Source organism: Pelophylax lessonae (assembly GCF_965119305.1).
Source record: "Pelophylax lessonae genome assembly, chromosome: 2".
NCBI lineage: Eukaryota > Metazoa > Chordata > Amphibia > Anura > Ranidae > Pelophylax > Pelophylax lessonae.
Window position 1 is genome coordinate 719,080,308 of NC_138769.1, and position 144,179 is coordinate 719,224,486.

General features: G+C 45.2%; 1 protein-coding gene across 1 annotated transcript; it reads right to left on the bottom strand.

Annotated features, from left to right (window-relative positions):
• Nucleotides 1-13,327: 13,327 nt before the first annotated feature.
• On the bottom strand, nt 13,328-87,832 carry LOC309546761 (asparaginyl-tRNA synthetase-like; the record flags this gene model as incomplete). The annotated part of the gene is made up of 6 exons (XM_082246452.1): nt 87,652-87,832; nt 79,617-79,726; nt 76,662-76,782; nt 72,438-72,578; nt 51,863-52,106; nt 13,328-13,395 (listed from the first exon to the last, which is right to left on the bottom strand). The coding sequence occupies exons 1-6, from the start codon at nt 87,787-87,789 to the stop codon at nt 13,328-13,330; spliced, it is 822 nt and encodes a 273-aa protein (XP_082102578.1). The 5' UTR covers nt 87,790-87,832.
• Nucleotides 87,833-144,179: the final 56,347 nt, after the last annotated feature.

Here is a 144,179-nt window from a genome sequence, read left to right on the forward strand (position 1 = left end):
GTGGCAGAGCCACAGTCCGGGTAGAATTGCTTTGTGGTCCGCTTTCGGCCCACGGTCCGCTATTTAGTGATGCCTGGACTAGAGGAAGAACAAAGCCCTCTGGGTTGCTGGAGATCATTCTTCCTCATGGGGGGATCACAATTACAATTCATAAGAAATTGCCCAGTGTTAATTTATAAATCTTTACCCACATCACGCCGACAGCACACATATATGCAGCTCTGTGTAAACCACTTACCGTGCTGGGAGCGAACCGGCGGGTACCGAAATCTCCCAATGCATACTAGTGATTGGGAGCTTTCCAATCATGTGACCCAAATGTCCGCTTTCTGGCTTTTAGAAACCTTAAAGTGTCGGGAGGTGGTCGGCAGGAAGAGGATAATGAATGTTCCTTTCCTAGTGAATTTCTCAATAGTGGTCATTCAGTCTGGTCAGGGCGTCCCTTTAAGGGCCCCTCCAAGTTCCCTCAGGGCACCTAGTAATGTCCTCCCCTCTGGCATTTTATACTCCTAAAACTACCAAACTCATGACATTGGCAGAACATATAGAAAGGCTTCCCATACTGTACACAGAATTCCCAGCCACCAATCAGGCCGACCTCCTCTATGGAATAAACTACCCGATAAAAATGAGCATTTTTGGGGAAACCCATAAATCATAAATGAGATAAAAGTCCTAAACTGATAAGTATTGCAGAAGTGACCGGCTGTCTGATGTAGCTGAAAGATGATACTGCTGTGTTCTATCTACTAATCATTTCCTTTTCTTTTCCACAGTACCTTATCAAATTCATGATCTTCTGCGCCTGCAAAGATAAGCAAAAATATCCAGACCAGAGTGAGGAGGATGAAGAACAGTCCTCTGAGCAAATGGAGGACCTGTCCCTTGAGCAAATGGAGGACCTGTCCCTTGAGCAAATGTTGGCCCTGCCCGATGAGGTAATAGAGTACCGGTCAGATGAGGTAATAGAGTACCGGTCAGATGAGGTAATAGAGTACCGGTCAGATGAGGTAATAGAGTACCGGTCAGATGAGGTAATAGAGTACCGGTCAGATGAGGACAAGGAAGAAAGGGTAGGTAAAGAGATGGACCTCAACCCGTGTGACCTGGGCAATATAAAGGGTAATTTGCAGCATCAGAGAGAGAGAAATAAAGAGGAGGACTGGAAAGTGAGTGGAGGAGAAGAGAATGGAGAAGACTTTACATGGAAAGCAAGATTCTTCTATTTCCCTCCAAACGTAAAGAAGAGCGTAGATGAGGAGCAGACAGAAGAAGAGAAGAGTGAGGAGGACGAGCAGGCAGAAGAACAGGAGAAGAACGAGGAGGCTGAGAAGACAGAAGAACAGGAGAAGAGCGAGGAGGCTGAGAAGACAGAAGGCTCATGTCAATGTTCTTATTATATACACCCACTTCGAATTGCAGGTTGGGCCCTCGGACTTGTGTGGAAGTTGGTGAAAAAAGTAAGTACCCTATAAAATAATACTTAGTCCCATAGATAACTAGTAGTCTCTCACAAACAAGCAGTTTAGGACTAGAGGAAGAACAAAGCCCTCTGGGTAGCTAGAGACCATTCTTCATCATGGGGGGGGGGGGTCACAATTATAATTAGAAATTTCCCAGTGTTAAATTACAGATCTTTAACCAGTTCTGGACCCGAAGGATTTGCCCCCTTAATGACCAGGCCATTTTTTGCGATTCTGCAATGCGTTACTTTAACTGACAACTGCGTGGTCGTGCGACGCTGTACCCAAATAAAATTGACGCCCTTTTTTTTTTCCCCCCCACAAACAGGACTTTCTTTTGTGGTATTTGATCACCTCTGCGGTTTTTTAATTATGCGCTATAAACAATTTTGAAAGAAAAAGCAGTATTTTTCACTTTCTGCTATATAACATTCCCAATAAAAAAAAAAAAAAAAATTTTATTGTTGGCCAATTTGTATTATGCCACATATTTTTGGTAAAAATAATCCCAATAAGTGTATTTTTGATTGGTTTGCGCAAAAGTTATCGCGTCTACAAACTAGGGGAAAGATTTATGTTATCTTTATTTATTTTTTTACTAGTATTGGCGGCGATCTGCGATTTTTAGGACTGCGACATTGCGGCGGACAGATTGGGCCCCTAACTGACATTTTTGACACTTTTGGGGGGACCACTGACATTACTACAGCAATCAGTGCTAAAAATATGCACTGTTACTGTACTAATGACATTGGCAGGGAAGGGGTTAACACCAGGGGTGATCAAAGAGTTAAATGTGTACCTAGGGGGTGATTCTAACTGTGTGGGGGCCAGACTTGGTGGATGGAAACAGGGCTCCTGTGTTCCGAGATAACAGGAACACAGGAGCGCTGTTTCAATCAGTGACAGATGAGCGGTGTGCCGTGTTTACAGCGTGTTTACCGCCTTCTGTCAGTCCCTGCAGCGATCGCCAGGTTCCCGTTGCTTAGCTGCAGGGCTAGAGAGCGTGCACGCGCCTGGGACCCGCTCCCGCAAGACGCCGTACAGGTACAGTGGTTTGCGCAGGAGGGCCAGCATGCTGCAGTATATCTGCGGTGGCTGCTCTTTAAGTGGTTAATGAATGTTCCTTTCCTAGTGAATTGGTGATGGCGGGGGTGATTGCCAATGGCAGAATCTGCTACTATCGCTTATTCCAGGGGGGTGAATAGTAATTAGGAAATGTTTTCTAGCTTTCCCAACAGTGGTCATTCAGCCTGGTCAGGGCGTCCCATTGAGTGCCAGTTCACACTTGGGCAATGCCAAGCATCGCATGTGATTTGCACCTCATTGCTTTGCAGATCACATGCGATGTCTGTGCAATGCAAATTCAGCCATACTGACATTGCAGCCAGACATTGCACTGAAATCGCATCGCATTTGCACCAAAATGGTGCAGGACCCTTTTTTCGGTCTGCACTGGAATTGGATCGCATGGGTGCTCACACCTTTACGATTCGATTCCTGCACCATTTGACAGTTCGCACTGCAATCTGGGGATGTCATTGCCTTTACATTGACACCACCAGCGGTTTGCAGAGAGCAGTGTGAACCAGTGTGCGATTCAGGTGCGATGCGGGAGCCGACACCAAAATGCAGGGTTTCCCTTATCGCACCAGGGTGAACCGTCACTAAGGGCCCCGCTAAGTTCCCTCAGGGCTCCTAGTAATGCCCCCCCCCCTCTGGCATTTATACTCTAAAAGTACTAAACTCACCACACTGGCTGAACATATAGAAAGGGTCCCAATACCGTACACCGAATTCTCAGCCACCAATCATGTCCACCTCCTCTATGGAATAAACTACCTGATAAAAATTGGCATTTTTGGGGAAACACATAAATCATAAATGACATAATAAGTATTGCAGAAGTGACCGGCTGTCTGATGTAGCTGAAAGGTGATACTCCTGTGTTCTATCTACTAATCAATCCTTTCCTTTTCCACAGTACTCTTGGGATTGCACCTGCAGCGGAAACTTTGTGGATAAAGAAGAGACAGAGCAGAAAGAAGAAAAGCTGAGTGAGGAAATGAAGAAGACGGCAAGAGGAGATGGGGAGAGAGAAAAGATGACCAGGGAAGAGAAGAAGAGACCAAAGAGGGCGAAAATAAAGAAATTAACAGAAGACGAGTGGAGAGAAAAAATTGAAAGGGCATGGAAAGCAGAGGAGAAGGCAAAGGAATACCAGGAAAGAAAGCTCTTAGCAAAGGAAATAAGGAGAGCAAGAAAGGAGAAAGAACTGAATGAGAGAGAGCAGCGGATGAGAGAGAGGGCAAGAGAGGAGATCAAGAAAGTTAAAAGGGGATGGGAAGAGGAGAAGGTCAGGATGGAGAGGGTGAGAGCAATGCGGATGAGAAAAGAGAGGGAGTTGAGGGAAAGGGAAAGAAGAGCAAGAGAAGAGGAGAAGGCCAGGGAAGAGAGAGTGAGAGCACAGAGAGCAAAGAGGGAGATTCCTGATAAAATAAGGGAGCTTAAAATGCAATATCAAACTGAAGAATATAAATTTTGGAATCGCGTCAATTTAAGGGGGGTTGTGCCCAAAGAGGGAATTTGGAAAAGTTTGTAGAAGGGGGTACTTTTGAGGGTTGAGCTAACAGGAGATTTGGGAGTGGGAAAGGGGTGTGCAGGGTTTGGGGATTAAGGGGATTGTGCCAGGAGGAGGAATTTGGGGGGGGGGGGGGGGTATTTGGGAGGGTTGACCGAGGAGGGGAGATTTGGGAGGGTTGTGCCAGAAGAGGGAATTTGGGAGAGTTTGTGCTAGAAGGGGGGATTTAGGGGATTGTGCCAGGAGGGGAGATTTGGGAATGAGAAGGGGGTGTACAGGGAGTGGGGATGTGCTAGGAGTGGGAATTTGGGGGGTTTGTGCTAGGAGAGGGGATTTTGGGGGGGGGGGGGGTTGTGCTAGGAGGGGGGATTTGGGAGTGGAGAAGGGGTGTGCAGGGAGTGGGGATTTAGGGGGTTGTCCTAGGCAGGGGAATGGGGGGGGGGGGGGTATTTGGGAGAGATGTGGGGGGGATATGCTAGAAGGGGGGTTTAGGGGGACTGAGCTAGGGAAGGATATTTGGGAGCAGGAAAGGGGTGTGCAGGGAGTGGGGATTTAGGGGGTTGTGCTAGAAGGGGAGATTTGGGAGCGAGAAGGGGTGTGCAGGGAGTGGGAATTTGGGGGGTTTGTGCTGGGAGAGGTGATTGGGGGGGCGGGGGTGTTGTGCTAGGAGAGGGGATTCGGGGAGGGTGTTGTGCTAGGAGGGAGGATTTGGGAGTAGGGGATTTGTGCTAAGAGGGAGGATTTGGGAGTGGGGGGGTTTGTGTTAGGAGGGGGATTTGGGGGGGGGGGTTGTGCTAGGAGGGGGGATTTGGGAGGAGGGGTTTGTGCTAGGAGGGGGGGATGAGGGGGGTTTTGTGCTAGGAGGGTTGATTTGGGAGTGGTGGTTTGTGTTAGGAGGGGGGGATTTGGGGAGTTGTGCTAGGTGAAGGAATTTGGGGGGGGGTTGTGCTAGGAGGGGGGATTTGGGAGGAGGGGTTTGTGCTAGGAGGGGGGATTTGGGGGGGTTGTGCTAGGAGGGGGAACTTGGGAGTGGGGGGTTTGTGTTAGGAGGGGGGGATTGTGTTAGGAGGGGGGATATGGTAGGGGGTTGTGCTAGGAGGGATTTGGGGGGGGGGGGTTGTGCTAGGAGGAGGGATTTGGGAGGGGGGGGGTTTGTGCTAGGAGGGGGGATTTGGGAGGGGGGGTTTGTGCTAGGAGGGTTGATTTGGGAGTGGGGGGTTTGTGCTAGGAGAGGGGATTTGTGCTAGAGGGGGGATTTAGGGGATAAGATTTTCCAACCTACAGATCACTGAACTCTCCCTCACAGGTTACATTTTAGGTCTTGTTAAGACAAGGTGCAGTGCGGTAAAACATGGAAAAACACACATTTTCCATACTGCACAAAAATGTATAATAAGTGTAACTGTGGGGGGGGCGTTAAAGGTAAGCTCTTCTGGTAAAGAGACTGATGTGACTGGCTCAGTGTTCTCTGTACAGCACTGCGGTATATGTCAGCTATATAAATGTATAAAAACTACTTCTGGACTTGCCCCCTTAATCACCAGGCCATTTTTTTTACTAGTAATGACAGCGATCTGCTGTTTTTAGCGGGACTGCCACATTGTGGCGGACAGATTGGACCCCTAACTGACATTTTTGACACTTTTGGGGGGATCAGTGACATTACTACAGTAATCAGTGCTAAAAATATGCACTGTTACTGTAATAATGACAATAGCAGGGAAGGGGTTAACACAGTGGGTGATCAAAGGGTTAAATGTAAGCCTAGGGGTTGTTTACTAAATGTATGGGGGATGGGCTTTTGAAATGACCATAGAGACCTGTGATCCTATATAGAAGGATCACAGGCGCTCTATGATCATTTCAGAGAGAAGAACGTTCAGCTGTGTTTACAACAGCTGACCGTTCTTCTCTCTCAGCGGGGAGCGATCGCGGGTGGCCAGCGGCAATTGGAGCTGCCTGCCCCGTGCACCGGAGTCCCCGCTGCCGAGTGGAGGTGGGAGCGCGGTGTTGTTGTAGAGCTACGTCGGTTCGCGCAGGAGGGGCTGCCTGCCGCAGTAAAACTCTCTGCGAGAAATTGTGTATCTGTACGTGCTTCACGCTCACAGGCAGGGGGTGCCAGTTTGCCCGCTGGCCCAGCAAAGTTCTTCAATTCAGGGACCAATCAATCTACAGGTCCAGGCCAATGATTTATGACCGGGACCTGCTGATTGGTTCATACAAATCACAGTACGTCCTGTGCCTTTGTAATGATAACCTAGGCACAGGAAATTATGTAATCTTCTCTCCTGGAGTCCTTCTCGGTTCCAGCGTGAGAGAAGAGAACATCTACTGTGAGTACAGAATCACTACACTGACACCAGATCACATAGTTAGGCACATTTAACCCCTTGATCAACCCCAGTTAACCCTTTCACTCCCTGTCAGTGTCATTAGGTACAGTGTACAGATATTTTACGGATCGCTGTATTAGTGTCACTGGTGACACTAGATAGCATTAGCGTCAGTCCCAGATAGGGTCAGGGTACCTGCCATATTTTCCCTAATAAAGTTTTAACATCCTGATCGCCCCCCAGTTAACCCTTTCACTGACCTGTCACAGTATCATTAGTACAGTGTACAGATCTTTTTTCTCATCACTGTTTTAGTGTCACGGGTGACGCCAGATAGCATTGGCGTCAGTCAATGCCAGACAGCATCAGATTGCCTATTACATATTCACTAATAATTTTTTTTAACCCTTTGCCAATAACACTAACCTACACACACACATCTAAATTACTAGTATAGTCTGAACAGATCAATATCTTTGATCAGATCAGAACTATACTAGGGTCCCCAATAGTACAGTTATCCCAAAAAAGCAGGATCAGCCCCAACACCTGCCAGCACCTGCGTTTAGCCCCTCTGCCCCCCCCCCCCCCCCAACATGTGCAGTGTCAGTAGATCACTGTCAGGGCAGCTGTCAAGGTCTTACCTTGACTTCTTGGGCGTCGCTCAGTGATGATGTTGCACACCTGACTATATATATCACCTGAGGGCTGGCAGGCCTTGCCCTTGTGTTTGTGCTCCAAGGCGCATCACTGCTAGCAGTCTTCTGTTCTGCGTGTTCCTCCGTACATAACCTGGTTTGGCTGACGACTTTCCTGGCTCTGGATTCTGCATCAGCAGACGATCTGGCATCGGCAGACTACCCGATACTGTACTCGATCCCGGCTTGGATTACTACCAGCTTCGAGACTCTGTCCTGGCTTGCATAACTACCCGCTTCTGGACTTGACCCCCCGACTGTTCCTGATTTTGCTCCTCAGTCCTGCTGTGCATTTGCCTCTAAGAGGCATGGAGGAGCTCAGCTATGAGAAAAGATTAGAGGAACTGAATTTATTCCCTCTTGAGAAGAGAAGGTTAAGGGGGATATGATCAACATGTATAAATACATAAGGGGTCCATATAGTGAACTTGGTGTTGATTTATTCACTTTAAGGTCATCACAGAGGACAAGGGGGCACTCTTTATGTCTAGAGGAAAACAGATTTTAATCTCCAAATACAGAAAGGTTTCTTCACCATAAGAGCTGTGAAAATGTGGAATAGACTCCCTTCAATCTAGGTCACTAGATTGCTTTAAAAGAATCCTGGATTATTTCCTGGGTGTACATAATATAAATGGGTACTAATATTTATAGGTAAAGTTGATCCAGGGAATATCCGATTGCCTCTCGGGGGGTCAGGAAGGAATTTTTTTCCCCTGCTGTAGCAAATTGGATCATGCTTTGCAGGGGTTTTTCGCCTTCCTCTGGATCAACTGCGGGTATAGGATTGTGTATATGGGATTGTATGGTTGGGGTTTTTTTTTTGTCTTTTATTGGTTGAGCCAGATGGATTTGTCTTTTTTCAACCTGATAACTATGTAACTATGTTTATTGTTTCTGTAATAAACTGCTTTATTTTACTTACATCTTCGTGTGGTCTGGTTTCCTGGCATGCTGATGGCAGCAGGCTATACATGGAGTTTCCTGGTTTACAAGGGAAAAGGTAGTCACATGGAGCCCCCGCAACTGCCCAGTCTACATAGGAAGTAGTGGCAAGATTGTTTGGGACTTGGTGTCACCCTCTTTGGGAAAGGGGTACCACTTGTATGTGGACAATTATTGCCTTTTTTTAGACACCTTTTTGAATTTGGAATTGGCTCATGTGGCACCGTGCAACCTAGTCGGAGCTTCCCCCAACGGCTTGTAAAATTCCTGACTTAGATGGAGGGAGAGAGCCTGCTTGAGAAGTAAACTGCTTGCAGTGAGGTGGAAGGACAAATGGAACGTTTACAGTTTACGGAACTGTCTTTCATTCACGCAGATATGACAGTCCAAACTGCAACGGCGACTGGTGTTGTTGAGAAGCTGAATGAGGCATTTCCCAAATGTCCTCTCTGGTACCCTTACCTAAACAGCACCCCAAAAAAGATCATGTGTCTGTAGTAGACACGGATATAGGCGTGACACTCGTTATTTTTTTTGTCCCTCCTGTCCTAGCCAACCTGGTCTCTGCATCCAACCAAAAATAGTTGTCGTTTTATTGAGTTAATGTTCTGTTACTGTGTTTTATTGTGGACCATTGTTTGCTTTGCAGGAATGACGTTCAGAAAGGATATGTTTATTCTGACAGCAGCAGGGTGTGCTTTCAGAATATATAGAATGGGAAGGGGAATGTGGGACTTTAAATGAAGCCATGATCAAAATATCATGCGCTTCCATCCCTGTTCAGTAATTAAAAGGAAAAGGTTGGGACTCTAAATGAGAGGCATTAACCAGCTGGTACAATTAAATAGTAATATATTTATTGTTGCATATGAGTACATAGAGTAAAACATAACATGTTACAAATGTCAAGGGGGGGGGGGGGAAGGAGGGAGGGTAATAATGGTTAGTATCAGGTAAAAAGGCAATCGGCATATTTGGATAAAACAAAGTAATGGATAATGTATATAGACATAATATCCGTAGACTATATTAAAATATAAAGCCGATTCGCCTGTAGTTACTAACAAATAACGGTTGGCGGGTAAACGATACAATCACAGGTATAAAACATATGAAAATATTTAATAAACAGATCTCATCACGATACATAGCATATTGATAAATGCATGATACAAATATGTGATAATTAATATTGAAGAAAAAAAACAATGTTGGGCACTACATGCAAAGCTAGTGGGATGCACATTGGAAGGGGATGAACAATGATGGTAATTGCCATATATGGAATCCAAATATTGGAAAATAAAAAGGATGCACATTAAAAAGCTTGACGCGTTTCGTGGATTATTCCAACTCATCAGGCGCAAGTGCACCCCCAGACCCACTTAACAGTGGAACCATGTAGATAAGGTAAAAGTATTTGGAAAAATAATTTGGTAAACATATTTTGGTAAAAATATTGTGGACGGTTGTCCAGATGGGCAAGGGGTCTTTTCCGGGAGCTGTGGTGGCCTCATCTGCAGCCAGAGGGCACCCCAAATGAACATCCATGAAAGAGGGAAGCAGCCATAGCCCAGATTGATACGTGATGATGTCACATAAAATCCCCATGGATTACTGTGTAAATAAAGTAAGGAGTAAATGGTTACTAAAAATTTGGGATATTTTGGTGACATGTAAAGTGGGGATAACGCCCAAGATCAGGAAAGAGTTAGGCCCATGATTGCCTCAAAAGAAGGGGTGCCAGAAAAAAGTGGTGCTAAAGCATAGTGAGTGAAAAAAGATGAGAAAAGGAAGGAAAGCAAGAAATTTGATAAAGAATGTGTAGTGAGTTAAAATCCAGTGAAACATAGCAATGAGTAGCCATGGGAATGTGTGCTAAGTGCCTCAGGAAGGGATAGACAGGGTGAGACAAGAACTCAAAAAGGGGAAGAGTGTCCAAGAAGGGGTGTCCCGGAGGCTGGTCACAGCGGGGTCCCCAACGTCACGTCCATGCTCAGTAGAGGGAGAGGGTTGCTGCATCGCGGACAAGCAAGGTTCATCCAGGATGGCAGCACCGCACAGTCTCCCTCGTATTTGAGCGTGAGATGGATATCACGTGCCATTAGCCTGATGGCGCCAAATAATGACGTCACACGAACGGCGCAGAAGACGTGACGCCGATGCACAGCAGAGTGCTGCCCCCACACCCCGCATCCACATGGGAGCGATAGGGGAGGAGGGAGGCCTCCTGGAGTGCCTCGCAGCTCCCGAGCTAGACAACGGCCCAAGTGGAGAATCTCCCAACAATGAAATAAAAGACTATACTTCCAACCAATGATTACCCTGTGCATGATGGATGGCAACAATATATACATAAATCCACCAGTAAAATGTAGTAAGCATGATCAATAACAACAATGGATGCATAAATACACTAGTAAAATGTAGGCTGGAAAAACCTGCATTAACCACTTAAGCCCCGGAGGATTTGGCTGCTAAAAGACCAGGGTTTTTTTTGCGACTTTTTTTTTTTTTTTTTTTACTGCTTGACTAACGGACAATTACTCGGTCGTGCGACGCTGTACCTAAACAAATTTGACGTCCTTTTTTTCCCACAAACAGAGCTTTCTTTTGGTGGTATTTGATCGCCTGTGCGATTTTTGTTTTTTTGATCATGCGCTATAAACAAAAAAGTGTCAATTTTGCAAAAATAACAATATTTTTCACATTTTTTAATATGAAATTCCCCAAAAAAATTTAAAAATCGAAGTTTTTTAACATTTTCGGCCAATTTGTTTTATGCTACATATGTTTGGATAAAAAAAATTGCAAAAAGCGTATTTTGATTGGTTTGCGCAAAAGTTATCGCGTTTACTGACAAAGGGAAAGATTTTTGTCATTTTTGTTTTTTTTTTTTAACGCGTAATGGCGGCGATCTGCGATTTTTTTTTTTTTTTTGCGGTACTGCGACATTGCGGCGGACAGATCGGACCCTTGACTGACATTTTTGACACTTTTGGGGTTACCAGTGACATTACTGCAGTAATCAGTGCTATATATATATGCACTGTTACTGTAAAAATTACACTGGCAGGGAAGGGGTTAAGTGTGCCCTAGGGGGCGTGTTTCTAACTGTAAAGGGACATGACTATTGGTGTAAAAACAAAGATCAACGGTCCTACATAGTAGAACCGTCTGATCTTCATTTTTACACAGGGAAGAATGACAGACGGCTTGTTTTACATAAGCCGTCCGCCTTTCTCCCTTCACCGGAGCGATCGTGAGGTCACACGCACTGACTTGTCAGTGAACGGGGCGGGCGCACGCCCGCCCGCAATTGGCTCGCAAGTCAGTGACAGGCGAGTGACGTACCCCTACGTCACTCTGCCTGGCCGGGGCTGACCGCCGCAGTATATAGTCGTGCGGCGGTCGGCAACCGGTTAATGGCCAATCTCAGAGCCATACACCTCCATCCCTATGAATATCAAAAGACTAAAAAAACAAAAAACAAAACAAAAATTAAAAAGTTGGGACTTTATATGAGGCATTATCCCGATCGTATAAGCCTCCATCCCTAATTGTATAAATGTCAGGGGGGGGGGGGAAGGAGGGAGGGTAATAATGGTTAGTATCAGGTAAAAAGGCAATCGGCATATTTGGATAAAACAAAGTAATGGATAATGTATATAGACATAATATCCGTAGACTATATTAAAATATAAAGCCGATTCGCCTGTAGTTACTAACAAATAAAATAGGTAGGAGGGGACTTTATATGAGGTGTACGAGAACGGTTGGCGGGTAAACAATACAATCACAGGTATAAAACATATGAAAAGATTTAATAAACAGATCTCATCACGATACATAGCATATTGATAAATGCATGATACAAATATGTGATAATTAATATTGAAGAAAAAAACAATGTTGGGCACTACATGCAAAGCTAGTGGGATGCACTTTGGAAGGGGATGAACAATGATGGTAATTGCCATATATGGAATCCAAATATTGGAAAATAAAAAGGATGCACATTAAAAAGCTTGATGCGTTTCGTGGATTATTCCAACTCATCAGGAGCAAGTTCATCCCCAGACCCACTTAACAGTGGAACCATGTAGAGAAGGTAAAAGTATTTTGGTAAAATAATTTGGTATAGATATTTTGGTAAAAATATTGTGGACGGTTGTCCAGATGGGCAAGGGGTCTTTTCCGGGAGCTTTTGAGGCGATCATGGGCCTAACTCTTTCCTGATCTTGGGTGTTATCCCCACTTTACATGTCACCAAAATATCCCAACTTTAGTAACCATTTACTCCTTACTTTATTTACACAGTTATCCATGGGGATTTTATGTGACATCATCATCACGTATCAATCTGGGCTATGGTTGCTTCCCTCTTTCATGCATGTCCATTTGGGGTGCCCTCTGGCCTCAGACGAGGCCACCACAGCTCCCGGAAAAGGCCCCTTACCCATCTGGACAACCGTCCACAATATTTTTACCAAATTATTTTACCAAATACTTTTACCTTATCTACATGGTTCCACTGTTAAGTGGGTCTGGGGATGCACTTGCTCCTGAGTTGGAATAATCCACGAAACGCGTCAAGCTTTTTAATGTGCATCCTTTTTATTTTCCAATATTTGGATTCCATATATGGCAATTACCATCATTGTTCATCCCCTTCCAATGTGAATCCCACTAGCTTTGCATGTAGTGTCCAACATTGTTTTTTTCTTCAATATTAATTATCACATATTTGTATCATGCATTTATCAATATGCTATGTATCGTGATGAGATCTGTTTATTAAATATTTTCATATATTTTATACCTGTGATTGTATTGTTTACCCGCCAACCGTTCTCATACACCTCATATAAAGTCCCCCTTTTTTCCCCTCCTACCTATTTTATTTGTAAGTAACTACAGGCGAATCGGCTTTATATTTTAATATAGTCTACGGATATTATGTCTATATACATTATCCATTACTTTGTTTTATCCAAATATGCCGATTGCCTTTTTACCTGATACTAACCATTATTATCCTCTCTCCTTCCCCCCCCCTTGACATTTATACAATTAGGGATGGAGGCTTATACCATCGGGATAATGCCTCATATAAAGTCCCAACTTTTTAATTTTTGTTTTTTTGTTTTTTTAGTCTTTTGATAACATGTTACAAAATGTAAAATGCGAAAGAAAAGCAAATATGAGCTGATAAGTGATCCCCAAGTACAGGTTGTATAGAAACCAACATCGCACAATTGCATAGATACATTAGATTTGTGATCACAAAATAGTATAATATTTGCATCAACCAGGCTCAACGCGTATCGTGGACCACATTTCCACTTCTTCAGGAGCAGGCGTATGATGCGTATCTGTAAAAATACATGAGTGTATAGAAAAAATGCCAATATAATCTGATGGATAGAATGGGGAGGGGGAGGGAAAGAAAGTCACGTCTCCAATCAACTTACTATGCAGCTCAACTTAAAAAGGTATGACGTTGAACGTTGGATATGGCCATGGATGTCCAACAAGGGAGCTGAGGGAGCGCAAAGCAGGGGACCCAGGCAGGCACACCACACACCCAGAGGCAAATGGGCTTGAAATTAGTATTTGTGGAAATGTAAATAACAGCGTGTGAGATACCTGCCAAAAATAAATAAATGTGTATACTCAATGGAGTGCAGGGTGCTATTATCATAATAGCAGTATCTAAGAATAAAGGTTCATACGCTGAGTGGAAGGGAACAGTGAATAAGGATGAACAAGTGCCCCGAACCAAAACAAAACAGGGATTGGGTAGGGACCAATGGATAAGTGTAACCAGCAATAGGGAACGACACAGTGATGTGCCAAAGGAGAAGAAGAGAGGGAAAACAGAAAAACTGATGAAAAAAAAGGAGGAAAGAAAGATGCCAAAGACACACACCATAAAGGCCCTAGGTGGTGACGGATGAGTGAGAAATATACTCAAATGAAAGATGAAAAAAACCAAGCCCAAAGACTCTGTACATGTGTGCTGCATACATACCAAGCCGCCCATCAAACGCCCCCAGCGTCACGCTAGTGTGCTAAAGAGAAGGCATCGCTCGTTGGACGGCGGACACCAGATGGTGTATACCGCCAAAGGGGATGCCTATAGCACGCTGTGGATGGAAGACAAAGCCGGCAGGTTACGCCCTGATATATCATCACACAATCGGCACGAGGCATGACGCCGATGCATAGGGGACATCCACCCAAACTCCCATGCCATGTGTTTTATTGGTAACCATTATTTGCCTTGCAGGAACGCCATTCAGCTGCAGCACTGATCTGTTTATTCTGACAGAAACATACATGGTTTGCTTTCAGAATACATAGATCAATGATTGCAGCGCTATAGGAGGTGATTTCTTCAGCGTATTTAAAAAAAAAAAAGCGTACTGTATATGCCGAAGCATGGGGGCTCCGGAGGACAGTGGACCCCTATGCTTCAGGATATATTTCTTTTCACTTTTCTTGGCAGAGATTTCTTCATCCACATTGATAAATGTGAATGGAGGAATCTGTTAGATTCTTTTTTTTTTGCTGAACGGAAAAAGAAAATTAACATTGCATTTACTGTATGCTCATTAGAAGTGGGTGGATGCAGGGAGGTATCTTCTAATAGTGGGCATACCACACACTTTTCTGGCAGAGATTTCTTCATATCGATCCATGTGAATAGAGGAATCTGTTAGGTTCTCTTTTTTTTTGTTCAGCCCACAGGCTGCATGAAAAAAAAACATTACAATATATGCCCAACAAGGACGTCGCTGCTGGTACATCGCTGGACCTTGAGTGGTTACCTGCAAACAAAGTTCACATTGTCACCGCATCCATCTTCACCCGTCTTCCTTCTGGTTCCGCGGACTTCGGATGTGTGACTGGCCGGAGCCATGTGTTGTCGCTCCCGCGTATGCATGCAGGAGCCGCTGGTCATGGCACAGGGCTCTGAAGAAATGGCATGGGTGGCCATTCCTCCACAACGCATGCATAAACAGTAAAAATCTCCTAAACCAGGGATCCTCAAACTACGGCCCCCTAGCTGTTGCAGAACTACACATCCCATGAGACATTGTAAAACTCTGATATTCACAGCCATGACTAGGCATGATGGGAATTGTAGTTCCTGAACAACTGAAGGGGGAATAGTTTGAAGACCCCTGTCCTAAACATTTACGCATTTACAATGCCTTGCCAAAGTATTCGGCCCCCTTGAACTTTGCAACCTTTTGCCACATTTTAGGCTTCAAACATAAAGATATAAAACTGTAATTTTTTGTGAAGAATCAATAAGTGGGAAACAATCATGAAGTGGAACAAAATTTATTGGATATTTCAAACTTTTTTACCAAATAAAAAACTGAAAAATTGGGCGTGCAAAATTATTCAGCCCCCTTAAGTTAATACTTTGTAGCGCCGCCTTTTGCTGTGATTACAGCTGTAAGTCGCTTGGGGTATGTCTCTATCAGTTTTGCACATCGAGAGACTAAAATTTTTGCCCATTCCTCCTTGCAAAACAGCTCGAGCTCAGTGAGGTTGGATGGAGAGCGTTTGTGAACAGCAGTTTTCAGTTCTTTCCACAGATTCTCGATTGGATTCAGGTGTGGACTTTGAATTGGCCATTCTAACACCTGGATAGGTTTATTTGTGAACCATTCCATTGTAGATTTTGCTTTATGTTTTGGATCATTGTCTTGTTGGAAGACAAATCTCCGTCCCAGTCTCAGGTCTTTTGCAGACTCCATCAGGTTTTCTTCCAGAATGGTCCTGTATTTGGCTCCATCCATCTTCCCATCAATTTTAACCATCTTCCCTGTCCCTGCTGAAGAAAAGCAGGCCCAAACCATGATTCTGCCACCACCATGTTTGACAGTGGGGATGGTGTGTTCAGGGGGATGAGCTGTGTTGCTTTTACTTCAAAAATAACGTTTTGCATTGTTGACAAAAAGTTTGATTTTGGTTTCATCTGACCAGAGCACCTTCTTCCACATGTTTGGTGTGTCTCCCAGGTGGCTTGTGGCAAACTTTAAACGACACTTTTTATGGATATCTTTAAGAAATGGCTTTCTTTTTGCCACTCTTCCACAAAGGCCAGATTTGTGCAGTATACGACTGATTGTTGTCCTATGGACAGAGTCTCCCACCTCAGCTGTAGATCTCTGCAGTTCATCCAGAGTGACCATGGGCCTCTTGGCTGCATCTCTGATCAGTCTTCTCCTTGTAGGAGCTGAAACTTTAGCGGGACGGACAGGTCTTCATAGATTTGCAGTGGTCTGATACTCCTTCCATTTCAATATTATCGCTTGCACAGTGCTCCTTGGGATGTTTAAAGCTTGGGAAATCTTTTTGTATCCAAATCCAGCTTTAAACTTCTCCACAACAGTATCTCGGACCTGCCTGGTGTGTTCCTTGTTCTTCATGATGCTCTCTGCGCTTTAAACGGACCTCTGAGACTATCACAGTGCAGGTGCATTTATACAGAGACTTGATTACACACAGGTGGATTCTATTTATCATCATTAGTCATTTAGGTCAACATTGGATCATTCAGAGATCCTCACTGAACTTCTGGAGAGAGTTTGCTGCACCGAAAGTAAAGAGGCTGAATAATTTTGCACGCCCAATTTTTCAGTTTTTTATTTGTTAAAAAAGTTTGAAATATCCAATAAATTTCGTTCCACTTCATGATTGTGTCCCACTTGTTATTATATGGGCAAAAAAAGGAGTGTGGGACTTTAATTGAGGTAAAATTGGACATGGAATATTTTATTGAATGAATAAATATGATAAAAAATCACTGTTACATAAATATGAAAAAAGAAAGAACAGAATGTGGGACTTTAAATTAGGTCAGTTAGACATAAATTTATTAAAATTGGCATACGCCAACAACAAAGACACCCACAGAGAAGTAACATGTAATCTATGTTACCACAGTAAAACACATAACATTTCATGATAAGTAAAAACAGGTACAACAATCATAAATCAATAGTAATACATATATTCCATATGCTACATATATTACTGTCTTCTCTGTAGGTTCGTAGTCTTAAACATGTAAACAGGTAAGTATCTGAGTAAGTGTAGGCTCGACGCGTTTCATGGACCTCCGTCCATTCATCAGGAGCTTTTGAAAGATATATATGTATCTAAAAATATAAAATTATGAGATTATAATGGAAAAATGAGAAAAATAATCCATATGTCCTAAAATAGACACTACCTTAAGTAGTGTCGTATGTCCAAGCAGCAGTCCAATCTTAGGAGGCAAAGGCAGGGTCGACTCTGGGAGCGCCTAACCTGGGGCTGAAGCACGGATACACCTCAGCACAGAGGGGGAAGGAAGGGAAAGCACCACATGGATAGATGACCACAGTAAGATACAGGTCCTTAGATATGGGGCAACCTTCCAAGGGATGATGATTTAGGGCAACCTTCCAAGGGATGATGAAACAAGTATAATAAGGTGGAGCAAGTACTGCAATTAAAAAATATGTATATATTCATTATATCTGTATTTTTATATACTTGGGAGGTAATTTAAATGAGACTATCATCAATCTAGAATTTCGTATAGATGAGAAGGTATACTGGATACATATAGATTAGCCCAAGGAAGATACTAATAGTGAACAGCCAATGAATAAACAAGTGAAAAAAGTGCGAATTGGTGACATTGAGAAAGGAGTACGTGCAGATTGGGAAGGATGAATGAGGGTAAAAAGGATTGGAGCGATTAAAAGCCAAACAAAAAGAGAGAGAAAAAAAGGGCTATAGTGCCTATAAAAAGTACATAGTCTGATTGAATTAGAAAAAATATAAGGGGAAGGGGGGGGAGGGGAATTTTAAGGAGTTGATAGAAAAAAATCCCATAATGAGTGATCACAAACATCACATAGCAAGGACATGTGCAAACCCGTGCTCAAGGGAAGGTGCATCAATGAATGAAATAGCGGGACTACAGAACAAATTGTGAATATATTTACCCGGTTTTTGGAGTAAAAGGAATAGAAGCTTGTGAAGGTAAATGATGGTAGCTCTCCATATTACAGCCCCAATGTGCGATGGCGTGTCCACGCTAACGCCATGCAGCGTCGGTTATAAGTAGTCGGAAACCATGCCTCCCACATCCGGTCAAAAAACCGAATGTGGGTGGGAACGGACCGCCACCCACACAGATAGAATGACAGCATCCCGGATAGTGTTGCGCAAAGAAGCGCCGCACTGGGATACAAAGTATGGCGCCGATGAGAGACAAGACGCTCCGCCCCCCGTCCAGATGCTAGGCAGAGATAGGCAGGGGGAAGGTCGGCTGATCAATCATCGCAGCCCCGGGACAGGAGACCAGGGTCGGCCACCACCGCTGCACTCCCCATTGGACTGTGATAATAAGAATATCTGGGCTGATAATTAAATCTAGTTGGTAGAAATATAATAAATAATTAAATAAGGAGTTGTAAGTTTTGAAGAATGTATGAATATGTAATTAACTGGGAATAATCAAAAATAAAATAAATAATTAATAAATAATAAGAAAAATAATGAAATGAGAAATATGGTAATGAGTGGTGTGGCAGATCAAGAAGAGTCCAATGGGGAGTGCAGCGGTGGTGGCCGACCCTGGTCTCCTGTCCCGGGGCTGCGATGATTGATCAGCCGACCTTCCCCCTGCCTATCTCTGCCTAGCATCTTGACGGGGGGCGGAGCGTCTTGTCTCTCATCGGCACCATGCTTTGTATCCCAGTGCGGCGCTTCTTTGCGCAACTATCCGGGATGCTGTCATTCTAGCTGCGTGGGTGGCGGTCCGTTCCCACCCACATCCGTTTTTTTGACCGGATGTGGGAGGCATGGTTTCCGTCTACTTATAACCGACGCTGCATGGCGTTAGCGTGGACACGCCATCGCACATTGGGGCAGTAATATGGAGAGCTACCATCATTTACCTTCACAAGCTTCTATTCCTTTTACTCCAAAAACCGGGTAAATATATTCACAATTTGTTCTGTAGTCCCGCTATTTCATTCATTGATGCACCTTCTCTTGAGCACGGGTTTGCACATGTCCTTGCTATGTGATGTTTGTGATCACTCATTATGGGATTTTTTTCTATCAACTCCTTTCTATCCTGGATGCTGTCATTCTATCTGCGTGGGTGGCGGTCCTTTCCCACCCACATCCGGCTTTTTGACCAGATGTGGGAGGCATGGTTTCCGTCTACTTATAACCGATGCTGCATGGCGTTAGCGTGGACACGCCATCGCACATTGGGGCAGTAATATGGAGAGCTACCATCATTTACCTTCACAAGCTTCTATTCCTTTTACTCCAAAAACCGGGTAAATATATTCACAATTTGTTCTGTAGTCCCGCTATTTCATTCATTGATGCACCTTCCCTTGAGCACGGGTTTGCACAAGTCCTTGCTATGTGATGTTTGTGATCACTCATTATGGGATTTTTTTTCTATCAACTCCTTAAAATTCCCCTCCCCCCCCCCCCTCCCCTTATATTTTTTCTAATGCAAACAGACTATGTCATTTTTGTAGGCACTATAGCCCTTTTTTTCTCTCTCTTTTTGTTTGGCTTTTAATCGCTCCAATCCTTTTTACCCTCATTCATCCTTCCCAATCTGCACGTACTCCTTTCTCAATGTCACCAATTCGCACTTTTTTCACTTGTTTATTCATTGGCTGTTCACTATTAGTATCTTCCTTGGGCTAATCTATATGTATCCAGTATACCTTCTCATCTATACGAAATTCTAGATTGATGATAGTCTCATTTAAATTACCTCCCAAGTATATAAAAATACAGATATAATGAATATATACATATTATTTAACCACTTGCCGACTGCGCACAGTATATTTACTGCGGCAGTCAGCCCCGGCCAGGCAGAGCGACGTAGGTCTACGTCGCTACTTCCCGCTGGTCCTGTGCGCACTCCCGCCCATCCCCGCCAACACCGATGGCTCGATTGGGTTCAGAACCGATCAGTCATCAGGTCCAGGCCAATGATTTTTGGCCTGGACCTGTAGATCGGTCCTGCCCAATCAGATCCTGTTCTGAGTCTGTGAAATGTAAACACAGACTCAGAAAAGACGTGCCCTCTTCTCCCATGATCCTTTTTGGATTCATCTGGAGAAGAGAGCACATCTAACTGTAAGTACTGCACCAAACACAGTCACACACAGCTAGATAGGCACATTTACCCCCCGATTGCCCCCCCCCCCCGATTAACCCCTACAGCCCCTGACACAACACACACTATATACAGCATATAGCATTTTCCTATATACCTGTATAAGTGTGATTTGTGGTCAGGTGTAGCGCTTGCGACCCCCCCTTTTCCACTTGAATTACCCGCCACCCCCCCCCCTAATAAAGATTTAACCCCCTGATCCCCCCCTGATCACCGCCAGTTAACCCCTACCCCGTTGTCACATCAGCACTAATACAAACGTAATATACAGTGTTTTTGTATTTTTGTATTAGTGTGATTGTCATCAGAATTAGCGGAGGTGACTAAGTTTCTGTCCCAAGAAGGTTTAGGGTCCCCGCCACCCACCCAATAAAGATTCAACCCCCTGACCCCCCCCCTGATCACCCCTACACCCCCTGCCACAACACACACTGTACACAGTATATAGCATTTTCTATATACCCGTATAAGTGTGACTTGTGACCAGGTTTAGCGCTTGCCACCGTTCCTTTTATCCTTAGGATACCCGCCAGCCCCTTCCAATAAAGATTTAACCCCCTGATCCCTCCCTGATCACATCCAGTTGACCCCTTCCCCCCTGTCACATTGCACACTAATACACACATAATATACTGTTTTTACTGTATTTTGTATTAGTGTGATTGTGACTTGAGGTTGCGCTAGCGAGTTAGTTTCTTTCCCAAAGGAGGTTTAGGGTCCACGCCACCCCCCCCCCCCCAGATCCTCGGCGCATAGTTAGAAATAACCCCTTGATTACCATACACACACACGCACGCACGCACATACACTTCCATTACTAGTATAGTGTTTGAACAGATCAATATCTGATCTGATTAGAACTATACTAGCGCCCCCATAGTTTAGGGTTCCCAAAACGCGGTGTTTGCACGATCAGCACTGATTCCGGCCAGCACCTGCGTTTAACCCTTTCACCCACGTAAGTGTAGTAATCAATAGATTACTGTCACTTACAAAAAAACACAACACACAAAACCGCTGTGTTAGCAGAGTCAGGCCTGATCCCTGCTAGCATTAGCAGTTTTTTTGGTAGCGCTCGATATATTCCTTGACAACCAGGTGCTTTTATTACCTGTGAGTCGCACCACTGTACCGGTAAATTTAGTTACCAAAATGACCAAACGTTGGTACAGTGGTGAAGAGGTATATAATATACTGGCCGTGTCATCGGATAGCGATGGGGAAGCTACAATGACCGAATTAGTGTCAGCATATGAACCTGATGACAGCAGCGGCTCCCTGACAGATAGCTCCGACGACAGATGGGTCCCTGTTAGACCCAGGCATACCCGACCCCATTCTGGAGTTGTTGAGATGCAGGAATCGCAGGGTGCTCGTATGGAGCAGAGTGTGGTTACTAGTGCCGCTCATTTTTCTGGCGACCTGGCAAGCGCCAGCGGCCTAGTACACCCTGGACCTAGTACAACCAGCACTGCAGTATCACCTGGTGACGTGGCGAGTCCCCTAAGTGCAGTTGAAGCTGGTGCGGTGGCTAGCACAAGTAGTGGCCCGCAGCCACCGCATATTCGTAGACAGGCCCGTAGAGCCCATAGTGCCCTCCCTGATGCGCTGGCATATCCCAATTGGCAACCCACTGATTCTACAGCGCCAGTACTTCCCCCATTCACCGCCCAACCTGGAATCCACGTGGAGACAGCTGGTTTTACGCCCCTGAACTTTTATGAGCTGTTCTTCACGGAAGATCTTTACAGATCTATTGTGGATCAATCAAATTTATATGCACAACAGTTCATCGCCGCCAACCCAAATTCGCCCCTTGCCAGACAATTCGGCTGGAAACCTATAACGGTTTCCAAATTTAAAATCTTTCTGGGCCTTTCCCTCCACATGGGCATAACTAAACAGAGTGAATTGCGGCTATATTGGTCCACTAGCCCAGTTCACCATATACGCATGTACTCTGCCTCCATGTCCAGGGGGAGATAGGAGCAAATTCTGCGATTTATGCATTTCAGCGACAATGAACTCTGTTGTCCTCGGGGAAACCCTGAATACGATCGGCTCCACAAAATTCGGCCCCTCATAGACCACTTCAATCAGCGGTTTGCAGCCTTGTTTACCCCCGAACAAGTTGTCTGCGTTGACGAGTCCCTGATTAAATTTACTGGCCGCCTTGCTATGAAACAGTACCTCCCCAGCAAGCGTGCTAAGTACGGGGTCAAACTGTATAAATTGTGTGACAGGGCCACAGGCTATACAGTTAGTTTCTGGGTCTATGAGGGAAAAGATAGCACTGTGGAGCCCCCGAACTGCCCAGACTACATAGGGAGCAGCGGTAAGATTGTTTGGGACTTGGTGTCACCCTTATCCGGAAAGGGGTACGTGGACAACTTTTACACAAGCGTGCCACTATTTAGTCACCTTCTCGATTTACAAATTGGCGCATGTGGCACTGTGCGACCTAATCGCCGGGGCTTCCCCCAATGGCTTGTAGATTCCCGTCTTAGTTGGGGGGCGAGAGCCTGCTTGAAAACGGACAAATTGCTTGCGGTGAAGTGGAAGGATACACGGGATGTTTATGTTCTGTCCTCCCTTCACGCAGACACGACGATCCAAATCACTACTGCAACTGGCGTTGTGGAGAAACGCCTCTGTGTCCACGAGTATAACCTTAACATGGGAGGGGTGGACCTTAACGACCAGCTTTTGGCGCCGTATTTAGTTGCCCGTAAAGCCAGACGCTGGTACAAAAAAGTGTCTGTTTACCTTTACCAATTGGCTATGCTGAACGCCTTTGTCCTATACAGGGCGTCAGGACGAAATGGATCTTTCCGGGAATTCCAGGAAGAGATCCTTGCCTACCTGTACCCAAGAGGCATGCCTGCCCAACTTCCCCTTCCAGATGCAGTGAGCCGGCTGCATGAGAGGCATTTTTCTTATGTCCTCCCGAGTACCCCAACCCAAAGATACCCCCAAAAAAGATGTTGTGTCTGTAGCAGGCGCGGATTTAGGCGTGACACCCATTATTATTGTCCCAAATGTCCTGATCAACCTGGTCTCTGCATCAGGGAATGTTTTGAGCGCTACCATACACTAGTGGAGTATTAGTGTAGGGCACACAAACATAGGGTCTCGAAGGATGTTGGATGTCCATCGACATTTTGAGAGACCCAAGCTGGAAGATCGCAGTCCCAAATCAAGACATCAAGAAACAGTTAGAAAGAAAAACAAAAGGATCCAAAAACTGTTGTTGTGTCAGTCATTTTATATGTTCTTCTACTCTTCCTACAGTACTTATTTTAATGTACTTTGTTTGTTTTTTCATTCTTTTGTGACCTGTTTCTCTTGCAGGTACTCGTTGGCTACCATGACATTGATTTTATATATTCTGACACAAACAGCGTTTGCGCTCAGCATATATGGATACCTTTGCTGATAGCAGCTGTGGTGATTTTCTGATTTCAGCACTGCAGTTAAAATCCTATTTTGGTATACGTGGATAGTGTCGTGTATACCCATCATTAAATTCAGTGGGTGGTTGTTTGGGCGGTTAATGATGAGTAATACTATGCATTATTCCTGTGCTGATTTCTGATAGGTTCTCTTTTTTTCCGTTCAGCCCACAGGCTGCATGAAAAAAAAAAACCTATATGCCAAACAAGGACCAGCAATGTACTGGTACGTTGCTGGACTTTGAGTGGTTATACCAGGATGATGCCTGCAGATTTAGGCATCATCTTGGTATAGTTTTTTACAGCCAGCGGTCGGCTTACATGTAAAAGCAATCCTAGCCGGTAATTGGCTGCTAGACTGCTTTTACATGCAGTGGGAGGGGCCTCCCCCCCCCCGCCGCCTTCCGTGGTTTTTCTCGGGCTCTCCTGTCCCACCGGTTAACCCGAGAGTGCAGCCGGTGGTTCAATTATCTAACCATAGAGCTAATTGGAGATTAGAATGGCTCCAATCATCTCTATGGCCTAAGATACCGGAAGCTATGAGCATTTCATGACTTCTTTTTCGCCAGAAATAAACAGGGCCATTGGGAAAGTATTTTATCACACCAATTTTGGTGTGGTCAGATGCGTTAAGGTCAGAGGAGAGATCTAGAGTCTAAAAGACCCCAATTTTTTAAAAAAAGAGTACCTGTCACTACAGATTGCTATCATAGGGGATATTTAATTTCACTGTGATAACAATAAAAATTATTTAAAAAAAAAAAATTAAAGGAAAGGTGTCAAAATAATATAAAAAAGCAAAAAAAAAAAAAAAAAATTCGAGCTCCCCCCTTTCCCCCCGTGCTTGCGCGCAATGGCACACGCAAGCGTTGGTCTACTGTCATATGTAAACCGCAATTGCAGCATGCATGTGAGGTATCGCCGCTATTGCCAGATCGAGTGCAGAAATTCTTGCAGTAGACCTCCTCTGTAAGTCTAAAAGTGGTAACCTGTAGAGACTTTTAAAGGTTTTTAAAAATGTACGTACTTTGTTTCCGCTGCGCAGGCGTGTGCAATTTTTAAAGCATGTCATGTTTGGTATCTATGTACTTGGCATAAGATCATCTTTTAAATTTTACCAAAAAAATTGGAATTATATAGTGTATTTGTGCAATAAATTTAAAAAAAATTTATTTTTTTCGCAAAAATTGCGTTTGGAAAATCTGTGCGCAAATACCGTGTGACAAAAAAATTTGCAACATCCACCGTTTTATTCTATAGGGCCTCTGCTTTAAAGAAATATATAATGTTTGGGGGTTCAAAGTAATTTTCTAGTAAAAAAAAAAATATTTTTTCATGTAAACAAAAAGGCACAGAAAAGGATTGGTTTTCAAGTGGTTAGAAGAGTGGGTGATGTGTGGATAAGATTGAGCATAAAATGCCGGGACAGTTCAAACACCCCCCAAATGACCCCTTTTTTGAAAAGTAGACACCCAAAGCTATTTTCTGAGAGGCATGGTGAGTCCATGGAGTATTTTATATTTTGCCACAAGTTTCGGGAAAAGTTTTTTTTTTTTTGTTTTTTTTACAGAAAGTTGTCACTAAATGATATATTGCTCATGCATGCCATGGGAATATGTGAAATGACACCCAAAAATACATTCTTTTGCTTCTCCTGAGAACAGGGATACCACATGTGTGAGACTTTTTGGGAGTCTAGCTGTGTACGCGACCCCGAAAACCAGTCCACATCTTCAGGATTTCTAATGGCGTAAATTGTCACAGTTTCAGAGGCCCTGAAATTTCAAGATAGCACAAACCCCCCCCAAATGACCCCATTTTGCAAAGTAGACACTCCAAGCTATTGGCTGAGAAGCATGGTTTATATTTATATTTTGCCACAAGTTTCGGGAAAATTATTATTTTTTATTTTTTTATTTATTTTTTTACACAAAGTTGTCAATAAATGATATAATGCTCACGCATGCCATGGGTATATGTGAAATGACACCCCAAAATACATTCTGCTGCTTCTCCTGAGTACAGGGATACCCCATGTGTGAGACTTTTTGCCAGCCTAGCCGCGTACAGGACCCGGAAAACCAATCTGCACCTTCTGGCTTTCTAAGGACGTAAATTGTTGATCTCACTCCTTACTACCTATCACACTTTTGAAGTCCCTAAAAAGCCAAGATGGCACAAAACCCCCCCCCCAAATGACCCCATTTTGCCAAGTAAACACTCCAATCTATTTGCTGAGAGGCATGGTGAGTATTTTGCAGCTCTCGTTTTTTTTGGAAAATTAAGAAAAAACAGGAAAATGCATTTTTTTTCCTCTTTTTTTCAATTTCCAAAACTTTGTGACAAAAAGTGAGATCTGCAAAACACTCAACATGCCTCTCTGACTCCACTGGGGTTCTTGGTCACCCTGTGCCCCTAATAGACACATGGTGACTTACGCATAAGATGGGCCGGGGAAGCTGAACAAGGAGTTTCCTGACCTCTCTGAAGTAATCTGGGTTCCACAAGCCCCCCAGCCAAAGTGGCTCCTGTCCCAGGAGAGAAGGAAAGTCACGTCCCCCAATCAACTTACAATGCAGATCAACTTAAAAAGGTATGAAGTTGAACGTTAGATAAGGACATGGATGTCCAACACGGGAGCTGAGGGAGTGCAAAGCGGGTGACCCGAGCAGGCACACCACACACCCAGAGGCAAATGGGCTTGAAATGAGTATTTGTGGAAATGTAAATAACAGCGTGTGAGATACCTGTCAAAAATAAATAAATGTGTATACTCAATGGAGTGCAGGGTGCTATTATCATAATCATATATCATATTATCATAATAGCAGTATCCAAGAATAAAGGTTCATATGCTGAGTGGAAGGGAACAGTGAATAAAGGTGAACAAGTGCCCAGAACCAGAAGAAAACGGGGAGTGGGTAGGGATCAATGGATCAGTGTAACCAGCAATAGTGAATGACGCAGTGATGTGCCAAAAGAGAAGAAGAGAGGGAAAACAGAAAAACTAATGAAAAAAAAAGAAGGAAAGAAAGATGCCAAAGACACACACCATAAGGTGGTGACGGATGAGTGGGAAATTTACTGAAATGAAAGATGAAAATACCAAGCCCAAAGACTCTGTACATGTGTACTACATACATACCAAGCCGCCCATCAAACGCCCCCAGCGTCACGCTAGTGTGCTAAAGAGAAGGCATCTCTCATCGGACGGCGGACACCAGATGGTGTATACCGCCAAAGAGGACGCCTATAGCACGCTGTGGATGGAAGACACAGCCGGCAGGTGAGGCCCTGATATAGCGTCACACAATCGGCGCGAGGCTTGGCGCCAATGCGTAGGGGACATCCACCCGAACTCCCATGCAAAAAAGGCAGGGGGAGAAGGGGTAGAGTACCAGTACGCATCGCAGCTCCCAGAGAAGGACAGCAGACAGCCCAAACAACGACACAAGCCCATGAGAATGTGAATAAAAAACAGGAAAACAAAAAAAAACAATGACATGCTGAAAAACAAAATTACAATACATAAGGATATAAACTGATGCATGATGAGTAAACATAGACCACCCTGAAGGGGGCGGTTCGCGCATTGGTGATAGCTGGGGAAGTTGTGCCATCAAATGCAGTCAAAGAATATGCAAGAAAATACATGCCAGCTGTAGTCATGCCTCTCCATCCCTAATTGTAATGAATGGGAAGGGGAATGTGGGACTTTAAAATGAAGCCATGATCAAAATATCATGCGCCTCCATCCCTGTTCAGTAATTAAATGGAAGAGGTTGGGACAGCCATGGCCATATCCAACGTTCAACGTCATATGCAGTGCCGCTGATAAGGCAGTACAGCCAGCCCTGTTGTACCGGGCCCGGAGCTCATAAACTCCACAGGGGGGCCCGGGTAGCTTTACAGTTAATTTCTAGCTATAATAAATTAGGACTTTTTAAGCCACAGCCACACACCCACCTGATAAACAGGAAATATAGTAATTTCCTGGCCCCTCAGGTCTAAAGAGGGGCCCAGGATGTGAAAGTAGAGGAGGGACTTTTTCTCCATTTTCCGCATGCTGCTCTTCACCCATGCACCTACACAGAATATAGCTGTGCTACTTCACACATTTGTTTGGGGGGCAGTAAAAACACTCAGCTGAGCTGCATTTTTGTAAAAACTGGGTGTGACCAGCGCTATGGAGGACCTGGGTAAAATAGTCAGGTGTAAGCTGCAACCAACCTACCCCTAAAGGTTTAGGGTACAAAGATAAATGCAATGAGGTGTTGGTATGTGGCGCTACCTGCACAAGGGGAATAGGAGTAAAGTGACTTGGTGCACAGATTGTGTGTATGTATAAGCTAAGATTGTTTAAAAACATAATTGTCCACAAAAAAACAATCACCATATTGTAGTAAACATTAGCATTAATACAAAATTATATAAAATTGTATAAAAGAGCACCGTGCTAAGTGAAGAGTAAGTGTTAGCTCGCTGGGTGTCTGTGTACACTCCTATGAAAGTGTTACGTGCTTTGTGCAAGTGCTGCTGCTCAACGTATAACAAAATTGATATTGGTGCTCATTCATATACTGTGCTGCTCAGAAAAAAACAGCTTTATTAGAAAATGATATTGCATGTGCTAACTGTGCTAAATAAAATAAATTAAATGCTCTGTTGCTTAAACTAGTAAACACCAATGCTGGGTGATACCCTACTTCCCGGGGGGTATTGTGATAAATTATAATGAGTGCCAATAGTGCAGACCAAGTATTAGCATAGAGAAATGATGGCAAAATCTCTAGTTCTTAGTGCTAGACAGTGGGGTGTCCAGTTACTCCTGGTGATAAAACAACCGGTCCCGTGCAGGTGTTCCAGTACGTTTACCCGTAGCCCCCCACTAGGTATTGCACTAACCACACGGAACTCCCCTTTCAACAGGAGTGCAGGCTATGTATACTCAGTTTCTGGTCTCGTTTGCAACAGGTCCCTTATTGGATGTCCGGGGGGGGGGTTGTTGCCTCAGTAGCTATAAGTCCCCCTCCTGGGCATCCGCTGGGTCTTGCAGGCTCTAAATCATCAGCATTGCTCAGTCCTTCCTCCAGTATATGTTATTGAGGATTTGAGGACACAAATCCTCAACAACATATACTGGAGGAAGGACTTTACTGGGCAGTCTGAGCAATGCTGATGATTTAGAGCCTGCCAGACCCAGCTGCACTTTTATACAATTTTATGTAATTTTGTATTACCGTAATGCTTATGTTTACTACAATATGGTGATTGTTTTTTTTTGTGGACAATTACGTTTTTAACCACTTTACGACCGGCCCACGAGGATTTACTGCGGCACTCTGCTGCTTACAGGCAAAGCGACATAGACCATACGTCTATTAAAAAAGAATAGCGCACACATGCAAAAGAAAAGGCTTTCAAATATGGAGACAATCCATAAATAAAAATGGGGATTTGGTCCCACCATATGGCCATTAGAGATGTCCCGAACTGTTCGCCGGCGAACAGTTCCCGGCGAACTTCGCATGTTCGCGTTCGCCTCCGTGGGCGAACATATGCGATGTTCGGTCCGCCTCCTATACATCATCATTGAGGCAAACTTTGACCCTGAACCTCACAGTCAGCAGACACATTCCAGGCCAATCAGCATACCTCCCTCCCACACCTTCCCACCTCCTACAAATAAGCAAGGGCAGCATCCATCTTAGATCATTTCTGAAGCAGTGTGTTAGTGAGAGCAGGGAAAGTGCTGCTGCTGTTAATAGCTAGGGACAGTTGTTAGTCAGTGTTCCCGGTCTTGTTAGTCAGTGTTCTTGGTACACTCCTGCTGTAAGGACAGCACCCCAAAAAGCCCTTCTTAGGGCTGGTATTTGAGGTTTTTTTTTGGATATATATATATATATATATATATCTCTATCTATTGTCTCCAAAAGCCCTTTTTAGGGCTGGTATTTGAGTATTTTTTTTCTATATATTTATCAGGCATTTTTGGAGGCAGGCATGACTTTTTTGGGATTAGTGTTGGGGGGGGGGGGGGGGTCTAAAAAGTGTACCTGTGAAGTTTCAGCTCTGTAGCATGCCCAGAACCAGAAAAAAAAAAGATCATATAGGTGTAAAAGGAGGGTTCCCACCATCCCTGCTCTACTGAAAAATTATCTTTTTTTCTGGTTCTGGACATGCTACAGAGCTGAAACTTCACGGGTACACTTTTTAGACCCCCAGACACTAAATCACACAAAAAAAAGTTCTTAAAAATTGTCATTTTTGATAAAGAGCCAATTATTGGAAAAAAAAAATAAAAAAACATTTCTTTGGATTTATTGTCTGGGGGTCAAAAAAGTGTACCTGTGAAGTTTCAGCTCTGTAGCATGCCCAGAACCAGAAAAAAGATCATATAGGTGTAAAAGGAGGGTTCCCACCATCCCTGCTCTACTGAAAAATTATCTTTTTTTGAAGTTTCAGCTCTGTAGCATGTCCAGAACCAGAAAAAAAATATAATTAGGGTTAGGGCTAGGGTTAGGGTCAGGGCTAAGGTTAGGGTTATTTTTAGTGCTTAGGGTTAGAGGGTTAGAGTTAGAGGGGTAGAGGTAGGGTTACTAACTCTAACCCTAAGTATCTCACCGTAACCCTAACCCTATCCCTATCCCCTAACATTAAACCTAACCCTAACCCTCTAACCATAACCCTAACCCTCTAACCTTAACCCTAACCCTCTAAGCCTAGCCATAAAAATAACCCTAAACCTAACCCTAACCCTCTAACCTTAAAAACTTAACCCCCTAACCCTAGCCCTAATTCATATTTTTTTTTCTGGTTCTGGGCATGCTACAGAGCTGAAACTTCACAGGTACACTTTTTAGACCCCCCAGACACTAAATACAAAGAATTTTTTTTTTTTTTTTTTTAATTTTTCCAATAATTGGCTCTCTATCAAAAATGACAAGTGGTGGGCTTGAGCACGATATGGCCATATGGTGGGACCAAATCCCCATTTTTATTTATGGATTGTCTCCATATTTGAAAGCCTTTTCTTTTGCATGTGTGCGCTATTCTTTTTTAATATACATGTCGCTTGGTTCATAGCTGCACCGGCTTTAGGTATACATGTTCAGGGTTTGCTCCCCCAATTTTTTGCTTGTTTATTATGTATTCGGTCTGACCAGACTTCTGTGGTTGAGCACCCCACCCCCCACACACACCTGTACTCTATCAAGTGTCCACTATCAAGTAGATATAGGAGGAGTCGCTTGTAGTGCAGTCGCACATCTCTCCCAGCAAGGAGTGTTATCTCCAAGGGTTAGAGAGGCTGGATTCATCCTTTTTTATGGATAGTGTAGGACCCACTGATAATAGGGTACTTTGACGTAGTGGTGGGCTTGAGCACGATATGGCCATATGGTGGGACCAAATCCCCATTTTTATTTATGGATTGTCTCCATATTTGAAAGCCTTTTCTTTTGCATGTGTCCGCTATTCTTTTTTAATATACATGTCGCTTGGTTCATAGCTGCACCGGCTTTAGATATACATGTTCAGGGTTTGCTCCCCCTTTTTTTTGCTTGTTTATAGACCCACGAACCTGTAGGGGGCTAGCACACGCCGCCAGCGGCGCGTTCCCGCCCCCGCTCGTTCCTTGGGGAGCCAACGCGTGTGACCGGCGGCTCCGATGTCCGCCAGCCACTCGCGGTCTCCCGCAGGTGAGGGAGAAAGACAGACGGCTGATGTAAACACAGCCGTCTGTTATTCTCCCTGAAGTAGGCACAGAGGCTATGTGATCCTGCTATATTGGATCGCATGTCTCTGTGGTTACTTCACTAGCCACGCCCCCTGACAGTTAGAATCACGCCCCTAGGGACACACTTAACCCCATGATCAACAATAAAGTTAACCCCTTCCCTGCCGTTGTAATTTTTACAGTAACAGTGCATATTTATAGCACTGATTACTTTAGTAATGTCACTAGTACCCCCAAAAGTGTAAAAAATATCAGTCAGGGGTCCGATCTGTCCGCCGCAATGTCGCAGTCCCGCAAATAAAATTATTGGGATTTTTACCAAAAATATGTAGCAGAAAACAAACTGGCCTAAAATGTTAAAAAATTTAGATTTTTACTTTTTTTTGGAGAATTTCATATAAAAACATTTGAAAAATATTGTTATTTTTTTTAAATTGTCTCTTGTTTTGTTTATAGCGCAAAAAATAAAAATCGCACAGATGATCAAATACCGCCAAACGAAAGCTCTGTTTGTGGGGAAAAAAGGGCGTGAATTTCATTTAGGTACAGCATCGAATGACCGCGCAATTTTCCGTTAAAGTCATGCAGTGCTGAATTGCAAAATAGGGCCTGGTCTTTGAGCAGCCAAATCCTCCAGGGCTAAAGTGGTTAAACAATCTTAGCTTATACATACACACAATCTGTGCACCAAGGCACTTTCCTCCTATTCCCCTTGAGCAGGTAGCGCCACATACCAACACCTCATTGCATTGAGCTGCATTTTTGGCACCCCCAAACCACTCCCTTTTAAGAACCTTTTACCCCAGAGTTCCAATTAAGTCCGTCTGTTTTTCCTGCGGCCTTGATGGAAAGCTCCGTGTAGGTTTGGGGAGTCCAGATTTAAATGGGCTTGAGTCCGTTTATACCCACCTACCTCTGTGTCCATTCAGGTCCAAAAAAATGTTTAAAAGGTCTGTGTCCTAAATGTGACAGATCAGAGTTAGCCTGATACAAATGGACACAAGTCCATTAACATCTTGCCACCCATAAAGCCACCACAAGTCCATACTGTATGCGGACACACACTGAACAGGCATGGATATCAAAACACTGAGATCTGTCCCATTCAGCTCCAATTATTATTGGTGGGGCGCTGTGACAGCTTCCTGGCAGGACAGCTAAGGTGGATTCAGACTAAGGTCCGAACACACCTGAGCGCATCCCATCTTATTTGTTGTAAAAAAGTTCTAAAATAAGACATCTCTGCTGCTTTATATTATGTGTAATACGTTTAGCATAAAAATGATTATCAAAGGATATGTTCACCATTTGGAACATGTTACATTGTTTTGAATATGTACAGTAACATGCCCCTGCCATCAGTTTCCTGGATTTACCCCCCCCCTGACAGCATGGGGTCAGGGGTGGGGTCGAGTGCGGGATCAAGGGGGGACCCTGTCAGGTAGGCTGTACGGGGCCCCATGATTTCTAATAGCAGCCCTGGCCATACCTTTTTAAGTTGAGCTGCATTGTAAGTTGATTGGGGATGTGACTTTTCTTGCGTCCCCCTCCCCATTCTATCCATCAGATTATATTGCCATTTTTTCTATACACTCATGTATTTTTACAGATACGCATCATACGCCTGCTCCTGAAGAAGTGGAAATGTGGTCGACGATTAGGGACGGACTGACAACTCATGGGGCCCCCCGGGCAATAGGAGATCATGGGGCCCTCAGGTTTAAAGATGGCTGCCACTATGATGCAACATTAATGCATTAGGCCTACGTGGAAGGGCATGAAGCTCATGAACGTGCAGACAGGCAGAAGACTTAAAGCTGGTGACCCAATAAAGAAATGAGGAGCCTCTCATTGTCAGTGCCACATTACCAGCATCATGGGCCCCTGGGGGTATGAAAGTGGGTAGTATGTACAGGAGAGGAGTATGGAGGGTATGAGAGTGGGCAGTATGTACAGGAGAGGAGTGTGGAGGGTATGAGAGTGGGCAGTATGTACAGGAGAGGAGTGTGGAGGATATGACAGTAGACGGTATGTACAGAAGAGGAGTATGGAGGGTATGACAGTGGGTAGTATGTACAGGAGAGGACTGTGGAGGGTATGAGAGTGGGTAGTATGTACAGGAGAGGATTGTGGAGGGTATGATAGTGGGCGTTATGTACAGGAGAGGAGTGTGGAGGGTATGACAAAGGACAGTATGTACAGGAGAGGATTGTGGAGGGTATAACAGTGGACAGTAAGTACAGGAGAGGAGTGTGGAGGGTATGACAGTGGGCAGTATGTAAAGGAGAGAAGTGTGGAGGGTATGACAGTGGGTAGTATGTACAGGAGAGAAGTGTTGAGAGTATGACAGTGGGTAGTATGTACAGGAGAGAAGTGTGGAGAGTATGACAGTGGGTAGTATGTACAGGAGAGAAGTGTGGAGAGTATGACAGTGGGTAGTATGTACAGGAGAGAATTGAGGAGGGTATGACAGTGACCAGTATGTGCAGGAGAGGAGTGTGAAGAGTATGATAGTGGGTAGTATGTACAGGAGTGGATACCACCCCACGCCCCTGCTGCCTTCTGCGTTTTTCTCTGGCTCTCCTGTCCCACCGGAGAACCCGAAAAGCCATCCGGTGGTTCCACCAGCTCACCATAGAGCTGATCAGAGACCAGAATGGCTCCAATCATCTCTATGGCCTAAGAAACTAGGAGCTACAAGCATTTTATAACTTCAGTTTCGCCGGTCATTTTTAAATTGGGAAAGCATCTTGTCACACCGATCTTGGTGTGGTCAGATGTTTTAATGGCAGAGAGAGGAGAGATCTAGAGTCTAATAGACCCCAGATTTTTCAAAAAAAGAGTACTTGTTACTACCTATTGCTATTACAGGGGGATATTTACATCCCCTGTGAAAACAATAAAAGTAATTAAATAAAAAATGAAAGGGACAGTGTAAAAATAAGATAAAAAAAGCAAAATTAATAATGTAATAATATAATAATCCCCAAATCATCACTGACTGTGGAAACTTCACACTGGACCCTAATTTCCAAAAGAAAAGCAAAACTTTCCACAGTCAGTGATGATTTGGGGAGCCATGTCATCTGCTGGTGTTGGTCCAATGTGTTTTATCAAGTCCAAAGTCAATGCAAACCTCTACCAGGAAATTCTAGAGTACTTCATGCTTCCCTCTGCTGACCAGCTTTATGGAGACGCTGATTTCATTTTCCAGCAGGACTTGGCACCGCCCACACTGCCAAAACTACCAGTACCTGGTCACATGATCATGGGATCACTGTGCTTGATTGGCCAGCAAACTCGCCTGACCCAAACCCTATAGAGAATCTGTGGGATATTGTCAAGAGGAAGATGAGAGACACCAGACCCAACAATGCAGATGAGCTGAAGGCCGCTATCAAAGCAAAATGGGCTTCCATAACACCTCAGCAGTGCCACAAGCTGATCGCCTCCATGCCACACTGCATTGATGCAGTATTTCAAACAAAAGGAGCCCCGACCAAGTACTGAGTGCATACTATACTGTACATGGACAGACTTTTTAGTAAGCCAACATTTCTGTATTAAAATCTTTTTTTTATTATTGGTCTTATGTTATATTCAAATTTTCTGAAATACTGAATTTTGAGTTGTCACTAGCTGTAAATAGAAATGCTTGAAATATATCACTCTGTGTGTAACGCATCTATATAAAATATATGAGTTTCCCATTTTGAATGTAATTACTAAAATACATTAACTTTTTGGTGATATTCTAATTTTATGAGATGCACCTGTATATACCCTGACTCTGCTCATGCTTTAAAGTGGATGTACACCCTCGCATATACCCAGTGAAGTAAACGGCCTCAGATGATACACAGAGATTAAACAAATCTCCCTACATTTGTTTTATTTGTATGTCTGCTGTCTCCAGCATTATATACTGTTTAGAAAGTGCACATCGTGTTCAATTTTTTTTTCTTCCTGTTTCAGCAGTGGGAGAGGAGTCCTGGCATACACTGTGTCACAGCTGATTGGAGGAAAGGCAAATACGCTCCCCCCCACCACCACCACCACCACATAGGCAGATGATCGAAGATATTTGCAGAGCTGTGCTGTGAATAAACCAGCTCTCTGCTAATCTATTTATAGCACCCATCCCGACACACATTTTCAGCTGCTTTTATCTCCCATCTCTGAGAACTTGTCAGAAGTTATTATGCTGATAACAGAAGAACGGAGTAGCAGAAAGACACGGGACTTAGGGCTTTGTAGAGAGATAGGTAAACACTACAGATAGATGTGCCCAGGTCAAATTTCATGAATCAGGTTTACATTCACTTTAAGTTCCTGCACCTTGCTGCCGGCTGTTGATGATCCTTTGTCTTGTGTCCTGGCTTCACTCCTGTCTGCTGATCACGTGTCACTGTGTTCCGGTCTCTGGCTCCTGTCTGGTGATCCATGGTCATCTGCATCCTGTAATCAACAGCTGGCGCTGCCCGCTTCATCGGCCCCTTGTGCCACTCTGTGTCCTCCCACTTCCTGTCACCACCACCAGTGGCGTTGGGCAGGAGGTGCAAGAGAAGACCCTCCCCAGCTTGATCTCCACCAGGTACATGACAAGGGCTCTGTGAGTAAAAACTGTGTAGCATTTGATGACAAAGTATAAAAACATTCACATATGAGTATCAGAAAACAGGCACATCAGAGGTGTATCTCTGTTCACGATGGTAAGTTGCTCAATGTGGGGTGCAATGTTCCACTGTGGCTCCTGTGGGTCTTGTATGGGTACTGAACGCCGACTTGGCATGTATCCTGGACCGAGATGAAGGGCTGGAATGCACGTGGAACGCAGCGCCGTGCATGTGACATCACCGTAAATTACCGAAACGCGTTTCCGAGTGTGCGCTCTGCCGATGTGACTGACAGGCGTGCTCCTTTCTCAAGCTAGATATGCTTGGGTATAAGTGCCTTATATTTATTTATTTTTTTGACCTCTAAAGTAAAGGCATAATATGCTAGTATGCATCGCATACTAGCACATTATGTGAAACTTACCTGCAAACAAAGCTCACATTGTCACTGCATCCATCTTCACCCGTCTTCCTTTTGGTTCCGCGGACTTTGGATGTGTGACTGGCCGGAGCCATGTGACGTCACTCCCGCGCATGCATTGCAGTTGCCGCTGGTCATGGCACAGGGCTCTGAAGAAACGGCATGGGTGGCCATTCCTTCACAGCGCATGCATAAACTCCTAAACCAGGGATCCTCAAACTACGGTCCTCCAGCTGTTGCAAAACTACACATCCCATGACACATTGTAAAACTCTGACATTCACAGCCATGACTAGGCATGATGGGAATTGTAGTTCCTGAACAACTGGAGGGCAATAGTTTGAAGACCCCTGTCCTAATCATAGGCTTACCTATGGGTACAAATAACCTATGGAAGTGTACTTCCTCTAAGTTAGCCTTTTTCAACCAGGGTGCCATGGCACCCTGGTGTGCCTCCTGGGTTCTTCAGGGGTACCTTGGCAAAATGGTTAAAAATGGCAACAAATTGCCACAGGTTTTTACTTTGTAGAATTACAACTCTGGACACTGTGCTGGTCAAGCCACTGTCACCCTGACAACCCTGGGCACTGTGCAGGTCAAGCAACTGAGAGGCAGCGGGAGATTAGGGAAGTTAACAAGTGGCTGAGGAGCTGGTGTAGTAAGGAGGGTTTTGGGTTCCTGGAGAACTGGGCCGACTTCCGAGTTGGCCACCAGCTCTTTGGTAGGGACGGATTGCACCTAAATGGGGAGGGTGCAATTGTACTGGGTGAGAGGATGGCCAAAAAGTTAGAGGGGCTTTTAAACTAGGTGATGGGGGGGGGGGGGGGGTACAGATGTAGAATTAGCCAGCGGGGAGCAAGATTCAGAGGGCACAAATGGGGACATTAGTGTTAGGGTGTTTAGAGTACCTAAATCCAAGGTGGGTATGGGGAAAAATCACAAGAGCAGCCTAAAAACAACATCAAACGAGGATATAGTATGCAACCGGTCAAAATTACGAGGTTTGTATACCAATGCCAGAAGCCTGGCAAACAAGATGGGAGAGCTGGAGCTGCTGATGTATGACGAAGATTTAGATTTTGTGGGGATAACGGATGACTTGGTTCGACAGCTCTCATGATTGGATGGCGACCATTCAGGGGTATTCCCTTTATCGCAGGGATAGAGAAGGTAAAAAAGGGGAGGGGTATGTCTGTATATTAAGAACAGTGTACAGGTAAATATGAGGCATGATATTAATAATGGAGCTATGGATGAAGCAGAATCCCTATGGGTAGAACTTAAAAGGGAAAGCACTATAGGGAATGTAATATTGGGCTTATGCTATAGCCCCCCCAACCAGAGGGAGGAGGGGGAGGCTGACCTTTTACAGATAGGATTGGCAGCAAGGATGGGAAATGTCATTATAATGGGGGACTTTAATTATCCAGATATAGACTGGGCAGAAGGAACCGCAAACTCAGCCAAGGCTCGGCAGTTCCTAAATGTTTTGCAGGACGATTTCATGGGTCAGATGGTGAATGCACCGACAAGAAACAATGCGGTACTAGACCTACTGATTACCAACAATACAGACCTGCTCACGGATATAGAAAAACATAGGAAACAGTGACCATGGGTCAATAAGTTTCAGTATTAATTACAGTAATAGGAAATACAAGGGTTATATAAGGACACTGAATTTCAAAAGAGCCAATTTCCCACAACTGCGCTCTCTGCTAGAAAAAATCAAATGGGATAGAACCCTGGGAACAAAGAACACGGAGGAAAAATGGGAGTGCTTCAAGAGCATACTTAACAAAGGGATTGGCCAGTGCATTCCAAAGGGAAATAAATTTAAAAGAGCAAAACTAAACCCTGGGTGGCTAAACTCCACCATAAAAATGCATATTAATACTAAAGAAAAGGCCTTCAAAAAATACAAGGCTGAGGGGTCATTGGCAGCATTTAAGCATTACAAAGAGTGTAATAAGAAATGTAAAGATGAAATCAAGGCGGCTAAAATAGAACACGAGAGACAATATTCTTGATCTTTAAGGATAGTCTACAGACGGGTATGGTGCCAGCTGAGTTTAAAAAAGCCAACGTGGTACCAATATTTAATAAAGGACCGAGATATATCCCAGGTAACTATAGGCCGGTCAGCCTAACATCAGTAGTCTGCAAGATTTTGGAGGGGATGTTAAGGGACCACATGCAAGACTTTAGTAATGAAAACGGTATTATTAGTAGTAATCAGCATGGATTCATGCAAAATCGTTCTTGCCAAACCAATCTATTAACCCTCTACGATGAAGTGAGCTGCCACCTAGATAAAGGTAAGCCTATGGATGTGGTATATCTGGACTTTGCAAAGGCCTTTGACACCATTCTCCACAAACGCTTACTGTACAAACTAAGGAAGGTAGGTATGGGCCATAGGGTGAGTACCTGGATAGAGAACTGGCTCCAGGGGAGAGTCCAGAGGGTGGTTATAAATGGGGAGTACTCGGATTGGGGCGGGTGTGGAAAGTGGGGTCCCCCAAGGTTCTGTCCTGCGATCAATCCTGTTTAATTTATTCATAAATGATCTAGAGGAGGGGATATCTAGTACAATCTCAGTATTTGCGGATGATACTAAACTATGCATGCCAATATCTTCTATGCAGGATGTGTAAACCTTACAAGCGGACCTGAACAAAATAATGGGGTGGGCAACTACATGGCAGATGAGGTTTAATGTTGAAAAATGTAAAGTAATGCACTTGGGCATCAGAAACACGAAAGCAAGCTACTCCCTGGGGGGCGGGGGGGGGGACCCATGGGTGAATCTAAGATGGAAAAGGACCTGGGGGTACTGGTGAACAACAGGCTTGGCAGTGGCATGCAATGCCAAGCCGCTGCAAGCAAAGCCAACAGAATACTGGGATGTATAAAAAAGGGGATTCACTCCAGAAATAACTCTGGTCCGGCCACATCTGGAGTATGCTGTCCAGTTCTGGGCACCGGTCCTCAGGAAGGATGTGCTGGAACTGGAAAGAGTCCAGAGAAGGGCAACAAAAATAATTAGGGGAATGGAGGGCATCGGCTATGAGGAAAGACTACAAGCACTGAACTTATTCTCTCTGGAGAAGAGACGATTGAGGGGGGATATGATATCAATGTACAAATACTGTACTGGCGACCCTAGCATAAGGAACAAACTTTTTATAGAAAGGGAATACAATAAGACACGTGGCCACTCACTAAAACTAGAGGAGAAACGGTTTAACCTTAACATACGTAAGGGCTTCTTCCCTGTCAGAGCAGTAAGGATGTGGGAATCTCTTCCACAAGCAGTCGTATCAGCAGGGAGCATTGATAGTTTAAAAAAACTATTAGATGGGCACCTTAAAGACCACAACATACAGGGGTATACAATGTACGGTTAACAGCAAACACACACACATCATAGGTTGAACTGGATGGACTGGTGTCTTTTTTCAACCTCACAAACTATGTAACTATGTAACTTGCACCCTGACAACCCTGGGTACTGTGCAGGTCAAGCCACTGGCACCCTGACAACCCTGGGTACTGTCTGGTTCAAGCCACTGGCACCCTGAAAACACTGGGTACTGTGCAGGTCAAGCCACTGGCACCCTGACAGCCCTGGGCACGGTGTGGATCAAGCCACTGGCACCCTGACAACCCTGGACACTGTGCAGGTCAAGCCACTGGCACCCTGACAGCCTTGGGCACTGTGCAGGTCAAGCCACTTGCACCCTGACAGCCCTGGGCACTGTGCAGGTCAAGCCACTGGCACCCTGACAGCCCTGGGCACTGTCTGGTTCAAGCTACTGGCACCCTGACAACACTGGGCACTGTGCGGGTCAAGACACTCGCACCCTGAAAACCCTGGGCACTGTGCAGGTCAAGCCACTGGCACCCTGACAACCCTGGGCACTGTCTGGTTCAAGCCACTGGCACCTTGACAACCCTGGGCATTGTGTGGATCAAGCCACTGGCACCCTCACAGCCCTGGGCACTGTGCGGGTCAAGTCACTTGCACCCTGACAACCATGGGCACTGTGCAGGTCAAGCCACTGGCACCCTGACAGCCAGTGAAATCACTGGTTGATAATGAGAAGGATGAGTGCTTGTACAGTATTCTTGTTTACTCCTCCTCATCCCCTCTCCATCAGCAGCATCAGAGGTCTCATTAGCAAGTAGAAGAGAAGCTGAGGGAGGAGAGAAACGCTAGAATACTAATCCATACCAGTTTGCAATAGTGGAGGAATAAATCACTTTTAATGTTGGATGGCCCATGTGTATGGATGTTGCTATGTTATGTAAAACTACTAGCTTAGAGTTTTTTTTACATTTTATAATGGGGTGCCTCGAGATTGTGCAGAATTTTATAGGGTGCCGCAATTGAAAACAGGTTGAGAAACACTACATAATAGGACTCTACTTTTGGATGGAATAATGGGAACGCCATCTAGTGGTCAATAGGCAAATTGCTGGAACTCAATGCCTAAAGTGACAATAATTGTAATGAGCAATACAAACTAAATTTAACCACTTTACCACCGGAGGATTTTGCTGTCTTATATCCAGGCCACTTTTTGCGATTCGGCACTGTGTGACTTTAACTGACAATTGCGCGGTCATGCAACGCCGTACCCAAATGAAATTTACGTCCATTTTTCCCCACAAACAGAGCTTTCTTTTGGTGGTATTTGATCACCTGTGCGATTTTTACTTTTGGTGCTATAAACAAAAAAAGAGCGACAATTTTGAAAAAATAACAATATTTTTCACATTTTTTTATATGAAATTCCCCCCCCCCCCCCAAAAAAAAAAAAAAATCGAAATAAGCGTATTTTGATTGGTTTGCGCAAAAGTTATTGCGTTTACCAACTAAGGGAAAGATTTCTGTCATTTTTGGTATTTTTTTTTTTTTAACGAGTAATGGCGGCGATCTGCAATTTTTTTTGCGGGACTGCGACATTGCGGCGGACAGATCGGACCCTTGTCTGACATTTTTGACACTTTTGGGGGGACCAGTGACATTACTACAGTAATCAGTGCTATACATATGCACCGTTACTGTAAAAATGACACTGGCAGGGAAGGGGTTAATTTTTATTGGTGATCAAGGGGTTAATGTATGCCTGGTGCTTACTGACGTGTGTGGGGGGAGGTGACTGAGTGACACAGGGACAGATCGCATGTTCAGCTATGCTGAACCCTGCAATCTGACCCTGCCTGTCACTTAGGAGATCCGCCCGCTTTGTTTACTCAAGCAGGCGGATCTCCACACTCAATTCCCCGACGATCGGGGAAGAGCGGCGGTGATCACCGCCGCTCCTACCCTGGCCCGACTCCCGCTGTAACTGAATACAGCAGGAGCGAGCCTCCGGCGGCGTGTGCACGCCGCCGAGAGAGGGGAATGTCTGGTAAACGTGACTGGTCGGCAAGTGGTTAAAAAGGAAGGAATACATGGATAATATACCAGATACTAAGAACACATAAATTGGGTGGTAAAAGGATTCAGCTAATAGTATACAGTATAATAATATAATAGTATACAGTATAATAGTGACAGTGATTGGTGATGTGGATAAATATTTTTCTTAGTTAAAAACAAATATCATGCACTGATTATGGGAAACAAGTAGCATAAAAAATGAACACTTATTACAAAGATTAATAGCATTAATAACATAAAATGGGTAATAAAGGCATAGTATACGTGAACACATGTAGATGAGGAACATGTATAAAGGCATGTATTAAAAACACACATATGAAAAAATATATAATGTATATCTATATAATACATATATGTAGGCCACGATGGCAATCTGAATAGTCTGGAATTATGAATACATAGTCTACATTAAAAGCACTTCCATGACAGATCTCCATCCATGTATGTCAATTAATTGAAATAATTCCGATGTTCTATCTGTTTGGGACATATGGAGAAATATGTGTTCCATGTGCCATAAGGCTAATACACAGCCTCAGGAACAATCGTGTGCATCAGCCTTATGGCACATGGAACACAAGGTTCTCCTGATGTCCCAAACAGATAGAACATCGGAATTAACAGAGGCGCCTCTGTTTTGTCTTTTTCTACATATCCTTGGAGTGTGCTTCTACCTCCCACAAGAGGCTTGCCCTAAGCATGGAACTGTTCTCCCCTACAGCAGGATCCACTCTAATTCATCCCCTACAGCAAGATCAACTCTGATTAATCCCAAAGGTGTTCTATTGGGTTGAGGTCAGGACTCTGTGCAGGCCAGTCAAGTTCTCCCACCCCTAACTCGCTCATCCATGTCTTTATGGACCTTGCTTTGTGCACTGGTCTGCAGTCATGTTGGAACAGGAAGGGGCCATGCCCAAACTGTTTCCACAAAGTTCATACCTCCCAACATTTGAACTTTAGAATGAGGAACACTGGAGAAGGGATAAGGCCTGTGGGCGTGGCCATCTGCTTAGCAGTGGGAGGGGCTTAAGGGATGTGGTTAAAAAAAGCCCAGGCTTCCTTGTACCCATAAAATATGCTTTGATTGCTTTGAGCCTACCTTTAAGAAGAACTTCATTAAAATAGCCAGGGATTTGCATAGCAGCCAGCAACTATTGAGACAATGAAGACTTTAGTGAGAAGTATATCATGTACAGTACTGTGCATTTAGCGCAGGAGTAATAGGAGTATATAATCCAAAAAATGCTGGGGACAGGAGTATGTAATGCACAGAATGCAGAGGACAGGAGTATGTAATGTACAGAATACAAGGGTCAGGAGTATTTAATGCACAGAATGCAGGTAACAGGAGCATGTAATGTACAGAAGGGGGGGGGGTCAGGAGTATTTAATGCAAAGAATGCAGGGGACAGGAGTATGTAATGTACAGAATGCAGGGGACAAGAGTGTGTAATGTACAGAATGCAGATGACAGGAGTGTGTAATGTACAGAATGCAGGGGCCGGCTCCATCCATTCCCCCTGGTAGAAAAGAAAGCAAGCGCTCTGCGGTAGCTCTGCTGGGGGGTCTGATATGATCAATATCAACATATAATTGGATAATGAGATAATAAATTAGAGGCTAATGCAAATTACAAAGGTGGAGCATAAATAACATTCATATACATGAAAAACTGTGAGAGGTGTTCAAGTCCATAGTGATAAGCATAAGTCCCAAAAAGTTATCAGTGTGCTAGTAGAGCTGATATCTATGACTGCAGTAAGGGCTAGCTCTGCAATACAGGGAAGTCAGTTCTGTGGGAGAGAGCAGATAAAAGAACACAAGGAGCGCCTCTAAGTGCAGTATTGATTTATTAAAAGGAAAGCACACAATATTAGGCAACTCACATTGAGTAGATAATCACAGGCTTAAAATCACTCCGGTGGTTCGCGGAAGTAGGCTGTGAGGTCCAGTGTCCCGAGGAGAAGGATGGTAGTGGCCGAAGACATGGAACCGGGAGACAAGAAGGCCGACCGGGCCGATGACTGGGAACCAAGCTGGAACGCAGCGCGCGCTGCGTGACGTCACCGGAGCTGGGAGATGACACGACGCGTTTCAGAGCATGCGCCAAGCTCACAATGGGCATGTGCGTTCTTTTTTCAACTGTAGGATCAGGTAAACAAGGAAAAAGCCTGGTTTATATAGACTGAGGTAAAAAAAGGGGCATGGCCGATCAATACTATAACTAATCTGAATGGCAAGCAGGCAAGGGTGCTAAGAAGTAGTCATAATGGGCTCAAATAGATTAGTACTCTCACTTCTCAAATAGAACATTAGTGCATCTAAAAAATATATATATACAATATTGGCAAATAAATGACTCATGACATAATAATATATTAATAATAAGAAAATAAAAATGATAATAGCAATGGATTAAATGAAATTAAAATGAAAGTAAATGTGAAAATAGAACAAACAATACATAAAATAATAATGAATGATAATGCAAAAGATAACGTGATTATTATTAATATATATGCACACATATACACGCATACATATATATGCATATATACATGAGCACAAGGACATGGATGGATAAATTATACATGATATAATGTAACAAAAATCAAATGTCGAAAGGATGTAAGACAACGCCTAAAGTATGGTGCTTATCTCTAACTCCTCATTAAGGCCATATGGCTTAAGCGTGTCGAGGGTAAAAATCCAGAAGGTCTCGTGCTGGCATAATCTAGAGAAGCGTTGGGCTTCAGAAAAATTACTAGGTATAGCTTCTATGATCCAGACACCAGTGCCATCTTAAGAGCCTTATAGACCCCGGGCAATGCAGTGCACTGGGGCCCCGCCTACACAATCACCCACGAGAATAAAAATGCAAATTATCGATAAGGCGATTTTGTAAAATCTTACCGTAAAATTCATTTTCTCTGAGTCCTCTGACAGTCGCCGCCCACTCATTCACCAATGGATATTGACCTTTTATCCATAGGAGCAAGCTAGGCATAAGACTTGTTAAAAACAAAGTAATTTACATAGACACACCTATGGGGGCTGTCCTACTGGTCCAATACCCCCCTGCTCTCAGCCATCCCAACTCAGTTTGGTAGCAAGCAGTTAAAGTCCAAAGAACCCCAAATAGAGGGGCGGGGGAGGCGACTGTCAGAGGACTCAGAGAAAGGAATTTTACGGTAAGATTTTACAAAAATTCAGTTTTCTCTTATGTCCTCTGACAGTCGCCGCCCACTCATTCAGTCTTCACCAATGGGATGTCCCAAAGCAGTGTAGACATGAGGGGTGGGAAACGTAACCGGTCAGAAAGGCAATGCAGTACCCACGTCAGAGAAAGGAACCTTACGTAAACAGAAAGGTATCCTCTGGGTAACATAAAAAGCTCAACTGGAGCAACAACCCAGGAAATCAAATAAACAAGGGGGAAAACAACCCCAACAGCCAGGGCCCTGCAAAAAACAGGGTCCCCTTAAGGTACTGCCGCACACAGAACTTTGCGGCCAAAGGAGGCATCTGCTGATGCCAGAACATCAAGTTTGTAAAATTTCGAAAAGGTGTGCACAGACGACCAAGTCGCAGCCTTGCACACCTGGGCCTCCGAAGCTTGATGCCGGAAGGCCCAGGACGCACTCACCACTCTGGTAGAGTGCGCCTTGACAGGCAAGGGCGGTACCCGTTCAAATAGGCCTGTACAATCGCCTGTCTGATCCATTTTGAAATGGTCGCCGCAGACGCAGCCATACCCTTCCGAGGTCCCTCAGGAAGGACAAAAAGAGAATCCGTCTTCCTAAAGGATTCAGTGGACGACAGGTAAACCCTGATCGCCCTGACAACATCCAAGGAATGTAAGACAAACTCCTTAGGATGTTGTTTAGGATTCACACAAAGCGAAGGCAAAACAATGTCCTCATTAAGGTGAAAATCAGAAACCACCTTTGGAAGGAAGGACTGGTTGGGTCGCAAGACCACTTTGAAGGAGGGGCCCTGCTTACCGCGGAAGAACTTACCCCTGGGATTCTGAGTGCTCTTGCCCCCAGTGACACCCTTAACCAATTCATCCAGGGACTCTCCAAAAAGACGAGACCCCGCATAGGGGATGTCAGACACTGTCTTCCTGGAAGTCTGGTCAGCCGACCAGCTTTTTAACCAAATCAAGCGGTGGTTAAGTACCGTGACACTAGAAAGGCACGCAGCTAATGGGGCCTCATCCAAGGCCGCATCGCACAAATACATGACCCCTTGATAAATCTGGTCCACCATCTCCAGGCTAGTAGGGGGGGCAGAATCGGCCACAAGGGTGCATCTGAGCACCTTGGCCCAATCCGCCACGGCTTGAACCACCATGACAGAGGCGAAAATAGGTTTCAGCATGGAACCCGCCACCATGTAGGAATGTCGGGCAAGATGTTCCATCCTATCCATAGGGTCCCTAAACACCGGAGAATCTTCGGTGGGTACCAGAGTGGCCTTGTTCAATCTGGCCACAGTGTGATCCACTGTCGGAGCCACACACCAACGCAAATCCGTAGGAGACGCAACTGAGTAACGGAGTGGAAAACTTCTTTGGCACCACAAAGGTGCGCTTCAGGTTGTGCCATTGTTTATTCACAGTTTTGTGAAACTCAGCGGGGCAAGGAAATACCTGCGCCGCCTTACGGGATCTGTGGGTACCAAAAGATGACTGTTTTCCCGGAGGATTGGGCTCATCCTCTAAACGTAGTGTTTCCTTAATGGCAATGATCAACGCATCCATAGCTGCGCGATCTTCGGCCGTCCCAGGGGGGAATCATCCACCCCCGCCTCCTCCACCTCCCCTTCAGACTGGGAAGAGTGAGACCCTTAAAGATTCAGAATCAGAAGAAAGAGAGAGCCTAGGCCTTTTTCTAGTATCCCGTTCAGTCATCAAAAGATCCACTTTGGACGCTAAAGTTGCAAGTGCGGCAGTCAGAGCAGGCAGAGCAGAAGATTCAGAGGAACCTGAATCATCCACCAAAGCTGGGGGAAATTTGCTGTCTGGGACTCCATAAGAAAAAACTTTTTTTTTTTTCAAGGTACTGGCCCTTTAAGCACACCGCGATCCCCCGCAGTACACCGCTATGAAGGACTATGCAAACAGATCCCCAAGCAGGAATAAGCTGACAACCAGAGGTATTCCCAAAAAAAAACAGCAAAGACAGACCCCACAAGTGTTACCACACGCCTGCCGATCTCCTCTGTACAGTGATGTCACCGCAGGAGACTGAACTAGGACTTCAGACTAAGGAAAAATGGTTGCCCATAGAAAGTAATGGGAGGCTCCGGGAAAATGGCCTGCCGACATGTGCTCAGAAGAACACATTGCCACACACAAGATGGTGCCGTAAGGCGCCAAAACACACTACATACATTGCTGCAGAAGCGCCCACAGTGAAGCCAGCACATAAAATGCCCACACATAAAATGGCGGACCGGCGGTTTTTAACCCCGCAGCGGCCGCCGCACGTGTCTGCACCTCCAAACACGCCAGAAGTGTCACATAGGAGATGGACCCCCACAAACAACCCCACATAGCGTACTAGCTGTGACAGAGCCCCCGCAGGGACCGGGATAAAGGGAGCCCCAGAAACGCACAGACATCAGGGGATACCACAGACACACAGGACTGCCAGCCCCAGACAGAAGCCCCACACAGAATGTACTTACCGTACCTGATGGCGTGGGAGCCTCACATTGATGGGAAACCTCCCACCCCAGATGGCGGGGGTGCCGTCAGCCAAAAACACAGGACGCTAGCAACGCACGGAACCATGGGTGAGACGTCCAGGCGAGGTGGCCACCTCGCAGGCTTGCATCCCTGAGGACAGGGATGGGTCGTTTGCGAGGCCAGGGTGAACGCATAGCCTGCTAAACGCTCAATGGCGGGCTGGGATTCCATAAGGCCCTCTGTCCTGGGATACCAGGACGACCAGTGCGACTGAAGAAGTGACTAACTTAAAGCTGACAAATAAACAGCTAGTAGTGCAAAGAAAAAGGAAAAAGGATGGCACAGACAGTCGATGGAGAGAGAAAAAAAAAAGTCAAGTAAGCCTGCAGCAGTGTGTTACCTTTGCTTCCACAGAGGCCGCACAGCACATGAAGGGAGGAGGTGGGTGGAGCCATTCTTCTTCCAGGCACGGAGGAGACGAGGAGGAGCCAAGAGGAGGATCCTCCTCTGCATGCTGGGTCCTCCTCAGAATGTCACTGGTTTCTAGATGCCAGTCGGATGGCCTTCCTAGCAACCAGTGTACAGCGCAGACTCAGCCACACCAAAGCAGCCGGCGCTCCCAGTGGACAAATGGTGGGGGCCCTAGACCACCAGGTAAACGAATCTGGCCTGGGGGGGTGACAGATGGGAATGTAATTGTCTGTGTGTGGTGGGGCCAGGCCCCTTGGCAAGTGGGGCCCCCGGGCAACTGCCGGGCATGCCCATTGGAAAAGATGGCCCTGCCAGACGCGCAGACCCTCGGTGGATCTATGGTGGGCTTCTAAAAAATGCCTGGGAACACTATGTTTGTCAGAGCCCTCCTCTATGAAACGGCGATGTTTGCCAAAACGTTGCCTGAGGGGACAAATGGTACGACCTACATATAATAACTTACAGGGAAAGGTAAGACAGTACACCACGTGGTCAGATGAACAATTATAAAAATTGTCCAATGGATAGGTTTTACCGTTGTGGGACCATAATTGATGAAATCACAAGTCTTGCAAATTTTTTTCTGACATGGATACATTCCCTTAAGGGGAATGAGGTTCAAAGGAAGGACAGTCTTTTGTTCGGAAAATTTACTGGGGGCAATTTTGTTCTTAAGTGTAGAGGCTCTCGGGTGTTTCGGGCAAATATCTGTTTATTTTCATGACCTAATTCAAGGTCTAGAAAGGGAAGAGTGTCTGGGTTGGACTCAAAGGTAAAAGAGAGGCCTAACTGGTTATTATTGCAATATATAACATTTGTTATTATGTTACACACACACACATATATACATACATACATACATACATACATACATATATATATACACACACACATATATATATACATATATATATACACACACACATACATACATACATATTATATATAAATATATATATAAATAAAACAGACCCTTCAATTGAGATCTATACAAAGCTTTCATAAAATTAGATAAATGTTCCATCTAAATAAAATACCATTGTCCCAAACTCATATATAAACATAAGAAAATATTACTATTTGTTAATGGTGAAATGTCAAACCCATTCCCAGCACTGAAACGTATAAATTGACGAATGGCTGACTATGATAGGGAGAGCCATGGATTCAGCTGATATTGCCAATAGGAATCCATCTCACAAGTGGTCTTGAGGAAGCTACGCTTGTTAGCGAAACGCATCAACCTGTGACCAGTGGAGGTGACTTGGTACAATACATGCAGCCATTATATTTGGGGAATATTCCATCCTGGATGGGATTTAGGGATATGTTGTACTAGGACCTTATCCTATGTCCCACTGTTTTTACAGTTTTTTTTAATATATATATATATATATATATATGTGTTACTGTACTGTATTGATGTGATATCAATTATGTGTTTTTCATTATATGTATGAATTTCATTTTGATATTGTCTATTAACAATGGGTCTGGTCTCATGCTTATGCCAGTAAAGTCCACTTTTGGCAGAACAGGGGTTCTGTATATTTTGTTTATCTGCACTATGGGATGTGGCATAGATAGAAGTCTTTCTTTTTAGTGATGTTTATATTGTGTTGTCATCTTTTGTTTATAACTTGAATTGTATCCCCTCCATCTCTTGAAGAAGCAGTTTGCATCACAAAACATGTAAAGGAAAACCATATCTGGAGTCTGTTGTTCCTGTTCTACTATTGTACTCTTTTATCCATTGCTTTGAGGTAGTATATATGTTTGGATCATAGAACAACAACCAGTATGTTTTATAATATACAGTATCTCACAAAAGTGAGTACACCCCTCACATTTTTGTAAGTATTTTATTTTATCTTTTCATGTGACAACACTGAAGAAATGACACTTTGCTACAATGTAAAGTAGTGAGTGTACAGCTTGTATAACAGTGTAAATTTGCTGCCCCCTCAAAATAACTCAACACACAGCCATTAATGTCTAAACCACTGGCAACAAAAGTGAGTACATCCCTAAGTAAAAAAGTCAAAATTGGGCCTAAAGTGTTAATATTTTGTGTGGCCACCATTATTTTTCAGCACTGCCTTAACCCTCTTGGGCATGGAGTTCACCAGAGCTTTACAGGTTCCTCTTCCACTCCTCCATGGGAACATCACAGAGCTGGTGGATGTTAGAGACCTTGCACTCCTCCATCTTACATTTGAGGATGCCCCACAGATGCTTAATAGGGTTTAGGTCTGGAGACATGCTTGGCCAGTCCATCCCTTTACCCTCAACTTCTTTAGCAAGGCAATGGTCATCTTGGAGGTGTGTTTGGGGTCTTTATCATGTTGGAATACTGCCCTGCGGCCCAGTCTATGAAGGGAGGGGGATCATGCTCTGCTTCAGTATGTCACAGTACATGTTGGCATTCGTGGTTCCCTTAATAAACTGTAGCTCCCCAGTGCCGGCAGCACTCATGCAGCCCCAGACATGACACTCCCACCACCATGTTTGACTGTAGACAAGACACACTTGTCTTTGTACTCCTCAGCTGATTGCCGCCACACACGATTGACACCATCTGACCCAAATAAGTTTATCTTGGTCTCATCAGACCACAGGACATGGTTCCAGTAATCCATGTCCTTAGTCTGCTTGTCTTCAGCAAACGGTTTGCAGGTTTTTTTTTGCATCATCTTTAGAAGAGGCTTCCTTCTGGGACAACAGCATGCAGACCAATTTGATGCAGTGTGCGGTGTATGGTCTGAGCACTGACAGGCTGACCCCCCCACCCCTTCAACCTCCGCAGCAATGCTGGCAGCACTTATACATCGATTTCCCAAAGACAACCAATGGGTATGATGCTGAGCACGTTCACTTAACTTCTTTGGTCGACCCCGGCGAGGCCTGTTCTGAGTGGAACCTGTATGGTCTTGGCCACCGTGCTGCAGCTCAGTTTCAGGGTCTTGGCAATCATCTTATAGCCTAGGCCATCTTCATGTAGAGCAACAATTCTTTTTTTTAGATCCTCAGTTTAGATCCAGAGTTCTTTGCCATAAGGTGCCATGTTGAACCAGTGACCAGTATGAGAGAGTGAGAGCGATAACACCAAATTTAACACACCTGCTTCCAATGCACACCTGAGACCTTGTAACACTAATGAGCCAAATGACCCTGGGGAGGGGAAAATGGCAAATTGGGCCCAATTTAAACATTTCCACTTAGTAGTGTACTCCCTTTTGTTGCCAGCGGTTTAGACATTAATGGCTGTGTGTTGAGTTATTTTGAGAGGACAGTGTGCTCATTTTTGTGAGATGCTGTATGTTTTAGTCTACTTGGATATGCTTGCAATGTTGTAATTCAATTGTATTTTTATACTATATGTGTGTGGTCTTGTTCATGGGGTGTCAAGAAAGTCCATCTGAATTTATTTTTTGTTTCTGGATAAGTCTATATTTGGGACGAGGTACCCCCCCATTTCTCCTTTAATGATTTTTTGGTTTATTTTTCATGGCACTGACTAGGGGAATATACTATTAGTCTACATATTGGAAAATACAGTGACTGTATCCTCTTGTCCTACACTGACAGGACTTTCAGTTTTAAGGGCTCTGGAATGAAGCTAGGCATATGTCAGAGTATTTGGTGTCTCAAATAAAGCGACCATCTTCCCAAGAACTCTCATGCAGAAGCGTATCTTGGGTTGTGGTAAAACACAAAGTAACTTCATCTGAGTTTGCAATGACAGCCATTTTTCAATACTTTTGACTGATTTGTTTCCAAGATCGGGCCCAGATATTCCAGCCACGGAGTTTGAACCAAGACTGATTTTTGGAAAATTTAGGATCAACCCAAATCTTTCCAAGGTGAGCACCATCTGATGAATATTGGACTTCAGATGTGAAGCAGATTGCTCCCGGAGCAGGAGGTCATCCAGGTTACCCACAGTGGAAACACCTTGAGAACGCAGGAGTCCAAAGACTGGAGCCAACACTTTAGTGACTACCTTGAAGGACGTGAAGAGGCAGGTGGCAGAGCAACAAACAGAAATCTCTGTTCTGCACTGTAAACCGCAAGAACTATTGGTGCAGGAAATAAATTGCAATGTGTATATACAGTACGTATCCTTTATATTTACAGACGCAAGACAATTATGTCCTTTGATTGTACTTAAAGGCAGAGACATCTCCACACTAGATTGGAGAAAAGCCAAGATGAGCCCCACAGCATACTATTGGAGAAAAAATACAAAAAATGGTGCAGCGCTAAAATGTTAAAACCAATAAACAAGAGCAATGTCCATATTATTCAATATATCTGGGAAAGTCCATAATATCCAAAGCCAAGAGTGAGGTAAAGGTGACCCGTGTTGAAAAGTTGAACAAATCACCAAACATAAGTGATTCCACCACCACAGTTAATGCCAGCCTCTCACCTCCATACACTGACCACAAAGGCCGTTGCGCTTTATCATAGACTCTGGTGAACTCCTCCTGTCCCAGTCTTACAATCATGGATACCTTAGCACCTCAGCAGATCGGTATTGGTAATCCACATGAAAGGATAACAAGGACATCTAGTGCTCTCCGTTTTAAAATGGTACATTTATTAAGAATAAAAGCATACTACTCACAAGGATAGCACTATTCCTAGTACCTCGGGAACAGCATAAAATACATCAGAACAGTGTGCTCGAGCGTGTGGGATTGTATTCAGAATGAAATCCCACAAGGACTTCTTAAAGAACCATATGCAACTAAAATGACATCAATTGGTTTTGTAATACAGTAGTAAATGTTTCTTTTGTGAATTCTTCATTGACACAATTATTCAACCCCTTAAAGACTACCACTCTGAAGAACAGAGGTTCATTGAAGTGTTTTCAATCAGGTATTGAAAACACCTGTGGATGTCAGGGAGCAGCAATAAAGCCTAATAAGCACCAATTAGGCAGCTTTAAAATGACTGTGATACTCAGCTCCTTCTAGATGTTTACTGGCGTGGTTACAAACATGGTGAAGTCAAGAGAATGGTCCAGGAAGACAAGAGAAGAGGTGATTACTCTTCACAGGAAGGGCAATGGCTATAAGAAGATTGCAAAGATGTTAAACATACCAAGAGACACCATAGGAAGCATCATTCGCAAATTCAAGGCAAAGGGCACTGTTGAAACGCTACCTGGTCGTGGCCGAAAGAAGATGCTGACTTCGACTGCTGTGCGCTACTTGAAGCATAGAGTGGAGAAAAGTCCCCGTGTGACTGCTGAGGAACTGAGAAAAGATTTGTCAGATGTGGGTACTGAAGTTTCTGCTCAGACAATACGGCGCACACTGCGTAATGAAGGCCTCCATGCCAGAACTCCCAGGCGCACCCCCTTGCTGTCTCCAAAGAATAAGAAGAGTCGACTGCAGTGTGCCAAAAGTCATGTGGACAAACCACAGAAGTTTGGGGATAGTGTTCTGTGGACTGATGAAACAAAATTAGAACTGTTTGGGCCCATGGATCAACGCTATGTTTGGAGGAGGAAGAACAAGGCCTATGAAGAAAAGAACACCTTGCCTACTGTGAAGCATGGCGGGGGTCAATCATGCTTTGGGGCTGTTTTGCTTCTGCAGGTACAGGGAAGCTTCAGCATGTGCAAGGTACCATGAATTCTCTTCAGTACCAGGAGATATTGGATGACAATGTGATGCAGTCCGTCACAAACCTGAGGCTTGGGAGACGTTGGACCTTTCAACAGGACAATGATCCCAAGCATACCTCCAAGTCCACTAGAGCATGGTTGCAGATTAAAGGCTGGAACATTTTGGAGTGGCCATCACAGTCACCAGACTTAAATCCGATTGAAAACCTCTGGTGGGACTTAAAGAAAGCAGTTGCAGTGCACAAGCCTAAGAATGTGACTGAACTGGAGGCTTTTGCCCATGACGAATGGGCGAAGATACCCGTAGATCGCTGCAAGACACTTGTGTCAAGCTATGCTTCACGTTTAAAAGCTGTTATAACTGTAAAAGGATGTTGTACTAAGTACTAAGATTGAATGTCACTTGGAGGTTGAATAAAACTGATAATGATGTGAGCACAGAAAAGACATTTGTGGTTATTTCATTATAAATGTTACGTTATATTTGTCTGACCTACACGTGCCTCTTTGATTTAATTGTAAGCAGGATGACTGAATGATCAAAATCAATGTCAAACTGGCCAAAACAATCAATTTCAGTGGGGGTTGAATCACTGGTGGGCAATAATGGGCACTGGTGGGCAGCACTGATAGATGGCAATGATGGGCACTGATAGGCGGCACTGGTGGGCAATAATGGACATTGGTGGGCAGCACTGATAGATGGCAATGATGGGCACTGGTGGGCAGCACTGATAGATGGCAATGATGGGCAATGGTGGGCAGCACTGATAGGGAGGGCACTGGCAGGCTCCCTGAGCCCTGATTGCCATCCCTGGTGGCCATGGGTGGGCAATCACTGGCGGAAACAACAAGCAAACATAGGGGCGCACCAGCTAAGCCTCTTCCTCAGAGCCTCAGGGCCATGGGTGGGCATCCCTGGTGGCTCTAGTGGCACCCCCCCCCCCAAGGGTCTGCACTGGTAATCAATGCTCTGATTACCAGCACAGAACCCCCCCCCCGTCAGGAGAGCCAAAGATCGGCTCTCCTCTACTCATGCCTATAAGGCACGAACTGAGGAAAGCCGATCAACGGCACTTCCTATTTACTATGTGACCAGCTGTGATTGGACACAGCTGGTCACATGGTAAAGAGCCTAAGTCAGTGATAATGGAGATGCGGTGTGTTAGAGTCAGGGCGCGCACAGAGCGCATTATCCTGCTGGACATCATATGACGGCCAGTCAGGATAATACAACCACTTTGCAGCCGTCAATCCGCTATAGGGCGGGCGGCAAGTGGTTAAAGGGCCAATGTGGGAGGGATGGTCACAAATAGAGCAATACGTATTTTCATATTAAAAACATTTATTATGCCATATGCGATAAGCAGGGGATGTCAATTAAAAGATGAGATCGCATATCGCAGTGCGATCTGCAAGTTCGCACAGAATCGGATCGCACTAGTGTGAACCACCATGCGATCCAATTCTGCTGCGGAAAAAAAAAAAGGGTCATGTGCGTGTTTAGTGGGATTGCGGTACGAATTCAGCCACAAAGTGTATGGCTGAAATTTGCACCGCACAGACATCGCATGTAATTTAGGAGCAGTGCGCTCCGAATCACATGTGATCTCTGTGATCGCACTAATGGGAACCGGCCCTAAATTGCACCACTGATGAAAACATGAATGCAGTTGTTTTGGACATACAGTTCAGTTGTCGGTCCGGGGCACGCACCATGCATGCTTTTTATGAACAAAATGCGCCATCTTGTGGTGACATTTAGGAAAAGCATTTAAAGAACTACATTTAGGAGGTCTGAATGTTGTTTAAAAGCATTTTCACACGTGGGATGACACTGGCAGGCCGAGGACCATCTGGAATGGCTTTTTGTCAGAGTTTCTTCCAAGCATTATTATCTTGTTTGGATAAGTTGTGCCAGATAGGGCCTTGGATAGCCAATGTGCTCACCCCCAGTTGTGCCACTGACACTCAGGGCCGGACTGGCCTAGCGGGATACCGGGAAGTTTCCCGGGGGGCCGCCGGCCCTGGGGCCGCTTTAAGATGCGGCCGCTTTAAAGATGCGGCCGCTTTAAGCATCTACCGCGCCGCGGCCGCTTTAAGCATCTGACCGCGCCGCGGCTGCGCTGTGATGGCCGCTGCAGCCCAGGCCCGGCCCCCGCTGCGCTCCAGTGACGGTGACGGATGTTTCCTACGTCAGCCGCTATGAGCGCCATGACGTCACATCCGGCGGGAGCGGCTGTGCGAGTGTGCGGCTGTGGTCGTTCATCTGATTGACTGAAAGTAACTCTGCAAGATGGATGGTCACGGCGCCGATCCCTCCCAGAGCACACAGACACCAGCAGCAGCAGCATGATCGCAGGAGACTGAGAGTGACTGGAGGAGCGGAGGCGGAGCAGAGCCTGAGACAGCCAGCTGAGCCAGGTCAGAGTAAATGGGCTGGGGCCTGGGGGACCTGGACCTCTTGCATTTGGGGGGTGTCAGCATATTTTAGGGCCCCTACTAGTACTACAATGCTACCCCCTCCCCCTAATACAATGCTGACCTGCCATGCCATCCCCCCCTGGGCCCCCCTCCCCCCTAATACAATGCTGATCCCCCCTCCCCCTAATACAATGCTGTTCCCCCTCCTCCTAATACAATTCTAACCCCCCTCCCCCTAATAAAATGATGACCTCCCCCTAATACAATGCTGATCCCCCCCCCCCAAATTTAGGGGGAGGGAGGGGAAACAGCATTGTATTAGGGGGAGGTCATCATTTTATTAGGGGGAGGGGGGTTAGCATTGTATTAGGAGGAGGGGAACAGAATTGTATTAGGGGGAGGGGGGATCAGCATTGTATTAGGGCCCCTAATAATTCTGACATCTCCTGTACCATGTCCGCACAGCCACTGACATCTCCTGTACCATGTCCGCACAGCCTCTGACATCTCCTATACAATGTCCGCACAGCCTCTGACATCTCCTATACAATGTCCGCACAGCCTCTGACATCTCCTGTACCATGTCTGCACAGCCCCTGACATCTCCTGTACAATGTCCGCACAGCCTCTGACATCTCCTGTACCATGTCCGCACAGCCTCTGACATCTCCTGTACCATGTCCGCACAGCCTCTGACATCTCCTGTACAATGTCCGCACAGCCCCTGACATCTCCTGTACAATGTCTGCACAGCCCCTGACATCTCCTGTACAATGTCTGCACAGCCCCTGACATCTCCTGTACAATGTCTGCACAGCCCCTGACATCTCCTGTACAATGTCTGCACAGCCCCTGACATCTCCTGTACAATGTCTGCACAGCCCCTGACATCTCCTGTACAATGTCCGCACAGCCCCTGACATCTCCTGTACAATGTCCGCACAGCCCCTGACATCTCCTGTACAATGTCCGCACAGCCTCTGACATCTCCTGTACCATGTCCGCACAGCCTCTGACATCTCCTGTACCATGTCCGCACAGCCCCTGACATCTCCTGTACAATGTCCGCACAGCCTCTGACATCTTCTGTACCATGTCCGCACAGTGCCTGACATCTCCTGTACAATGTCCGCACAGCCCCTGACATCTCCTGTACCATGTCCGCACAGCCCCTGACATCTCCTGTACCATGTCCGCACAGCGCCTGACATCTCCTGTACCATGTCCGCACAGCCTATGACATCTCCTGTACAATGTCCGCACAGCCCCTGACATCTCCTGTACCATGTCCGCACAGCCTCTGACATCTCCTCTACCATGTCCACACAGCCTCTGACATCTCCTGTACCATGTCCGCACAGCCCCTGACATGTCCTGTACCATGTCCGCACAGCGCCTGACATCTCCTGTACCATGTCCGCACAGCCCCTGACATCTCCTGTACCATGTCCGCACAGCCCCTGACATCTCCTTTACCATGTCCGCACAGCGCCTGACATCTCCTGTACCATGTCCGCACAGCGCCTGACATCTCCTGTACCATGTCCGCACAGCGCCTGACATCTCCTGTACCATGTCCGCACAGCGCCTGACATCTACTGTACCATGTCCGCACAGCCTCTGACATCTCCTGTACCATGTCCGCACAGCCTCTGACATCTCCTGTACCATGTCCGCACAGCCTCTGACATCTCCTCTACCATGTCCACACAGCCTCTGACATCTCCTCTACCATGTCCGCACAGCCCCTGACATGTCCTGTACCATGTCCGCACAGCGCCTGACATGTCCTGTACCATGTCCGCACAGCCCCTGACATGTCCTGTACCATGTCCGCACAGCGCCTGACATGTCCTGTACCATGTCCGCACAGCGCCTGACATCTCCTGTACCATGTCCGCACAGCCCCTGACATCTCCTGTACCATGTCCGCACAGCGCCTGACATCTCCTGTACCATGTCCGCACAGCGCCTGACATCTCCTGTACCATGTCCGCACAGCCCCTGACATCTCCTGTACCATGTCCGCACAGCCCCTGACATCTCCTGTACCATGTCCGCACAGCCCCTGACATCTCCTGTACCATGTCCGCACAGCCCCTGACATCTCCTGTACCATGTCCGCACAGCCCCTGACATCTCCTGTACCATGTCCGCACAGCCCCTGACATCTCCTGTACCATGTCCGCACAGCCCCTGACATCTCCTGTACCATGTCCGCACAGCCCCTGACATCTCCTGTACCATGTCCGCACAGCCCCTGATGTCCTGTATCATATCCTCACAGCCCCTGATGTCCTCACAGCCGCTGACATTTCCTTTACCATGTCTGCACTTTTACCACTTTTAACTAGAATTTGCTCTTTTTATATATAAAGCCCTATATGCTTTCATATCTATCTTATCTGTGTATAAATTTGCTTTAAAATGCATGGTTTTCCTTTATGAACAAGAAAATAATGGCGTTATTCTGTTGGGCCGGTATAATAATGCTATGGGGCTGGTATGAAATTTTTTCCAGGGCTGAATTTAATTCCCAGTCCGGCCCTGCTGACACTCTACTATACCAGGCCTGCTATACTTTACTCGTATGGAAGTCCTTAACCACATCTGGTCCGGAAGGTTTTACCCCCCTAATGACCAGGCCATTTGTTGCGATTCGGCACTGCGTTATTTTAACGAACAATTGCGCAGTCGTTTAACGCTGTAGCCAAATAAATTTGACGTCCTTTTTTTTCACACAAACAGAGCTTTCTTTTGGTGGTATTTGATCACCTCTGCGATTTATTTATTTATTTATGTGGTGTTTTATTCTTTTTCTCTGTAAAGGGGATTTTTTTTGTGCTAGTAGCAACTTCTTTGGAGTTGTAGCCTAATGTTAAAGGCCAATATATTATGATCATTACTTTGATTGGTATGGGGGGGGGGGATATTGCCCCGAGACCTAGAAATTGGTGCCATATATCTTTTGTACAGCTATGAATCTGTACTGGTTCACTTGTACACAGATATCATCCTATATACCCTGGTTCACTTGTGCACAGATATCGGCCTATATATACACTGGTTCACTTGTGCACAGATATCGTCCTATATACACTGGTTCACTTGTGCACAGATATCGTCCTATATATACACTGGTTCACTTGTGCACAGATATCGGCCTATATATACACTGGTTCACTTGTGCACAGATATCGGCCTATATATACACTGGTTCACAGATATCAGCCTATATATACACTGGTTCACTTGTGCACAGATATCAGCCTATATATATACTGGTTCACTTGTGCACAGATATCGGCCTATATATATACTGGTTCACTTGTGCACAGATATCGGCCTATATATACACTGGTTCACAGATATCAGCCTATATATACACTGGTTCACTTGTGCACAGATATCAGCCTATATATATATACTGGTTCACTTGTGCACAGATATCGGCCTATATACACTGGTTCACAGATATCGGCCTATATACATTGGTTCACTTATGCACAGATATCGGCCTATATACACTGGTTCACAGATATCGGACTATATACACTGGTTCACAGATATCGGACTATATACACTGGTTCACTTGTGCACAGATATCGGCCTATATACACTGGTTCACTTGTGCACAGATATCGGCCTATATACACTGGTTCACTTGTACACAGATATCGTCCTATATACCCTGGTTCACTTGTGCACAGATATCGGCCTATATATACACTGGTTCACTTGTGCACAGATATCGTCCTATATATACACTGGTTCACTTGTGCACAGATATCGGCCTATATATACACTGGTTCACTTGTGCACAGATATTGGCCTATATATACACTGGTTCACTTGTGCACAGATATCGTCCTATATATACACTGGTTCACTTGTGCACAGATATCGTCCTATATATACACTGGTTCACTTGTGCACAGATATCGGCCTATATATACACTGGTTCACAGATATCAGCCTATATATACACTGGTTCACTTGTGCACAGATATCAGCCTATATTTATACTGGTTCACTTGTGCACAGATATCGGCCTATATACACTGGTTCACAGATATCGGCCTATATACATTGGTTCACTTATGCACAGATATCGGCCTATATACACTGGTTCACAGATATCGGACTATATACACTGGTTCACAGATATCGGACTATATACACTGGTTCACTTGTGCACAGATATCGGCCTATATACACTGGTTCACTTGTGCACAGATATCGGCCTATATACACTGGTTCACAGACATTGGCCTATATATACTGGTTCACTTGTGCACAGATATCGGCCTATATATATATACTGGTTCACTTGTGCACAGATATCGGCCTATATACACTGGTTCACTTGTGCACAGATATCGGCCTATATACACTGGTTCACTTGTGCACAGATATCGGCCTATATACACTGGTTCACTGATATCGGCCTATATACACTGGTTCACTTGTGCACATATCAGCCTATATATATACTGGTTCACTTGTGCACAGATATCGGCCTATACACTGGTTCACTGATATCAGCCTATATATACACTGGTTCACTTGTGCACAGATATCGGCCTATATACACTGGTTCACTTGTGCACAGATATCGGCCTATATACACTGGTTCACTGATATTGGCCTATATACACTGGTTCACTTGTGCACAGATATCGGCCTATATACACTGGTTCACAGATATCGGCCTATATACACTGGTTCACTTGTGCACAGATATCGGCCTATATACACTGGTTTACTTGTGCACAGATATCGGCCTATATACACTGGTTCACTTGTGCACAGATATCGGCCTATATACACTGGTTCACAGATATCAGCCTATATATACACTGGTTCACTTGTGCACTGATATCGGCCTATATACACTGGTTCACTTGTGCACAGATATCGGCCTATATACACTGGTTCACAGATATCGGCCTATATACACTGGTTCACTTGTGCACAGATATCGGCCTATATACACTTGTGCACAGATATCGGCCTATATATACTGGTTCACTTGTGCACAGATATCGGCCTATATACACTGGTTCACTTGTGCACAGATATCGGCCTATATACACTGGTTCACTTGTGCACAGATATCGGCCTATATACACTGGTTCACAGATATCGGCCTATATACACTGGTTCACTTGTGCACAGATATCGGCCTATATACACTGGTTCACTTGTGCACAGATATCGGCCTATATACACTGGTTCACAGATATCGGCCTATATACACTGGTTCACTTGTGCACAGATATCGGCCTATATACACTGGTTCACTTGTGCACAGAGATCGGCCTATATACACTGGTTCACTTGTGCACAGATATCGGCCTATATACACTGGTTCACTTGTGCACAGATATCGGCCAATATACACTGGTTCACAGAGATCGGCCTATATACACTGGTTCACTTGTGCACAGATATCGGCCTATATATACTGGTTCACTTGTGCACAGAGATCGGCCTATATACACTGGTTCACTTGTGCACAGATATCGGCCTATATATACACTGGTTCACTTGTGCACAGATATCGGCCAATATACACTGGTTCACAGAGATCGGCCTATATACACTGGTTCACTTGTGCACAGATATCGTCCTATATATACACTGGTTCACTTGTGCACAGATATTCGGCCTATATACACTGGTTCACAGATATCGGCCTATATACACTGGTTCACTTGTGCACAGATATCGGCCAATATACACTGGTTCACAGATATCGGCCTATATACACTGGTTCACTTGTGCACAGATATCGTCCTATATATACACTGGTTCACTTGTGTACAGATATCGTCCTATATATACACTGGTTCACTTGTGCACAGATATCGGCCTATATACACTGGTTCACTTGTGCACAGATATCGATCTATATACACTGGTTCACTTGTGCACAGATATCGATCTATATATACACTGGTTCACTTGTGCACAGATATCGGCCTATATACACTGGTTCACTTGTGCACAGATATCGGCCAATATACACTGGTTCACAGATATTGGCCTATATACACTGGTTCACTTGTGCACAGATATCGGCCTATATATACACTGGTTCACTTGTGCACAGATATTCGGCCTATATACACTGGTTCACAGATATCGGCCTATATACACTGGTTCACTTGTGCACAGATATCGTCCTATATATACACTGGTTCACTTGTGCACAGATATCGGCCTATATACACTGGTTCACAGATATCGGCCTATATACACTGGTTCACTTGTGCACAGATATCGTCCTATATATACACTGGTTCACTTGTGCACAGATATCGTCCTATATATACACTGGTTCACTTGTGCACAGATATCGGCCTATATATACACTGGTTCACTTGTGCACAGATATCAGCCTATATACACTGGTTCACTTGTGCACAGATATCGTCCTATATATACACTGGTTCACTTGTGCACAGATATCGGCCTATATACACTGGTTCACTTGTGCACAGATATCGGCCTATATACACTGGTTCACTTGTGCACAGATATCGGCCTATATACACTGGTTCACTTGTGCACAGATATCGGCCTATATACACTGGTTCACAGATATCAGCCTGTATATACACTGGTTCACTTGTGCACAGATATCGGCCTATATATACACTGTTTCACTTGTGTACAGATATCGGCCTATATACACTGGTTCACTGATATCGGCCTATATACACTGGTTCACTTGTGCACAGATATCGGCCTATATACACTGGTTCACTGATATTGGCCTATATATACTGGTTCACTTGTGCATGGATATTCGGCCTATATACTGGTTCACTTGTGCACAGATATCATCCTATATATACACTGGTTCACTTGTGCACAGATATCAGCCTATATATACTGGTTCACTTGTGCACAGATATCGGCCTACATACACTGGTTCACTTGTGCACAGATATCGGCCTATATACACTGGTTCACTGATATCGGCCTATATACACTGGTTCACTTGTGCACAGATTTTGGCCTATATATACACTGGTTCACTTGTGCACAGATATCGTCCTATATATACACTGGTTCACTTGTGCACAGATATCGTCCTATATATACACTGGTTCACTTGTGCACAGATATCGGCCTATATACACTGGTTCACTTGTGCACAGATATCGTCCTATATATACACTGGTTCACTTGTGCACAGATATCGGCCTATATACACTGGTTCACTTGTGCACAGATATCGGCCTATATACACTGGTTCACTTGTGCACAGATATCGGCCTATATATACACTGGTTCACTTGTGTACAGATATCGGCCTATATATACACTGGTTCACAGATATCGGCCTATATACACTGGTTCACTTGTGCACAGATATCGGCCTATATACACTGGTTCACTTGTGCACAGATATCGGCCTATATACACTGGTTCACTTGTGCACAGATATCGGCATATATACACTGGTTCACTGATATCAGCCTATATATACACTGGTTCACTTGTGCACAGATATCGTCCTATATACACTGGTTCACTTGTGCACAGATATCGGCCTATATATACACTGGTTCACTTGTGCACAGATATCGTCCTATATACACTGGTTCACAGATATCAGCCTATATATACACTGGTTCACTTGTGCACAGATATCAGCCTATATATACTGGTTCACTTGTGCATGGATATTCGGCCTATATACACTGGTTCACTTGTGCACAGATATCGTCCTATATATACACTGGTTCACTTGTGCAAAGATATCGTCCTATATATACACTGGTTCACTTGTGCACAGATATCGTCCTATATATACACTGGTTCACTTGTGCACAGATATCGGCCTATATATACACTGGTTCACTTGTGCACAGATATCGGCCTATATATACACTGGTTCACTTGTGCACAGATATCGGCCTATATACACTGGTTCACAGATATCGGCCTATATACACTGGTTCACTTATGCACAGATATCGGCCTATATACACTGGTTCACTTGTGTACAGATATCGGCCTATATACACTGGTTCACAGATATCAGCCTATATATACACTGGTTCACTTGTGCACAGATATCGGCCTATATATATACTGGTTCACTTGTGCACAGATATCGGCCTATATACACTGGTTCACTTGTGTACAGATATCGGCCTATATATACACTGGTTCACAGATATCGGCCTATATACACTGGTTCACTTGTGCACAAATATCAGCCTATATACACTGGTTCACTTGTGCACAGATATCGGCCTATATACACTGGTTCACTTGTGCACAGATATCGGCATATATACACTGGTTCACTGATATCAGCCTATATATACACTGGTTCACTTGTGCACAGATATCGTCCTATATACACTGGTTCACTTGTGCACAGATATCGGCCTATATATACACTGGTTCACTTGTGCACAGATATCGTCCTATATACACTGGTTCACAGATATCAGCCTATATATACACTGGTTCACTTGTGCACAGATATCAGCCTATATATACTGGTTCACTTGTGCATGGATATTCGGCCTATATACACTGGTTCACTTGTGCACAGATATCGTCCTATATATACACTGGTTCACTTGTGCAAAGATATCGTCCTATATATACACTGGTTCACTTGTGCACAGATATCGTCCTATATATACACTGGTTCACTTGTGCACAGATATCGGCCTATATATACACTGGTTCACTTGTGCACAGATATCGGCCTATATATACACTGGTTCACTTGTGCACAGATATCGGCCTATATACACTGGTTCACAGATATCGGCCTATATACACTGGTTCACTTATGCACAGATATCGGCCTATATACACTGGTTCACTTGTGTACAGATATCGGCCTATATACACTGGTTCACAGATATCAGCCTATATATACACTGGTTCACTTGTGCACAGATATCGGCCTATATATATACTGGTTCACTTGTGCACAGATATCGGCCTATATACACTGGTTCACTTGTGCACAGATATCGGCCTATATACACTGGTTCACAGATATCAGCCTGTATATACACTGGTTCACTTGTGCACAGATATCGGCCTATATATACACTGTTTCACTTGTGTACAGATATCGGCCTATATACACTGGTTCACTGATATCGGCCTATATACACTGGTTCACTTGTGCACAGATATCGGCCTATATACACTGGTTCACTGATATTGGCCTATATATACTGGTTCACTTGTGCATGGATATTCGGCCTATATACTGGTTCACTTGTGCACAGATATCATCCTATATATACACTGGTTCACTTGTGCACAGATATCAGCCTATATATACTGGTTCACTTGTGCACAGATATCGTCCTATATACACTGGTTCACTTGTGCACAGATATCGGCCTATATATACACTGGTTCACTTGTGCACAGATATCGGCCTATATACACTGGTTCACTTGTGCACAGATATCGTCCTATATATACACTGGTTCACTTGTGCACAGATATCGGCCTATATACACTGGTTCACTTGTGCACAGATATCGGCCTATATACACTGGTTCACAGATATTGGCCTATATACACTGGTTCACTTGTGCACAGATATCGTCCTATATATACACTGGTTCACTTGTGCACAGATATCGTCCTATATATACACTGGTTCACTTGTGCACAGATATCGTCCTATATATACACTGGTTCACTTGTGTACAGATATCGGCCTATATATACACTGGTTCACTTGTGCACAAATATCAGCCTATATACACTGGTTCACTTGTGCACAGATATCGGCCTATATACACTGGTTCACTTGTGCACAGATATCGGCCTATATATACACTGGTTCACTTGTGCACAAATATCAGCCTATATACACTGGTTCACTTGTGCACAGAAATCGGCCTATATACACTGGTTCACTTGTGCACAGATATCGGCATATATACACTGGTTCACTGATATCAGCCTATATATACACTGGTTCACTTGTGCACAGATATCGTCCTATATACACTGGTTCACTGATATTGGCCTATATATACACACTGGTTAACAGATATCGGCCTATATACACTGGTTCACTTGTGCACAGATATCGTACTATATACACTGGTTCACAGATATCAGCCTATATATACACTGGTTCACTTGTGCACAGATATCGGCCTATATATACTGGTTCACTTGTGCATGGATATTCGGCCTATATACACTGGTTCACTTGTGCACAGATATCGTCCTATATATACACTGGTTCACTTGTGCACAGATATCGGCCTATATATACAATGGTTCACTTGTGCACAGATATCGGCCTATATACACTGGTTCACAGATATCGGCCTATATACACTGGTTCACTTATGCACAGATATCGTCCTATATATACACTGGTTCACTTGTGCACAGATATCGTCCTATATATACACTGGTTCACTTGTGCACAGATATCGGCCTATATATACAATGGTTCACTTGTGCACAGATATCGGCCTATATACACTGGTTCACAGATATCGGCCTATATACACTGGTTCACTTGTGTACAGATATCGGCCTATATACACTGGTTCACAGATATCAGCCTATATATACACTGGTTCACTTGTGCACAGATATCGGCCTATATACACTGGTTCACAGATATCGGCCTATATACACTGGTTCACTTGTGCACAGATATCGGCCTATATACACTGGTTCACTTGTGCACAGATATCGGCCTATATACACTGGTTCACTTGTGCACAGATATCGGCCTATATACACTGGTTCACTTCTTGTGCACAGATATCGGCCTATATACACTGGTTCACTTGTGCACAGATATCGGCCTATATACACTGGTTCACAGATATCGGCCTATATACACTGGTTCACTTGTGCACAGATATCGGCCTATATACACTGGTTCACAGATATCAGCCTATATATACACTGGTTCACTTGTGCACAGATATCGGCCTATATACACTGGTTCACAGATATCAGCCTATATATACACTGGTTCACTTGTGCACAGATATCGTCCTATATATACACTGGTTCACTTATGCACAGATATCGGCCTATATACACTGGTTCACTTGTGCACAGATATCGGCCTATATATACTGGTTCACTTGTGCACAGATATCGGCCTATATACACTGGTTCACTTGTGCACAGATATCGGCCTATATACACTGGTTCACTTGTGCACAGATATCGTCCTATATATACACTGGTTCACTTGTGCACAGATATCGGCCTATATACACTGGTTCACTTGTGCACAGATATCGGCCTATATACATTGGTTCACTTGTGCACAGATATCGGCCTATATATACACTGGTTCACTTGTGCACAGATATCGGCCAATATACACTGGTTCACTTGTGCACAGATATCGGCCTATATACACTGGTTCACTTGTGCACAGATATCGGCCTATATACATTGGTTCACTTGTGCACAGATATTGGCCTATATACACTGGTTCACTTGTGCACAGATATCGGCCTATATACATTGGTTCACTTGTGCACAGATGTCGTCCTATATATACACTGGTTCACTTGTGCACAGATATCCGCCTATATATACACTGGTTCACTTGTGCACAGATATCGGCCTATATACACTGGTTCACAGATATCGGCCTATATACACTGGTTCACTTGTGCACAGATATCGGCCTATATATACTGGTTCACTTGTGCATGGATATTCGGCCTATATACACTGGTTCACTTGTGCACAGATATCATCCTATATATACACTGGTTCACTTGTGCACAGATATCGGCCTATATATACACTGGTTCACTTGTGCACAGATATCGTCCTATATATACACTGGTTCACTTGTGCACAGATATCGTCCTATATATACACTGGTTCACTTGTGCACAGATATCGGCCTATATATACAATGGTTCACTTGTGCACAGATATCGGCCTATATACACTGGTTCACAGATATCGGCCTATATACACTGGTTCACTTATGCACAGATATCGGCCTATATATACACTGGTTCACTTGTGTACAGATATCGGCCTATATACACTGGTTCACAGATATCAGCCTATATATACACTGGTTCACTTGTGCACAGATATCGGCCTATATATACACTGGTTCACTTGTGCACAGATATCGGCCTATATATACAGGTTCACTTGTGCATGGATATTCGGCCTATATACACTGGTTCACTTGTGCACAGATATCGGCCTATATATACTGGTTCACTTGTGCATGGATATTCGGCCTATATACACTGGTTCACTTGTGCACAGATATCATCCTATATATACACTGGTTCACTTGTGCACAGATATCGGCCTATATATACACTGGTTCACTTGTGCACAGATATCGTCCTATATATACACTGGTTCACTTGTGCACAGATATCGTCCTATATATACACTGGTTCACTTGTGCACAGATATCGTCCTATATACACTGGTTCACTTGTGCACAGATATCGGCCTATATACACTGGTTCACAGATATCGGCCTATATACACTGGTTCACTTGTGCACAGATATCGGCCTATATACACTGGTTCACTGATATCGGCCTATATACACTGGTTCACTTGTGCACAGATATCGGCCTATATACACTGGTTCACTTGTGCACAGATATCGGCCTATATACACTGGTTCACTTCTTGTGCACAGATATCGGCCTATATACACTGGTTCACTTGTGCACAGATATCGGCCTATATACACTGGTTCACAGATATCAGCCTATATATACACTGGTTCACTTGTGCACAGATATCGGCCTATATACACTGGTTCACTTGTGCACAGATATCGTCCTATATATACACTGGTTCACTTATGCACAGATATCGGCCTATATACACTGGTTCACTTGTGCACAGATATCGGCCTATATATACTGGTTCACTTGTGCACAGATATCGGCCTATATACACTGGTTCACTTGTGCACAGATATCGGCCTATATACACTGGTTCACTTGTGCACAGATATCGTCCTATATATACACTGGTTCACTTGTGCACAGATATCGGCCTATATACATTGGTTCACTTGTGCACAGATATCGGCCTATATATACTGGTTCACTTGTGCACAGATATCGGCCTATATACACTGGTTCACTTGTGCACAGATATCGGCCTATATACACTGGTTCACTTGTGCACAGATATCGTCCTATATATACACTGGTTCACTTGTGCACAGATATCGGCCTATATACATTGGTTCACTTGTGCACAGATATCGGCCTATATATACACTGGTTCACTTGTGCACAGATATCGGCCTATATACACTGGTTCACTTGTGCACAGATATCGGCCTATATACACTGGTTCACTTGTGCACAGATATCGGCCTATATACATTGGTTCACTTGTGCACAGATATCGGCCTATATACACTGGTTCACTTGTGCACAGATATCGGCCTATATACATTGGTTCACTTGTGCACAGATATCGGCCTATATACACTGGTTCACTTGTGCACAGATATCGGCCTATATACACTGGTTCACTTGTGCACAGATATCGTCCTATATATACACTGGTTCACTTGTGCACAGATATCGGCCTATATACATTGGTTCACTTGTGCACAGATATCGGCCTATATATACACTGGTTCACTTGTGCACAGATATCGGCCTATATACACTGGTTCACTTGTGCACAGATATCGGCCTATATACACTGGTTCACTTGTGCACAGATATCGGCCTATATACATTGGTTCACTTGTGCACAGATATCGGCCTATATACACTGGTTCACTTGTGCACAGATATCGGCCTATATACATTGGTTCACTTGTGCACAGATATCGGCCTATATACACTGGTTCACTTGTGCACAGATGTCGTCCTATATATACACTGGTTCACTTGTGCACAGATGTCAGCCTATATACACTGGTTCACTTGTGCACAGATATCGTCCTATATACACTGGTTCACTTGTGTACAGATATCGTCCTATATACACTGGTTCACTTGTGCACAGATATCGGCATATATACACTGGTTCACTGATATCGGCCTATATACACTGGTTCACTTGTGCACAGATATTGTCCTATATACACTGGTTCACTGATATTGGCCTATATATACACACTGGTTAACAGATAGCCTATATATACACTGGTTCACTTGTGCACAGATATCGTCCTATATATACACTGGTTCACTTGTGCACAGATATCGGCCTATATACACTGGTTCACTTGTGCACAGATATCGGCCTATATACACTGGTTCACAGATATCGGCCTATATATACTGGTTCACTTGTGCACAGATATCGGCCTATATACACTGGTTCACAGATATCAGCCTATATATACACTGGTTCACTTGTGCACAGATATCGTCCTATATATACACTGGTTCACTTGTGTACAGATATCGGCCTATTTATACTGGTTCACTTGTGCACAGATATCGGCCTATATACACTGGTTCACAGATATCGGCCTATATACATTGGTTCACTTGTGCACAGATATCGGCCTATATACACTGGTTCACTTGTGCACAGATATCGGCCTATATACACTGGTTCACAGATATCAGCCTATATATACACTGGTTCACTTGTGCACACATATATCGTCCTATATATACACTGGTTCACTTATGCACAGATATCGGCCTATATACACTGGTTCACTTGTGCACAGATATCGGCCTATATACACTGGTTCACTTGTGCACAGATATCGGCCTATATACACTGGTTCACTTGTGCACAGATATCGGCCTATATACACTGGTTCACTTGTGCACAGATATCGGCCTATATACACTGGTTCACTTGTGCACAGATATCGTCCTATATATACACTGGTTCACTTGTGCACAGATATCGGTCTATATATACTGGTTCACTTGTGCACAGATATCGGCCTATATACACTGGTTCACTGATATCGGCTTATATATACACTGGTTCACAGATATCGGCCTATATACACATGTGTTATGTTCTCCATGGGGTGTTTACATATTGTATATTATATATTGTATCCTCAGGTGCTGTGGATCTGTGGACCAATCACAGTTTAATTCTTTTACATCCATGTTTGTTATGTTGGTGTTGGTATGAAAGTACCATTTGTGTAGGATTATTCTGTATGCAAAATATTTTTCAATAAATTTAGATTGAACAAATTGTGATGGTGAGGAAGGCTCCACAATAGCACTGCGGGAGGCATTCCCCCCCCCCCCCCCCATCAACACTGACAACTCCCGGTTGAAGGACAGAAAATTGTAGCTGATGGCGTGCCTTACACTCTCCATGCTCTGGCTTCCTCCTCAGTCCAGCGCTGGCGGCCCTCCCCAGGCAGAACACAGCACTTTGTCATGTTGCCCATCTCTTGTGAGCCCAGGCAGCTGCTTACACTACCTCTAGGGGGCGCACCTTCACACAGGCTGGGCTCATAGTACTACAGGAGGGAGTTGCCTTTACACATCATTACAGGAGTGCCACTCAGTCCTGAAAGAATGCCCGCCGCCACTGGAAGAAGAAACTGCAGCACATGCTGGAATATTTATTTTAATGGGAGGCCATAGTTCTACTTTATTCCTGCATTAAGGATTGTGGTTTGAAGTTGCGTTTCTTCCAATGCAACAAGTATTATTGGGATCTATGTGCATTGATGGGAAAAGGGGGGTCAGCCTTTGGTGTTTGAACACATGCCTATGAGTAGCGCTGCGTTCAAATGCAAACAGCAAGATTTGACAAAGCCTTTACACACAATGCACAAAAACATATGTAAAAAAAAAAAAAAAAAAAAAAAAAAAAAAAGGCACACACATACTAATATATATATATATATATATAAAAAAAACACACACACACACACATATAAAAACACACAATACACACACACATAAAACACACACACTACACATATATAACACACATATAGAACACACACACAATACACACATACACATATAACAGACAAACATAACACACACACATATATATAGAACACACAGTACACACACACACACACACACACACACACACATATATATATATACACAGACATAACACACACACACACACATAACACACATAAAGAACACACACAATACACACACACACATAACACACATACACACACATATATATATACACAGACATAACACACACAATACACACACACATACACACACATAGAATACACACAACTAACACACATATATAATACACACAATACATACACACATAACACTCTACCTTGAAATACTCCTGGATGGCTGCTGTGGCTTCGCTGCGGATTCTCAGTAGGGATCCAAACGCGTTGGTCCTGCAGCGCAGGTGAGGAAATTGACGCACATATTCTGGGGGGTGGCGCTGTTTAATTTTAAATGGAAAATCCTGCAAAACACAAGGACACCTTCAAATAGTCAATGCACCAAAAGCATTCCGTTCCCTTAGGGCACATTCACACCATGCACTGGGAAAGCATACGTCTGATTGTTGAAACACATAAAGCACTTTTAAAGAGGTACTGAAGCCTTGACATTTTTTCCAAAAACAGAAGTATAGAAAAATGTTGCACAGGACAATAATTACTTCCAAATAGGTCCAAAAATGCACTACCATCCTTTTAAAGATGCAGCCTCTGGTTTCCTTTGCACCACTTCCCTGAACTTCCAGTTGAGGAGCGCAGCCTCATAGCATCATCACAACTCACCTGATCCCTCTCCTTAGGACTACATGTGCCATCATTCCTAATGCCAACACTCATGCATGCCCCATCACTGACCAAATCTGGAGCCAGTTTCTATCTCAGGCTGCCTGGTCATGACAGCGCTGCCATCATCCTATAGTGCTCTCCAGACAGCTCACATGAAAGCCTGGCTACAATGGCTCTCCATAGGACCCTGCAAGGCAATGTGACCACCTTTAAAGGGGTAGTAAACCACACAAAAATAAAAAAAATGTGGCCTCTGCAGGATTATGCCAGACTTACCTTAAAACGAAGCCCTCTAGTGATACATTGTCACCACTGACAGGGCTTCCATCTATACAAGGTCTTTCAGATTTGCGGGCTTTGGCTGTTTGGCTTGCTGGTTTGTTAAACTTCCACAAGTGCCGGTGAGTGTGTGTGTGTTATTTTTACTCCCAAATCCCACACTCTGTCCGTTGCATTATCTTGATCCCTGCCCTCTATAGGTTACATTGTCCTGACCCCCACCCTCTGTACGTTACACATTCCTGACCCCTGCATGTGTCGCCACTGAATCATCCAAGACACTGCCACTCCATCGGTGCATTCAACTCTTCCCTACGCGTTTCATCCAATCGGACATCATCAGGGGCTGGATACACTAACAAACTCACTCTATTATAAAGCAATTACCAGGCACACTCCTCCCAGACTCCTGAATGTTTCATCGTCCTGACCCCTGTCCTCTGCACATTATCCTGACTCCAACACTGTGTCCATTACACTTTCCTGACCCTTGCACACAGTACTTTCCATTTCCCCGACCTCACGTTACATTTCCCTGACCTCAGCCCTCTGCACGTTACATTTCCCTGACCTCTGCACACAGTACTTTCCATTTCCCTAACCTCTGCATGTTACACTTTCCTGACCCTTACACACAGTGCTTTCTATTTCCCAAACCTCTGTACCTTACACTTTCCCGACCTCTGCACGTTACATTTCCCTGACCTCAGCCCTCTGTACATTACAGTTCCCTGACCTCAGCCCTCTGCACGTTACATTTCCCTGACCTCTGCACACAGTACTTTCCATTTCCCTGACCTCTGCACGTTACATTTCCCTGACCTCTGCACACAGTACTTTCCATTTCCCTGACCTCTGCACGTTACATTTCCCTGACCTCTGCACGTTACATTTCCCTGACCTCTGCACGTTACATTTCCCTGACCTCTGCACGTTACATTTCCCTGACCTCTGCACGTTACATTTCCCTGACCTCTGCACGTTACATTTCCCTGACCTCTGCACGTTACATTTCCCTGACCTCTGCACACAGTACTTTCCATTTCCCTGACCTCTGCACGTTACATTTCCCTGACCTCTGCACGTTACATTTCCCTGACCTCTGCACGTTACATTTCCCTGACCTCTGCACGTTACATTTCCCTGACCTCTGCACACAGTACTTTCCATTTCCCTGACCTCTGCACGTTACATTTCCCTGACCTCTGCACGTTACATTTCCCTGACCTCTGCACGTTACATTTCCCTGACCTCTGCACGTTACATTTCCCTGACCTCTGCACGTTACATTTCCCTGACCTCTGCACGTTACATTTCCCTGACCTCTGCATGTTACATTTCCCTGACCTCTGCACGTTACATTTCCCTGACCTCTGCCCTCTGTACGTTACATTTCCCTGACCTCAGCCCTCTGTACGTTACATTTTCCTGACCTCAGCCCTCTGTACGTTACATTTCCCTGACCTCAGCCCTCTGTACGTTACATTTCCCTGACCTCAGCCCTCTGTACGTTACATTTCCCTGACCTCAGCCCTCTGTACGTTACATTTCCCTGACCTCAGCCCTCTGTACGTTACATTTCCCTGACCTCTGCACGTTACATTTCCCTGACCTCTGCACGTTACATTTCCCTGACCTCTGCATGTTACATTTCCCTGACCTCTGCACGTTACATTTCCCTGACCTCTGCACGTTACATTTCCCTAAACTCTGCCCTCTGTACGGTACATTTCCCTAAACTCTGCCCTCTGTACGGTACATTTCCCTGAACTCTGCCCTCTGTACGGTACAGTTCCCTGAACTCTGCACGTTACAGTTCCTTGAACTCTGCACGTTACAGTTCCCTGAAACTCTGCACGTTACAGTTCCCTGAAACTCTGCACGTTACAGTTCCCTGAAACTCTGCACGTTACAGTTCCCTGAAACTCTGCACGTTACAGTTCCCTGAAACTCTGCACGTTACAGTTCCCTGAACTCTGCCCTCTGTACGTTACAGTTCCCTGAACTCTGCCCTCTGTACGTTACAGTTCCCTGAACTCTGCCCTCTGTACGTTACAGTTCCCTGAACTCTGCCCTCTGTACGTTACAGTTCCCTGAACTCTGCACGTTACAGTTCCCTGAACCCTGCACTTTACAGTTCCCTGAACTCTGCACGTTACAGTTCCCTGAACTCTGCACACAGTACTTTCCATTTCCCTAACCTCTGCACACTACACTTTCCTGACCCTTACACACAGTGCTTTCCATTTCCCCAACCTCTGTACGTTACACTTTCCCTGACCTCTGCATGTTATGTTACATTTCCCTGACCTCAGCCCTCTGTACGTTACATTTCCCTGACCTCAGCCTTCTGTACGTTACATTTCCCTGACCTCAGCCATCTGTACGTTACATTTCCCTGACTTCTGCCCTCTGCATGTTACATTTCCCTGACCTCTGCACACAGTACTTTCCATTTCCCTAACCTCTCTGCACATTACACTTTCCTGACCTCAGCACTTGGTACAATCAGGACTGGTTTTCTAATCTAGCGGGACTGCCTTAAAATGTTGCCGTGACTGAAAAAAAAAAAAGGATTGAAAAACGCTCTTTAAAAAGGACACTTAGGCTGACCAAACACTAGCAGAATTTTGTTAAAACATTTTTGTTTTAAGAGCATCCGCTCTATTTTCTACTCATTAGTGGAATCAAACAATATGCCAACTTTAACCTTTAACACCGGTAATTTTGCAGAAAAATTTAAGTGGCAATTCGAGCAAGAGCAACTGAAAGAACCATTAAATTTAATCACCCATCAAACTTTAATTTTAAACGGGATAAAAAAAAAAAAAAAATTTAAAGTATAACTAAAGACAAAACGTTTTATTTTGTTTTGGAAAGAGTGGAGAGGGAATAGATTACCTGTCGTTTTTTTATATCGCGGTGTGTGTGTACCCGTTAAGGAGGAGATTCACCCTCTCCATTTCTCCTGTTTACTTTTATCACTGAAAGTGAAAGTAAAAGTAAAAGAAAATTCCACATTTTGGAAAGTATTAGAGGGGAAAATCTTCCAATAAACCTGAAGGGTCCCCAAAGAAATCCCTTAATTTGTAGTGATTTCCTCTCACTTCCTGTTTGGCTATGGAACAGAAAGTGACGGGAAATCTCCTTAATGGGACACAGATGACGGAAAAAAAATTTGACAGGGCTCATCACGCTCCCTTACTCTATCCAAAATGAAAAAAAAAATAAAATAAATGATATTATATATTTATATATATATATGATAAAAGCCATACTGGATTCTTCAATTGGACTGCCCCGTGCTTGACTGAAAATAGCAGATCGTTGCTTCGACTGTTTATTGATGGACAAATGAACTGAAATGCAAATTAAAGAATCGGAATTGCTGAGTGTATGGTCAGTATAGAAATGAACAGAAGATTGCCATTCCATCTAGAAATCGCACTTCTGAGACTCTGGAATCATAGAGGACATCTTACTTTGGTGTCACATTCTCCAATCACTCGAATATCTTCTGCCTTGACCTCCACACTCTGCTTGGTGCCCACGCTACTCACCAGAGCCCCCGACACTTCCACCGCACTGCCAAAACTGATGGCACTAAAGGGAAACAATGAAGCCAAATCAGAGAGACAATGTACAGCTTTACAATCTTTATATAATAATCCTATAAAGCTTTTACCCTTTCGCTGCCAGAGCCCTTTCTGCATCTTTTTTTTTTTTTTCCCCGAAGAAAATTGGATTTTTGTCTTACCCTTAAATCCTTTTTTTCGGAGGTTCACTGACAGACACAGCTTCAAGTCTTCAGACCATTGGATATTACACGGTCACGCTTCAGGAGTAGGTGGAAACCTTTTTGGTTACGCCCCCTGGGGCAGTCCCAGAGGGAATACCATCTCTTCCTGCTGTAGACTTTCAGTTTGTATCAAGCAGTGTCAGAAGAACATAACTCAACCCCAACAGAGGGGCGGGAGCTGTGTCCGTCAGTGAACCTCAGAGAAAAGGAATTTACAATAAGACAAAAATATAATTTTCTCTTTTTTTCACTGACGGACAAAAGTTTCAAGTCTTCAGACCATTGGGATGTCCCAAAGCAGTGTCAATATGAGGGGTGGGAAATAAACACAGCAAACGCATAATTCCCAACAAGGATAAACATAGCTAACCAGGTAACAAGGAGCTCAACTAGAACCAACTGGAGCTCACCACTAGAAAAAAAGAATTTTCACCCTCAAAAGGGTAAGCCTCCGTAACCGCAGCCTGCAAAACCTTGCGGCCAAATGTTGCATCCGAAGATGCAAGTACATCCAACTTATAAAACTTTGTGAATGTACAGGCGACCACGTAGCCGCCTTGCACACCTGAACAACTGACACCTGATGATGGAAGGCTCAGGAAGCATTAGGCACCCTCATAGAATGCGCTTTACCAGGGAAAGGCGGAACCTGACCCTTAACAGAATAGGCCTGCACCACCGTCTGCCTGATCCACTTTGAAATGGTCGCAGCAAATGCAGCCTGCACCTTACGAGGTCAATCAGTAAGAACAAACAAAGAATTGGATTTCTATTTGGTTCAGTCACCGCCAGGCACACCCAAATCACCCTTACCACATCTAAGGAACGTAAGGCAATTTCCTTACGATGTTTCGGCTTAGGACATGGGGACGGTAACACAATATCTTCATTCAAATAAAACCCAGAGACAATATTAGGAAGGAACGCCTGACAGGGTCGTAACACCACTTTGTCCCTTTGAATCACCAAATAAGGTGACCGATAGGACAATGCAGCCAACTTCGCCACGAAGAAAGCCACCTTCTGCGACAGAGTGAGCAGAGGAAATTCCCAAATATTTTCAAAGGGAGGCCTTTTAAGCACCAACAGAACCAAATTGAGATCCAACGGAGGTACCAGGGAGGAGCCAGATGGCGGAAACCGTGCACAAAAGTGTGAACCAAGGATTTCGCCACCAACGGCTAAGGCAGAAATCTGGCCCTTGATGGTGCTCAGAGCCAAACGTTGATCTACACCCAATTGCAGAAACTCCAACAGGCAAGACACAGAAAAGGAGCGGGGAGAAAGCCCCCGCGACTCACACCAAGTAATGTACGCCTTCCAAACTCTATGATAAACCTTCCTGGAAGTAGATTTCCTAGCCTTCAACAGAGTAGGAATTAGGGATGCACCGATCTGATATTTGGATCGGATATCGGCGCCGATATGGCCATTATAGCTGGATCGGTAACATTGACCGATCCACTGGCCGATCTGGTTTTTGCTGAGTAACGGCTCAGCCATCCCTTACTTGGTGTAGTAGTAGTATGGGATGGGTGCTGCTACTTCCTGTATAGGTCCGGCTCACAGTGATATCAGATGCACTCCGCCTGTGAATGGAGGAGCCATACACATGAAGCAGCGGCTTTGCTCTGTACTGCAGCCGCATGCTTTGTGTGTAGCTCCGGATCGGTTCCGGTATCGGCGATTTCACAACGCCATGTATCGGTATCGGGAACAAAAAAGTCAGATCGGTGCATCCCTAGTAGGAATCACCGACAGCCCTCTGTCCTTCAGCACCTGGCTTTCAATAGCCAAGCCATTAAAGCCAGCGACTGTAAAGCAGGATGGAAGATTGGTCCCTGAGACAGAAGACTGTCTGTCAGTGAACGAAAAAGAAAATCATTTTAGGCCTGAAGATTACATAAAACCAAAAACATTATATATTTTCTGAGAGCAGACAGCCCTAGAGAATAAAATAGCGGTAGTTCCAATTTTTTATGTCACTCGATATTAGCACAAAGCTTTATGAAATTTAGGTAAAAAAAACACACTAAAGTTGCACTAAACTAGGGCGTTTTGCCAGTACGAGCCACCCTGCCGAAATAAAAAGGTGGCGGTTGGTCGGGAACTGGTTAAATAACAAACATGGTAGTACTTACCTGCTCTGTGCAATGATCCTCCTCTTCTCGAGTCCCGTTCCAGTGCTCCTGTCTCCCTCTTCTGAGTGCCCCCATAGCCAGGGGCACTCGTGCTCCTGAGCCAACTCTATGTGTCCATTACGTTTCTGCCCCCCCCACTTCCTCCTCGCTTGCTGTGATTGAGCCAATGGATCCCGCTGCTGTCTCTGAGCCAATGAGAAAGCCTCTGCTCTTGTGCACATCCCTGGATTGAGATTGGGCTCAGGTAAGTATAGGGGTCAGGTAAGAGGTGGGGGGGCCTGCATGCAGAAGGTTTTTTTTTTTTTTTTCTTAATGTACAGAACCCATTGATGGAAAAAACATTTTGCCTTTAGAACCACTTTATTAAAACGTTTTTTTTTTTCCCCATAGAAAAAAAGTTTAAATTCCCCACCCCCGTATGAAGGGTACCTTAGGACATACACATATGGGATATTCCTACACTTGTGCCTGTTCTGCTATAATGCAGACACTGTTACCTGTGTTTGAGGCTGGGCTCGGCCACGATCTGGAGGTTTTGCAGAGAAGATCCATCATTGATATGAAGGAATAAAACTTCTTTCTGGTCTCGGACAGAGCGCACCCAACCCTGCGGAATAAGAGGAGGTTAGAGAGCCCACGTATTCTACAACAGTGTGACAACCCAACTACACAGGAGGACTTATCACAGCTTTGATTATATTCTTTGATTATATTATATATATATATATATATATATATATATATATATATATATATATATATATATATATATACATACACACATAGTTACATAGTTAGTGAGGTTGAAAAAAGACATCAGTCCATCCAGTTCAACCTATGATGTGTGTGTTTGCTGTTAACCGTACATTGTATACCCCTGTATGTTGTGGTCTTTAACCACTTTACCACTAGAGCATTTTGTGGTCTTACGTCTGGGCCACTTTTTGCGATTCGGCGCTGTGCGACTTTAACTGACAATTGCGCGGTCGTGCGACGCCGTACCCAAACGAAATTGACGTCCTTTTTTTCCCACAAACAGAGCTTTCTTTTGGTGGTATTTGATCACCTGTGCGATTTTTACTTTTTGCGCTATAAACAAAAAAATAGCGTTTATTTTGAAAAAATAACAATATTTTTAACATTTTTTTGTATGAAATTCCCCCCAAAAAAGATGTAAAAAACAATTTTTTTTTAAATTTTTGGCCAATTTGTTTTCTGCTACCGATGTTTGGTAAAAAAAAATCGCAATAAGCGTATTTTGATTGGTTTGCGCAAAAGTTATTGCGTTTACTAACAAAGGGAAAGATTTCTGTCATTTTTGGTGTTTTTTTTTTAACGAGTAATGGCGGCGATCTGCGATTTTTTTTGCGGGACTGCGACATTGCGGCGGACAGATCGGACCCTTGACTGACATTTTTGACACTTTTGGGGGTACCAGTGACATTACTACAGTAATCAGTGCTATAAATATGCACTGTTACTGTAAAAATGACACTGGCAGGGAAGGGGTTAATTGTATTGGAGAGGGAGGGGTTAATGTATGCCTGGTGCTTACTAACGTGTGTGGGGGGAGGTGACTGTGTGAGACAGGGACAGATCGGATGTCCAGCTATGCTGAACACTCCGATCTGTCACTCCCTGTCACTGAGGAGATCCGCCCGCTTGTGTTTACACAGGCGGGCGGATCTCCACACTAGATCCCCGACGATCGGGGCAGAGCAGCGGCGATCGCCGCTGCTCCTCCCCTGGCCCGACTCCCGCTGTGAATGAAAACAGCGGGAGCGCGCCTCCGGCGGCGCGCGAGCGCCGCCTACAGGGGAGGAGTCTGGCGACGTAGGTCTACGTCGTCAGACGGGATCGTGCCACTTTGCCGCAGTACTATTCCAGTACTCAGCGGTAAAGTGGTTAAGGTGCCCATCTAATAGTTTTTTTAAACTATCAATGCTCCCTGCTGATACCACTGTTTGCGGAAGAGAATTCCACATCCTTACTGCTCTGACAGTGAAGAACCCTTTACGTATTTCAAGGATAAACCGCCTTTCCTCTAGTTTTAGTGAGTGGCCACGTGTCTTATTGTATTCCCTTTCTTTGAATAGTTTGTTCCTTATGCTAGGGTTGCCAGTACAGTATTTTTACATTGATATCATTACACATACATTATATATATATATATATATATATATATATATATATATATATATATATATATATATATATATATATATATATATATATACACACACATATACATACATACATACATACATACATACATACACACTTTATTTATAATGGGATATATACAGTGGGGAAAATTATTATTTGATCCTCTGCAGATTTTGTAAGTTTGCCCACTTATAAAGAAATGAAGGGTCCATCATTTTTATCATAGGTGTATTTCAAATGATAGAGACAGAATATCAACCAAAAACCCAGAAAAAGCATGATACAAATGTTATAAAATGAGTTGCAGTTCAGTGAGTAAAATAAGTATTTGATCCCCTACCAACCCACAATATTTCTGGCTCCCACAGACTGGCTGCAGTATGTGCTCATGTGGTACACAGATTAGTCCTATCAATTTAAAGGGTAACTCCGCTTTCATAGGGGAAAAAGAATAGCAAATAAAGAAAAAACAATATAGCGTATACAATGGCGACACAAATCATATTGTAATTTAATGTTATTAAAAATGACCTTTCATTTTCAATCTGCAGCTGTTGTAATTTTCTGAAAATGCAATGCAATATGGCCGCCTGGAGCAGTTCTGTACACAGAATGTATACTGACCACACCCCCAGAAACATCATTTCCTGCTTGTGTGATTGGCTCACCAATTTTCCCAGAAGTCTGCCTAAGATACAAGTCAGATTTCAGGCATCCCCTGCAACAAAAATGTAATTTTTGGTGAGATACTCCCAATAGGAACACGTCTAAAGGGATGCAGGCCCAACAGATTTCCTCATTAGTGCCCTGCAGCTGCCACAGCTGGTTGATAATTATGAAACCACTCCCATTGGACCCACTCAGCACAGAGGAACAAACAATGATTTCTTCAGAATAACAAAAGGAAGGAATCTGCAACAAAGTTTGTTACAATCCTTGCAATGTACAGAGATCACCCAGAGGGGAATGTTTTTTTCTCAACAAAAGTGGATTTACTCTTTAAGAAGGCGCTCCCAACGACAACGTGTTAGGTGTATAAAAGACACCGGACCACAGAATCTCTTCCAATCAAACCTCATCATCATGGGCAAGACTAAAGAGCTGTCAAAGGACAGACATCAGGGACAAGATTCTAAATCTGCACAAGGCTGGAATTGGTAAGATAATCAGCTTGGTGAGAAGGAGACAATTGTTGGGGCGATTATTCGCAAATGGAAGAAATACAAAATAACTGTTAATTGCCCTCAGTCTGGAGTTCCATGCAACGTTTCGCGGGGGTAAGACTGTACATGAGAAAAGTGAGGGATCGGCCCAGAACTACACAGGAGGAGATTATGAATGATCTCAAGGTAGTTGTGACCACAGTCACCAAACAAACCATTGGTAACACAATACACCACCATGGATTAAATTTCTGCAGTGCCCACAAGGTCCCCTCCGCAAGAAGGCACATGTACAGGCCCGTCTGAAGTTTGCCAATCAATATCATGAAGATGAAGAAAACTTAGCTAAACAAATCCTGAAAATGATTATAGCCACTACACAAAAGCTTTTGAAATCATCTCGTCCTTTAAATAAACCTCCTTGGTCCCTTCTTACTTTTTTAGCAGCTTAGTTTTGTTTCCATGCCTCCGCTCCGAAGCCGGCGCCATTTTTACCATTAAGAAAAAAGTGGGTTTGTATGGGCGCTTCCGTGGATCTTGTCAGGGAGTGTGTAGGTCGCTGCACCTGGGCAGCACTTGAGAGGAGAAGCTGCTCTGGAGATAATCAAGACAAAAAAAGCAAGGCGCCTCCAAGTGCAGTAAGGTCGCGGATGGAAAGACAATGACCACAAATGGATGAGAACCTTCTTCCCTTAGTCAGAACATTGAAGATGGGTCGTAGATGGCAATACAATGACCAAAAATGGATGAGAACCTTCTTCCCTTAGCCAGAACATTGAAGATGGGTCGCGGATGGAAAGACAATGACCACAAATGGATGAGAACCTTCTTCCCTCAGCCAGAACATTGAAGATGGGTCAAGGATGGCAAGACAATGACCAAAAATGGATGAGAACCTTCTCTTAGCCATAACATTGAAGATGGGTCGCGGATGGAAAGACAATGACCACAAATGGATGAGAACCTTCTTCCCTCAGCCAGAACATTGAAGATGGGTCAAGGATGGCAAGACAATGACCAAACATGGATTAGAACCTTCTTCCCTTAGCCAGAACATTGAAGATGGGTCGCGGATGGCAAGACAATGACCACAAATGGATGAGAACCTTCTTCCCTCAGCCAGAACATTGAAGATGGGTTGTGGATGGCAAGACAATGACCAAAAATGGATGAGAACCTTCTTCCCTTAGCCAGAACATTGAAGATGGGTCGCGGATGGAAAGACAATGACCACAAATGGATGAGAACCTTCTTCCCTCAGCCAGAACATTGAAGATGGGTCAAGGATGGCAAGACAATGACCAAAAATGGATGAGAACCTTCTCTTAGCCAGAACATTGAAGATGGGTCGCGGATGGAAAGACAATGACCACAAATGGATGAGAACCTTCTTCCCTCAGCCAGAACATTGAAGATGGGTCAAGGATGGCAAGACAATGACCAAACATGGATGAGAACCTTCTTCCCTTAGCCAGAACATTGAAGATGGGTCGCGGATGGCAAGACAATGACCACAAATGGATGAGAACCTTCTTCCCTCAGCCAGAACATTGAAGATGGGTTGTGGATGGCAAGACAATGACCAAAAATGGATGAGAACCTTCTTCCCTTAGCCAGAACATTGAAGATGGGTCGCGGATGGAAAGACAATGACCACAAATGGATGAGAACCTTCTTCCCTCAGCCAGAACATTGAAGATGGGTCAAGGATGGCAAGACAATGACCAAACATGGATGAGAACCTTCTTCCCTTAGCCAGAACATTGAAGATGGGTCGCGGATGGCAAGACAATGACCACAAATGGATGAGAACCTTCTTCCCTCAGCCAGAACATTGAAGATGGGTTGTGGATGGCAAGACAATGACCAAAAATGGATGAGAACCTTCTTCCCTTAGCCAGAACATTGAAGATGGGTCGCGGATGGAAAGACAATGACCACAAATGGATGAGAACCTTCTTCCCTCAGCCAGAACATTGAAGATGGGTCAAGGATGGCAAGACAATGACCAAACATGGATGAGAACCTTCTTCCCTTAGCCAGAACATTGAAGATGGGTCGCGGATGGCAAGACAATGACCACAAATGGATGAGAACCTTCTTCCCTCAGCCAGAACATTGAAGATGGGTTGTGGATGGCAAGACAATGACCAAAAATGGATGAGAACCTTCTTCCCTCAGCCAGAACATTGAAGATGGGTTGTGGATGGCAAGACAATGACCAAAAATGGATGAGAACCTTCTTCACTCAGCCAGAACATTGAAGATGGGGCGTGGATGGCAAGACAATGACCAAAAATGGAGGAGAACCTTCTTCCCTCAGCCAGAACATTGAAGATGGGTCGTGGATGGCAAGACAATGACCAAAAATGGATGAGAACCTTCTTCCCTCAGCCAGAACATTGAAGATGGGTTGTGGATGGCAAGACAATGACCAAAAATGGATGAGAACCTTCTTCCCTCAGCCAGAACATTGAAGATGGGGCGTGGATGGCAAAACAATGACCAAAAATGGATGAGAACCTTCTTCACTCAGCCAGAACATTGAAGATAGGTCATGGATGGCAAAACAATGACCAAAAACCGACCGACAAGGCAACAAAGGAGTGGCTCAAGAAGAAGCACATTAAGGTCATTGATCCGCTTGGCCAGTCTCCAGACCTTAATCCTATTGAAAATTTATGGAGGGAGCTGAAACTTCGAGTTGCCAAACAACAGCCAAGAAACCTTTAAAGATTTAGAGAAGATCTGTGGAGAAGAGTGGACCAAACCCCTCCTGAGATGTGTGTAAACCTGGTCACCAACTACAAGAAATGTCTTACCACTGTGCTTGCCAACAAGGGTTCCTCCACCAAGTACTAAGTCATGTTTTGCTCGGGGATCAAATAGTTATTTTACTCACTGAACTGCAACTCAACTTATAACATTTGTATCATGTGTATTTTTTATAGATTTTTGGTTGATATTCTGTCTCTATCATTTAAAATACACCTATGATAACAATCATAGACTCTTCGTTTCTTTATAAGTGGGCAAACTTCCAAAACCTGAAGGGGATCAAATAACTTCTTTCGCCACTGCATATATCCCATTATAAATAAAGTTTCAGTCTTAAAATATAACCACTTGGCCTTCAGAAGGTTTTGACCATCATGACAAGGGTATTTTTTGCTATTTGGCACTGCGCTACTTTAACTGGTAATTGAGGGGGTCATGCAACACTGTACCCAAACTAAATTTGTATCATTTTTTTTTCACACAAGCTGAGCTTTCTTTTGGTGGTATTTAAAAGAGAAGTATGGGGTTTGGGGTTATTGCCCAGTAATACTTACCTAGTTCGATGCTGCATCTGTCCCCTGGAGCCTCTGCACTAAGAGCCGAGCGATCGAACACCGCCGATCGCTCAGTTCTGACACCTCCAGGAGCAGAGAGCTGCTGACTGTCAGTCACCGCTTTCTGCTCTGCTCCCTCCTCGCTCATTGGAGTGCTGGGCTGTGGAGAGGTGGGGAGCGGCCAGCTCAGGCTCTCAGTGGCTCGCTGAGAGGCTGAGTCGGGTGTCAGTCCAGGCGGATCCCAACTCTGTGGTCCTGATGACGCGGTGCCTGGACAGTTGTTTAATGGACAACTGCGCGGTCGTGCGACGCTGTGCCCAAATAAAATTGATATTCTTTTTTTCCCACAAGTAGAGCTTTCTTTTGGTGGTATTTGATCTGATTTGCGATTTTTATTATTTGCACTTTAAACAAAAATAGAGCGACAATTCTGAAAAAAAAAAAAAAAAACCAATATTTTATACTTTCGGCTATATAACATTTCCAATAAAAAAAAAAAAAAAAATTAAAAATCAAATTTTTTCATCCTTTTAGGCCAATTTGTATTCTCCTACATTCTGCTACATATTTTTGGTTAAAAAAAATCCCAATAAGCGTATTTTGATTGGTTTGAGCAAAAGTTATCACGTCTACAAACTAGGGGAAAGATTTATGTAATTTTTATTTATTTTATTAGTAATGGCGGCGATCAGCGATTTTTAGCGGGACTGTGACATTGCAGCGGACAGATCGGACCCCTAACTGACATTTTTGACACTTTTGGGGGGACCAGTGACACTACTACAGTAATCAGTGCTAAAAATATGTACCGTTACTGTACTAATGAAACTGGCAGGGAAGGTGTTAAAACCAGGGGCGATCAAAGGGTTAAATGTGTCCCTAGGGGGTGCTTTCTAACTCTTTTAGGGGATGGAGTTATGGAATGAACACAGAGACCTGTGTTCCTAAATAGGAGGAGCTCTGTGTTCATTGCTGACAGAACAGTCTGCTGTGTTTACAACAGAAGATCGCTGTTCTGTCTCCACGGGATGTCTGGTGACAATAGCGCCCGCCGGCCCCGCAGAACAGCTCCCCCTCTGGGGAATGGGCATGCACGCGCCTCCGACAGGTACGTCGTATCGCGAGAACCTGCCAACCCGCCGCAGTGTATGTACTGCGGCTGGTTGGTCAAGTGGTTATTGGTGACATCATCAGAAGCTGCTGAGCGTGATTGTAAACCCCTGGCCCTATTCCACCGTGCTGGTGTGAAAGAGGGGAACGTGGTGGTCATGTGACTGCGATAAAACTTCAGAGAATGGCATTAAGGCTCCGTTCACATGTCAGCGTATGGATCGTGGGCAGAACCGCCGCGGTTCCGCCCGCGATCCGGAGATTATTGCAAATCGCGGGACGCCTGTGCGTTGCCCGTTGATTTGCAATAGCCCCCCAAACGCTGAGCGATGTTGCCGCGATTTCCGCCTGCCGAATCGCGGTAACATCGCGCAAAAAAATAATCGCGGGACGCATTACGCCCAAAAAAAGTACAAGAGCTTCTTTGGAGCGTATTGCGTCCCGCGATTTTTTTTTGCGCAATGTTACCGCGATTCGGCAGGCGGAAATCGCGGCAACATCGCTCAGCGTTTGGGGGGCTATTGCAACGCACAGGCGTCCCGCGATTTGCAATAATCTCCGGATCGCGGGCAGAACCACCGCGGTTCTGCCCGCGATCCATACGCTTACATGTGAACGGAGCCTTAGGGAATAGTATGTTGACAAATTTTGGGAAAGATCTATGTCTCTGCAATGCTGATCTGCAGCCCTCTATGATTGGAGACGGTGAATCGGATATCTCAGGAGCTCAGGAGATCCAGCAAAATAAATTCCTCACCTACCTGGATTTTTACTTTCTTTGGGTTTCCATCATGACTGGTGAGTGCTTCGCGCACGCTTATCCTGCTCAGGCTTCGGTGACAACGGTGCCAAGGACAGTGTGACACCAGCCTGGTGACAACCTTCCCTGCAACCAGCATGGTTCCTGCATTTCACCACTGATGATGATGATGATGATGATGGTGGTGATGGTGAGGGTGAGGGTGAAGCAGAGGGAGTAGACGAGACCCAACTACTGAAGAGAAAAAAAAAAAAACTTCTAAAACAAACATCTCTATAAAACATGTCTTCATGTTTTCTCTTTAGAATAGTGCAAAAATAGAAAAATAACTGCTGATCTGCCAGCAATCCAGAGTCTCTGATGACAACTCTGCTTTAATAAAATCCCAACCATCTGCCCTGAACTACAGGACTCCGCCTATCCCAGCTCCCCGCTCTGCCCTCCTCCTATCCCAGCTCCCCGCTCTGCCCTCCTCCTATCTCAGCTCTCCTCTCCATCCATCCTTCTATCCCAGCTCCCAACTCCGTCCCTCCTCCTATCCCAGCTCCCCGCTCTGCCCTCCTCCTATCTCAGCTCTCCTCTCCATCCATCCTTCTATCCCAGCTCCCCACTCCGTCCCTCCTCCTATCCCAGCTCCCCGCTCTGCCCTCCTCCTATCTCAGCTCTCCTCTCCATCCATCCTATCCCAGCTCCCCACTCCGTCCCTCCTCCTATCCCAGCTCCCCGCTCTGCCCTCCTCGTATCTCAGCTCTCCTCTCCATCCATCCATCCTCCTATCCCAGCTCCCCGCTCTGTCCCTCCTCCTATCCCAGCTCCCCGCTCTGCCCTCCTCGTATCTCAGCTCTCCTCTCCATCCATCCATCCTCCTATCCCAGCTCCCCACACGGTCCCACCTCCTATCCCAGCTCCCAGTTCCATCCTTCTTCATATACACACACATCAATTTCTTTGCAGGACTCACAATAGTAGCCTGTCCATACACTTGGGAGATGTAGCTCTGGGGGTTTGTATGAAAAGTGCTCTTGGAAGAAGCAGATCTGGGAGGGGGTGTATAGAGAAAGGGCTTTTGAGAGATGTAAATCTAGGGTTGTGTAGGGAAAGGACTATTTAGAGGTGTAGATCTGGGGGTGTATAGGGAAAGGAATCCTGGGAGATGTAGATCTGGGGGTGTACAAGGAAGGGGCTCTTGAGAGATGTAGATCTGGAGATGTGCAGGGTAGGGGCTCTTGGGAGATGTAGATCTGGGGGTGTGTAGGGGTGGCCTCTTCAGAGATGAGAATCTAGGGGTGTGCAGGGTAGGGGCTATTGGGAGATGTAGATCTGGTGGTGTGCAGGGTAGGGGCTCTTGAGAGATGTAGATCTGGAGGTGTGCAGGGTAGGGGCTCTTGGGAGATGTAGATCTGGGGGGTGTGTAGGGGTGGTCTCTTGAGAGATGTAGATCTGGGGGTGTGCAGGGTAGGGGCTCTTGGGAGATGTAGATCTGGTGGTGTGCAGGGTAGGGGCTCTTGAGAGATGTAGATCTGGAGGTGTGCAGGGTAGGGGCTCTTGGGAGATGTAGATCTGGGGGGTGTGTAGGGGTGGTCTCTTGAGAGATGTAGATCTGGGGGTGTGCAGGGTAGGGGCTCTTGAGAGATGTAGATCCGGTGGTGTGCAGGGTAGGGGCTCTTGAGAGATGTAGATCTGGGGGTGTGCAGGGTAGGGGCTCTTGAGAGATGTAGATCTGGGGGTGTGCAGGGTAGGGGCTCTTGAGAGATATAGATCTAGGGGTGTGCAGGGTAGGGGCTACTGGGAGATATAGATCTGGGGGTGTGCAGGGTAGGGGCAGCCTCTTGAGAGATGTAGATCTGGGGGGGGGGTGTAGGGGTGGCCTCTTGGGAGATGTAGATATGGGAGGGGTGTAGGGGTGGCCTCTTGAGAGATGTAGATCTGGGAGGGGTGTAGGGGTGGCCTCTTGAGAGATGTAGATCTGGGAGGGGTGTAGGGGTGGCCTCTTGAGAGATGTAGATCTGGGAGGGGTGTAGGGGTGGCCTCTTGAGCGATGTAGATCTGGGAGGGGTGTAGGGGTGGCCTCTTGAGAGATGTAGATCTGGGGGGGGGTGTAGGGGTGGCCTCTTGGGAGATGTAGATATGGGAGGGGTGTAGGGGTGGCCTCTTGAGAGATGTAGATATGGGAGGGGTGTAGGGGTGGCCTCTTGAGAGATGTAGATCTGGGAGGGGTGTAGGGTTGGCCTCTTGAGAGATGTAGATCTGGGAGGGGTGTAGGGGTGGCCTCTTGAGAGATGTAGATGTGGGGGTGTGTAGAGGTGGCCTCTTGAGAGATGTAGATCTGGGAGGGGTGTAGGGGTGGCCTCTTGGGAGACGTAGATCTGGGGATGTGTAGCCAGCCACATGCTATGCAATCTGATTGTACAATCAGATTTACATCTACCACTGTTATCCAATCAGGCAGGACCTTACACTACCATACTTGTAGATCTAAAGGAGATCATACAATCAGATTGTAGCCTGTATGGTGAGCTATAATCAGATTGTATGATCTCAGTAGAGCTCACTATACACAAGGAGATCATACAATCAGATTGTATCTTGTATGGTCAGATCTGCACTTCTACAAATACATAGTTGCCAACATTTAAAAAAAATTTCCAGGGACACTTTGCAGCACAGCTGTCAATTACCCGCCACACCCACTTCCCTAAAGCTCCGCCCACTCAGCATTATTAATCTCCGCCTATTTATCAGATTATAGGGTCTACTCAATAATGAGAGAAGTACAGAAACTACTATTGGGAATTGGTGCAACGTTGCACAGATGCAGACGGTGCCATTGCATTGCATATCAAATCAGAGCAATGTGAACGTGGGCTAATAGAGGGGGGGCTCAACTATATGAAAACAAATCACATCTGGGTGAGCCAAGATGGTTTTTATAGAGAAAAAGGTATTTATTCAAAATTACCCCATTAAATACATGGCAGTTAGGGGGGATAGAATTGTTGCCAAACTTCACAACTTAATAACAAACCTTGCAGATGATTGTTTAGTAAATAAATATCTGACCAGAATAAGAAGCTGTTTGAGAAAGCGGCTAATTTCAGCAGTCAAATAAGAAGCCAACTTCAGCATCCTAAACAAAACATGAGGCCTCTGCATTGTAAGATCAGCGATGAGAGAGATGACTTACCTGAACTACTTACCCATCACCCCAACCCTGACCTGTGACCCCTCCAGTCACCCCAACCCTAACCCCCCCTCAATCACCCCAACCCTGACCTGTGACCCCTCCAGTCACCCCAACCCTGACCTGTGACCCCTCCATCACCCCAACCCTAACTTGTACCCCCTCCATCACCCCAACCCTAACCTATAACCTCTCCATCGCCCCGTCCTTTATCTGTGACCCCTCCATCACCCCAGCCCTGTGACCCCCTCTGTCACCCCAACCCCCCCCCCCTCAATCACCCCAACCCTGCCCCCCCCTCAATCACCCCAACCCTGACCTGTACCCCTCCAGTCACCCCAACCCTAACCCCCCCCTCAATCACTCCAACTCTAACACCCCCTCAATCACCCCAACCCTGACCTGTGACCCCTCCAGTCACCCCAACCCCTCCTCAATCACCCCAACCCTGACCTGTACCCCTCCATTGCCCATCCTTGACCTGTGACCCCTCCATCACACCAACCCTAACTTGTACCCCCTCCATCACCCCAGCCCTAACCTATAACCTCTCCATCGCCCCATCCTTTATCTGTGACCCCTCCATCACCCCAGCCCTGTGACCCCCTCTGTCACCCCAGCCCTGAACAGTGTGGAATGATCTCTCTGAATCGCATATATACGGAATTTGGGACCCTTTCACACTGAACACCATTGATTGCATTTTGAACTGCACTTAAACTGTAAAGATAGCCCAAAACCAAGGTAATCCTATGGGCATAGTTAAGGAGGACATGATACAGGAGATGATCAGAGACTGAGGACATGATACAAGAGATGGTCAGAGACTGCAGACATGATACAGGAGATGGTCAGAGACTGAGGACATGATACAAGAGATGGTCAGAGACTGCGGACATGATACAAGAGATGGTCAGAGACTGCAGACATGCTACAGGAGATGGTCAGAGACTGCGGACATGATACAAGAGATGGTCAGAGACTGCGGACATGATACAAGAGATGGTCAGAGACTGCGGACATGATACAAGAGATGGTCAGAGACTGCGGACATGATACAGTAGATGGTCAGAGACTGCGGACATGATACAAGAGATGGTCAGAGACTGCGGACATGATACAGTAGATGGTCAGAGACTGCGGACATGATACAGTAGATGGTCAGAGACTGCGGACATGATACAGTAGATGGTCAGAGACTGCGGACGTGATACAGGAGATGGTCAGAGACTGAGGACGTGATACAGGAGATGATCAGAGACTGCGGACATGATACAGGAGATGGTCAGAGACTGAGGACATGATACAAGAGATGGTCAGAGACTGAGGACATGATACAAGAGATGGTCAGAGACTGCGGACATGATACAGTAGATGGTCAGAGACTGCAGACATGATACAAGAGATGGTCAGAGACTGCAGACATGATACAAGAGATGGTCAGAGACTGAGGACATGATACAGGAAATGGTCAGAGACTGAGGACATGATAGAAGAGATGGCCAGAGACTGAGGACATGATACAGGAGATGGTCAGAGACTGAGGACATGATACAGGAGACGGTCAGAGACTGCGGACATGATACAGGAGATGGTCAGAGACTACGGACATGATACAGGAGACGGTCAGAGACTGAGGACATGATACAGGAGACGGTCAGAGACTGAGGACATGATACAGGAGACGGTCAGAGACTGAGGACATGATACAAGAGATGGTCAGAGACTGCAGACACAATACAGGAGACGGTCAGAGACTGCGGAAGAGCACTAGGGGGGCCGGAAAGCACAGGGCAAGCAAAGAGAGCACTGGAGGAGCAGAAGGGCAAGGGGGGGGACTGAAGAGAATTAAGGGGGGGGTTTGGAAAGCATTGCATGGGGGGTTGGAAGGTGCAGGAGATGGAGAGCTCTGGGGAGAGGGGGGGGGGGGACAGGTAGAACTGGGGGGGGGCAGGCAGGGAAAACCAGGGGGATGAAGAGCGAGAGGGGAAACTAGAAATCACAGGGGGGTGGAGAGCACTGGGGGAACCAGAGAGCATGGGGGGGGGGGCCAGTAAAAGAAGTTGTATAGGAGGGGGGGGGGGATGGGGCAGCTGCATATGGAGGAATTGATCTTTCCCAATTCTTCCTGCAGCCACTGAATACTGCAGAATGATCAGGGAAATATCAATTCCTCCATATGCAGCTGCCCCATCCCCCTCCTATACAGCAGCACACACACTGACTCGGGCACTCACCTTGCTTCTTCTCGCTGCGGCTCCGCCCATTGCCCCGGCTCCGCCCCCCAAGGAGCTGTCACTGCAGCCGAGCTGCCTTCACACTGAGAGATGCCGGGATCTGATAGCGCTCCCCCCCGCTGGCACACCATTGGCCCTTACTATGGAGTGGGACAGGGAGACACACAGGAGGGAGAACCCCTCACACAGCTCCTTACCCAGGTGGACAATAGCAGACAAGGTGCATTCTCGTCTCACAAACTTTCATTCAAATTAGACTGTAGCCTGAATCTCGCGATACTACACCGCAGCACCGCCCCCACGAGAGCTACAAATACACAGAGGTCAGCGCCCCGTGTGTCCCCACCTCTCCGGGGTCACCCCCTCCACATGTCACTCGGCAGGACAACGGTTCTCACCCCTGTCAGGACGTCACGTCCCCGCTGTCTCTCCCATACATCCCCGAGGCGGCCATGTTTAAGAAGTCCACGCTTCATTGAAATTCAATGGGTGAACTACGACAAAATGGCCGCCACAAGAGAGACAATTTGGAACTTCAGCTCAGTGTAACGTTAAAAAACCATACCCCGTGGAGAAACCATACCCTCGTCACTTCCGGGCTGAAACAGCTGAGCAGCGCAGCAGTGCGCATGCTCAGAGCCCCGGATACGTGATTGAACATTAAAGAATTAGACAAGTGCGCATGCTCGGTGGGCATGAAATTCTCACGGCACTGTGTCTAATGTAAAACTTGCGGCGCTTACATTAAAACAGCTCATCTGAAACGTAAATCATCTCCGCTCTTCGCCCTGTAACTGCCCTCATCTCCGGTAATAAATATAAAAGCGGCGGCGGGTGTATGAGATGTAAATGTGACGGCGATCGTGGCTCCGTGATCCGCTTTTATATTTATTACCGGAGATGAGGGCAGTTACAGGGCGAAGAGCGGAGATGATTTACGTTTCAGAGGAGCTGTTTTAATGTAAGCGCCGCATGTTTAACTACCGTGAGAAATCCATACCCTCCGTAGCGGAACCGGAAGTGACGAGGGTATGGTTTTCTCACGGGTATGGATTTTTCACGGAACATCGGTTTTGAGATTATGGCAGGCTGGAGTGAAGGCTGCTGGGAAATGTAGTTTGTTTAGTGTTAGCTGAGCTTTCCCTGTTAGAGAGGGGATGTGACCTCTCAGAATCAATATATTTGTATTGATTTCAGGAGACAGAGGCTGAATGCTGGAAGAAATCAGTTGTCAGATAAAGTAGCAGAGTGCTGAATTGTTTTGAAATGTTAGCAGCTATGAAAGGCTCCCGCGAACTGAACTCAAGAAGATTCGCACATAACTTCTGCCATACTTATTAGGGATCGATCGATTATCGGCAACACCGATGTATTGGGGGCTGAAATGCACTTTCCCCGATATATCGGAATCGGCCTTTTGATTTGTCGATATTTGGGGAAAGTGCTGTACCGGAGTGATGGCTGCAGATAGAGGAATCACCCCGGTACCGGTGTCCATGGCCGACGGTCGGCTGTCTTGTAATGACAACCGATGGGGCTGAGAAGCCACTCAGCTGTCATTAGAAGGGGCGGGAGGGGAAGTCCCCCCCCCCGCCCCCTTCCGTGGCTCTCCCGGGTCCCCCGTCCCACCGGGACACCCGGGCATCCTACCTGCACCGCCGCCGCTGCCGAAGAGAAGACCTGGGGTACTGCGTCTCCATGTACAAAACCCGGAAGTGATGTCATGACGTCACTTCCAGTCCTCGGCGCCGAATTCAAATAAATTACAGCATTCAAAACAGCCAAACTTGGGGTTTTAAATGCTTTTGGGTGCCGAGGAGGGGTTTGGGGTCTTTTAGACCCCCAGATTCCTCCACAACAGTAACTTTAGAAAAATAAAAAAAAAATTTTTTTTACATGTCCGAAAATATCGGCAGATATCGGCCAATACCGATATCCGATGACCAAAATATCGGCATTAAAAAAACGATATCGGTCGATCACTGATACTTATGTCTGTAAAACTGCAAGTCTCCAGTGCAGGAGTTCCCAAACTGCGGGTCGTGAGCTGCATTTCAGGGGGTCGCTGGCGGATTTTGATCCAGAGCCGCCCAGGCATGGGCAGCGCACTGTGTTACTATGAGCAGGCAGGCGGGGCCTTGAGCTCCACTGACGCTCCGACCCCGCCCCTTGCCGAGCGCAATGTTCTGTACAGGAGGCGGCACCTCAGGGTAGGAGTCTGCAGTGCATCGGAGCTGAGCGCCAGGACCAGTCACCAGGTAGGCCAGAGGCACTGCTTGATGGCTTATTTTATGCCTGGTTGGCCACCCACATTTGCACAGGCATCGCAGTCCATTGATTCGAATGAGCTGCTATGCCTGCGTTTTATGCTGAAAAAAGGTGCATGCAGAATTTTAAAAAAATCCAGTGGCCTTGAAATCCATCCTGCTTCTGCACCATGCGACTTACCTGCAGTTCCTGCACACGCAAACTGTGTTTTTAAATGCTGGGCCCACGTATATAAAAACGCAGAAAGCTTGCCAGTGCAGGAACTGCAGGTAAGTCGCATGGTGCAAAAGCAGGATGGATTTCAAGGCCACTGGATTTTTTAAAATTCTGCATGCACGATTTTTAACGGGACTGCGACATTGCGGTGGACAGATCGGACCCCTAACTGACATTTTTGACACTTTTTGGGGACCAGTGACATTACTGCAGTAATCAGTGCTAAATAATATGCACTGTCACTGTAATAATGACACTGGCAGGGAAGGGGTTAATACTGCGGTTGATCAAAGGGGTTAAATGTGAGCCTGGGGGGGCTCTGTGACAGGCACAGAGAGATCGGGGGTTGTAGCTTAGCTGAAACTCCTGATCTCTCCCTGCCTGTCTGAGAGAAGATCCGCCTGCTTTGTTTACATAAGCAGGCGGGTCTTCTCTCCATTTCACGGACGATCGCGGGAAGAAGGCGGAGATCGCCGCCTCTCCTCCCATGGCCCGCCTCCCGCTGTGTCTCTCCGCCAAAACCACATGCAGTTCAGTCACGTAGTACTATGTGACTGGACGCAGCCAAGCCGCCCTGCCGCAGTACAAAGCCGGCGGGCGGTCAGCAAGTGGTTAATGACCAGGCCATCGGAGCTGAGCGCCAGGACCAGTCACCAGGTAGGCCAGACACTGCTTGATGGATTTTTTTTAGACCTGGTTCACATGTATGCGGGTTGGCGGATCACATGTATGCGGGTTGGCGGATCACATGTATGCGGGTTGGGGGCCCACATTTGCACAGGCATAGCAGCCCATTGATTAGAATGGGCGTCTATGCCTGTGTTTTCCGCTGAAAAAAGGTGCATGCAGAATGTAAAAAAAAATGCAGTGGTCATGAAATCCATTCTGCTTCTGCACCATGCGACTTACCTGCAGTTCCTGCACTGGCAAGATTTCTGCGTTTTTATATACGTGGGCACGGCATTTAAAAAGAGTTTGCTTGTGCATGAACTGCAGGTAAGTCGCATGGTGCAGAAGCAGAATGGATTTCATGACCACTGCATTTTGTTTACATTCTGCTTTTTTCAGCGGAAAACGCAGGCATAGAAGCCCATTCTAATCAATGGTCTGCTATGCCTGTGCAAATGTGGGCCCCCAACCCGCATACATGTGATCCGCCAACCTGCATACATGTGATCCGCCAACCTGCATACATGTGATCCGCCAACCTGCATACATGTGATCCGCCAACCTGCATACATGTGATCCACCAACCCGCATACATGTGAACCGCCAACCCGCATACATGTGAACCAGGCCTAAAGCAATAGTAAAGTAATTTCCAAATAAAAACTGTGTCAGACGGTCGGGAACCAGTTAAGTCATACCGCACCAGTATTACACTGTGATGTGTAAAGGAGCTCTATGACGTGAAAATGGCTGCAGACATGATACAGGAGATGGTCAGAGACTGCAGACATGATACAGGAGACGGTCAGAGACTGCAGACATAACACAGGAGACGGTCAGAGACTGCAGACACAATACAGGAGACGGTCAGAGACTGCAGACACAATACAGGAGACGGTCAGAGACTGCAGACATGATACAGGAGAAGGTCAGAGACTGCAGACATATTACAGTAGACTGTATGTTGTAGAGGAAGCCCCTGGTAAACGCTGAGGCAATGCCGGCAGCTCTGCACCTGAAGAGCGATCTGTGGGGTCACTATTTACCATAAGAGTATGGAAAACGCCCCACATAGACCCCGCCCTTAAGGTCACTTTCACCCTATCGCTGCCATGTACTCACCTTGTGCCGGCCCCCTGCTGGAAGCTGGCCTTACACAGCACCAGAGTTTATAGCTCCTCCCCATGGCTGTGATTGGCTGATTGGTCACATCGGTGAGCAGATATTACAGGATGACAGCTGCAGCCAGAATCTCCCTCTCATTATCCCAGCTTCTGTAAAGGGGAACATAAAGAAATGATGGAGGAGAACCTCATCCAGGGTTATCACCCCTGTCATCTGTGTCCCCATTGAGGAGATTTCCCTTCACTTCCTGTCCCATAGACACAACAGGAAGTGAGAGGAAATCCCTCTGAAATGATGGAATCCCAGAAGTAGTGTCCCCATCAGAAGATTTCCCCTCTATTCCTGTTCTGCTGAGATTTTATTCTGTTGTTGGGAGGATTGTCAGCTCTTCTATCGGCGTCAGATCCCCGTCTGTCAGTGAATGCCGCCATGAGGAGATCATTTTTTCTCCAACTAAATTCTATCAGTGAGTGTGGATTTCACTCGAGGAGAATCGTCCTCACCGGGTCCCTATACACCATACAATCTTAGTACAATCCGATCCCTACAATCTTCATGCAATCCAATCCCTACAATCTCCATACAATCTGATCCCTAGAATCTCTTTACAATCTGATCCCTACAATCTTCTTACAATCCGATCCCTACAATCTCCGTACAATCCGATCCCTACAATCTCCGTACAATCAGATTCCTTCAATCTCTGTACAATCAGATCCCTGCAGTCTGCATACAATCAGATCCCTACAATCTAGTGTACAATCAGATCCTTACAATTTCTATAAAATCAGATCCCTACAATCTCCGTACAATCCATTACCTACAATCTCCGTACAATCCGATCCCTATAATCTCCGTACAATCAGATACCTACAATCTCCATACAATCAGATCCCTACAATCTCCATACAATCAGATCCCTACAGTCTCCGTACAATCAGATCCCTACAATCTAGTGTACAATCAGATCCTTACAATTTCTGTAAAATCAGATCCCTACAATCTCCGTACAATCCGATTCCTACAATCTCTGTACAATCTGATCCCTATGAACTCCGAACAATCCGATCCCTATAAATCTCTGTACAATCCAATCCCTACAATCTCTGTACAATCCGATCCCTACAATCTCCGCACAATCCGATCCCTACAATCTCTGTACAATCTGATCCCTACAGTCTCTGTACAATCTGATTCCTACAATCTCCATACAATCAGAATGAATGTGAGTGATCTGTATGAAATCTGTGTGATTCTTCTAGTACAGTTGATGTCAGATCTGTAGGAGATTGTACAATCATGTATGGGCGTTGGAGGGATGGATAGAAGGTTCTATGGATTTCAGTGGTGGAGATCACACCGGTGCAATCAGTTCCAGAGAGAAAAGCCAAACCTGCGGCATATTTCCTGCACTGACCGGTACCGGAACGCGGTAAAACGCACCAAAATGCACATTGGAAAGAGTGGGCGGAGCCTAATGGGGTAAACAGATACTAGTTCTCCATCAGGTCCTCTCCATTTGGTCACATGATTTATTTTTCCAATGCTATAGACAGAGAGTTGCGTGTTTGAATCTAAATATAGCACGCCCATATATTATTATTATTATTATTATTATATATGGATATTTATTTACATATATGGATATAAATAATAAAAATAGTGTATTTTGATTGGTCCCTTCCTGAGATGTGGAGTAAAGAAGTGATGATGTCATAGTGTAGTCAGTGCAGTGATTGGTAGGACAGGTAGGTATATGTGGGAATATTCTTCAATCACTGCAATCTGATGGGAAATAATTCATCTCCAGCCACACCCACCACACACACCATTACAAGATTGCTTTTCCCAGTAACTGATCCCAGAACCCCAGTGCTGCCAATAATTATCACCCCCATGATGGGAAATCTTTTATTATTATTAATATTTCTATGTATAGGAAGGAGGTTTTTTTATTTCCAGCGCTGGAGTTGTGGGAGGAGTTGGGGAGCGCTGGGGTTGTGGGAGGAGTTGGGGAGCGCTGGGGATGTGGGAGGAGTTGGGGAGCGCTGGGGTTGTGGGAGGAGTTGGGTAGTGCTAGGGATGTGGGAGGAGTTGCGGAGCGCTGGGGTTGTGGGAGGAGTTGGGGAGTGCTGGGGTTGTGGGAGGAGTTGGGGAGTGCTGGGGATGTGGGAGGAGTTGGGGAGTGCTGGGGTTGTGGGAGGAGTTGGGGAGCGCTGGGGTTGTAGGAGGAGTTGGGTAGTGCTGGGGATGTGGGAGGAGTTGGGGAGTGCTGGGGTTGTAGGAGGAGTTGGGGAGTGCTGGGGATGTGGGAGGAGTTGGGTAGTGCTGGGGATGTGGGAGAAGTTGGGGAGCGCTGGGGATGTGGGAGGAGTTGGGGAGTGCTGGGGTTGTGGGAGGAGTTGGGGAGTGCTGGGGTTGTGGGAGGAGTTGGGGAGTGCTGGGATGGTGGGAGGAGTTGGGGAGTGCTGGGATGGTGGGAGGAGTTGGGGAGTGCTGGGGTGGTGGGAGGAGTTAGTGGGAAAAGTCTTTCTAGTCATTGCACACATTGTATCCATACTGCTTTATAAGGTTGGAATATTTATTTACAGCGCGGGGGTTCTGGTCTCACTCACCGAAAAATCTGCCACTCCATTCACTATAATGACCGATCGCTGGCGCCCGCAGTTATTCCCGGCTGTCCACAAAGCCCGCCATTACCTGCTGTGTAAGAATAAAAAGTAAAATAAATTAGAAAATAAAAGAATGCAACATTCCCCATCCCCCCCCCACCGTGAGGGAACGCATACGTAAGCCCCACCCACATATGTAAACGGCGTTCAAACCACACATGTGAGGTATCGCCGCGATCGTTCGAGCAAAAGAAATAATTCCAGCGCTGGATCTCCTCTGTAACTCTAAACTGGTAACCTGGAAGAATTTGTAAAGCGCCACCTATGGAGATTATTAAATACTGCAGTTTGTCGCCATAGCGTGACATTTTAGGGATCTATTTACTCGGCTTATCTTTCACATTATACAAAAAAATTAGGAGAGCTATTGTGATTATTTTTAATCTTCTCGGCCTTTTGGCTAAGATCAAGTGTAGTATCTGTTCTTATCAGTTGGTATGGGCCTTAGCTAGTACCAGTATGACCGAAACCCGGAGCGCTCTAAACATTGAGGTATGGGGAGTAGGTCATCTGGGAAAGCATGTGGGGCCCGCCGCCTTCTGATTCGAATGGGTTGAACTGTCCTAACCAGTTTGAAGGGGGCGGAAAGCCGGTTCGGGGGGGCCGGTGGAACTGCTTCTGGATGTAATGGGCTGAGGAACAGGATGGCGAGGGGGGGGCTTTCTCTCCTGGGTTGATCTGGCTTGTAGAGGGCCTGTCCCCAGTGGTAGGTAAGCTCTCCCCAAGCTGTCCAGGTTCTGATGTCTGCTGGTGGGGATAGGCTACATTTGGTCTGGCCGGGGGCTGAGATTGAAAAAGCCCGTAGTGTAAGTGCCCCTGGGGTGGCAGCCCAGGAGTGCCTTAATTTCTCACTGGCGAGGGGCAGCTCGCTGTGAGTTCTTTTGGCACCTTGGTCACTGCACTATGCACACCTTTTTCACACCTGCCTCTTGGGACAGGCCTTTTGGCTTGCACCAGAGGAATTTTTTATTCCGGCTGGAAGGCCTGCCTTGGTTCTTCACATGGCACCAAAGCACTTTCCCCACTCCCCTTCCCCACCTTTTTGTTTGTCTGTCTTTTTATTTGGAGTCCGTCACCTGCACTTTCACCTTTTTTTCTTTATTTGCACGACGAGAGTGTGTGGGTCCTCGGGCCCAGCCTTAAGTCTTGGGAGGGGGTGGATATGGCCTTCTGGCTTAGTTCGCCCTCTCCCATGGGGTCTCCCTTCGGGGGAGCCCTACTTAGTACTCGGTGGGGGCTGTTTCGGCAGTCCCCCTGAAGAACGGGGTCGGTCTGGTTTCGGCCAGACAGACCATGAGTACCTTATGTCCCTGTCAGGAGTCTTGCGCCCCGGGGGATTGAGGTTTCGGGTCCTACCTCTTCGGAGGGAAGACCATTCGATTTCGCACACCCTGTGCTTTTTTGTGTTCTCACCTTGTGTGTGTGCACTTTTTTATGCACCGGGTGGAGTCTTTTGAGTGTGTTGCACACGCTACGGGCTTTAAAAAAAAAAAAAAAAAAAAAAAGATTATTAAATACTGCAGTTTGTCGCCATTCCACAAATGTGCGCAATTTTAAAGCGTGACATTTTAGGGATCTATTTACTCGGCTTATCACCATCTTTCATATTATACAAAAAAATTAGGAGAGCTATTGTGATTTTTTTTTTTTTAAAGTGGACTTTTCTCCAAAATAATTGCATTTGCAAAACCGCTGCGCAAATACCGCGTGACATAAAAAAATTGCACCGATCGCCATTTTATTCCCTAGGATCTCTGCTAAAAAACAATGTATAATGTGTGGGGGATGGAAGTCATTGTATAGCAAAAAAATACTGATTAATGCCCCGTACACACGTGCAGATTATCTGAAGACTTACCAAAACCATATAATATGAGGTCAAACCTAAACACTTTCAATTTGTAGGCAATCCGGCAGGCCCTTGCACTACATAGAAAAGGTAAATCTGAAGACAAAAGTCTTCAGATAATCTGCACGTGTGTACAGGGCATAATACATGTAAAGAAAAGTGTCAGGAAAAGCCTGGTCAGCAAGTGGCTAGACGGGGCGGGGAAAGATTTATATGCCCCTCCCACCAGTGGGCGGGGACAGGTAAGCGGCGGGGAAAAATAAGGGGCGGGGCTATCCAACTGTCACCTGACACAGGGAGCTATATAAGTGGGCTGACAGCAGAGCTGGGCTCAGAAGTGTCTGGAGGTTGGAGAGAGAAGGTGTGTATTGATGAGCTCTCTACTAATTATTATATTATAGGTTTCTATCAATCAAATCTGATGGGAAATCGGATGATTGACAAATAATAGAACATGATAGAGATATTTATAACAATATATAAAAAAAAATAGGGGACAGATCTTTTTTTTTTTTTTTAGCAGATATATGAAATATACAATTTTGCTATAAGCAGACATTACCACACATTGGATTGGCTACTCTAATGACGCTCTACTGCAAAATATCTGCTAAAACGCAAAAAAAAAATAATAGTGTGTGTGTGTATATGTATATATATATATATATATATATATATATATATATATATATATATATATATATATATATATATATATATATATATATATATATATATATATATATATATATATATATATATATATATATATATATATATATATATATATATATATTATTTTTTTTTTTTTTTTTTTTTCTTTATTGCAAAAATGTTGGTGAGGTGCAACACGCCAGGTTAAAAGTTCTGAGCAATCAGGCCATCCCGCCGGCCATATATAGAAAATCTAAGAGGGATTTCTGCACTATAGATATATATATGTGTGTGTGTGTGTGTGTGTATCCCTATAAATCTCCGTACAATCTGATCCCTACAGTCTCTGTACAATCTGATCCCTACAGTCTCTGTACAATCTGATCCCTACAGTCTCTGTACAATCTGATCCCTACAGTCTCTGTGCAATCTGATCCCTACAATCTCCATACAATCAGAATGAATGTGAGTGATCTGTATGAAATCTGTGCGATTCTTCTAGTACAGTTGATGTCAGATCTGTAGGAGATTGTACAATCATGTATGGGGGTTGGAGGGATGGATAGAAGGTTCTATGGATTTCAGTGGTGGAGATCACACCGGTGCAATCAGTTCCAGAGAGAAAAGCCAAACCTGCGGCATATTTCCTGCACTGACCGGTACCGGAACGCGGTAAAATGCACCGAAACGCACATTTGAAGGAGTGGGCGGAGCCTAATGGGGTAAACAGATACTAGTTCTCCATCAGGTCCTCTCCATTTGGTCACATGATTTATTTTTCCAATGCTATAGACAGAGAGTTGTGTGTTTGAAGCTAAATATAGCACGCCCATATATGGATATAAAACAAATGGTGTGTTTTGATTGGTCCCTTCCTGAGATGTGGAGTAAAGAAGTGATGATGTCATAGTGTAGTCAGTGCAGTGATTGGTAGGACAGGTAGGTATATGTGGGAATATTCTTCAATCACTGCAATCTAAAGGGAAATAATTCATCTCCAGCCACACCCACCACACACACCATTACAGGATGGCTTTTCCCAGTAACTGATCCCAGAACCCCAGTGCTGCCAATAATTATCACCCCCATGATGGGAAATCTTTTATTATTATTTCTATGTATAGGAAGGAGGTTTTTTTATTTTTATTTCCAGCGCTGGGGTTGTGGGAGTAGTTGGGAAGCGCTGGGGTTGTGGGAGGAGTTGGGGAGCGCTGGGGTTGTGGGAGGAGTTTGGGGAGTGCTGGGGTTGTGGGAGGAGTTGGGGAGTGCTGGGGTTGTGGGAGGAGTTGGGGGAGTGCTGGGGTTGTGTTAGGAGTTGGGGGAGTGCTGGGGTTGTGTTAGGAGTTGGGGGAGTGCTGGGGTTGTGGGAGGAGTTGGGGAGTGCTGGGGATGTGGGAGGAGTTGGGGAGTGCTGGGGCTGTGGGAGGAGTTGGGGCCTGCTGGGGTTGTGGGAGGAGTTGGGGAGTGCTGGGGATGTGGGAGGAGTTGGGGAGTGCTGGGGTTGTGGGAGGAGTTGGGGCGCGCTGGGGATGTGGGAGGAGTTGGGGGAGTGCTGGGGTTGTGGGAGGAGTTGGGGAGTGCTGGGGATGTGGGAGGAGTTGGGGAGTGCTGGGGTTGTGGGAGGAGTTGGGGGAGTGCTGGGGTTGTGGGAGGAGTTGGGGGAGTGCTGGGGTTGTGGGAGGAGTTGGGGAGTGCTGGGGATGTGGGAGGAGTTGGGGAGTGCTGGGGTTGTGGGAGGAGTTGGGGAGTGCTGGGGATGTGGGAGGAGTTAGTGGGAAAAGTCTTTCTAGTCATTGCACACATTGTATCCATACTGCTTTATAAGGTTAGAATATTTATTTACAGCGCGGGGGTTCTGGTCTCACTCACCGAAAAACCTGCAGCCGCCGACCCCATTCACTATAATGACCGATCGCTGGCGCCCGCAGTTATTCCCGGCTGTCCGCAAAGCCCGCCATTACCTGCTGTGTAAGGCTCCATGTACACGGGACGCTGGAAATGGTCGTTTAGGAGCAGTTGGGCGTTTTTTTCAGAAGCCCCTGAACCCATCTACATTTTATCTTATCTGTCCATGTACACCAGGTCGTTTACAGTCATTTGCAGGCAGTTGCGTTCAGGGACTTTTTTAAGAACGCAATTATTTGCGTTCGAACGTGTGTTTCCCGGCGTTTCAAACGCGTCCGAACGCGATGACCCGCGTTTAGCGTTCGCGTTTTTCCATTTTAAAGGGGAATAATTTTTTTGACCTCTAGGAACGCTTCTAAACGCAAACGCCCCCAAACGCCCGCTAAACGCGGGTACAAACGCGACCGAACGGACGTTTCAAACGTCCTAAAAATTCCAGCATTCAAAGGGACTTTTAACAACATCCCGTGTACATGGAGCCTAAAAATAAAAAGTAAAATAAATAAGAAAATAAAACAAATCAACATTCCCCACCCCCCCGTGAGGGAACGCATACATAAGCCCCACCCACATATGTAAACGGCATTCAAACCACACATGTGAGGTATCGCCGCGATCCTTAGAGATAGAAATAATTCCAGCGCTGGATCTCCTCTGTAACTGTAAACTGGTAACCTGGAAGAATCTGTAAAGCGCCACCTATGGAGATTATTAAATACTGCAGTTTGTCGCCATTCCACAAATGTGCGCAATTTTAAAGCGTGACATTTTAGGAATCTATTTACTCGGCTTATCACCATCTTTCACATTATACAATAAAAATTAGGAGAGCTATTGTGATTATTTTTTTTTTTTTTTAAAGTGGACTTTTTTCCAAAATAATTGCATTTGCAAAACCGCTGCGCAAATACCGCGTGAGATAAAAAATTCCACCGATCGCCATTTTATTCCCTAGGATCTCTGCTAAAAAACAATGTATAATGTGTGGGGGATGGAAGTCATTGTATAGCAAAAAAATACTGATTAAAACATGTAAAGAAAAGTGTCAGGAAAAGCCTGGTTAGAGGGGGCGGGGAAAGATTTATATGCCCCTCCCCCAGTGGGCGGGGACATGTAAGGGGCAGGGCTATCCAACTGTCACCTGACACAGGAAGGTATATAAGTGGGCTGACAGCAGAGCTGGGCTCAGAAGTGTCTGGAGGTTGGAGAGAGAAGGTGTGTATTGATGAGCTCTCTACTAATTATTATATTATAGGTTTCTATCAATCAAATCTGATGGGAAATCGGATGATTGACAAATAATAGAACATGATAGAGATATTTATAACAATATATAAAAAAATAGGGGACAGATTTTTTTTTTTTTTTTTTTTTTAGCAGCAGATATGTGAAATATACAATCATTTTGCTATAAGCAGACATTACCACACATTGGATTGGCTACTCTAATGCCGCTCTATTGCAAAATATGTGTTAAAATGCAAAAAAAAAAGATACAGTGTGTGTGTGTATATGTACACATATGTTATATTATATATATATATATCTATATATACACACACACACACAGAGAGACTTTAAGAGCCGGTTCCCACTGCCGCCCATATCGGAGCGACTTTTTACCGCGACTTCAGCGCGACTTGTGAATTATTTTGCGCGACCTATATGACAGACGACTTTGTATTTGGCCAATCAGAATATGATGTGATGTGACCTGATTCCCCTTTTCTGTTTTTATTTTACTCATTTCCTCATTGCCCACCAGTGCCAAGAATCAGTGTCCACCAGTGCCACAAATCAGTGTCCACCAGTGCCACGTATCAGTGCCACAAATCAGTGTCCACCAGTGCCGCGTATCAGTGCCGCGTATCAGTGCCACGTATCAGTGTCCACCAGTGCCACATGTCAGTGCCACATATCTGTGTCCACCAGTGCCACTCACACAGACCAGGCAGAGATAATGGTATATAGGAATATATATACCATTATAGGCATGGCTGCAATGTGGGGAATGCCTGGCTAATCTTTCTTCTTCCTGGAAAGTCTAACAAGTCGCTTCAAATAAGATAAGGATCCGACTTGGAGGCGACTCCCATTGAAGTCTATTGGGACACGTCGGATACAAGTTGTCTCAAAGTAGTACAGGACCCTTTTCTGAAGTCGGAGCGACTTCAGTAGTGCCAATTAAGACGGCACTCATTCATTTACATTGCATTTATTATGACAAGCGACTTGGGGCAACTTGAGGGCACAAGTCGCCTGACAAGTCGCGCTAGTGTGAATGGGGTCTAAATTAGGTTACAAGGATTGTTTGTATCTCCATCCCTAATATTGACATAAAGCGTGGGGGGGGGGGAGTTTGGGACTTTAAGTGCCGGTTCACATTTGTGCGGCTGCGGCGATCGCATGTAATGTCGGAGCGCCCTGCTCCTTCATTACATGCGATCGGCTGTGCGGTGCGAGTTTAGCCATACACTTTGTATGGCTAAATTCGCACCGCACCCGCAGCAAAGACGCACATGACCCTTTTTTGCAGCCGCATCCAGATCGGATCGCACAGTGGTTCACACTTGTGCGATCCGATCCTGTGCGAACTGTAAGATCAAACTGGGGGTGTCGTTAAGATTTCATTGACACCCCCAGCGTGTCGCATATGGCAGTGTGAACTGCCAGGGGTGTGTTTGTGATGCGGGAACACGCTGTATATTCGCAGCCTTCCCGCATCGCATAAGTGTGACCCCGCACTAAATGAGGCGTGTGGTCATGACCATAAACTATACAGAGAAATTTATATGTGTGTATATAACAAAACCATGTGTGCATGGAGGTAATGAACATGAGAGATCTTCACATATGGGTAAGTTTATTATTATGCACAGATAGTAACAGTAGGTATCATACATGTAATTCCAATGACCAAAACATGTCAGGAGATTTGCACTTGCGTGTCAAAATTGATGTAAAAAATAATTGTAAGAACAAGAAACATTGTATAACAAAATAAATACATAATCCACAGAATTGCATCATATATGCTCTATGCGTTTCGTGTATGTAACACTTCCTCAGGTGCAACTGATTAGCTATGGAAAAGGAAATCTAATGAGAATCACAATGTGTGTAGAAATATGAGCGCCTATCTAGGGCAAATTAGTAAATATATCGGACGGCTTACAATGAAATGGAATATTGGAGCTGTTACCTCTGGTGACTCGCTGTGGGAGAACCTCTATAAAGCAGTGTTAATTTTGTCGACTAAAACCGACTAAAACGTTTTCGTCGACTAAATTAACACAATTTTAGTCAACTAAAATACGACTAAAACTAAAACAATTCAGATGACTAAAATATGACTAAGGCTCCATGTACACGGGACGCTGGAAATGGCCGTTTAGGAGCAGTTGGGCGTTTTTTTCAGAAGCCCCTGAACCCATCTACATTTTATCTTATCTGTCCATGTACACCAGGTCGTTTACAGTCATTTGCAGGCAGTTGCGTTCAGGGACTGTATTTTAGAACGCAATTATTTGCGTTCGAACGTGTGTTTCCCGGCGTTTCAAACGCACAAACGCGTCCAAACGCGTCTGAACGCGTCCGAGCGCGTCTGAACGCGATGACCCGCGTTTAGCGTTCGCGTTTTTCCATTTTAAAGGGGAATAATTTTTATGACCTCTAGGAACGCTTCTAAACGCAAACGCCCGCAAACGCTGCTAAACGCCCGCTAAACGCGGGTACAAACGCGACTGAACGGACGTTTCAAACGTCCTAAAAATTCCAGCATTCAAAGGGACTTTTAACAACGTCCCGTGTACATGGAGCCTAAAACTAAAATGGCATTTTAGTCAAAAGACTATAACTAAAACTAAATCAAAATTTGCTGCCAAAATTAACACTGGTGCATGTTCAAAGCTTAATACTATAAATAATAACATATTCGATTGTTCACTCCAGGACCAGCAGTAGTATATAATGAGTTTGGAAATTGCAGAGAAATGCTTAAATAATGCATTACAAATTACAATTGAACAACACCCATTCCATTATAGATGACTAAAATGAGTTTAAGTCGACTAAAATGTACTGGAGTTTTAGTCGACTAAATACGACTAAAACTAAAACACTTGCAGAAGACTAAAATGGGACTAAAACTAAAAGGCCATTTTAGTCCTAAGACTAAGACTAAATTATAATTTGCTGCCAAAATTAACACTGCTATAAAGTGGATTTTGTTTCCAAAAAATTGCATTTGCAAAACCACTGCGCAAATACCGCGTGAGATAAAAAAATTGCACCGATCGCCATTTTATTCCCTAGGATCTCTGCTAAAAAACAATGTATAATGTGTGGGGGATGGAAGTCATTTTATAGCAACAAAATACTGATTAATACATGTAAAGAAAAGCATCAGAAAAAGCCTGGTCAGCAAGTGGTGAGAGGGGGGCGGGGACAGATTTAAAGTCCCCTCCCCCAGAGGGCAGGGACAGTTAGGGGGCGGGGCTCACCAACTGTCACATGACACCAACTGTCACATGACACAGGAAGGTATATAAGTGAGCTGACATCAGAGCTGGGCTCAGAAGTGTCTGGAGGTTGGAGAGAGAAGGTGTGTATTGATGAGCTCTCTACTAATTATTATATTATAGGTTTCTATCAATCAAATCTGATGGGAAATCGGATGATTGACAAATAATAGAACATGATAGAGATATTTATAACAATATATATAAAAAATAGGGGACAGATTTTTTTTTTTTTTTTTTTTTTTTTTTTTAGCAGATATGTGAAATATACAATTATTTTGCTATAAGCAGACATTACCACACATTGGATTGGCTACTCTAATGCCGCTCTATTGCAAAATATCTGCTAAAACGCAAAAAAAAAAGTGTATGTATGTGTGTGTGTGTATATAATATATATATATATTTTTTTTCTTTATTGCAAAAATGTTGGTGAGGTGCAACACGCCAGGTTAAAAGTTCTGAGCAATCAGGCCATCCCGCCTGCCATATATATATATATATAATTAGGGATGCACCGAAATTATCGGCCGAAAATGAGCCTATCCCATTTCGGCCGATAATGGGTTAACATTGCCGAAATTAATATGGCCGCCCTGAGGAAGGAGGAGGGTGCAGCGCAGGGCAGGTTTTAAAAGTCCCGCCTCTGGCCGGCCGCCCCGCCTCTCAATGATGTCCCTACTACTATGATGTGTGTATGAATGAAGGGACATACCAGGCGGGGGGAGCGGCCGCTAATAGATAGAACTATGTGAGCCTTCACTTCCCTGTCAGGCATGTATCTCCGCTGACAGGGACATGAAGGCTCACATAGTTCTATCTATTAGCGGCCGCTCCCCCCGCCCTCCCGCCCGGTGTCACTTCATTCATACACAGATCGCAGTAATGACATCACAGGGAGGAGGGCCGACGGCCAGAGGCGCTTCTTTTGAATGGACACCGAGGAGGGACACTGAGCCAGAGGGGGGGAGGGTGTACTGCCCAGGGGGACACTGAGCCAGAGGGGGGGAGGGTGTACTGCCCAGGGGGACGCTGAGCCAGAGGGGGGGAGGGTGTACTGCCCAGGGGGACGTTGAGGCAGTGGGGGGGGGGGGGAGAGCTGAGGTGAGCTTAACAATGTTATTAGTATTATGAAGCATGAGGGGTTAATGTATTGTCACTGCTGGTCACTCATCTATTAGTGACCAACCAGTGGCAGTTAATTAACCCCTTTGTGCTGCATTAGTGCAACCAGTATCAGTGCAACCAGTGTTAATTAACACTGATACTGGTTGTACTAATGCAGCACAAAGGGGTTAATTAACTGCCACTGGTTGGTCACTAATAGATGATTGACCAGCAGTGACAATACATTAACCCCTCATGCTGCATAATACAAATACCATTGGTAATTAAATTAACCTCTTGCCAACCCATCACAGTACATATACTGTGACAGGGTGGCAGCGACAGGTGTACGTCACTGCCTGTTTTGGGTGTATGCCCCTCTTCTATCTATTTTTAATTTTTGGGGGGAAAAAGTCATTTTCAGCTTCGGTTTTCGGCCAAGGGCATCCTGCATTTTCGGTTTCGGCCCAGAATTTTCATTTCGGTGCATCCCTAATATATAGTGTGTGTATCCCTACAATCTCCGTACAATCCGATCCCTACAATCTCTGTGCAATCCGATCCCTACAATCTCTGTGCAATCCGATCCCTTCAATCTCTGTGCAATCCGATCCCTTCAATCTCTGTACAATCCGATCCCTTCAATCTCTGTACAATCCGATCCCTTCAATCTCTGTACAATCCGATCCCTTCAATCTCTGTACAATCCGATCCCTACAATCACTGTACAATCCGATCCCTACAATCACTGTACAATCCGATCCCTACAATCACTGTACAATCCGATCCCTACAATCTCTGTGCAATCCGATCCCTTCAATCTCTGTACAATCCGATCCCTTCAATCTCTGTACAATCCGATCCCTTCAATCTCTGTACAATCCGATCCCTTCAATCTCTGTACAATCCGATCCCTTCAATCTCTGTACAATCCGATCCCTTCAATCTCTGTACAATCCGATCCCTACAATCACTGTGCAATCCGATCCCTACAATCTCTGTGCAATCCGATCCCTACAATCTCTGTGCAATCCGATCCCTACAATCTCTGTGCAATCCGATCCCTACAATCTCTGTGCAATCCGATCCCTACAATCTCTGTGCAATCCGATCCCTACAATCTCTGTGCAATCCGATCCCTACAATCTCTGTGCAATCCGATCCCTTCAATCTCTGTGCAATCCGATCCCTTCAATCTCTGTGCAATCCGATCCCTACAATCTCTGTGCAATCCGATCCCTACAATCACTGTACAATCCGATCCCTACAATCACTGTACAATCCGATCCCTACAATCACTGTACAATCCGATCCCTACAATCACTGTACAATCCGATCCCTACAATCACTGTACAATCCGATCCCTACAATCTCTGTGCAATCCGATCCCTACAATCTCTGTGCAATCCGATCCCTACAATCTCTGTGCAATCCGATCCCTTCAATCTCTGTGCAATCTATCTATTTTTAATTTTTGGGGGGAAAAAGTCATTTTCAGCTTCGGTTTTCGGCCAAGGGCACAATCCGATCCCTACAATCTCTGTGCAATCTGATCCCTACAATCTCTGTGCAATCTGATCCCTACAATCTCTGTACAATCTGATCCCTACAATCTCTGTACAATCTGATCCCTACAATCTCTGTACAATCTGATCCCTACAATCTCTGTACAATCCGATCCCTACAATCTCTGTACAATCCGATCCCTACAATCTCCATACAATCAGAATGAATGTGAGTGATCTGTATGAAATCTGTGTGATTCTTCTAGTACAGTTCATGTCAGATCTGTAGGAGATTGTACAATCATGTATGGGGGGGTTGGAGGGATGGATAGAAGGTTCTATGGATTTCAGTGGTGGAGATCACCTTGGTGCAGTCAGTTCCAGAGAGAAAAGCAAAACCTGCGGCATATTTCCTGCACTGACCGGTACCGGAACGCGGAAAAACGCACCGAAACTCACATTGGAAGGAGTGGGCGGAGCCTAATGGGGTAAACAGATACTAGTTCTCCATCAGGTCCTCTCCATTTGGTCACATGATTTCTTTTTCCAATGCTATAGACAGAGAGTTGTGTGTTTGAATCTAAATATAGCACGCCCATATATTATTATTATTATTATTATTATTATTATTATTATTATATATGGATATTTATTTACATATATGGATGTAAATAATAAAAATAGTGTATTTTGATTGGTCCCTTCCTGAGATGTGGAGTAAAGAAGTGATGATGTCATAGTGTAGTCAGTGCAGTGATTGGTAGGACAGGTAGGTATATGTGGGAATATTCTTCAATCACTGCAATCTGATGGGAAATAATTCATCTCCAGCCACACCCACCACACACACCATTACAGGATGGCTTTTCCCAGTAACTGATCCCAGAACCCCAGTGCTGCCAATAATTATCACCCCCATGATGGGAAATCTTTTATTATTATTAATATTTCTATGTATAGGAAGGAGGTTTTTTTATTTCCAGCGCTGGAGTTGTGGGAGGAGTTGGGGAGCGATGGGGTTGTGGGAGGAGTTGGGGAGCGCTGGGGATGTGGGAGGAGTTGGGGAGCGCTGGGGATGTGGGAGGAGTTATGGAGTGCTGGGGTTGTGGGAGGAGTTGGGGAGTGCTGGGGTTGTGGGAGGAGTTACTGGGAAAAGTCTTTCTAGTCATTGCACACATTGTATCTATACTGCTTTATAAGGCTGGAATATTTATTTACAGCGCGGGGGTTCTGGTCTCACTCACCAAAAAATCTGCAGCCGCCGACCCCATTCACTATAATGACCGATCGCTGGCGCCCGCAGTTATTCCCGGCTGTCCGCAAAGCCAGCCATTACCTGCCGTGTAAAAATAAAAAGTAAAATAAATTAGAAAATAACAATGTAACATTGTCCATCACCCACCGTGAGGGAACGCATACATAAGCCCCACCCACATATGTAAATGGCGTTCAAACCACACATGTGAGGTATCACCGCGATCCTTAGAGATAGAAATAATTCCAGCGCTGGATCTCCTCTGTAACTCTAAACTGGTAACCTGGAAGAATTTGTAAAGCGTCACCTATGGAGATTATTAAATACTGCAGTTTGTCGCCATTCCACGAGTGTGCGCAATTTTAAAGCGTGACATTTTAGGGATCTATTTACTCGGGGTAACATCATCTTTCACATTATACAAAAAAAATTAGGAGAGCTATTGTGATTATTTTTTTTATTAAAGTGGACTTTTTTCCAAAATTGCATTTGCAAAACCGCTGCGCAAATACCGCGTGAGATAAAAAATTGCACCGATCGCCATTTTATTCCCTAGGATCTCTGCTAAAAAAGAATGTATAATGTGTGGGGGATGGAAGTCATTTTATAGCAAAAAAATACTGATTATAACATGTAAAGAAAAGTGTCAGGAAAAGCCTGGTTAGAGGGGGAGGGGAAAGATTTATATGCCCCTCCCCCAGTGGGCGGGGACAGGTAGGGTGGGAAAAATAAGGGGCGGGGCTATCCAACTGTCACCTGACACAGGAAGCTATATAAGTGAGCTGACAGCAGAGCTGGGCTCAGAAGTGTCTGGAGGTTGGAGAGAGAAGGTGTGTATTGATGAGCTCTCTACTAATTATTATATTATAGGTTTCTATCAATCAAATCTGATGGGAAATCGGATGATTGACAAATAATAGAACATGATAGAGATATTTATAACAATATATAAAAAACTTTTTTTTTTTTTTTTTTTAGCAGATCTATGAAATATACAATTATTTTGCTATAAGCGGACAAAAACCACACATTGGATTTGCTACTTTAATGCTGCTATTGCAAAATATCATCTGCTAAAACGCAAAAAAAAAAAAAAAAAAAGTTTGTGTGTGTGTGTATATATATATATATATATAAATTTTTTTTTTTTTTTTTTTTTCCTTTATTGCAAAAATGTGGGTGAGGTGCAACATGCCAGGTTAAAAGTTCTGACCAATCAGGCCATCCCACCGGCCATGTATAGAAAAATCTGAGAGGGATTTCTGCCCTACAATCTCTGTACAATCTGATCCCTACAAACTCTCTCCCCCTGTAATCCTGTTCTGATAACTTTCTTTTTTCCATTTGTGTCCCCATTGGGGAAGATTTCCTTTCACTTCCTGTTCCGCTGTCATACGTATAAATGGTGCAGTGCTGGTGGTCAGACTCCTCTAATGTGACCGTCACTCACATCTCATTATCACCCCTGTCAGGTGTTTTCTGTCATCTGTGTCCCCGTTGGGGAGATTTCCATCACTTCCTGTCCTATAAAGAAAACGGGAAGTGAGAAGAAATTCCTCCGAAGTGAGGAAATCCCTCGTTGTCACCAGAAGTAGTGTCCCCATCAGGAGATTTCCAGTCTATTCCTGTTCTGCTGAGATTTTATTCTGTTGTTGGGAGGATTGCCAGCTCTTCTATCGGTTATTTGGGGTCAGTTCCCTGTCTGTCGGTGAATGCCGCCATGAGGAGATAATTGGAAGAATTTAATTTCTTCTCCAACTAAATTCTATCAGTGAGTGTGGATTTCACTCGGGGAGAATCGTCCTCATTGGGTCCCCATACACCATACAATCTCCGTACACTCAAATCCCTACAATCTCCGTACACTCGGATCCCTACAGTCTCCGTACAATCGTATCCCTACAGTCTCCGTACAATCGTATCCCTACAGTCTCCGTACAATCGTATCCCTACAGTCTCCGTACAATCGTATCCCTACAGTCTCCGTACAATCGTATCCCTACAGTCTCCGTACAATCGTATCCCTACAGTCTCCGTACAATCGTATCCCTACAGTCTCCGTACAATCGTATCCCTACAGTCTCCGTACAATCGTATCCCTACAGTCTCCGTACAATCGTATCCCTACAGTCTCCGTACAATCGTATCCCTACAGTCTCCGTACAATCGTATCCCTACAGTCTCCGTACAATCGTATCCCTACAGTCTCCGTACAATCGTATCCCTACAGTCTCCGTACAATCGTATCCCTACAGTCTCCGTACAATCGTATCCCTACAGTCTCCGTACAATCGTATCCCTACAGTCTCCGTACAATCGTATCCCTACAGTCTCCGTACACTCGTATCCCTACAGTCTCCGTACAATCGTATCCCTACAGTCTCCGTACAATCGTATCCCTACAGTCTCCGTACAATCGTATCCCTACAGTCTCCGTACAATCGTATCCCTACAGTCTCCGTACAATCGTATCCCTACAGTCTCCGTACAATCGTATCCCTACAGTCTCCGTACAATCGTATCCCTACAGTCTCCGTACAATCGTATCCCTACAGTCTCCGTACAATCGTATCCCTACAGTCTCCGTACAATCGTATCCCTACAGTCTCCGTACAATCGTATCCCTACAGTCTCCGTACAATCGTATCCCTACAGTCTCCGTACAATCGTATCCCTACAGTCTCCGTACAATCGTATCCCTACAGTCTCCGTACAATCGTATCCCTACAGTCTCCGTACAATCGTATCCCTACAGTCTCCGTACAATCGTATCCCTACAATTTCTGTACAATGTGATTCCTACAATCTCCATACAATCAGAATGAATGAGTGATCTGTATGAAATCTGTGCGATTCTTCTAGTACAGTTGATGTCAGATCTGTAGGAGATTGTACAATCATGTATGGGGGTTGGAGGGATGGATAGAAGGTTCTATGGATTTAAGTGGTGGAGATCACACCGGTGCAGTCAGTTCCAGAGAGAGGGTGGTGGGAGGAGTTATGGAGTGCTGGGGTGGTGGGAGGAGTTATGGAGTGCTGGAGTGGTGGGAGGAGTTATGGAGTGCTGGGGTGGTGGGAGGAGTTATGGAGTGCTGGGGTGGTGGGAGGAGTTAGTGGGAAAAGTCTTTCTAGTCATTGCACACATTGTATCTATACTGCTTTATAAGGCTGGAATATTTATTTACAGCGCGGGGGTTCTGGTCTCACTCACCGTAAAATCTGCCACTCCATTCACTATAATGACCGATCGCTGGCGCCCGCAGTTATTCCCGGCTGTCCGCAAAGCCGCCATTACCTGCTGTGTAAGAATAAAAAGTAAAATAAATTAGAAAATAAAAGAATGCAACATTCCCCATCCCCCCCCCCGTGAGGGAACCCATACGTAAGCCCCACCCACATATGTAAACGGCGTTCAAACCACACATGTGAGGTGTCGCCGCGATCCTTAGAGATAGAAATAATTCCAGCGCTGGATCTCCTCTGTAACTCTAAACTGGTAACCTGGAAGAATTTGTAAAGCGCCACCTATGGAGATTATTAAATACTGCAGTTTGCCGCCATTCCACGAGTGTGCGCAATTTTAAAGCGTGACATTTTAGGGATATATTTACTCGGGGTAACATCATCTTTCACATTATACAAAAAAATTAGGAGAGCTATTGTGATTATTTTTTTTATTAAAGTGGACTTTTTTCCAAAATTGCATTTGCAAAACCGATACGCAAATACCGCGTGAGATAAAAAATTGCACCGATCGCCATTTTATTCCCTAGGATCTCTGCTAAAGAACAATTTATAATGTGTGGGGGATGGAAGTCATTTTATAGCAAAAAAATACTGATTAATACATGTAAAGAAAAGCGTCTGGAAAAGCCTGGTCAGCAAGTGGTGAGAGGGGGCGGGGACATATTTATATGCCCCTCCCCCAGTGGGCGGGGACAGGTAAGTGGTGGGAAAAATAAGGGGGCGGGGCTATCCAACTGTCACCTGACACAGGAAGGTTTATAAGTGAGCTGACAGCAGAGCTGGGCTCAGAAGTGTCTGGAGGTTGGAGAGAGAAGGTGTGTATTGATGAGCTCTCTACTAATTATTATATTATAGGTTTCTATCAATCAAATCTGATGGGAAATCGGATGATTGACAAATAATAGAACATGATAGAGATATTTATAACAATATAGAAAAAAATAGGGGACAGTTTTTTTTTTTTTTTTTTTAGCAGATAAATGAAATATACAATCATTTTGCTATAAGCAGACATTACCACACATTGGATTGGCTACTCTAATGGCGCTCTATTGCAAAATATATCCTAAAACACAAAAAAAACTAGTGTGTGTGTGTATATATATATATATATATATATATATATATATATAGAATATAATATAATTTTTTTTTTTCTTTATTGCAAAAATGTTGGTGAGGTGCAACACGCCAGGTTAAAAGTTCTGAGCAATCAGGCCATCCCGCCCGCCATATATAGCAAAATCTAAGAGAGGGATTTCTGCACTATAGATAGATAGATAGATCTATGTGTGTATCCCTACAATTTCTGTACAATCAGATCCCTACAGTCTCCATCCAATCCCTATAAATCTCCGTACAATTCCGATCCCTACACTCTCCGTACAATTCCGATCCCTACACTCTCCGTACAATTCCGATCCCTACACTCTCCGTACAATTCCGATCCCTACACTCTCCGTACAATTCCGATCCCTACACTCTCCGTACAATCCGATCCCCACACTCTCCGTACAATTAGATCTTTTCAATCTCTGTACAATCTGATCCCTACAAACTCCGAACAATCTGATCCCTACAATCTCCATACAATCTGATCCCTACAATCTCCATACAATCAGAATGAATGTGAGTGATCTGTATGAAATCTGTGTGATTCTTCTAGTACAGTTGATGTCACATCTGTAGGAGATTGTACAATCATGTATGGGGGTTGGAGGGATGGATAGAAGGTTCTATGGATTTCAGTGGTGGAGATCACACCGGTGCAGTCAGTTCCAGAGAGAAAAGCCAAACCTGCGGCATATTTCCTGCACTGACCTGTACCGGAACGCGGTAAAACGCACCAAAATGCACATTGGAAAGAGTGGGCGGAGCCTAATGGGGTAAACAGATACTAGTTCTCCATCAGGTCCTCTCCATTTGGTCACAGGATTTATTTTTCCAATGCTATAGACAGAGAGTTGCGTGTTTGAATCTAAATATAGCACGCCCATATATGAATGTAAATAAAGGTGTGTTTTGATTGGTCCCTTCCTGAGATGTGGAGTAAAGAAGTGATGATGTCATAGTGTAGTCAGTGCAGTGATTGGTAGGACAGGTAGGTATATGTGGGAATTTTCTACAATCACTGCAATCTGATGGGAAATAATTCATCTCCAGCCACACCCTCCACACACACCATTACAAGATTGCTTTTCCCAGTAACTGATCCCAGAACCCCAGTGCTGCCAATAATTATCACCCCCATGATGGGAAATCTTTTATTATTATTATTAATATTTCTATGTATAGGAAGGATTTTTTTTTATTTCCAGCGCTTGGGTTGTGGGAGGAGTTGAGGAGCGCTGGGGTTGTGGGAGGAGTTGGGGAGCGCTGGGGTTGTGGGAGGAGTTGGGGAGTGCTGGGGTTGTGGGAGGAGTTGGGGGAGCGCTGGGGTTGTGGGAGGAGTTGGGGGAGCGCTGGGATGGTGGGGGGAGTGCTGGGATGGTGGGAGGAGTTGGGGGAGTGCTGGGATGGTGGGAGGAGTTGGGGAGTGCTGGGGATGTGGGAGGAGTTACTGGGAAAAGTCTTTCTAGTCATTGCACACATTGTATCTATACTGCTTTATAAGGTTGGAATATTTATTTACAGCGCGGGGGTTCTGGTCTCACTCACTGAAAAATCTGCAGCCGCCGACCCCATTCGCTATAATGACCGATCGTTGGCGCCCGCAATTATTCCCAGCTGTCCACAAAGCCCGCCATTACCTGCCGTGTAAAAATAAAAATAAAAATAAATTAGAAAATAAAAGAATGCAACATTCCCCATCCCCCACCCCCGTGAGGGAACGCATACGTAAGCCCCACCCACATATGTAAACGGCGTTCAAACCACACATGTGAGGTATCGCCGCGATCCTTAGAGATAGAAATAATTCCAGCACTGGATCTCCTCTGTAACTGTAAACTGGTAACCTGGAAGAATCTGTAAAGCGCCACCTATGGAGATTATTAAATACTGCAGTTTGTCACCATTCCACAAACGTGCGCAATTTTAAAGTGTGACATTTTAGGGATCTATTTACTCGGCTTATCACCATCTTTCATATTATACAAAAATATTTGGAGAGCTATTGTGATTATTTTTTTTTATTAAAGTGGACTTTTTACCAAAATAATTGCATTTGCAAAACCGCTGCGCAAATACCGCGTGAGATAAAAAATTGCACCGATCTCCATTGTATTCCCCAGGATCTCTGCTAAAAAACAATGTATAATGTGTGGGGGATGGAAGTCATTTTATAGCAACAAAATACTGAATAAAACTTAAAAGAAAAGTATCAGGAACAGCCTGGTCAGCAAGTGGTTAGAGGGGGCGGGGAAAGATTTATATGCCCCTCCCCCAGTGGGCGGGGACAGGTAAGCGGCGGGAAAAAATAAGGGGCGGGGCTATCCAACTGTCACCTGACACAGGAAGGTATATAAGTGGGCTGACAGCAGAGCTGGGCTCAGAAGTGTCTGGAGCTTGGAGAGAGAAGGTGTGTATTGATGAGCTCTCTACTAATTATTATATTATAGGTTTCTATCAATCAAATCTGATGGGAAATCGGATGATTGACAAATAGAACATGATAGAGATATTTATAACAATATATAAAAAAATAGGGGACACATATTTTTTTTTTTTTTTTTTTTTTTTTTTAGCAGATATGTGAAATATACAATTTTGCTATAAGCAGACATTACCACACATTGGATTGGCTACTCTAATGACGCATTATTACAAAATATCTGCTAAAACGCAAAAAAAGATAGTGTGTGTATGTATGTATGTATATGTATATATATGTGTGTGTGTGTGTGTGTATATATATATATATATAAAAATAAAATGTATAGCTATAAAAAAATATAAAGTCATTTCACACAATACCGGCCCTGAGCAGCTTCCTCTGACAAGCGTTCCTATAATATGACATGAAGATTTCATCACACTGCTCAGGGTTGAAGGCTTGGCTCGGTCACATGTCGGGGTGTAGTGTAATCCTCGGGATGTCATCTCTCTGGGCTCCCCAAAATACAAAATATCAGTTTTGATTGGTCGGATCCTTTAACTTATTTCTAACCTGCCCAGATCCTATGAATTCATTGCCTTGTGGGATCGGCATCAGTAATTGTCTAATGATCCTCCCACTGACATTCCGTGTAATTCCTGTTTTTGTGATATTTAAGTAAAACAAAAAAACTAACCATTTTTTCCTTCTTTGTGTGTGTAGGAATTCTAGAATTATTCTGAGTTCGGAGAGTTGGAGTTTATTGAGACATTTGAAGAGTTGAAGAGTTTTTTTATAGTTGGATTTATAATTCAGTGAGAAGAGATCTGATTGGTAAGTGTTTATATCTTTCTATCCTTATCACACGTGGCCTCCAATATATAACATTGTATTATTGCCTTGTTTTCTTATTCACTTTCCCCAAATCATGTACCTGTACGCAGCGGCCCAGGGGGCGGGGACAGTTAAGGGGGCACAGACAGTTAAATTCCCCTCCCCCACAGCTCTCCAACTGTCACATGATGCATGGAGGTATAGCTTAGTTGACAAATGACATAAATGTGCCTCTCCATAGGTCCTGATATAAAAGCCTTTACAGGTTATCAGTTTAGATTTACAGAGGAGGTCTCTGGCGCTAGAATTACTGCCTATGATCTGATGTTTGCGGTCAGACCTTACATCCGTGGGGCGATCGCTGTTTGCGTTTCTTGCAGGACTGATACATGCATATTTTTTTTTTTTTTTTTGCACGGGGGAGGGGGCACTTTAACATTTTTATCTATTTTTTTATTTTTACACTGTTCGCTTTTCATATATATTTTTTTAATCAGTTTTATTGCTGTCACAAGGAATGTAAAGCTGCCTTGTGACAGCGATAGGCAGTGACAGGTCCTCTTTATGAAGAGATCTGAGGTCTACAAGACCCCCAATCCCTCCTCTGTCCTTTCCATGTGTTTAGGGTGTTAGCTTAGGCCTGGCTCACATCTATGCGTTTTGCAGTGCGTTTTCAGTTTTGCAGAAACACACTGCAGCCCATTTGACATGATTTCCTATGGGTCACCGTCACATCTGTGCGGTTTTGGAAAGTGTCATTTTCTTTTTGCCTGCAGCAGGTTGCATTTTTGGGTTCCATAGACGTCAATGAAAACGCATCAAAAACACATGTACATCCCTTATTTGGTGTGCATGACAACAGACATCTCCCTCTAACATTACTGCATCCCAAAATCGCAAAACGCATCACAAAAAAACATTAAAAACGCATGTCAAGAAAATGCAAATCACCGGAAAAACACATGAACTGCCACCTGCAATGGTGTGAACCTTACTGCTGACACCGGCTGCAGATCACAAGTTTAGAACATGTTGTGGGAAACGTGGGTTATCCCGCACTGCGTTCTGGTGTGAATCGGCCCTAAAAGGAGCTGAACTTACGCAATGCAAAGTTATAGTAGCCCCGGAGTGAAGGGCTCAGGTGGGTGCTATGTACAGAATGCAGGGTTCAGGGGTGTGTTATGCACATAATTCAGGATTCATGGGTGCGCTATGTACAGAATGCAGGGTTCAGAAGTGCATTTCATATAGAAAGCAGGGTTCTGGGGTGCACTATGTACAAAGTGCAGGGTTCAGGTGTGTGCTATGTAGAGGGAGCAGGGTTAAGGGGTGCATTACACACAGAATGCAGGGTTCAGGGGTGCATTACGCACAGAGTGCAGGGTTCAGGGGTGCGCTATGTGCAGGGGTCAGGGGTGCACTATGTGCAGAGTTCAAGGGTGCATTACACACAGAATGCAGGGGTCAGGGGTGCACTATGTACAGAGTGCAGGGTTCCAGGGTGCATTAAACACAGAATGCAGGGTTCAGGGGTGCGCTATGTAGAGTGCAGAGTTCCAGGGTGCATTACACACAGAATGCAGGGTTCAGGGGTGCACGATGTACAGAGTGCAGGGTTCCAGGGTGCATTACACACAGAATGCAGGGTTCAGGAGAAAATGCTTTCAAAAATTGTATCATATTAAAGCAAGACCATTTTCAAATGGAATGGGGACGGGTTAGCAGGTTCGCACCTCATATGAGTTACTGATGTCTGCGACCCCACTGGGAGGATTCTGCTCACTTCCTCTCCTGCTGAGATGACAGGAAGTGAGAAGAAACTATCCCGGTCAGGACACAGAAAAGAATGAAACCTTGGAAACATCTGAACCCTTTACCCACTCCATCCAAATCTACAAGAAAACATTTTGAGTGGAGTTCCGCTCTAAAATTTGTACTTAACCTGTTACCTTACCATCTTTTTTTTTTTCTCTTTTAGATAATAAAATGGAAAGAACTGTAAGAGATTACAGTGCGGAAAACCAAAAAGTGAAGGCAACTATGGAGGAGAAGCAAATTGCCTCACCTCCTGCCGTAATCAACGACCGGATCAGGAGAATCCCAATAGTAAGTATTCTGGAACATTCTACGGATTAGTTAGTTCTGGGTGACCAGGGTGAGGAAAGTCCCATGTCTATAAAGAACAGGCTTGTACCAACTACAGCAGAGGAAGGGAGAGGGAACCCCTCTGAATATCTGGAAGCCATGTTTCCTCATATGGGGAACATCTTTAATGAACGTTCCTTTCCTGGAGAATTGGGGATGAGCGGTGACGGCAGAATCTGGTCTAGCGCTAATTCCAGCCGGTGTTCATTTAGACGTCAAATTTCTATTTAGTTTTCGTCATAGTCCTTTAACTAAAATGCCGTTTTAGACGTGTTTTGGTTTTAGTTAGACTAAAATAGTGTTAATTTAGTCAATGAAAATATTCTAGTCCATGAAATGAACACTAATTCCAGGGGATGAATAGGGATTAGGACATGATGGGCCCTCTGGGCCACACTTATCTACTTCCCAAGAACAAACTTTGAAGTAATATTAGAGCTTTGTTTTCTTTTCTAAAATAATAAACATGTCATACTTCCCTGCTCTAAGTGTAATGGGGTCCCTCGCTGCCACTCCTGGCCCCTCCCTCCCACCAGGTGCCCCCACAGCAAGCAGTTTGCTATGGGGGCACCCAAGCAGGTGCACTCCTGAGCCGCAGCTCTGTGTCCATTCACACACTGCGCCTCGGCCCCTCCATCTCCTGATTGGCTCACTGACTGCTGTTAAAAGCCAATCAGGAGTGTGAGTCTCTGGAGAGCCAGGGCTCTCGTGGACATCGCTGGATGGAGAGGGGGGCTCAGGTAAGTATTAGGGGGGCTGCTGCACACACAGGTGTTTTTATCTTCACATATGGAATTCATGAAGGTAAAAACCTTGCGCCTTTACAAACACTTTAGCCCAGGGTCACACTGCCCACGACTTCTGAGCGACTTTGAAGTTGGACCCCAGTGTGACTTTGGCTCATGTAACAGAAGTCAATGCAAGTTGGACCAAAAGTAGTGCAGGAACCTTTTTCTAAATTGGAGCAACTCAAGTCGCACTGATTAGAACAGTTCCATTGCACAGAATGGGGTCCGACTTCTCGTGTGACAAGTGCTCCAAGGTCTGAGCGATTGTCGCAGCAGTGTGAACCGGGCCTTAATGTACTATGTATAGATGAGCCCCTAAGGCCCCTTTCACACTTGTGTGACCTAAAAGTTGTGCGATTTTACCATGATTTTGTTGCCGCATTTTTACTGCAATTTTGACTGGACTTGAAGCAATGCCTATGCCTTTGGACCTCAAAAATCCATTAAATCGGCCCAAAGTAATGCAGGGACTTCTTTGAAGTCGTTGTGACTTGAAGTCGTACAGATATGAACAGTACTCATTGGAAATCATGGAATACGACTTGTCATGTGACTTTGCAGTCCCAAATCGCAGGACAAGTCACACAAGTGTAAAAGGGGCCTAAGTCCCAGGGGGCCGTTGTGTAGCTGCAGAGTTGGCACAAATAGTAAGCCTGAATTATCTACCCCCCCCCCCCTACTGTATTTGGGACCTTCAGATCCTTAATTTTCTTTAAATACTTTCTGATTAGTAACTTTGTAAACCTTTTTTAAAAAAGGAATAACATTAAAGCAGAACACGGAGCAAGACCATTCATGGATTTCAGATGGAATGGGGGAAGGGTTAGAACCTCAGTTGGATTTTTATTGCTGTCTGCAATCCTGATGGGAGATTTCCGCACTTCTCCTCCTCCGATGATATGGAGATAAAGGGAAAGTTTCCCAGTCAGGGCACAGAGAACAATAATAACCTTGGAAAAGTCCGAACCCTTCCCCCACTCCATCCAAATCTATAAGAAAGAGTAGAGTTCTACTTTATAATCTGTCCTTCCACTTACCTTTGTTTTGTTTTTGTTTTATAGGAGGAGGTTGGAAAGGAGCTAAAGGGAGCGATGGAGGTCACCATGAGCGATGGAAGGAAGATATGGGTTAGATGGTCATGCAAGGATGATGTGAATGAAGAGGACAACAAAGCAAATGGAGGACAAGAAAGCAAAAAGGAAGATGAAGATGATGAGACTATGATCAGATGTGGTTTCAGCTTCATCTCACAACCGCCAAAACAAAAGAACAAGAACAGCGAAGAGGAAGAGGAGAGCGGCGAAGAGGATGAGGAGAACGGTGATGAGAAGAATTGTTGTGGCTGCTGTTCTTTCCTAAATCCATTAAATGCTCTGTGTTGGCTCCTGAGACCGATACAGGAGATGAGAAATAGAGTAAGTACCCTAAAAATGATCCTGCTTAGTTAGTCCCATAGATAACTAGCAGTCTCTCACAAACAAGCAGTTTAGGACTAGAGCAGGGGTATGGAATTCAAATTCTCGGAGGTCCGGCCATTAAAATTTGAAGAGGAGGTCTGAGTCTCTATGACTCGGTTTCATCACATTACAGCCCCTCCCCATTACATTACAGATTCCCCTTTTTACATCAGTGTCATCAGTCCTTCCCTTTACATCACAGAACCCCCCTTTACAATACAGTCCCCATTTACATTACAGTGTCAGTTTATATTACCGTACCCCACTTTACATTACAGCACCCCCTTTACATCAGAGCACCCCTTTACAACAAAGCCCCTCTTTTCAATACAGCCCCTTTACATTACAGTGCCTGCTTTACATCACAGCCCCCCTTTGCATCCAAGTCCACCCTTTTTACATCCCAGCCCCCCTTTACATCAGTGCTTCCTTTACTTAAATGTTCTCTGTCCCCCTTCACATCACAGCACCCCCACCTTACATCAGATACCTACACCCTTTACATCAGCCCCCCCTTCCTTGCACCTCAGTCCCCTTTGCAGCCTCCCCTTCACAGACCCCCTTCCCTGCACCCCAGTCCATAATATCATAGCCCCCTTACTTGCAGCTCAGACCCCTTCACAGCCCCCCTTCCTTGCACCTCAATCCCCTTCACAGGCCCCTTTTTCTTGCATCTCAGTCCCCTTTACAGCCCCCCTCCTTGTATCCCAGTTCCCTTCACAGCCCCCCTTCTAGCACCTCAATCCCATTTAAAGCCCCCCCTCTTAACTTGCATTTCAGCCCCCCCCCTTACTTGCATCTCAGGCCCACTCCTTTTATCCCAGTCCCCCTCCTTGTATCCCCTTCACAGCCCCTCTCCTAGCATCCCAGTCCTCTTTACAGCCCCTTACTTGTATCTGTCTCCTTTACACACCCCCCCCTTTCTTGTATCCAAGTCCCTTCACAGCACCAACCCCCCCCCCTTTTTTTTTATTATTGGTCCCCTTTACAGCCTCTCTTCCATCCCTGTAATTCTTCTCCTACCTTACACAGCATTTGTCCGTAGCATGCAGAGGGCGGGACATGCTTTTCATATTCTTCTGCATGCTACAGACTAATGCAGTGCCAGCAGCAGATGGAAGCGGTCAGCCAGAAGAGGATACCCAGGCTCCTAAGTAGCAGAGCCGCAGTCAAGGTAGAATTGATTTGTGGTCCGCTTTCGGCCCACGGTCTGCCATTTAGTGATGCCTGGACTAGAGGAAGAACAAAGCCCTCTGGGTTGCTGGAGATCGTTCTTCCTCGGGGGGGGGGGGGGGGGGGTCACAATTACAGTTCCTAAGAAATTGCCCAGTGTTCATTTACAGATCTTTACCCACATCATGCCAGCCACACACATATATGCAGCTCTATGTAAACCACTTACCATGCTGGGAGCGAACCGGCGGGTACCGAAAAGCTCCCGCTGCATACTTTCCAATCATGTGACCCAAATGTCCGCCTCCTGGCTTTTAGAACCCTAAGTGTCGGTTCACACTATGGCGATCCGACTTAGGGGGCGACCTGTGAAGTCGCATGCACCGCGACTTCGGCACGACTTGCACGGACTTCATTTTATGAATCTCTATGCAGGTCGCCCCGAAGTAGTACAGGACCCTTTTTCTAAGTCGGAGTGATTTGTGTCGCTCCTATTAGAACCGGTCCTGTACGACACAATGGGAGCGACGGTGCGTGACTTGTCAGGCTGACCAAGTCGCCTGACAAGTCGTACCAGTGTGAATGGAGTCTTAAAGTGCCAGGAGGGGGTCGGCGGGAAGAGGATAATAAATGTTCCTTTCCTAGTGAATTGGTGATGGCGGGGGGTGATTGGCAATTCCAGAATCTGCTACTTTCACTGATTCCAGGGGGGGGGAATAGTAATTAGGAAATGTTTTCTAGCTTTTTCAATGGTGGTCATTCAGCCTGGTCAGGGCATCCCATTAAGGGCCCCTCCAAGTTCCCTCAGGGCTCCTAGTAATGTCCTCCCCTCTGGCATTTATACTCCTAAAACTACCAAACTCATGACATTGGCTGAACATATAGAAAGGCTTCCCATACTGTACACAGAATTCCCAGCCACCAATCAGGCCGACCTCCTCTATGGAATAAACTACCCGATAAAAATGCACATATTTGGGGAAACACATAAATCATAAATGAGATAAAGTCCTAAACTGATGAGTATTGCAGAAGTGACCGGCTGTCTGATGTAGCTGAAAGATGATACTGCTGTGTTCTATCTACTAATAATTTCCTTTTCTTTTCCACAGAACCTTATCAAATGCATTCTCTTCTGCGCCTGCAAAGATATGAAAAAATATCCAGACCAGAGTGAGGAGGATGAAGAAAGAGAAGAGAAAAATGAGGAGGACTACAACCTGTTAAACCTGAAAGATGTAAAGTGTAAGCTAGATATACATAAAGAGGACTGGGAAGTGAATGGAGGAGAAGAGAATGGAGAAGACTTTACATGGAAAGCAAGATTCTTCTTTCTCCCTCCAGAAGAGAACGGTGAAGAGGATGAGGAGACAGAAGAAGAGAATGAGCAGACAGAAGAGGACAGCGAGGAGGAAGGCGAGAAGAAAGAAGGCTCATGTCGCTGTTCTTATTACATACACCCACTTCGAATTGCAGGTTGGGTCCTCAGGCTTGTGTGGAAGGTGGTGAAAAGAGTAAGTACCCTATAAAATAATACTTAGGTAGTCCCATAGATAACTAGTAGTCTCTAACAAACAAGCACTTTAGGACTAGAGGAAGAACAAAGCCCTCTGGGTAGCTGGAGACCGTTCTTCCTCATGGGGGGGAGGGTCACAATTATAATTTAATAAGAAATTTCATAGTGTTAAATTACAGATCTTTAACCAGTTCTGGACCTGAAGGAGTTGCCCCCTTAACGACTAGGCCATTTTTTGCGATTCTGCAATGCGTTATGTTACTTTAACTGACAACTGCGCAGTCGTGCGACGCTGTACCCAAATAAAATTGACGCCCTTTTTTTTCCCCACAAACAGGACTTTCTTTTGTGGTATTTGATTACCTCTGTGGTTTTTTAATTATGCGCTATAAACAAAAAAAAAGAGCGACAATTTTGAAAGAAAAAGCAGTATTTTTCACTTTCTGCTATATCATTCCCAATAAAAAAAAATTAAACATTTTTCATATTATGCCACATATTTTTGGGAAAAAAATCCCAATAAGTGTATTTTGATTGGTTTGTACAAAAGTTATCACGTCTACAAACTAGGGGAAAGATTTATGTACCGTATTTTCCGGCGTATAAGACGACCCCCCCCCTAATTTTCATCTACCGGTAATACTTATACTTAGGTTACCTTGGAGGTATTATACTCGGCTTATAAGACGACCCCCCATTTTTGGGGGATTTTTTTGAGGTTCAAAAGTAGTCTTATACGCCAGAAAATACAGTAATTATTATTATTTTTCTTTTTTACTAGTAATGGCGGTTATCTGCGATTTTTAGCAGGACTGCAACATTGCGGCGGACAGATTGGGCACCTAACTGACATTTTTGACACTTTTGGGGGGACCAGTGACATTACTACAGCAATCAGTGCTAAAAATATGCACTGTTACTGTACTAATGACACCGGCAGGGGAGGGGTTAACACCAGGGGCGATCAAAGGGTTAAATGTGTACCTATGGGGTGATTCTAACTGTGTGGGGGCCAGACTTGGTGGACTGGAAACAGGGGTCCTGTGTTCCGAGATAACAGGCACACAGGAGCGCTGTTTCAATCAGTGACAGATGAGCGAAGTGCCGTGTTCACCGCCTTCTGTCAATCCCTGCAGCGATTGCCGGGTTCCCGTTGCTTAGCTGCAGGGCTAGAGAGCGGGCGCGTGCCCGGGACCCACTTCTGCGAGACGCCGTACAGGAAAGCCAGCATGCTGCAGTATATGTGCGGCGGCTGCTCTTTAAGCGGTTAATGAATGTTCCTTTCCTAGTGAATTGGTGATGACGGGGGTGATTGCCAATGGCAGAATCTGCTACTGTCGCTTATTCCAGGGGGGTGAATAGTAATTAGGAAATGTTTTCTAGCTTTCTCAACAGTGGTCATTCAGCCTGGTCAGGGCGTCCAATTGAGTGCCAGTTCACACTTGTGCAATGCCAAGCATCGCATGTGATTTGCACCTCATTGTTATGCAGATCACATGCGATGTCTGTGCGATGCAAATTCAGCCATACTAACATTGCAGCCAGACATTGCACTGAAATCTCATCGCATTTGCACCAAAATGGTGCAGGACCCTTTATTCGGTCTGCACTGGAATTGGATCGCATGGGTGCTCACACCTTTACGATTCGATTCCTGCACCATTTGACAGTTTGCACTGCAATCTGCGAACTGGGGATGTCATTGCCTTTATATTGACACCCCCAGTGGTTTTCAGAGAGCAGTGTGAACCAGTGTGCGATTCAGGAGCCGACACCGAAACGCAGGGTTCCCTTATTGCACCAGGGTGAACCGTCACTAAGGGCCCCTCCAAGTTCCCTCAGGGCTCCTAGTAATGTCCCCCCCCCCCCCCCTCTGGCATTTATACTCCTAAAAGTACTAAACTCACCACACTGGCTGAACATATAGAAAGGGTCCCAATACCGTACACCGAATTCTCAGCCACCAATCATGTCCACCTCCTCTATGGAATAAACTACCGGATAAAAATTGGCATTTTTGGGGAAACTCATAAATCATAAATGACATAATAAGTATTGCAGAAGTGACCGGCTGTCTGATGTAGCTGAAAGGTGATACTCATGTGTTCTATCTACTAATCAATCCTTTCCTTTTCCACAGGTCCGTTATGATTGCACCTGCAGCGGAGACTGTGGGGATGTGAAACCAAAGACAGAGCAGAAGGAAGAGCGGAGTAAGGAAATGAAAGAAAAAAGGGAAGAGCAGAAGAGAGCAAAGGGGGAGAAAGAAGAGAAGTTAAAAGAAGCCAAGGAGAGAGAAAAGATAGAAAGGGAAGAGAAGAAGAGAGCAAAGAGGGCGGAAAGAAAGGCGAAGGCAAAAGCAGAACGGGAGAGAAAAAAGGAGAAGAGGGCAAAGAAGAAGCAGGCAAAAGCAGACCGGGAGAGAGAAATAATAGAATGGGAAGAAAGGAGAGCAAGGAAGGAGAAAGAACAAAATGAGAAAGAGCAGCGGATGAGAGAGAGGGCAAGAGAGCAGATGGAGAGAGTAAAAAGGGGATGGGAAGAGGAGAAGGCCAGGGAAGAGAGGGTGAGAGCACAGAGGGAGAGGCCAAGGAAAATAAGGGCACTTAAAACTCTATACCATGAGCAAAAATATAAATTTTGGAATAGATTCAATTTTAGTGGGATTGTGCCACAGGAGGGACTTTGGGCGAGTTTGTTGTAGAAGGGGGGGATTTGGGAGGGTTGAGCTAAGAGAGGAGATTCGGAAGTGGGAAAGGGGTGTGCAGGGATTGGGGATATAGGGGGTTGTGCTAGGAAGGGGAATTTGAGAGGGTTGACCTAGGAGGGGAGATTTGGGGGGGGGGGAGAGTTTTGCCAGAAGAGGGAATTTGGGAGAGTTTGTGCTAGAAGGGGGGGGGGGGAGGTTTGGGAGGGTTGAGCTAAGAGAGGAGATTCGGGAGTGGGAAAGGGGTGTGCAGGGATTGGGGATATAGAGGGTTGTGCTAGGAGGGGGAATTTGAGAGGGTTGACCTAGGAGGGGAGATTTGGGGGGGGGGGGGAGTTGTGCCAGAAGAGGGAATTTGGGAGGGTTTGTGCTAGAAGGGGGGGGGGTTGGGAGGGTTGAGCTAAGAGAGAAGATTCGGGAGTGGGAAAGGGGTGTGCAGGGATTGGGGATATAGGGGGTTGTGCTAGGAGGGGGAATTTGAGAGGGTTGACCTAGGAGGGGAGATTTGGGGGGGGGGGGGTTGTGCAGGGAATTTGGGAGAGTTTGTGCCTGAAGGGGGAATTTGGGAGTGGGAAAATTCCCCCTATAAATGGGTACTAATATTTATAGGTAAAGTTGATCCAGGGAATATCCGATTGCCTCTCGGGGGGTCAGGAAGGAATTTTTTTCCCCTGCTGTAGCAAATTGGATCATGCTTTGCAGGGGTTTTTCGCCTTCCTCTGGATCAACTGCGGGTATAGGATTGTGTATATGGGATTGTATGGTTGGGTTTTCTTTTTTTGTTTTTTATTGGTTGAGCCAGATTGACTTGTCTTTTTTCAACCTGATAACTATGTAACTATGTTTATTGTTGTTGCTGTAATAAACTGCTTTATTTTACTTACATCTTCGTGTGGTCTGGTTTCCTGGCATGCTGATGGCAGCAGGCTATACATGGAGTTTCCTGATTTACAAGGGAAAAGGTAGTCACATAGAGCCCCCGCAACTGCCCAGTCTACATAGGAAGTAGTGGCAAGATTGTTTTGGACTTGGTGTCAACAGGGACGGTGCAAGACTATTTTGCACCTTAGGCAAGACCAGCTACTTGCGCCCCCCCCCCCCCCAAAAAAAATGAACACTAAACTGATGACCTGTAGGGGCTTTGTATGTGCGCCCATGAAACAACTAAATACTTCAGTCCCCTATATTTTTTTCTTAGGCAAAGCTTTAAAAGCCCCTACAGGTCAACAGTTTAGCGTCCGGTAGGAGTTCTGATGCTAGAATTATTTCTCTCACTCCGGTATGCGCTGCGATACAAACCATGTATAGGGCAATCATAGGCGCTAAAGCACATGCATTTTTGTGTGTTTACAGTATACAGGTGGGGGTGGGCACCACTGGCACTGGGGTGTACAGTATACAGGTGGGGGACTGGCACTGAGCTGTACAGTATACAGGTGGGGGTGGGCACCGCTGGCACTTGGGTGTACAATATACAGGTGGGGGGTGTACAGTATACAGGTGGGGGACTGGCACTGAGGTGTACAGTATACAGGTGGGGGTATACAGGTAGGGGGCGGGGGGGTGTACAATATACAGGTGGGGGCGGGCGTACAATATACGGTTGGGGGGGGTGTACAGTATACAGGTAGGGGGCGGGGGGGTGTACAATATACAGGTGCGGGCGGGTGTACAATATACAGGTGGGGGTGTGTACAGTATACAGGTGGGGGACAGGCAGCACTGGCACTGAGGTGTACAGTATACAGGTGGGGGTGTACAGTATACAGGTGGGGGTGTACAGTATACAGGTAGGGGCGGGGGGTGTGCAGTATACAGGTAGGGGGCGGAGGTATACAAGTAGGGGGGCGAAGGTATACAGGTAGGAGGGGCGGGGGGTGTACAGTATACAGGTAGGGGTGGGGAGTGTGCAGTATACAGGGTGGGGGGAGCCGGGATGGGGTTCTGTACTCATCACGGTCACCTCTCCATACAGCCTGCCTCGTGTGTGAGAGGACCTACTGCCAGGGGGACACCGATTTCCCTACCAGCTGCATGCCCCCCCCTCCTGCACACTGCACCCCCCTGCCCCCTACCTGTATATTGTATACCCGCCCCCACCTGCATGCTGCAACCCCCGCACACCCTATCTGTATATTTTATACAGTTTTGGACGCTCTCAGATATTATGAAACTTTTAACTTCCCATACATTATTTTGAGCTGGCACTGCAAGGTAAAACCTATAGGAAGGGTCCGGATTGATCTGGTTGGGCTGGTCCCTTCTGGATCTTCCTCCCCCCCCCCCCCCCCCCACCCATTTCATGTATTTGTTTCCAACTGTATGCATTTCCAGCAACATCACTTTTTTCTTAACATGCTTTTATACCTCATACAGACCCCTGTTTGCATCTCACTTGAAGAAGTGGAAAAAGTTCCATGAAACGCGTTGAGCATTCAAGATGCAATACCCAACTTTTTTTATGTTGGCATGTTGTTACCAGCAGTTACATTTATTATCTGATCTTGCAATTTCCAGCTCTCTATTATTCAGCTTGTGCTGTTTATGTATTTTTGTCTTTTACTGTGATGTATGACTCTTACCTTGTATTTGTCATTATTATGCATTTTTTTAAGTTTCACACTGTTGTGATGTTTAAAAAAAAAAAACACATTTGTTTGTACTACTATCTTTTGTTGCCTTGTACTGGTGTGATCATTTATCACACCTTGCTCTGGTTCAGCAGCATACCTCATTCAAAGTCCCAACTTCTTTTTATTCCTACCTGTATATATTGTACACCCACCCCCACCTGCATACTGCACCACCCCACCTGTATACTGTACACCTCCGCCCCCGTACCTGTATACTGCACCCCCCTGCCCCCCGTATACTGTACACCCCCCTGCCCCTACCTGTATACTGTACACCCCCTACCTGTACTGTAAACCCTCCGCCCCCTACCTGTATACTGTACACCTCCGCCCCCTATCTGTATACTGCACCCCCCGTATACTGTACACCCCCTGCCCCCCCTACCTGTATACTGCATGCCCCCTACCTGTATACTGCAAACCCCTTCTTCCTGTATACTGCACACCCCCCCACCCCTACCTGTATACTGTACACCCCCCGCCCCTCCTACCTGTATACTGTACACCTTCGCCCCCTACTTGTATACCTCCATCCCCTACCTGTATACTGTACATCCCCCCCACCCCCTGTATACTGTACACCCCCCACCTGTATACTGTACACCTTAGTGCAAGTGCTGCCTGTCCCCCACCTGTATACTGTACGCCTGCCCCACCTGTATACTGTACGCCTGCCCCACCTGTATACTGTACGCCTGCCCCACCTGTATACTGTACGCCTGCCCCACCTGTATACTGTACGCCTGCCCCACCTGTATACTGTACGCCTGCCCCACCTGTATACTGTACACCTCAGTGCCAGTCCCCCACCTGTTCTGTTACTGTTGTTACTGTGTTTTATTGTGGACCATTGTTTGCTTTGCAGGGATGACGTTCAGAACTGATATGTTTATTCTGACAGCAGCAGGGTGTGCTTTCAGAATATATAGAAGGGGAATGTGGAGCCATGATCAAAAAAATCATGTGCCTCAATCCCTGTTCAGTAATTAAAAGGAAGAGGTTGGGACTTTAAATAAGAAGCATGAACCAGCTGGTACAATGAAATAGTAATACATTTATTTTATAAATCTCACAATAACGCGTGATGCATATAGAGAGATCTCTGCGCTTCAGGAGGTATCAGCTACAAACGCTGAATCAAATAAAATAAATGCTGCTACTTGGAAAATCAATACAGTGAAAATAATATTGATCAGGGAAAGTACAAATATTAGTAGCGCAAGCAACAAATGACAATCTTAAATTATCATAGTCCAGGCATAAAGGATAAAAAAACCCCAGGGAGAAATGTTAAACTCATTAAAATCACTGAAATGTCCCACAGTCCTTTCAGCCACACATGCAGGAAAGATGACGTGTGTTCCAACAGGGATCCAAATAATCGTGAGATGTGAAGGGATCACCTCTGTTTCCACCACCAAGTGCCGGGGATAATGTAAAAATGGCAACTCACCAAAACGCCATGCTCACCCACTCTCATGAATGAGCAGGAATCACATAGAAATACATATGGTCCAATGAAAGGATCCACCTTCTAGTTCACCATTAGTCCACCGAAACTCCAGAACATGTGGGAGAACAAAATAGAGCCTCCACTAGTGCAATATGTAAGAACCCTATTTATACATAGAAAATTAACAGTATTTGCACTCACTTGTAGTAGAAGAAAAGCAGACACATCATATAACACAGCGGTGGGGTAGATAGCCGTTGCCGCCGAGACCTGGCTCCACGCCAGGGCAGGTAACGCTGGAAGTCTCCGTCACCGCAATCGAGTAGCCGGGTGTGTCGTCTGGCCACGCCCAATGCGTTTTGTCGCTTCCGACTTCAACAGGGGGCGTGCCACAGACGACGTAACGGACCCATTTATACTCTGCTTTACAATGCCGCTACCAATCAGCATTCCTGCAGGCTAATCCGGAAGAGCAACATTGCCGATACAGGCGGAAGTATAACTACACATTAAAACCCCATATTAGCCAATAGCGAGGCGTGACCCCCATTGGTAAAATCAGGACAGCGGAAGTACCGCAAGTCCACCTCGAGGGGCATATTTGAATAACTCCTTCATATCATAAGCATACCACTAAATATATGCACTGCAATGTTGCTGGATATCCGAATAGCCTCCCAGGGAACAACATAGCATAATGGTATAAGCATAATCAAACCATATAATGCACAAAAAATAAAATACATACATATGTAAAGTGCATACATAAAATAATAAATATCAATAAAATATAATAGAATATAAAATAGTCAAGTCTCAAGGGAAATAAGGTACAGCAAAACAGAAATGCTTGGTATCCCTCCAACTGACTAATGCTCTATAGTTTTTAAAAACGAATTAAATTCAAAATATAAGGTCAATATAAACCAATAGAGATAAAAGAATTAGTACCCACATGCACTATAGGTCACGCATGCACAGATAAGTGAAATAAATAAAATAAATTCCAGTGAATTGTAGACCAAAACAGGATAAAATGGACTAGGAATCGCTTATAAAGCAGTTGATATCGAGCTTTATATTGAGCCCCAATGGAGCGAGGGACTGGGTCAGGAAAATCCACTTGGTTTCGCACCTGGACAGTTCCCTGACCCAGTGTAACGCTCTGGTAGATTTTATATTGGACTGGATCTACAGCTGCAGAGTTCCACTCAGTAGTCTTGCAGAGATATGTCAAATCACCTGACTTAACTCTCTTGACTCATCATAGTGGTTCAGCCTGGTTCTTAATGCACATGCACAAACTCTCAGCAAGTAATGTTATAGTAGTGATAGGTACTAATGCAGGTTGCAGTGAATGATATACACTGGAATCAATAATATAGGTTCAGTGATGTAATTGGTAATGATTAGAGTTCTCAAGAGCTAGCAATCTAGTTCAGCAATGCAGGTAATAGGTATTAGTAGGCAAGATGTACAAGAGCTAGCAATCAGGTTCAGCAATGCAGGTAATAGGTATTAGTAGACAAGATGTACAAGAGCTAGCAATCAGGTTCAGCAGTGCCGGTAATAGGTATCAGTAGGCAAAATGTACAAGAGCTAGCAATCTAGTTCAGCAATGCAGGTTATAGGTAGCAAGCGGTGTTGATAAGGAGGGGTCCCCTGTGGGGTACTTATCAATATCCAAGATGTGAGCAGCGGTTAGCAAAGGGTAGCGAAGCTCCGGTTGGTCCAGCAATGAGGTGCGAGTCACTGGAAGATTCGGCAGCGTTAGGTTAGGCATCTACTGTGAGCGGTTGCACGAACAATGTGTCCATGCAAACCGCTAGTTGAAATAGGCGCCCTCAGCGGCGCCCGATGATGACGTCACAGCGCTGTCAATCTTCACCACGTCCATATGCGTTCCACCTGACCGAGCGGTGGAACGCAACCGGAAGAAGGGAACCATGAAAGCTCTTAAAGTACCGAAGGATCTTACACCCAGTTAGCCCCTCGCCACGATGGATTCACACGCTCAACACCCCAAAAATGGAGACCCCTTGGGTCCCGCTGGTGGTACTGACGAAAGTGGGCCGATACATTATGCTCACACTTACCCTTTAGTATATTGCTAATGTGTTCGCCCACTCTTTTTTTAAGGGTGCGTTTAGTGCGACCTATGTACACTAAGTTACAGGGGCACATAAGCGCATAAACTACATGAGTAGTGTCGCAGGTTACAAGATGTTTAATTTTGAAGCATTTATTGATGGCTGGGACAGAAAATGTATCAAAATTTGGGGCCTTCCTGTAAATAAAAGAAGGTGTATCAGGCAAAACAGGCCCCAAGGTCCTATCCATAAGGAGAATGGGCCAGTGTTGCCTGAAAATAGACTCTAACTTCCTATAGTCATTTGAGAAATCGGACAAAAACTCCATTGTTTAGGATCAGTACCCTTCATATCAGGTGTGACTCGTGGGCCCAGAGGTCTTGGTGCATCCAAAATTTGTTTGATTTCCCTATCTAGGATGGCCTCCTTATAACCTTTGACCAAAAATCTTTCCTTTAGGACTCCAGCATGTTCAATATACTGTAGTCATTAGTAGATGTGCAATTTTGCCTCACTCGCTTAAATTGGCCTCTAGGTATATTTTTAAGCCAATTCGGGTGATGGCCGCTTTGTATCGCAAGATAGCTATTGCCATCAGTCGGCTTAAAGAACACTTTCGTGGTTAATACGCTCCCTTCTCTCCTTATTAGCACATCTAGGAAATGGATCTCTTTCTGGCTCCACTGGAACTTGAGTCTAATATTATTCCGATTCAAGTTCAAGTGTTCCATGAAGGCCAATAACCGGTGCTCAGAGCCATCCCAAATAAAGATTATATCATCAATGAAGCGCCGATAAAACTTAAATTCTGGTCCGCTTTCATTGAAGACAAATTTGTCCTCCCATTCTGAAAAAAAATATTTGCTAGACGGGGCAAATTTGGCGCCCATCGTGACTCCGGTCCTCTGGCTATAAAAACGACTCTGATACCAGAAGTAATTATGAATTAAACAAAAGTCAAGAGCTCTCCGTATAAAGACCTTTTGTTCCAGCGGTAATTCATCCCGCTTACTCAGGGCCCAATTTAGGGCTAGAAAGCATCATCATGCTGGATGATGGCCTAAAGGGACGACACGTCGGTGACCAAAAAGGCAGACGAGTCATCCCCCAAAACCACATCATCCAGCAGAGGCGTACCTAGGGTCTCCAGCGCCCTTGGCGAGGCACTGTATCGGCACCCCCCCCCCAAAAGAGATAGGGAGGTTTTACAGAGAGAGGGGGGCTTACAGAGAGAAAGAGAGAGCGGGGGGGGGGGTGACAGAGAGAGAGAGAGGGGTGACCAAGAGAGAGTGGGTGACAGAGAGAGAGAGAGGGGGGTAACAGCAAAAGAGAGAAGGGTGACAGCGAGAGAGAGAGAGGGGCGTGACAGAGAGGGGGGGTGACAGAGAGAGAGACGGGTGACAGAGAGAGAAAGAGAGAGGGGCGTGACAGAGAGAGAGAGGGGGGGTGACAGAGAGAGAGGGGGGGTGACAGAGAGAGAAGGGGGTTACAGAAAGAGAGAGAGGGGGTGACAGAGAGAGAGGGGGTGACAGAGAGAGAAAGAGAAGGGGGTGACAGAGAGAGAGAGAGGGGGGTGACAGAGAGAGAGAGAGGATGGGTGACAGAGAGAGAGGGTGACAGAGAGAGAGAGAGAGGGGGGGTGACAGAGAGAGAGAGGGGGTGACAGAGAGAGAGAGAGGGGGTTACAAAGAGAGAGAGAGGGGGGGTGACAGAGAGAGAGAGGGGGGGTGACAGAGTGAGAGAGAGAGAGGGGGGTGACAGAGAGAGGGGGGGTCCCCCAGTCAGCTTTGCCTGGGAGTGGAGAGGAGGTTGAAGGAGTCTCACCGTGCTGAGCGGCAGTATGGGCTCCTCTGACAGCCCCAGTGCAGTCCCCATCCCCAGCCTGCCGCCGAGCTGGAGCCGATTGATGATGTCACGGTCATGTGACTGCTGACCGGCCGCATGTGTGGGCGGACAGAGGTCCAGAGAGCTCCGCATTGCCTCCTGGATTGGACACATGGCTCCAGCATTGGAGGCGCACGCTGCCAAATTTTTTGCGCCCCTCCTCAGCCTGCGCCCCTGGCGGGCGCCAATCTGGCCAACCCCTTGGTACGCCCCTGTCATCCAGCGACAATAAGAGATCCCCTGTATCCTTCAAAAACGCCCTAGTACGAGTTACACTCAATTGCAAGAACTTGTCCAAATATTGGCCAAGCCTGGCATTTACCGACCCTATACCATTCACTATTGGTCGTGATACATTTATTGTTGCATATGAGTACATATAGTACATAGAGTTGTACATAGTACATGGAGTTTACAAAATGTAAAGTATAAAAGAAAAGCAAATATGAGCTGATAAGTGATTCCCAAGTACAGGTTGTATAGAAACCAACATCGCACAATTGCATAGATACATTCGATTTGTGATCACTAAATAGTATAATGGTTGCATCAACCAGGCTCAACGCGTATCGTGGACCACATTTCCCCTTCTTCAGGAGCAGACGTATGATAAGTATCTGTAAAAATACATGAGTGTATAGAAAAAATGTGTATCTGTAAAAATACATGAGTGTATAGAAAAAATGCCAATATAATCTGATGGATAAAATAGGGAGGGGGAGAGGGTAGGTGTTACGGACTCCAGACACCCCGACTGGGAAGCTGCTTCCTAAGCTCTGGAACACGAGATCCGTGAATCTGGCTATAGTTACCCCAAGAACTCGACAGTAACAGTTTTGGAGAGAACCAGAATAAAACTGTTTATTCAAACACAGGCACAAAGAGATATACACTTTGGGACAACCCCCCCTCCCCCTTAGCAGCCAATCCACATACACATATACATCCCATAATAGGTTGATCTTAAGGCAGACAGAAACAATAGAACAATGCAATACAGGTACTTAACAATAACAAACCCCACCCCACCATCTAGCAAGGGTCTATGAGACACTCCTGCAATATTCTAGCAAACTGTCAGTCAAGCCGTTCATCTTCATATATTTCCTGAGGGACCTGTCCAGAAATATTATTGTCCCAAGTGAAAGAGGCCCTTCACTCTTTCAACACAAACCACACATATAGAACCCAGGATAACCAGGGTAACAGGAAATGCTGAGTCCGGTGTGGTTGTACAGCGAGTCTGATTAGTGCAGACCCCACTGGGGTTCTTGGTCACCCTGTGCCCCTAATAGACACAGGGTGACTTACACATAAAATGCACCGGGGAAGCTGAACAAGGAGTTTCCTGGCCTCTCTAAAGTAATCTGGGTTCCAAGAGCCCCCCAGCCAACAGGAGTCACAGGAGAGAAGGAAAGTCACGTCCCCCAATCAACTTACAATGCAGCTCAACCTAAAAAGGTATGAAGTTGAACGTTGGATATGGACATGGATGTCCAACACGGGAGCTGAGGGAGCGCAAAGCGGGTGACCCGGGCAGGCACACCACACACCCAGAGGCAAATGGGCTTGAAATGAGTATTTGTGGAAATGTAAATAACAACGTGTGAGATACCTGTCAAAAATAAATAAATGTGTATACTCAATGGAGTGCAGGGTGCTATTATCATAATCATATATCATATTATCATAATAGCAGTATCTAAGAATAAAGGTTCATACGCTGAGTGGAAGGGAACAGTGAATAAAGGTGAACAAGTGCCCCGAACCAGAAGAAAACGGGGAGTGGGTAGGGATCAATGGATCAGTGTAACCAGCAATAGTGAATGACACAGTGATGTGCCAAAAGAGAAGAAGAGAGGGAAAACAGAAAAACTGATGAAAAAAGAAGGAAAGAAAGATTCCAAAGACACACACCATAAGGTGGTGACGGATGAGTGGGAAATTTACTGAAATGGAAGATGAAAAAACCAAGCCCAAAGACTCTGTACATGTGTACTACATACATACCAAGCCGCCCATCAAACGCCCCCAGCGTCACGCTAGTGTGCTAAAGAGAAGGCATCTCTCATCGGACGGCGGACACCAGATGGTGTATACCGCCAAAGAGGACGCCTATAGCACGCTGTGGATGGAAGACACAGCCGGCAGGTGAGGCCCTAATATAGCGTCACACAATCAGCGCGAGGCTTGGCGCCGATGCGTAGGGGACATCCACCCGAACTCCCATGCCAAAAAGGCAGGGGGAGAAGGGGAAGAGTACCAGTACGCATCGCAGCTCCCAGAGAAGGACAGCAGACAGCCCAACCAACGACACAAGCCCATGAGGATGTGAATAAAAAACAGGAAAACAAAAAAAACAATGACATACTGAAAAACAAAATCAAAATACATAAGGATATAAACTGATGCATGATGAGTAAACATAGACCACCCTGAAGGGGGCGGTTCGCGCATTGGTGATAGCTGGGGAAGTTGTGCCATCAAATACAGTCAAAGAATATGCAAGAAAATACATGCCAGCTGTAGTCATGCCTCTCCATCCCTAATTGTAATGAATGGGAAGGGGAATGTGGGACTTTAAACGAAGCCATGATCAAAATATCATGCGCCTCCATCCCTGTTCAGTAATTAAAAGGAAGAGGTTGGGACATCCATGGCCATATCCAAAGTTCAACACCATACGCAGGGCCACTGATAAGGCAGTACAGCCAGCCCTGTTGTACTGGGCCCGGAGCTCATAAACTCCACAGGGGGGCCCGGGTAGCTTTACAGTTAATTTCTAGCTATAAAAAAAATAGGACTTTTTAAGCCACAGCCCTACACCCACCTGATAAACAGGGAATATAGTAATTTCCTGGCCCCCTCAGGTCAAAAGAGGGGACCAGGATGTGAAAGTAGAGGAGGGACTTTTTCTCCATTTTCCACATGCTGCTCTTCACCCATGCACCCCCACTGTATCCCTTCCCTGGCAGATGGATTCTATTGTGGAGCCACTTCACTGCCTCAGAAAGTGCCGGTGCTGCAGCCCCAGGGAGAGAACGATCACTGAGGTGGCTGAGAAGACAGCAGGAGTACTTCTGGAGGCAGTGCACAGGCAAGCAGTCCCCTGCACATGACACACTGACAGCTTACATAGGCTACTCAAGAAAGTGCAGTCCTCAGACTCCCTGCTGTGTGCTAATGATCATCATCATCATGATTTTTATCACAGCAGATCAGGTCCTCTATTGCTCTCATGGCTGTTAGGTGCTAACTTTCTTATGTCTGTACTGTGGTATAGTCTGTAACATGCAGTACAGCCATAACTTAACCACTTAAGCCCCGGAAGATTTTACCCCCTTCCTGACCAGGGCCTATTTTGCGATTCGTCACTGCGTGACTTTAACGGACAATGTACCCAAACGAATTTGATGTCCTTTTTTCCCACAAACAGCGTTTTCTTTTGGTGGTATTTGATCACCTGTGCGATTTTTACTTTTTGCGCTATAAACAAAAAAATATTGTTATTTTTGCAAAATTTACGCTATTTTTCACATTTTTATATATGAAATTCCAAAAAAAAAAAATGTAAAAATCAAAATTTTTTAACATTTTAGGCCAATTTGTTTTATGCTACATATGTTTGGTAAAAAAAAAATCGCAAAAAGCGTATTTTGATTGGTTTGCGCAAAAGTTATTGCGTTTACTAACTAAGGGAAAGATTTTTGTCATTATTGTTGTTTTTCTTTTTAACGCGTAATGGCGGCGATCTGCGATTTTTTTTGCGGTACTGCGACATTGCGGCAGACAGATCGGACCCTTGACTGACATTTTTGACACTTTTGGGGTTACCAGTGACATTACTACAGTAATCAGTGCTATACATATGCACTGTTACTGTAAAAAATGACACCGGCAGTGAAGGGGTTAACTTTTTTTGAGAGGGAGGGGTTAAGTGTGTCCCTAGGGGCGTGCTTCTAACAGTGATTGGTTGTGGCTTGAGGTGTAAGAACAGTGATCAACGGTCCTACATAGCAGAACCGTATGATCACCATTCTTACACAGGGGAGAATGACAGGCAGCTTTGTTTACATTAGCCGCCTGCCTTTCTCCCGGTGTAACGGACGATCGCGAGTGCCCGGCGGACATCGGGTCCGCCAGGCACATGCGCGGGGGGGGGTCCGTGACTGAGCGGGAGCAGGAGCGCGCATCCGGCGGCGCTCGCTCGCTCACCAGAGCCTCACAGGCTAGTGACGTAGCCCTACGTCACTTTGCCTGTGAGGGGCTGACCGCCGCAGTATATGTACTTGCGGCGATCGGCAAGTGGTTAACGATAACAAGAAAAGCAGTAAAATAGATCCCCTGCAGCCAGGAACAATGGATTCCCCCGGCAACAATGGACCACCTGCAGCAAAATACCCCCCCCCCAGGAACAATAGACCCCCGGCAGCAAAAACAGATCCCACCTGCAGCCAGCAACAGTAGACTCTCCAGACCCCCTCCCAGCAAAAACTAACCCCCAGCAACAGAAGAGCCACCTCCAGCAACAATAGATTTCCCAAAGCAACAAGAGACCTCCCCCTCAGGTAAAAATAGATTCCCTCCAATGACAATAAATCCCAAGTAGCCAACATCAATAGATCCTGTAGCACACCCCAGCACCCCTTGCCATTACATACATTTATTGCTGGAGGTGCCGGAACTGCGTTCCCGCTGAAATAAAGCCCTGATCATCATCATGATTTTTATCACAGCAGATCAGGTTCTCTATTGCTCTCACGGCTGTTAGGTGCTAACTTTCTTATGTCTGTACTGTGGTATAGTCTGTAACACGCAGTACAGCCATAAGTTAACAAAGTCAGCACCCAACAGCCATGTGACACTGAGAGAGTCATAGAGAACCTGCTCTGCTGTGATCAAAATATTCATGATGATGATCATCATCATAAGCACAGGTAGATGCTACTTTACACATTTGTTTGGGGGGGGGGCAGTAAAAACACTCAGCTGAGCTGCATTTTTGTAAAAACTGGGTGTGACCAGCGCTATGGGAGGACCTGGGTAAGATAGTCAGGTGTAAGCTGCCACCAACCTACCCCAAAAGATTTAGAGTACAAAGATAAATGCGCTACCTGCTCAAGGGGAATAGGAGTAAAGTGACTTGGTGCACAGATTGTGTGTATGTATAACAGGGGTGGGGAACCTACGGTTCGGGGGCCGTATGCGGCCCCCGAAGTCATCTGGTCCGGCCCCCCATGCAGCTGAGTCTGTGTCTCTCAGCTGATCTGTCAGAATGGAACCGATGCGTCCTGTATAGTTCCTGCTCCGTTATGACAGTCTGAGTGAGTCACAGGCGGAGTGATATCAAATGCACTCCGCCTGTGACCAATACAGGAAACATCACCTCTTCCTCCAGCGTGGCGCTGCTACACTTCTCCTAGCCAGCATTTCCCGCCAGCAGCACACACAGCAGTACCAGCCAGAGCCAGCAGTACCAGCCAGAACCAGCAGTACCAGCCAGAGCCAGCAGTACTCACAGCAGTACCAGCAGTACACACAGCAGTACCAGCTATAACCAGCAGTACCCACAGCAGAGCCAGCAGTACCAGCCAGAGCCAGCAGTACCAGCCAGAGTCAGCAGTACCTACAACAGTACCAGTCAGCAGTACCTACAGCACAGTACCAGCCAGCAGTACCCACAGCAATACCAGCCAGCAGTACATGCCAGCAGTATCAGCCTGAGCCAGCAGTACCCACAGCAGTACCCGCCTGAGCCAGCAGTACCAGCGAGCAGTACCAGCCAGCAGTACCCACAGCACAGTACCAGCCATCAGTACCAGCCTGAGCCAGCAGTACCCACAGCAATACCAGCCAGCAATACCCACAGCAGTATCAGCCTGAGCCAGCAGTACCATCCAGCAGT